Below are 144,179 nucleotides of genomic sequence, written 5' to 3' on the forward strand. Positions count from 1 at the left end.
GGCCCTGGAACATCCAGTAACCAGCCGAGCAGCCATATTCTGCACTAATTGAAGTTTCCGGGTTTGGTACAAGGGTTGCCCCATGTAAAGCGCATTACAGAAATCTAATCGAGAGGTTACCAGAGCATGTATAACGGTTTCAAGGTCCTCCCAGCCAAGGAAGGGTCGCAGTTGGCATATCAGCCGAAGCTGATAACAGGTGCTCCTGACCGCTGCATCCACCTGAGCAGTAAGGTGAAGCGATGAGTCCAGAAGCACCCCCAAACTGCGAACAGAGTCCTTCACAGGAAGCGTGACCCCATTTAGGACAGGTGGAAAAATTTCCTTACCCAGACCAGGAGAGCCAATCACCAGTACTTCCGTTTTCTCTGGATTCAGGCTGAGTGATTTGATGAGAGTGCTTCAATTGTGTATTCTTGCAAGGCAGCGGGTTAGACCGGATGGCCCTCCTGGTCTCTTCCAATTCTGTGATTCTAGGAAATGTGCACAAGTAAATTTACAGCGCTATATAAATAAAGGTTAATAATAATAGTAAACACAGATAAAGAGGGTATGACATTGCCATTAAAGTTTGGGCTGGATATTGATGAGGTTGGGATTTGGAAAGAGAACTGTCTTCATCTGAGGAACAGAAGCCATTTGATAGTAAAGTGTGGCTGTATTCAGCCATCGAGGGCCTCCAGGATTTTGAAATCCCTGTAGAGGTGCAAGGGAATTTTCACCACATTTTCTGTGTTCCAGGGCCCTTTTAAGCCCAGGAGAAGCCTTTTTAAAAATTGCAGCTTCCCACTTGCTTCATTTCCTCTTTACAAAAAAGAAAGGCCTCTCCTGGGCATAAAATGTCCAGGGAGTTCCTAAGGACGTTTGTGAGGACAAAAAAATAAAATTAGATGTTTGAGGTGGCAAGTGGTCCAAACTCTGCTGAAGGGGCAATGAGGCCTTCTGTCATCCATCTCATAGTTGCACATCCCAGATTTACAGGCCTATTTTTCAGGTGGTTAACTTTCCAAGTTTAAAACAGAGCAGAAAGAAGAGATATACGTTTAATAGGGGGGCACCAGACTTATTTATCTGTATCTGCTGGGATAGTAAAGGAATTGGCAGAGCCCCAAGAGTCGTAGTGCTGGAGCAGAATGAACAATTCAGTGGTGAGTCCTGCTATAGACAAGAGAAGAATGTTGTTCCCGCTCATAAACTAGAGAAATTAAAAGTGCTTCCTTATTTACATGCTGTTGCAAGTCCTATTGGGTCTAGAGTTTGTTGTGTATAGGAAGATGGAAAGGACAAAGCACCTTAGTAACTGCACAAGCAGACATATCCATGCACACACACCCTTCCTTAGTAATTCTCAGGATTGCTCAGAAGAAAAGGAAGATCAGAACCTTTTTCATTCTACCTGGTTTTGTAATAATTGTTTCCAGATGGTGTAGTGACTTGACTGCTGGATTAGGACACTGGGAGATGGATTTAAGTCCCTGTTCAATCACGAAACCCTAGGTGACAGTGAAAGCCACTGTTGGCCTTAGAGGAAGGCACCAGCAAACCTCTGAATAAATCTTACTAAGGAAACACTATGATAGGATCACTGTAAGTCCAAGTTGTCTTGAAAGCATTTAACAACAGCCAACTTTTAATGGACAAAATACTCTATAACATTCATCTTAAGGTAAGTTCACCTAAGTTGTTCCCATTTTGCAGAGATGGAAACTCGAGACTGCACAAGTGAATTGCCAAGGGCAATTCTTCAGTCAATTCACATTTGAATAAAGGTCCAACGTGAGCGTGCTTATCCATGTGGTTATGTTTGGTGCATCAGGATGGAGAAGCGCAAGTGGCTTGGGGGAAACAGACTTTCTTGGCTTCACAATACAGTACTCGCTCTGAACCTTAAAAATGCAATCGCATTAAATTTTAAATTAAATAAAAATCAATTTTAAATTTGCTTTTTTTTACTGTATTCATTTAAACTGAGCCGCTTTGAATTCCAGCTTGGGGCGGGGGGGGGGGGGAAGCAGGATATAAATAAATATAACAACACCCAGAGAAGCTGAGGAAATGTGCTCAAAGGGTGAGCAATGTGCAGGGCAATGAGGGATGCCTAGAAATCAGGCAGACACATCTTTAGTTTTTTGTAAGTTTTTCGGGCTATGCGGCCATGTTCTAGAAGAGTTTCTTCTTGACGTTTTGCCAGCATCTGTGGCTGGCATCTTCAGAGAATGCTTGCCTGGAAAGGAGTTGGGTATATATATACTGTGTGACCTGGGAAAGCAGGAGTGATTTGCATGTGTATTGTTCTGTTGCTAATGGCAGGCCTCAGGGTGGGAGGGTATGCAAAACAGGATTAGTATCTGCTTGATCCCATCTTTATTGGAGTCCTCCTGTCCACAGAAGACAGAGCTTAGATCCAGCACAGAGAAGCATATAAAAGAACAGGAGAGGTAGTGCAGAAGGCACTGAAGCCTACTCCGGCTGGTCTATCCTATCCACACAAGAATTATCTGCAACTATCCTGTAAAGAAGGAGCAGTGCAACTGCCTGTGGAGTTTTTTTCCAACTGTGCTGACTCTTATTTGAGAGGTCCTAAGGATGCTTACCAGTGGGGCATGTTGCCCTTCCACTGTTTTTGGACTGCAACTCCCAGCAGCCCTAGCTTGGGAAGATGCTGTTAGTCTCAGCTTCAAGGAGAATGGAAAGCAGGGCCAGGGAAGGATGACATGTCCATCATCCTCCTGCCAGCAAGGTGTAGTGCAAAGAGACATTGCAAGAGGACACCATGGGGACCCTGCTTCTGTCGTTTGCCTTGGGAGAGGAATGGATGTGTCACCAGTACCTCACTGCCACAGAGCTCCTTCAGTCAGTATGGGTGCCTGGCTTTTAAGGTAAGCTTTTGGGCATTAGATTGGGAGTGTAGCTACGACATTATAACTACATATCCCGTGCAGGATCTCAGACTCCTTTTCCCTTCTGTTCCCATATATGAATTAGAAAGGCAAAGGAAGTCTGGCTACAAACTCTGCAGGCAGGTCTTGTATCTAGACATGAGACTGATCATATCTTAACAGTCTCCACGAAGCACTTTTAAGTATGCCAGGTGTTCAGGGCTGTACAAAGAAAGCATTGTGGTGGAAGATTAATTTTAGTTTTCTTCGACACTTTCTTCCTGCATGTGTTTTCAATTAGCCTGCTCAAGTGGTTTTCAGAGATTTTTCAAAGGTCTGTTAATTGCTGTATTGCTAATGCTGGTATTTCAGGCCATTCTATAAAACACATATCTCTGTTTACATACTTTGTAATAGATCTCCCCCCCCCCCCAAAAAAAAAAAAAAAACCCTAGTGTGAAAAATAATTACCACTTTGCATTATGTTGCTTTTCTCACAGGTCTGGCAGGGAACAAGAAGGTTCTTGCAGGCTTTCATAATAAAACTGCAAACTGGAAGAACGTGTCTTAACTTTTTAAAGGTTTTTAACAGGTTGGATTTTTTTTTTACTGGGTTGCGTAACTGATCCTTGATTCAATCTCTTTCTCCAAAGAGTGGCTAATTTTGCACGTTGTTTTTGAAACACTGCACAAGCTTTTTCTTTTGGACGGTTCCAAATTTCAATACGGATTGTCCAAATTTAGCAACCATTTGTTGCTTGTCTGAGCCTTCAGTTTGGCACCAATTGACAGTGACATTATCATATGGCTTCCTTGGCAAGATTTAGTCAGACGTTTACTATTGCCTTCCTCTGAGGCTGAGAGTGTGTAACTTGCCCAAATTCAGCCAGTCAGTGTCCATGATGAGCGGGGATTTGAACCCTGGTCCCCAGTAGTCCTTGTAGTCACGCTTTTAATGCCCCACATTGGTTCATATTTTTAATTTTTTATACTACATCTCTGTGGGATGGAAGTGGACATCATGTGGCCCTTCAGCTATTGGTTGGCACCATCCAATATTCCTCACCATTGATTGGCACAGGAGCTGGGATTTGCAGTCCAACAATATCTGAAAGGCCACATTATTCCCACCCCTGCTGGTAGGGAAAAGCTATGAACTGTAGCCTGGGATTGCAATTCGCAGCTGCCCTTGCCAGCATAGTCAGTGGTAAGGGATGCTGGGTATTGGAGCCCATCATGTGGAGCTTCATATGATGAGCAGCTTCAAGGCTCCAGCTCCTTTCCCTACTTGTGACTTTGTGTCCTTAAACCAGATTTGTACCTACTGCTAAGGCATGAACCCTTCAAACAAAAGAAACAGAAGGGTGTCCTCTGTAGCGTAGAAAATAGGGCCATCCTAATCGCCAAAAAACAACTGTTGTGAATTCTGGCCGCTCTATCCAAGGTCACAAAATCCACATAGGCCTAGATGGGCCTCTATGAAAATGGATATTTCAGAGACCCATGTCAAGATTGACGGGATCCCATAAAGGGCTTTTAAACCCATGTCCTCCAAGCATGTGTGGTTTATAGAGTTGGAGCATGTCCAAAGGAGGATGTCTAAAATGTTCAAGGGTCTGGAAACCATGCCCTATGAGGAGAGACTTAGGGAGCTGGGTATGTTTAGCCTGGAGAAGAGATGGTTAAGAGGTAGTACGATAGCCTTGTTTAAGTATTTCCAGTGAACAATGGATGCAAGCATCAGGAAAAGAGATACCACCTCAAAATTAGGAAGAGCTTCCTGATGGCAAGAGCTGTTTGATAGTAAAACATGCTCCCTTGGAGGGTGGTGGAGACTCCTCTTTGGAGGTTTCTTAAAAAAAGCTGGATGGCCATCTGTTGGAACTACTTTGGCCCGGTACAGACTGCTGGTTTGTGGCAGCCTGGGGCCAAAATTAGGGCTTGGGAGTGTGGAGTATCCGCATACTCCTGAGCCCTAGCGCACAGCGCCAGCAGCATATCAGCCTCCCATCCACACGGGGCCTGCCATGATGATGCAAGCACAGTGCAGCATCCGCATATTTTGGTGCTGTGCTTGTGTCATCGACCAATAGCACACTGATGGCGTCCGCCATGGCGTCCCTCAGCAGCAAAAACGGGCACCTCCAGCCTGCCCTTCAGGGCATTCTCTTGAGCCCCACTGATTGTGTATTCCTGCATGGCAGCATGCTGTTGGAATGAATGGCCCTTTGGGGTCTCTGCCAACTCCATGATTCTAATCCTGAGGCAAAAATGGCACTACTACAGGCTGTTGTCCTGATCCTTCTCCCCACCCCAATGTAGTGGTTTGTGTGTTGGATTGACCTCAGAGATCAAGACTTGAATCCCTGCTCAGCCATGGAAATCTACTAGGTGACCTTGAACAAATCACATTCTCTCAGCTTCAGAGGAAGGCAAAGGCAAAGCCCTCTCTCAACCAATCTTATCAAGAAAACCTTGTGATAGTTTTGCCTTAGGGTATTTTGGAAACAACTTGAGGACACACAATAACAACCAGGAGTAAGTTTACATTGCCTGCCTAGAAAAAACCATGTTGCCCCATACATGTGGTCACATGAATTGCTACAGACGCTGTCATCACAAAATGCCTAGTAGTTCAGGTAGCAAAACACATGGCAGTCCAACGTCTTTGAAGGAAGGGAGCAGGAAGCCAAAGAAATGGTTTAAAGAGGCAACGGTGGGGAAAGAAAGAGGGGACAACTTGGGAAGTTGGTCAAGAGTCAAAGTGACTAATGGAAACTGAAGAATATTCCCCTAAATAAGAACTCTGTTCCCTCCAATAAAATTTTCCTTCAGTCCCTAAATTTCTAGCATTGCAGACATGAGACGTGGGAAATCGTTCACACAAGCAACACTTAGAATCATAGAATGATAGAGTTAGAAGGGACCGCAAGGGCCAGCCAGTCCAACCCCCTGCCATGCAGGAGATCTCAATCAAAGCATCCCCAACAGACATCCATCTAGCCTCTGTTTAAAGACCTCTAAGGAAGGAGACGCCAAACACTCCAAGGGACACACTCCAGTTTCTCCACATCCTTTTTAAATTGTGGTGCCCAGAACTGGACACAATATTCAAGGTGGATCCTGACCATAGCAGAATAGAGTGGCACTATTGCTTCCCTTGATCTAGATGCTATACTTTTATTGATGCAGCCTAAAATCGCATTGGCCTTTTTAGCTGCCACATCACACTGTTGACTCATGTTCAACTTGTGGTCTACTTGGACTCCTAGATCTCTTTCACACGTTGTTTCATTCATCCAGGTGTCCCCCATACTATATCTATGCATTTCATTTTTCCGCCCTAAGTGCAGTACCTTACATTTCTCCGTGTTGAATTTCATTTTGTTAGCTTTGGCCCAGATTTCTAGTCTATTCAAGTCGTTTTGAATTTTGATCCTGTCCTCTGGAGTATTAGCTATTCCTCCTAATTTGGTGTCATCTGCAAATTTGATAAGTATGCCCCCAATTCTGTCCTCCAAGTCATTGATAAAGATGTTGAATAGAACTGGGCCCAGGACAGAGCCCTGTGGGACCCCACTGGTCACTTCCCTCCAGGATGAAAAGGAACCATTGTTGAGCACCCTTTGGCTTCGGCCGGTCAACCAATTACTAATCCATGTAACAGTTACCTTTTCTAGCCCACATTTCACTCGCTTGTTTACAAGAATGTCATGGGGAACTTCTATTTGCAGTTTTCACATTCCCTGAGGTATGGTGCCTACCCCATTGTTTGGGATGCTTAAACTGTATTTCTAAATGCTTGACTGAAGGGCTTGCAATGCTAGAAATTTGAGGATTGAATGAAAATTTCATTGGGAGAGGAAGAATTCTTATTTGGGGGATATGCCAAATCTCTTACCTACATCTCTTGGTCAAAATAGTGGGATGACAAGTGAGGACTGAGACAGCAATGGACGGTGGGGACCTGGGCCAAGATCCTAGATCGTTTCAGAGTTGCGTAAATATGCACCAGTGGAGTTACACTACACAACACTATACTTAATACTCACATGGTGCAATGTATGTGCCTCAATTGTCAATGCACATGGCTGGCACCTGCAACACACAATAGCAATGAATAGAGGCAATGCACAGTCTGTTTTTTGTACTTTAATGTGTCACTGCATACACAACAGTCCTACATACACACCTCTGCTTACTTTGCTGTCAACTGGATATGATGGCTGCACATCATCCCGAAACAATCACGTCACAATAAAAAATAATAACATGATTTATGGCTGCATATGTCACTGACATTATATATAGGGACGAGGGGAGGGAGAAGTCAAGAAAAGTTAAAGGCAGGTAAGGAAGGCTGGATGCTTGGCAGGTCTGCATCTCTCAAGATCACACACACAAAAATGCCAAAAAACAAACTTTGATTTTCCCATTTATATAAGGGACACCATTTTACTGTGCCATTGTATATAATAATGAGGCCTGAGCATCTACGGATGTTGGCATTCATGGGTTGTCCCAGAACCATACCCCAGAAGATACCAAGGGCCCACCGTCCTAGTTGTGGCTTTACTTTTAATGCAGCCTTGTCACGTGGTAGGAAATACAGTTAAAAAAAACTAGTGTGAGGGAGCCAAACAACAATGGATGCAAGCTGCAGGAAAAGAGATTCCACCTCAACATTAGGAAGAACTTCCTGACAGTAAGGGCTGTTTGACATTGGAACAAATACCCTCGGAGTGTGGTGGAGTCTCCTTCTTTGGAGGTCTTTAAGCAGAGGCTGGATGGCCATCTGTCAGGGATGCTTTGACTGAGATTTTCTGCATGGCAGAATGGGATTGGACTGGATGGCCCTTGTGGTCTCTTCCAACACTATGATTCTATGATCTCCCAGACTTTCTACTAAGAAAGCATTCATATGTCACTGAGGCCTGTCACCAACAACTTCAAATGATACATTTCCAAAGGGATGGTTTAGTATTTTGTTTCGCAGAATGCAGAGCTCAGGTTTGCAAAGACCCCATACTTTGGCTTGGCTGCCATCAAGTAAGAAGAGTCAGAGGTGTAAAAATCTCAGTGAAAGGAAATGAAACTAAATTTGCTGTTTTGAGTCCAAGCAGATTAGTTTAACATTTGCAGCTCCACCCGCTAGAGTCTTAGTTGTCCTCCATTGTGTATCACCTCACTTGTTTCAACTCTGTTCTGTTTGCCCGACTGAAGCAGCAGGCCTGTTAGCCTGCAAATGCAGAAGCGACTGAGGTAATGAGGTGGATGGGAAAATGGAAAATGCCCTCCATGCTCACAATACATTAAGGTTTTGTCTGTGGGGTCAAGCAGGACTATTGCCGAATAAAGGCTTCTTTCTTCATTAGCAAAGGATGGCCCAGCATACATCCAGGGAGATATTTCTGCTCACAGATGGAGTTGCGAGGACACCTAGTGGCTCCTAGCATGGCATCACAGCTATTGCAGATGGGAAATTACCATAAAGGTTTAAAACTTTTGATGCGTCTGAGTCATTTTTTGGTTACAATATAAAGAATACCTGATTTTGTTGGCTATATTTCAGAGGAAGGAACTGGCAAAAGCACCTCTGAGTATTTCTTGACTAAGAAAATGCTATGAAATTCATGGGGTCACCGTCAGTCAACAGGCGACTTGAAGGCGCACACACACACACAACAGTGATGGAAATTGTATGGGTGGGTTGCATCTCCCAACATCCCTCACCATTAGCTATGCTGGCTATGGCTGCTGGGAGCTGCACTTCAACAACATCTGGAAACCAAACAGTTAATCAATTTTTAATTGGTATCCTGCCTTTCTGCCAACAAGGGATCCAAGGCAGTGTATTCCCCCATACTATATCTGTGCATTTGGTTTTTGTGACCTAAATGTACAAGTTTGCATTTGTCTTGGTTGAATTTCATTTTAATTTCAGCCCAGTTTTCTAATTTATTAAGGGCCTTTTGAATTCTGTTCCTATCTTCCAATGTGTTTGCTCCCAGTTTGGTATCATCTGCAAATATGATAAGGATTCCCTGCATCCCGTCATCTAAATCACAGATGAAAATACTGAAGTGTTGTCCCCAGGACAAAACCCAGTGGCTCTCCACTTGAGACCTCCTTCCAGTTTGAAGCAGTCACTGATGACAACTCTTTCCAACCATCTGATGGTGTTTCCATCTATTCCATATTTCATCAGTAATACTCCATAATTCATCAAAAATCCTGGAGGACCCTATAAAATGCTTTGCTGAAATCCAGTTAAATTACATCCACAGCATTCCTGCCATCTATTAAACTAGTGATTCAATAAAAAAAATAACTGTAAGGTTAGTTTGGCAGGATTTGTTCTTGACAAACCCATCCTTGCTCCTAATAAATACTGCATTGCCATTAAGATACTTGCAGACAGATTCCTGTATAATCCATGACCAACTCCTCTCTATTGGTTAGGATGAAGTCCAGGATTGCTGATCTGTATTCCTTCCTCCACCTTTTGGAAGAGGAAATTATCTGCAAGACACACCAGGAATTTGTTGGGGAGTTTATGCATAGCAGAGATAGTTTCCTGGCAGATATCAGGATAATGGAAGTCCCCCATAACTACCAGCTCTTGCTTCTTGGAGATATATATATATATATATATTTAGAAAAGCATCATCCACCATCTCATCTTGGTGGCCTGCAGTAAACTCCTAGCACAATGTTCTTTTTAAATTCCTTGTTTGATCACTCACATAGATTTCTACAGAAGTGAATTCGTCTTTGACATATAATGCTACTCCCCCATCTATTCTTTTTGAATAGATTGTATCCTTCTATTGTTATATCCCATCAATGGGAGTCATCCCACCAAGTCTCTGTTACACCTATAAAGTCATATTCACTTTCCTCCACTTGCTTTTCAAATTCTGTGCATTTGTGTATAGGCATTTACTACGGTGCTGTTCGTATCTTTTATTCTGTTGTAAGTTTTACTGTGACTTCTATTCTCTCTCACAGCTTCCCTAGTAAAATTCACATCTTTGCTTTGAGACAGATCTTTAAACTTATTATCTCCGACCCTCCAAGGGTGTAGTTTATAGCCCTCTTGATCAGATTCTCCAAAGACATTCATCCCAGTCTCCATGAGGTGTAGCCCTTCTGTAGCATGCAATCATTCCTATAGCAAGTGAAAATGATAGTCCCACAAGCTAAATGTCTCTCACTGATACCATCTGTATAGTCAGTCATTCACCAGCAATATCTTCCTGTCCCTGTGTAGTCCTCGTATCTTTCACTAGTAGAATTGGAAAGAATACCTCCTATACCTCTAAAGTCTTCACCTTGCTGCCCAGTGTTTTGTAGTCCAAGGAGATCTGCTCTAGGAAGTTCTTTGCAGTGTCACTGGTACCACCCAAATCAGAAGGGATGCTGCTTTGTGTTCTTGACTTTCCACGACTTGTCGTACGCACATCAGGAAGACAGACACTTCATGATTCATCTCATCTAACGTAAATAGTTCCCTCTATATGCCTGAGCAAGGAATCCCCTACCAGAATCTTTCTTTCCTTCTTAATGGAGCTAGTAGTTAGGTTGGTTCCTTCCCTGGCATGGTGTCTCTTGCTGATGGTCTCCTGTTTGCACTTCTTCACCACCATTATCCTCAAGATGTATGAAATAATTGCTTAGTTGGAGCAATTCCAAATCTCTTGCATATGGTCTGCTCATGTCAGTGACTGTGCTTCCTCAGTAATTTAAAGCCTTCATTTTCACTGGCAGTTTCTTCTTTGGTTCATGGAGGATCAACTCCCCTTCTGTTCTATCCAGGTAGCCCTTGTGTTCTCTGATGTGTTGAAGAGCAGCTGCAGTGTGTTCCCTTCCAAGAGATCCACCATTGCATTTGCTGCAAGTGTAGTCAGTGAGATTTTTCTGACAAGAAGGCAAACATCATTGTCATGCTTTGTTCCTATAAATCGGGTCCAGACTCTGACACAGTGAAGCAGAAGGACTGGGGGATGTGTCTGGTTCAGAATGTGATACAGACAGGGAAACAGAAGAACAGGGATATGTGCCAGTGCTAGAGACAGATAGTGGCACTCCCCAGCAGCCACAACACAGACATGGGACTCAATAATATCTACAGTAATGGAACACAGACAAGACAGAGAAGGTTTAAGACATTGGGAACATTTATATAGGTGATGCTCATTGATCAGGCAACAGCGACTCTTTTGGGAGATTGTGGCTAACAACTGACCATTCAGGAGGAAGCAACACTTTCGGCTCTTGATTCCTGGCTCATGTTTCCCAAGAACTTTGGCTAGTGTATCATAAACTGACCACACTACTGGACACTCTCTTGGTTTTCTTGCTGTACCCTACTGACTTGGACTGCCTGACCTCCGACAGGTAAGCCTCCATAAACAACTAGGTCTGCTACTGTCTTGTCTCTATTTTACCTAGTACTTTGTCCCTGGAGGACCTTCAAAACTGGATAATCGCACTGACATTGCAGCAGATGAGAGTCCTTCCTCCATTCCTAGTTATTCTCCCCCCCGCCCACCTGCCTTTTCAAACTGAAGTAATTCTTACTGATATGACTGTGCCTGCCACAAGGCACACTGTTGGCCCTTAGAGAGATTTACTAGCTGGAATAGTGTTAATGACTTATGCAGGGATAAGATGCACTATGTATGTAGAGAAGGTTTTGTGGACAATTTGCAATGGCTGTACCAGATGACAGCAGCACAGGCCAATTTGCACATGTGGGACCATTTTCAATGCAGTGGCACAGCACATTTGAGTAGCACATTTTCTCTATGTATAGCCTTTATGCGTTGCAACTGCACTGTCATTTGTCTGACACAGAGATTGATAATTTTATCTATATACGTAGTGTTACGTAATTAGTATAGAGCTTCCATAACAAAACTCACTGGTAAATATTTATGTACACTGAATTGATGTAGGATTTCTGCCATTATGTGGCAGAAGCTTTCATTCTTATGTGGCACAATAAATGCATTAAGTCTTTTATGCTTTAGTTCTATGCCAACTGGCCCTCTGAAATTAAAAATATTTACTTCTAACAGCATATGAGATAATGCTGTAAAGATGTGACATGCAGATGAGTTACCTCTTTAGAATTTAGAATTTGCACATTCATGAAAATCTTCAGCTATCCTTTCCTCTACTAAGTGAAGCTTAAAAAAATTGTAAACATTAGTACAAATGTCTGGGAATCTGAAAATCGGGGGCCCACACAGCCTGGATGAACACACAACTCCTAGAACTTCCTGGATTTCATCCCACTGAAAAAATCTTGCCAAAAGATTTGGCTAGCTCCCTCTCCATAGAAATTTTGCAAAACCAGAGTTCAAGTGAATTCCATCTTGGATGCATTAGTCTGGGGTACAGCAAGTCCTGCTGGTGAAAAACTGGCCCTTGAACATGATTTCATTCATCATTGCTGTAAATAAAAACACAGAATCAAAGTTGGAAGAGACCCCAAGGGCCACCCAGTCTGACCCCATTCTGCCATGCAGGAACCCCCAATCAAAGCATCCTTGACAGATGGCCATCCAGCCTCTGTTTAAAAACCTCCAAAGGAGGAGACTCCACCAAACTCTGAGGCAGTGTGTTCTATTATCAAACAGCCCTTACTGTCAGGAAGTGCTTCCTAATGTTTCGGTGGGATCTCTTTTCCTGTAGCTTGTATCCATTGTCCCGGGTCCTATTCTCTGGAGCAGCAGAAAACAAGCTTGCTCCATCCTCAATATGACAACCCTTCAAATGTCACCTCTTAAACATCTCTTCTTCAGGCTAAACATACCCAGCCCCCTAAGTCTCTCCCTATGATTCTGTAATTAATAGGGCATGGTTTCCAGACCCTTCACCATTTTAGTCATCCTCCTTTGGTCACTCTCCAACTTGTCAACATCCTTTTGGAATTGTGATGCCCAGAACTAGACACAGTATTCCAGGTGAGGCCTGACCAAAGCAGTATTACTTCCCTTGATCTACTAGGCACTATACTTCTACTGATGTAACCTAGAACTACACTGGCCTTTTTAGCTGCCACATCACACTGTTAATTCATGTTCAACATGTGGTGCATTAGGACTCCTAGATCCCTTTCACACATAGTCTCATCAAGCTATGTGTCCCCTATCCTTTATCTATGCATTTCATTTTTCTGGCCTAAGTGCAGTTTTTCTGTGTTGAAATTCATTTTGTTACCTAAAAGCTTTCTATTTATTGTCCAAATAGTTCTTAAACATACCAGGCTTACCTTGTACGAAAAGCATGTTATCAAAATCTATAGCAGGTGTTTCTTTTAATTACCAAACAGATAGGTTTAAGAACATTCCCCCACCTCCCCGCAATGTATCTTTCTTACCTATTTATCTTCATCTCAGTGCATCATTTTATTTTGAAGATAGGGCAATTCTGCTTAATAAAGGTTAGACCACCTGTTCTTTTATTCTACTTTGAAATAACACCACCACCTCTGGAGAAAAAATAAAAACCAAAACTGAAAGGCGGTTCACCCATACATACACACGTTACACACACACACACACACACACACGTTAGAACAAGAGCAAAAGACCTATTTCTAAACATTTCAGAGCTTGGAAGGTCCATGGCTCTGAGTGCATCACAAATCTGTACTTACAAGTATACTGACAGTCCTGTGAGCCAGATTAAACTTGATAATTCCAGCATTTGATTTTTAAAAGACTTTTATTGTCCAAAAGGTAGAACAAAGAGCAGACAGCAAAGCAAGGGGGAAAAAGAGGTATCCTAAGCAGGATTTTTAGCATGCCCAGACTAACAGCTACATAAATTATGCAAAACAGGCAAGTATGCAGATTTGCTTCATTCCTATAACTTGTACAGCGGTGAGGCATTCAACCTTTCTGGACACAATGCTGCATTTTTAATGATGGTATTCATGCAGTTCCCAAGGAGTAGGGAAACACTTGCTTGAGGCATCCTTCTCCAATCTCACACCTTCCAGATTTGCTAGACTGCATCTGCCATCATTTTCATTGCCACTGGCTCAGGGTGAAGAGAGATGGTAGTCCAATAGAGAAAGAGGGTGGTACACTGGAGAAGTTTGGTTTAAGAGAAAAAGAATCTGGGACTACTTGGATATATCCTTGGATCACTGAACAGTCATGGAGTGCAAGGCCACAGCAGTAGAGAACACAAACTGGTAAGGAAACAAAAAGCAGCACATATACTCCACAAAGACCTCTCATGGCTTATTGAAAGAAAGCTAGTGACTGGCATGTTGCACCCCTGAGGTTAGTCTAACCTAGGAAATCTTGATGCAAAAACATGGAGACTTCTTGAAGAATCCATTGTTCTCTACAAAGAGGCCTGCAACCTCACTGGAATGGAGGCATATTGGATTGCAAAAGAGGGGTCCCTGTTGCAATGCAAATGGACCTTAAATTTCCTGGACTTTGAAAATCTCCTTATTGCCACATGGCCAGGAGGACAAGGAGCCTGCTTGCACAAGATATCCTCCCCATCATAACAGCTTTACTAAGGACTGAAACAATATGCAGGCATCTGACTAACATCTCCAAGTGTTGGCCTCCTGTTTGGTTTGTAACATCTTGCCTGATGAAGAAGCCCATGGAGCTTTGAAAGCTTGCAACAGGTATATTGTGCATTTTGGTTGGCCTATAAAGGGATCGCTGATGGATTTTTGTTTGCATTTGTTAAATGGCCAACACAGCTGCCCCTGAATGTCTTCTAGGAAAACCTGTTCAACTGCTTTAACATTCAATGAGTCTTTTACTATTATCAGTGTTCTGAAAACACTCCAGAGCAACTTGGGATCCTATAGCATTCCCTTCTTGCACCGGAGCATGGTCATCAGGACTACAATGAAATCATAAATCTGCATTTGTCCAGCACCACCACTTCAGTACAAAACTGCAATAAGGGCAAAGAATCTCTCCTGGAGACATACATTGCCATACTTTGTGCTAAAAATGACCAGAGGCGGGAAGGATCTGCATTAAGGAAAAGGAATGCCAGGTACATGAAATTCCATTAGGGCTATAACCTAATTAAACAAACCTTTCATCAATTACCTAGATTGGTTTTTAACTATGGCCTGTTACAGACAGCCAAAATAAAGCTGCTTCGAGTCACAGTGGAGGTATGGTGTTTCAATGATGCATGCGTCCTAAGAGTCCAGAAGTCGCACCAAAGCCACGCTCCAGCCCTAAGGCCCTAAGGACTGGAGCGTGGCTTTAGTGTGGCATCTGGACTCATAGGACGCATGCATCATTGAAAAACCATACCTCCACTGTGACTCAAAGCAGCTTTATTTTGGCTGTCTGTAACAGGCCTAAGTGTTCTATTTAATGCATGTATTTGCACAGGAAAAGGTGAAGATCTGAAGAGACTTGGTCACAGCAGAGACCTTCTTGAAAAGGAATTCCTTCCTGTGTAAAAAGTGAGGAATGCCTTTACTAATGGAAATGGAAGCCACCACTTACAATTTAAGTAATGTAGGTGGTGGCTTCCATTTACACTTACAAAAACAAAAACAAAAATGATATTTAAAAAATATGTTGTCTGCTTAATCAGGCACTTGTTTAGTTGGTAAAAAGCTTTTGAATAATTTGAGTTCCCCAAGTCAACTGGATAAGGAAAAAAAGAAGACGTAAATACAGGCAGAAGGCTAGGGTACCAGGTGCTGTGTGAAGCTTATTGTCCAGCCTCCCTGTCCTGTACACATATAGGTTGCAGGCATTGACTTTAGCTGCCATGTTTATATTTTGGCACCACAAAAAATAAAGACTGAGAACATCACTAATACACAGAATCTATGAGAAAAACCCCTTGTTTACTGCACTGTTTTCAGGAGCAAAGTGAAGCTTGAAAACTGATTTTACTACAGCTCCCAGAACCCACCAGCCAATAGTCACTGGGTGATTATGGGATTTATAGCCCTCAAAAGTAGCTTTTCCAAGCCCTGAAGGTAACTTGACTGACAAGACTAGATAGATTCAAAGTGTAGAAAAATACTCAATAAAACAAGCATTTAAGTATCTCACAGTTTTGAGAATTTTTCCAATATTTTATTAACTAGAGAAAGCATAATATTGCATCTGTCATACAGCCAATACATTTCCAACTTCTACTTGAAATTCTCTATACAAAGTCAATGCAAATAGATAAGATTGTTGATGGGATAAAGAGCTTAAAATAACCAAGAGGTATAAAAACAAGTTTGCCATCTTGCCCTGAGTAGAAATTTCAAACGATAAAAAACTGGGTTCTCAGTGATGCAACCATAAACATGATTATGAAGTTTGAAGATGGCACTCCAAGTTCAATAAAACACACATTCATGCTCTCTCAACTGCACACATTTTAACAGGCTCTTTACTGTAGTTAAAAATCAGATGGGAATAGTGATGAAAATATGTTCCTCTCATTAGACACTGGTTATATAATTTGGCTGGCAATTCTTCTTGTTGAATATTTAATGTTCCACTTGAATTTAGTACCAGCTTTGAAGCCCATCCACTTTTAGTGTATTTTAAAAGAACATGTGTACATAAATATTTTACATACAAGAGTCTCCCTATGAGAGATGCTCCAGTGCCATAGTAAAGCAAAGCATTAAAATCCTCCCTTTAGAATAATCAACATGATTTTGCTCATTTGGGGTGGATTCAAGGACAGCCTGAAGAACTGCATAAGTAGAGCCCCATTTCTAGGCTCCCTGAAATGCATAGGATTATTTAAGGTGGCAGTAATCATGCCACAGTGAGAATTTGGAGGGGGCTCCATTGAGCCAAGTGAAATTCCCAAAGAACAGGTAGGCCTAGCAGCAATCACACCAAGACCACATTAAAAAGCTGGCTGGTTGATGCCAGCCTCCCACAACCTCAAAAGCAAAGTCTGAAGGTGGGAGGTCTTTGTTCAAACTTACTATAAGTTCAGATTCTTTCTGCTGAGAGCAAGGTGGCAAAGACATTTTCTCTTTAAAACCTGGTTAAGAGATTAAGCAGAATGGAAGTAAAATATATCTTCCAGTAATAAACAAAATGGTATTTTACAATCCACCATCCTCACTCTAGAAGAGCTAAGAGCAGCAAGGGGTCTCAGTCTAGCGGCTGGGGGTCTGCAATAGGCATGGTATGGAGTACTTCATCTAGGAGCTGGAGAGCACGATGCAGGTGAATCTCAATCCAACATGGTGTCTCTTTAATGCTCTGCCTTGGGTAATCAGGTCCCCAGCCTTTGACAAAACTCATCCTCAGGATGCACAAGCGGCGAAGGTCATCTACACCAATTCCAGCAGCTGCTGACAAGCCTAAAAACAAGAGAGAACAGCATTATGTACTGTTTTTAGCTGTACATTTCAGAAACTCATTTCCTGGCATCAAACCAGCATTGAACAGCTTGTGTGGTCTACCTTCAGTGCTTGCCATTAACACTTCTAGATTACTGCAAATATTTTTAAATGTCTTTGCCAAATCAGCCGTGTGCATCCTTATCATTCCCTGTTTTCCTGGCTGTGGGAGAGCTGTGTAACAAATGTGTAATGGTACCTACTGTCTCGTGGTAAGCCTTGAGGTCAGGGCATTGTGCTCCAGATGTTCTTGGGACAGCAACTAGCCCTACCTAGTACAGCCAACAACACAGGATGCTGAGAGCTGTAGTTAGCAACATTTGGAGGCCTGTACAAGTCCTCTTCCAGCTATAATTTGCATAGCCTGATGTATACACAAGTCTCACATTCAGGGAATATTTCAACAAAAATTCCTAGCGCACCATTCTTCAGATCTCTCCTCAGAGTTTGACAAGAGGTCCTAATGATGCTTACTAACCCCTGCTTCTGCCCCGTAGAGCTATTTTAAAGCTGATTTTTTTTTTGGTCAGAAAATTTAATTCACATAAACACAGCAGGAAGTAACAGCTGCTTCAGTGGAATTGCAACGTCTGATTTCCTGCTTAGTAGTATTCAAAGAATTTCTGAAGTATTGCTGCACCCTCTCAATTCCAATGGGGAAAGAATTTTGTAAATGCTTTCACACCCAGAACTCCTGCCAATTTTACAAGAGCCTGTCATATTGAAAGGGGGCAAAACAAACTCCCATAAAAATGAGATGTAATGTCTTAGTCCAAATAGCACAAAAAATCATGGCCGACTAGGACTCAGCTTGGTCCTTGAATTCACAAATTAGGCAAGAAATAGATGGTCAAAACAAGATGGTTTCCAGTCAGCTTTCAGGCAGGGTATTTAGACAACACATGCCTTGAAAATGGCTGGAAAGTACACCCAAGCCGCACTACAGGGAGAAAAGCCAGACTAAAAAAGAGCTTGATTTTTCCACTTCTTCCCAGAAAGTGTACACCTTCACAAGTACATATAAATGAACCAATGCTGGGGCTGCTCTAAAGGGTCACTCTTTCCAAACCCTAACACTAATTTAAATGAAAGCGCATTTAAAAGGAACAGAGCTGCCATAACCAAGTGGTGAGGGTGGCCATGCTCATAAGTGTAACTGTGTTACCTCTCATGGAGATGAGCACAACATACACAAAACAGATAGCCACAAAGGGGGCATGAGGTGAAAGGGGGTGTGTGAAAGAGGGCACGATTGTACCTTGTCAGCATCTACATGGGCACACCTCTGCTCCGATGCTCGTCTCAGTGAAGCGCTGCACACGCGAATGTGTGCAGATTCACAGGGACAGCCATCCAATGATATCATAGAATCATAGAGTTGGAAGAGACCACAAGGGCCATCCAGTCCAACCCCCTGCCATGCAAGAAATCTCAATCAAAGCATCCCCGACAGATGGCCATCCAGCCTGTTTAAAGACCTCTAAGGAAAGAGACTCCACCACACTCCAAGGGAGTGTGTTCCACTGTCGAACAGCCCTTACTGTCAGGAAGTTCCTCCTAATGTTGAGGTGGAATCTCTTTTCCTGGAACTTGCATCCATTGTTCCAGGTCCTGTTCTCTGGAGCAGCAGAAAACAAGCTTGCTCCCTCCTCAATATGACATTCCTTCAAATGTTTAAACAGGGCTATCCTATCACCTCTTAAGCTTCTCTTCGCCAGGCTAAACATCCCCACTTCCCTAAGTTGTTCCTCATAGGACATGGTTTCCAGGCCCTTCACCATTTGGACATGCTCATTTCTCAACATCCTTTTTGAATTGTGGTGCCCAGAATGGGACACAGTATTCCAGGTGGGGCCTGACCAAAGCAGAATAGAGTGGCACTATTACTTCCCTTGACCTAGACACTATACTTTTATTGATGCAATCCAAAATTGCATTGGCCTTTTTAGCTGCCGCATCGCACTGTTGACTCATATTGAACTTGTGGTCTACTCAGACTCCTAGATCCCTGGCAGTCATTGGCAGTTCACTCCTGAAAAGGTGTGCAGGGATAGTGAGGGGAACAGTTTAAAAAAGGTACCCAGCACCACAGCCTGAAACCGCACTGTGTGGTCAAGACATGTGCATTCTAGTCGTGTTGGGAGTAGGCGGTGCGGTTAGTGGGTTTTCATGCGGCTTTGGAAAAGGCAGCTTCAAGCCACTTTTTCTGCCCATCTGTTTCACCCCTTGTTTAGTCATCATCTGACAACTGGGTTTGTACACCATGGTTTCTGCAGTATCTGAAGAGACAACAGTTGTGAACTCTTGCTTTGATTCCAACATTACACCCAGAGATAATAATGCTGAGCAAAAAACAACAGCAGATAAGCAACTATTAAATCATGGTGTGCTTAGAGATGTAAGATTTCTAGAAATTCTGAAACTAAGGGGAAAATATCTCCTCCTTTGTCCCACCAAAAAGCAGGAGAGGGAGTATGTAATATCTGCAGGTTTCTTGGCACCCTTTACAATTCTAAAATTAGTTATTTTAGCAACATAAATATAATATGTACAACTTATATAACTTGATGTGCTCATTACATTACTGTGTCTGCTAAATATAAATGAAAAGTATATGGTAGGTTATACAGACAATGGGTACAAATTTATTAACGGAATGATTTTTTTAATTCATTCATTCACTGAAGAGATTTATATACTGCTCAACTGGCAGTTGACAAATCATCTTGGAGTGGCTTCTAGGTCTCTTTCATCAACAAAATCAGATTTTTACAAACAAATCAACTGACATTTTATCATAATGTTAACTAATGTTATTTATGGAGCTACAAGGGGCAGAACCCCAAAGAAACTATCTCTTTATGCATTTTATGAGATTCTAGCAAAAAAGTTAAAATGTTGAGAACAGAAGATACACTCCACACTGTAACACCAAGGAAGTCACTATGCATTGAACTAGCTGACATGCCTTATTCCTGCTGGCTTGAGCTGGTAGAGACAACAGGATAAATTTGCTTCTTCTTCTTTTAATTTGCAAGCAAGAGAGGGAAATTATTTATACTAGCTCTGTAGCTGATATAAAATTCCCCATGAGCACACCCCATTGATTTGGTATGCTGTGTGAAATGAGCCCTGCATCTTCTCTCGTTTTCATCATTGTGTTTGTTTTGCCCCTTTTCAACATGGCATGTTTTTATAAAGTTGATTTCGTGTCAAGGTCCTTTTCTCCACAGGCACTTGAAATGGGGAGTCTAAAGTTGGGTCTCTTTCCCAAGGTCAGAGATCCAAAGTCTTTGTCCCCTTCCCAGAGGGGGAGATCTAACCTACTCTACTATTGCCCCTGGAATATTCTCACAGGGATCACAAGTTCTTTCACTGGTCTTCTCTGAATGACTTACTTCTACAAAACAGCTACAGAAAAGAAAAGATCAAGTTTCGGTTAACAGTTATTCTGCTACATCCATTTATTTTCTGACCTACCACAAAAAGTGCTTTTGCTACTTTTGATTTTTATTTTTTATCATTTGCATTGATTCCTAGAAAATGAAGATTTGTCTGATTATCCTCTCTATGGATATCATGTTCTTTATCATGCTGAAGGAGAACATTCTATAACCTTTTTATTTGCATAAAATTTCATTTTATTTTCAGTCTTATTTTGTAAGGTAGGAAAATTCTTGGGGGCAGGGATGAAAGAAACCTCACACTGTCTTGGCCTTTCATGTCTCTCAGTATCTAAGTTCAAATCAGCTCTTAAGTTAGCACAAGTCTTGGTTTGGCATGTTGTTTGAGCTGAGCAGACATGGCACACTGCATTGTTTATTATCATGTCACTGCCAAAAGGGAATTTATTTTTTAAAAAGGAGTTGGAACCAGGCAGTACACAGGTGCTCTGTGCCACTTACTGATAGCTGGCGCAATTCCCCCTACAGATCCAGGCCCGGGGATGTTTCCTGCAACTGCAGCAGCCTGAGCAGCAGCTGCAGCCTGTGCTGTGGCAGCCTGCTGTTGCATCTGACGGTGACACTGACGCAAATCAAACACCTTAAAACAAAACAATAATTATTGTAGATTTTAATATGCAAATCAAAATCCATTAAGATTAGAACAAATGAAACCATATCTGTATGATGTAAGATGTTGTTGACTGTACAAACCATAAAATATAAGAAGGCCGAGCATATTCTGAGTGAGAACTCAATCAAGCAGTGCCCATTTAAAAGCCATACAGTGATTGTAAGTGCAATGAGCAGGAAATGTTTGCTGTCTCTACTCTATATGAAGCCAAGAAATACTATTTGTTTACCTATACTTGTGAGCAGCTGTGAAGGTGTGTGTAATGCAAGTGGTTGTCCTACTTATATTTTTATTGAGTGAGTGAGTGAATTTATACCCTGCCTTCTCCTGGAATAGGATCTTCTATGCAAACTAGGCTAGGGGTAACTAAATTAACAGGACTTTATTCTGAGTAAACATGCATATGATTATATAGGACATGTGTGTATATGCAAATAAAATATACTGTCACTATAATGTCTCATTTAAACAATTACTGTATTTTCTGGCATATAAGACTACTTTTTAACCCAGGAAAATGTTCTCAAAAGTCAGGGGTCGTCTTATACGCCGGGTGTTGTCTTATAGGGCGGGTGCTGAAACCTCTGAGCTGAACTTGAGAATCTGCGGTCACCGCATATGGTGGGGGGGGGGGCCCTCAAAAACGGCCACGGCCACATCCCCGCCATATGTGGCGACTGTATGAAAGCAGCAAGGATGGGGCTGTACAAGTACGTAGAAGAAAATCCACTCATCAGGATTTGTGGAAAGAAGTGACTTAACGCGATCCTGATGACGAGGTGAGGGGGTGCCTTACCGGGAAGATGTGAATGAAGGGCGGAGCAAGTTGCAGGTGTCCGAGACACCTGGGGTATGGAAAAAAGAGCTATGTTTGTGCTACCGCTCTGATAGTCTTGGAGACAGGGAGGGCTGGGCAGGTAGGGAGAACTGACCAATCCAAGCAGGCTTTGTATACAACAAGTTTTCCTGCTAAGTACCTGCATGTCATAAGCATTTGAATTAAAATTACCATATTGAAATCAAATCTGATGTTTTTTAAATTTTTATTTGGTGCACGTCGGAATAGGAGTAGTCTTATACGGCAAGTATATCCCAAACTCTGTATTTTAACTGGAAAAGTTGGGGGTCGTCTTATACGCCCAGTCGTCTTATACGCTAGAAAATACGGTACCATGTGTTTTCATACCATTCACTGTATGTACCTGCTGCTGTAGTACCGCCATACTGAAAATTCCAATTCTGCATTTGAACAAGTTCTAATACTAAGGAGGTTATCATACTGCACTCTTAAAATGTTGCTAATTCACTTTAACTGCTCTGGCTGCCTCCTGTTGCATTCTGGGAGTTGTAGTTTAGGAAGGGGCATTTAGAATTCTCAGCCAGAGAGCTCTTAGGCTTCACTGAACTACAAACCCCAAATGCAATAGTCAGTCAGAGTAGTTAAAGTGGATTAGCAATGTTTTAAGAGTATAGTGCGATAATCTAATATATTGTATAAGGCAGGGAAGAGTATGACATGCACTTTGTTGTATCTCTTCCGTCATCTTTAAGAAAGCGTTGTTGCTGTTGTTGTGTGCCTTCAAGTTGTTTCCAACTTATGGTGACCCTAAAACAAACCTGTCATGGGGTTTTCTTGGCAAGATTTGTTCAGAAGAAGTTTGCCATTGCCTTCCCCTGAGGCTGAAAGTGTATGACTTGGCCAAGTTCACCCAATAGGTTTCATGGCTGAGCAGGGAATAAAACCTGGTCTCCAGTTGAAGTCCAACACTTAAAGCACTACACTATGCAAGGATTACAAATACTTTATAAATGGGGAGTGTCATCCTATTAGGCAGTTATGACACAGTAAGCTAGATGTATGACCTTGTAACTGTTTCATATTCGTGATCGTGACACCATTACAACTGTAAATGTTTCTAAAATCTACCCTTGTTAGATGAAGTCACACTCCCCCTGAAAACTCAATTCAACCGTGCTGGTTTTGACCTATAAAGCCCTATTCAGCTTGGGTCCAGGTTATCTGAAGGACCATATCTCCCTGTACGAGCCCCCCAGAATATTGAGATGATTGGGAGACACCCTTCTCTCTGTCCCATCACTCTCTCACACATGTTTGGTGGGAACAAGGAGGGCCTTCTCAATGGCTGCTCCCAAGCTTTGGAACTCCCTCCCTAGTGAGGCCAGGATGGCTCCATCCCTGCTATCCTTCCAGCAGCAAAAAAAGACATTCTTCTGCCAGTAGGCCTTTGCAAACTGATAAGGGCTAGGTTTTTAAATGTTGTACAATATAAATTTTAATGTTTTCCTCCTTGAGTTCCTAAGTTGGGAGAAAGGTGGGATATAAGATGATGATGATGATGATGATGATGATGATGATGATGATGATGATGATGATACAAGCCTGGCAGCTGTACCAAGTGAAGGAGTTCTGCAGCACTGGTAACCAGGGTGCTGATGTGTCCAGCCCCCTTCCATCAGTGAACCACGATGGAATGAGTTGTAACAGGACACAAGAGTTCCTCCTTCTGCTTGCTGCACTGCTGCTCACTCGTAGGAGGGTGCTAGACATGTCATCCTTCAGCACCCTGCTCACCAGCACCAGAGAACTCCTTCATTCAGGAGATCTGGCTAGCTTTTAAAGTGGCTTTTAGGAGATCAAAGAGCCAGCATGGTGTAGCAGTTTACATGTTGGACCATGACTCTGAAGACCTGTATTCAAATCTCCAGTCAGCCATGGAAACCCACTGAGTGACTCTAAGCAAATCATATTCTCTCAGAGAGGGGCAATGGCAAAAAACCCTCTAAACCAATCTTCCCAAGAAAACCCTATGATAGACTTGCCTTAAGGTTGCCGTAAATCAGAAATGATGTGAAAGTACACAACAACAAGAATTAGGTGGTCAGATTGGGAGATGGAGTGTAGCTATAACATCATAGCTATGTGGCCCATACACACAGACATTGGCCCTGAATTTATATGCCAAGCTATTTACAGCATTGAGAAAAGGAGAGATATGGCGATTTATTTTCCATTATTCACTCTGACCAAAAAAAGTCTAATGTTTTTAGCCAAGAAGTATATACAACTTTGCCCCAAGTAACAGAAGGGCATGGCTAAAGTAATAACAGTGGCTTCTGTGAAAAGACTTACAGCTTGTTCAGTGCCCAAATAAAACTATGTGTATGGGAGATTCTGACAAATGGCTTTAAACCAATATAAACAGGATGTGGGTGCTACTCCCAATACACAGGACCACATCATCCAATCCTGTTGGGGAAACATGATGAACCTCACTATTATCTACAAGATTTTTTTTTAAAAAAATTCATTTACAATGCAGTTTTACACATTCACAATAATAAGATTCACATGCTTCATGGGACTGAAATGAATCTATCTTCAACTACAACCTTAAAGTAGGTTATGTACAAATAGGCACTTGAAAATGCTTTTGGAAACTTTTACTAACATAGTGTTATACTAGCAACATTTAGTACAATCTCCAAAAAGGGGGCCATATTTAATTCAGCAAGTCTTATTTGTTATAGGTCTATATATAAAAGGAAAGGGTCAAGTCTGTCAAACTATAACCTATGATCCCACTGATATTGCTGAATTGGAAGAATTGAGCCAAATGTCCCTCAGCCACGATGCATCATGTAATCTCAACTGGAGAAGAGACATGGATTAAACACAGAAGACACAGAAAACTAGCAGCAAGTGCTTGGAGAACACAGTAACAGAACCAGGAGAATGAAGGAAAATTGCTAAAGGGGATCCAAGTGTCTTTGCCAGTGGATGGACAGTCCGAGAGTAAATTTAGGGTGTATGACGGCAATAATCCTGATAAAGAATGCAATTTCTTTGGGAGGAACTTGTAAAAAATTTTCACTCCAATGAATGCCTAACAAATTGTAAAAAGTATTCAGTTTGAACTTTCAGGTTAAGACTAGTTAAGATTTTTCAAGTGGCAAAGAATGCTTCGTTTTGCAAAGAGCAAATATTCCAATATGATATCTTCCATCTACCTACGCTAGTAAATGCTCCAATTCTTTATGTAAATCTGTGCTAGAAAAAGAAAAACTCTTTCCACTACTAGTTACTACACTGAAGATAATCTAATTTTTTCAACTAATGTATAAAGATACCAGGAAAAACTTCTAGAATGAAAGCAGATAGACTCACGTACATATTTTTGGTAAACATTCATTTAATACTTTGCCTAAGCTTATAAAATTGCTACAATTACTATACATATGGGAGGGGGTTACATGCATGCATAGCTAGTTTATTAATAGTTCACACAAACCTTTATGTATGCACTTGGATAAATTTTGTGAACTGCATCGCCTGGTGCACGTCCTGCCTCTCGATCTAAGTAGTAACTCTGAACAAAGACTGCATGATCGCTGAGGCACCGAACCCATACGTCACCTTCCCCTTTACATTCTAGCTGAACACCTTTACCTATATGCAACCTAGGGGAAAGAAAGACAAGAGTACTACAATGGACTCAACAAAATGGGGGGAACCAAGTGATAGGTGAATTAGGTAATTAAATGCTCTTAGAAACACAGTTCTTAGGGGAAAACAGGATTTTTATTTTTATGGTACTTCCAAGCTGCACTTCATTAGTTTCAGCTGCAACTCAAAATGCAAATCTTTCTTTTTCCTAGATCTGGTCATAAAACTGTATTCAGACAGAGCTGTGCAAAAAGCTACAGTGAAGGGTTTTTAAGGCAAACCCAGGGCAGCTTCAGATCCTCAGGAACTGTGTAGGCCCATCACTTACCTGTTCCAATACAGAGAAACCCTCCATTCTATCCCGCAAGATACAGCAGGGGGATTATATAATATCTGTAAAGCCTTTTACAACAGTATAAAACATCAAATTTGAATTTAACTCAACAGGAAAACAAATCAACAGTTTCACTTAGAGGAGTGTGTTTCATGTCAGCTTCCTTGTCTACATCACTGATAATGCTCTGAAGTGATATGATCAACATCTGCAAGTTGTGATACCTATTTAGATGTTTAAAAGTCAACAAATTTTTTTACAAATTCTTTAGGATATTTCTAATAAGGTTGGATGTCTGCAGATCTATCCAAAGACAATAAAAACTGGTGTCAACAACACACAAAATGATCTGCCTCTGAACTGTTTTGACATAAAAACATAGAAGCCAACAAAAAGATGATGTACTGCTGCATAGAATCATAGAATCGTAAAGTTGGAGACACCAAAAGAGCCATCCAGTCCAACCCCTGCCATGCAGGAAATCACAATCAAAGCATCCCCGACAGATGGCCATTCAGACTCTGTTTAAAGACCTCCAAGGAAGGAGACTCCACTACACTCCGAGGGAGTGTGTTCCACTGTCGAACAGCCCTTACTGTCAGGAAGTTCCTCCTAATGTTGAGCTGGAATCTCTTTTCCTGTAGCTTGCATCCATTGTTCTGGGTCCTGTTCTCTGGAGCAGCAGAAAACAAGCTTGTTCCCTCCTCAATATGACATCCCTTCAAATATTTAAACAGGGCTATCCTATCACTTCTTAAACTTCTCTTCTCTAGGCTAAACATCCCCAGCTCCGTAGGTTATTCCTCTTAGGGCATGGTTTCCCAGACCTTCACCATTTTAGTCATCCTTCTTTGGACACACTCCACTTTCTCAACATCCTTTCTGAATTCTGGTGCCCAGAACTGGATACAGTATTCCAGGTGGGGCTTGACCAAAGCAGAATACAGTGGCACTATTACTTTCCTTGATCTAGACACTATACTTTTATTGATGCAACCTATAATGCATTGGACTTTTTAGCTGCCGCATCGCACTGCTGACTCACGTTCAACCTATGGTCTACTTGGACTCCCAGATCCCTTTCACATGTAGTCTCATTCAGCCAGGTGTCCCCTATCCTATATCTGTGCATTTGATTTTTCCGCCCTAAGTACAGTACCTTACACTTCTCTGTGATGTATTTCATTTTGTTAGATTTGGCCCAGCTTTCTAGTCTATTCAGGCCATTTTGAATTTTGTTCCTGTCCTTTGCGGTATTTGCTACTCCTCCAAATTTGGTGTCATCTGCAAATTTGATAAGTATGCCCCCAATTCTGTCATCTAAGTCACTGATAAAGATGTTGAATAGCACTGGGCCCAGGACAGAACCCTGTGGGACCCCACTGGTCACTTCTCTCCAGGATGAAAAGGAGCCATTGCTGAGCAGCCTTTGGGTTTGGCCGGTCAACCAATTACCAAATTCATGTAACAGTTAACTTGTGTAGCCCGCATTTTACAAGCTTGTTTGCAAGAACGTCATGGGGATCCTTGTCAAAGGCCTTACTGAAATCAAGATATATTATATCCACAGCATTCCCTTCATCTACCAAGCTGGTAATTTTATCAAAAAAAGAGATTAGATAAAATTGTGCAGGGTGGAACAGCACCCATGCAGACCGAAACAGTGCCCATGGGGAGCCGTCCAGCTATCACCCAGTGTGTTCCACACACACCTATGATGTTCATACTTTGGGTAAGGAAAAGCTTTAACAGGGAAACTGAGAAAAATATTTATTTTCCCCCCTGAGTAGGCAAAATGTACACAAACGTTATACCGAGTGTTCCCCTTGTCAAGCTATGATGTCATGTTAAAGAAGATGAAAACTGCAAAAAAATGTTTTTTTTAAAAAATGGTGAGGGAATGGAAAACCAACGATCAGTATGCCATTTAACCATGAAGTCAGAAGAGAGGCAAGCAGCAGCTCTCATCACTTATGAAATTGTCCATGTCACCATAGTGTACCCACTAGAAAAATGAGGGAGTAACACTTCAGCTGCCTGTCTGCAGTTTCAAACAAGTGTACATACGAGCCCTGTCAACAGACAGTTTATATGAATTCCACCAAGCATGTACTAATTTCTAGTGAGAGACTGACCATATCCTCTGGCAATGTTAACAGCTTGACTCTGCAAAGTCCTTTCCTGGCAGGGAACAACAGGTGCAAGTAACAGGATGAAGACAGGGGAAGTGGGAAAGGTAAAAAAGACCACCTGCCCTCTCGATCCCTGTCCATTGTGGCTGGCCATCCAGGGAGGTGAGGCAACTTTGAAGTTACTACAATCCATAATAAATGCCTCCCTCGGGGAAGGTTGTTTTCCATCGAGTCTGAAATTAGCAGTGGAGAAACCCATTCTAAAGAAACCTTCCCTTGATCCCCTGGACAAAAACAATTACCAGCCAGTATCTCTTCTTCCCTTTTTGGGTAAGGTGATTGAGAGGGTGGTTGCAAACCAGCTCCAAGCAGTCTTGGATGGCACCGATTATCTCGATCCATTTAAAACTGGCTTCAGGTCAGGATACGGAGTGGAGACTGCCCTGGTCGCCTTGGTCGATGATCTCCGTCTGTGCATTGACAGGGGAAATGTGGTCCTGTTGGTGCTCTTGGACATCTCAGCAGCCTTTGATACCATAGACCATGGTATCCTTCTGGAACGCCTGAGAGAGTTGGGAATCGCTGGCTCTGCTTTGAAGTGGCTACGTTCCTACCTCTCGGGCAGATGCCAGATGGTGATGCTGGGGGACAGCTGCTCCTCTATGAGAGAGCTGACATCTGGTGTCCCTCAGGGCGCCATTCTGTCCCCCATGCTGTTTAACATTTACATGAAGCCGCTGGGTGAGATCATCCAGAGAAATGGGGCGGGGTGTTATCAGTACGCTGATGACACCCAAATTTATTTCTCTATGTCTCGGACTGTTTCTGTGACCAAGGAGGGCATCTTCCCCTTGAATGACTGCCTGAAGTCGGTAATGGATTGGATGAGGGAAAATAGACTTAAGCTGAATCCAAATAAAACGGAGGTACTCGCTATAGGTAACCCCAATCCGGGTATGGAGATAAGTTTGCCAGTTCTAGATGGGGTCACACTCCCCCTGAAAGACCGTGTCCGCAGCTTGGGTGTGCTCCTGGATTTGTCACTTCAGCTGTTTTCTCAGATTGATGCGACAGCCAGGAGTGCCTGTTATCACCTTCGGCTGATACGCCATTTGCGCCACTACCTGGAGCAGCAGGACCTAGAAACGGTCATACATGCTCTAGTAATCTCTCATCTTGACTTCTGCAATACGCTCTACATGGGGCAACCTTTATGCCACGTCCGGAAGCTTCAATTGATACAAAACATGGCAGCCAGACTGGTCGCCGGAAAATCCAAGTTTGACCATATTACACCTATTTTACAAACCTTTTAAAATCTAGAAAAACCAGACTGACAGTGACCTCCCGGAGGTCCTTCTCTGTCACCCCTCCAAAAACCTGGAATGACTTGCCGGAAGAGATTCGCCAATTATCCTCACTCGAGGCTTTTAAAAAGGCGACAAAAACCTTTCTCTTTCGGCAGGCCTTCCCCGAGTGATAATGTCCTGAGCCTCCTTTTATTATTTTTCTTATTTGCGGTTTGTTTTTGTTTTTAATTTTTGATGTATTGTTATGTGCTTTTTAACCATGTTTTACTGTTTAATTTTATAGTTGGGAGGGAGGGTTGGGCCGGGGTCTTGTGGGGCTTGTTGTTTTTATTATTGTGTATTGTATGAACTTTGTTGTTACCCGCCTTGATCCTCAAAGCAGAAGAGGCGGGATATAAATAAATATTTATTATTATTATTATTATTATTATTCTCCAGTAACAACAGAAAACTTCACAGATGCTCTGGAAGTGCTTCTATTCTACTTGCACAATGAGGTGCATTTCATTTATTCACAGATGCCAGGTACGCCCTGAATTTAAAAGTTTTATTTCTAAACATAACATTTTGAAATGAATGTGTTTCCACTATTTCTGACCTTTAGGAAAAATTTTGAAAACTCAGCTGGGTGTGACAACAAATAGCCTCATCACTAAAATAAGCAGTCCTGGATACAACAAATTCCAGCAATAAAACAGAATTTCAGCTAAACTGGGAAGAGTTACTTGGAATTATTTTAATCCTAATTTGTGTTTTTTCCCCTCGGAATATATCAGCCTTGTATTCTGGAGAGGCAACCCTCCTTGAAAGACCACACTGGGCTCATGATCTCATAGCCTTTCCAGAAAAAGGAGTGCCCTGCTGAATGAAAAGTGGCCAGCTTGCAAGATTCCTCACTCAGTGTTTCCTAATAAACATGAAGAGGGTCAGTACTGCACTTCACCATGTATGTTTACTAAGGCCCCATACAGACAGGCCAAAATAAAGCTGCTTTGGGTCACTTTGGAGGTATGCTGTTTAAATGACGCATGCGTCCTAAGAGTCTGGAAGCCACTCCAAATGGAGTGTGGCTTTGGCGTGGCTTCCAGACTCTTAGGATGCATGCATCATTTAAAACCTCCAAAGTGACCCAAAGCAGCTCTATTTTGGCCTGTCTGTATGGGGTCTAAGATTAGCAGCTCACAGCCCTAAGTGCTATCTGAATGGAAAGTTTTTCTGTCTCCCTCACTTCTTCCGAGAGACCTCTAACTCACACTCATCTTCCACCAAATTAAAAAAAATGGTGCATTTTGAGTTTTCATGTTTTTCAAATCAATTCACTAATGTACTGATGACAAGAAACACCACACACATCTCACAAATAATACATTAGCAATGATCATCATGAACATACATTAAAGTAAAAATAATGTAAATAGTAACATTAACTTTTCAAATAGCATGTCCAAACAATATCTATGTCACAATGTAGAGACCCTGCAATTCTTCCTCTGCTTTCACTCCAAAACCTCAAATACACTCAGATAATTATAAAAACAGGTTAGGTTTATTCAATGATACTCCTGTTGGAAGTGAAAGAACACAGAACCATGTTTGCACACATACCTACAGGGGCCATGGAGGTAGAAATATATAGTTTGGCTGCCTGGTGTTTTCTCTTTATATTTTCCGCTCATGCTTCACCTACAGACTGGCACTCTCAAGTCTTGACTTCACTTCTTTCCAGGTACCTTTCTTTCTCTCAATTCTGTCACCAGGCTGCAGATCCCATCTTTCCTCTCTTAACATACGTACTTCTCTAATAAAGCCTTTTCTTTACTTCACACAGTCTTCTAGTGATTGACTCCAAACATCAGTTTCCATAAAGTTTAATAGATGAGACACTTCTGCATTCATACAGCCCTTTCATAAAGAGCATTATTTCACAGGGCAACCTACCCAGCTTTACACAACTCATCTGGGCCCACTGCACTTTACAATCATTCGTTCATTCATTCATTTGGAGAACTAGTGGGTAATGGCTGGTTCCAACTGCATTTACTCACCAATTAAGATCTACAATTGCTTAAGAAATGGACTTTATAATGCTGGACCAAATGTTTGGCACATTCTCCCAGAAGGAAAAAAAAAACCTTAGGAGGCAAGAGTATCACTAAAGTTTGGATGTAAGTAATGACATTTCTGTCCACTAAAACGGAAGAAGGTACAGTAAAAAGCAACCAAGTCAACATCCCCAAACCAGGAGAAAAACATACCAGGGCCCAAAACATACCTTGCTCTTTCAATGGCTTCTGTTCTATGAACATTGGACAGCTGACCAAGGCAAAAGCGGTCCCCTCCTGAAGGATCTACATATCCATCCACAGTAACAATTGGACAGCTTGAAGGGACTTTGAATGTTTCACCAACTTGAACATCCATCTCAAAATAGGCAATTGAGCACCAATACTCTGGGGCTAAAAATTAAGATGGGGGGTGGTGGAGAACAACAAGGTAGAGCACAGAACAAGCAGCAGAGAAAGAATGTAAGGAATTACTTTCGACACCATTTCCCTGTCCACAAATATCTCTCATCCTCTTTATTTCACTAGGGAAATACATTGAAAGCTTCTACAAGTTAACTGCTCTGCAATTTGGATAGGGGAGGATTACCCATCATACTAAGCTACACACCATCATTTCTCCAGATGATTATAATTAGATTTTTCAGACCCAAGACAAATTTCCAACTTCCTGAGAGAAATCAGGCTTTATAAAAATCTACCCCGGCACCAGTTAAGTACTTTTAAAAAGTCTGCTGCTGTACACATGTTTGTACAGGCAGGATGGAGAGGTCCCAATTATTTTATCTCATCAGCAGCCTGGAGTTTCTGTAACACCACTTAAACATTTTTTTCAAGTTCTTTGAAAAACACACCATTGAGTTGTTAAGAGATGGCCCACATATCAAATAAGTGATGTAAGAATTTTTAAAAGGGGGCATAAATAGTGCACAAGTTGAAACAATTACCATATATAAAAACAAGAGCCATTTACCTAAAACAGTACTTACCAGGATGATTTGATATAGGCGGCTGGAATGCAAGCTCATTATGAACTGGCCCTTTAAAAAAAATTAAAAGTCATGTTATTTATCCACTGTCCTCACAACTTCTTACATTCTGTTAAAAAAAAACAATCTGATTTGAATTATTACTATATGTAAATTGTTACTGTACCTAAGCAACACAGCAAAAATTAATACTTTGCATATGTGTGTCATCTACAACAGACAAAATCAGACTCAGTATAAAGACTGCCCAAATACTTAAGGCACTGCCTATTTGTCAAAAAGCTGTTTTTATGCAGGACCCACAACTTTCTTACCAGAAAAAAAAATGGCATCCCTACCTCACCTCAAACAAACATGAAGTATTCTTCTTTTGTAAAAAATACATTTATACCCTATATTTTCTCTAGAGTTTGGAGTGTCCCACATGGAGCTATACCATTTCCTGCCACAGAATAAGTTACAGTGAGATAAAGAGCAAGCAACTGACCTACAACTAACAATCATCCTCTTCCTACACAAAGCATGTATCAATGGGGTAGTATATGAGTGCTTACAGTAATGTCCAGGATGGGGCATAGGTGGATGATGCTGAAGATGTCCATTCTGATGGTGAGGGATGGTAGGTGTATAAGCTGCTGTTCGACTACCAGTCCAAGTTGTTGTACTATCTTTAAAAAAGAAAGAAAGAAAATCTGATCAGCTCAATTTTTTAGGATATTCCTCATCTGCTTAAAACAGGAAAAAAAACCCTAAATACAAACAACACCATTTACTTACTGTAGCGAGGATAAAGCACCAAAAGTATCTTGCAGGTCAGGTCAGCAGGTATACATTTTTTAACCACTTTGGTTAACACTGCTACTTTTTCTGCTGTGAGGAGAACACTGACCTTGGCAGCAGGAGTGCGAGCCTCCCTCAGGCTGATAACTCAAGCCAGCTGTGTTCTCATCTAAAAGGAAGGCCTTCATTTGACTATTCATACCCTTCAGATAACAAGCAAAGCAACTGGAACATTTTGCAGAGCCGGTGAGTGTTCCCCCCCCCTTCTTCCCATCAACTTGGCCTCTGTACTGTATTGCTGCTTCCTCACTTCCACTGTTGTCATTTGGAAGCAGGCATTGTTGGTGGGAGACTTCCCTGGATTGAATAGTAACTCAAGACATGTGTACTCTATCTCCAAGGAAGGCCTTCATCTGCTGGGCCAACACAAAAGGAAGCCTGGGTATTCTACAAATAGAAGCGCTGTGCCTCTTAGCTTGTGGTATTCCATACAGTTTTACTCAACAAACCACAGGACAGGCTTTATTGTGCCTTCCTGGTGGAGGACATTTCCCAGAGGACACATCCTGAGAGAGAATGTGGAGCTGCTGAGACCACTATAGTTGTTTTCGTCACTTTGGGTAACATATCTAATTAAAAAGATTGTATGTACAACGCTGTGTAAATCTACAGTGCTATATAAATAAAGCTTAATAATAATAATAATAATAATAATAATAATAATAATAATATCTAGTGATCCATACAGGGTGCATATGAAACAGCAAATTATTCTATCTATAATATTAATGCCTTGCATCTGCCAACTTCACTACCACTGACCAGGTTGAAAGGCTTTTACACTGTAGAGCTACTTTGCTCCCTTAAGAGCAGTGGGAGTTGTTTTTAACAATATTGTTACTGTATTTAGCAATCACATTTATATATTGATATTTATAGGGTTGCCAGTGTCAAAACTACTGGTTGTGTGGAGAAGATAATTTTTGCACCTGTAATTTGTTGCCTAGTTGCATGATAAGCAACACCTGCTGAAATCTTCTCCTCTACACAACCATTAAAGATACAGGAGCCCCCCTCCTTCTAGATGTTATGAGGATTTTTAATGCTGATTTTCTACAATTATCATTTGGCAAGACAGCAATATAAAAAATTACAGCAAAGAAAATAAATGAATGTGTTCTTCTTGCCAGCCAACTGATGTGTGTTGGAGTAGAATGTGGTATGGGGTAGGAGTGGGTGTTCTGAGTAGCCCAGCAACAACAACTTCCCTCTCTCCTTCCATTTGCAGAATAAACAAACAAAACTAGAGCAGTGAAACTGCCTTGCCACCATTTGCCCACCAGACATTCAAAAAGGGCAGAAGTAGTGGGCAATGGTTCAAGTGAGCCAGCTTGGCTGATTTGACTAGCATGAACAAGAAGATGTCTCAAGGAAAGGGGAGGTGGACAAAGGGCAGGTTTATCTGCTCTGGGTTTTTTCTTTTGGGGGAGGGAGATTGCAGAGAAGAGCTGACATTGCAGAAACCTTGCTCTTCGAACTAGAAAGCGCAAACTGAGAAGGAAGAAGAAGGGAAATTCTCATTCATGACAGTGAAATCAGCCAAGCTCATTCACCCAAGCCCCTTCTCCTGCCCTCTTTTTCACCATGTTTACTCCTTCCTCTGCAAAACAAAACACCCAAAGAGAAAATGGTGCGTTACAGACCGCCGAAAAGCAGCGGCCTGTACCCGCCCCTTTCCCCGGGGTATCAGGGGCTCAGTGGCCAGAATGGCAGCCGCTGAGGCCCCGACCCACCGCTTTCCAGGCTGCGGGGAAGCTGCAAAAGGCCGCTTCCCTGCAGCCTGGAAAGAGGTGTCCTTGGGGCTTCAAGCCCCAAGGACACCCTGCGGCGGCGGGGAGGAGTTGGCCCCTTTCTCCCTTGCGTCACTGGGTGCAGCCGTGTGAAGGCTGCGCCCAGCAGCACAAACCAGGAAGGAGCTCCGAAACGGAGCTCCTTCTTGCTCTGCGCAAAGGGCGCACTAAGCGCCCTGGCGCGGAGCGATGTCACATCCGAGCCGCCCCATATAGAGGCGGCACGGTCGTGACGTCGTCATGGCGGCCCCCATGTAGATGGGGCGCCGCCATTTTGTACGGACTCAGTCCGTACTAGGGTTAGGGGGGTGCAGAAGCACCGCACCTTCCTAACCCTAGTACGGGACTGACTCCGTACTAAAAGGCCCGTTTGTAACGGGCCAATGGCACCAAAGAGCCACTCCCACAATGGGGATAGTGGAGAGAGTCAGGGTTTTTTAAGGTTCTCCTGGGGCAAACTATGGTGAGATCTTAATCTTAAATTTAGGGAGAGCCTAAAAGAAATGTCAACCCCCTCTTCCTCTTCCCACTGTGGCAGAGAAGCGCTAATGAACCATTACCACCACCATTTTTTCAAGCAGGCACTATAAAAAGTCAGAAGTAGTGCCACAGCAGACAGAGATACCACATTGACCTGTGGTAGGTCAACCCAGGTTTTTTGGGTCAATTTTTTGCCAAAAAAAATTCAACCTATACACAAGTATATATGGTATATATACATAGCCTCCTCCCTATATCATTTAAAATTGAACATATCTGGTTTTTAAAAACAGAACTGGACTTCTAGCTACTTTCAGTTATGCGTTTATTTCTTATTGACATTTGTGCCTTTTGTGTAGTCCCTGGTGACAGAATCCACCTCAGTTCTCCACTCCTTCCCTCTGGACTCCTTTGCACCCATTACACCTACTGAACTGAAAACGTTACTACTGTATACACCAAAGTGAGAATCACGTTGCTCTACAGCAGGGGTAGGCAACCTGCGGCCTCTGGAGGGCTATGAGTCCCACCACCAGCGCAGACTATATTCTTGGTTCAATTATGGCAGGTAAAGGCAGGCCCCACCCTTTGATGTCTCGCTCTCCAACAAATCTCTTTTTTGACACTTTCCAATTAAGGACAAGTTCCATTAATTCAATGAGAGGTCCCCTGTTTTGTGAGCTCTTGCTGCCTATTGAAAGAGCACGCTCCTTGTGTATCCCTCTTCTGAGGCACAAGAACAGTCTCATGATATATAAAAAGGCCTGGTGAGCATAGTAGCCAAAAAGGGGCATTGTGTGTATGCATGTATGTGAGTTTACTAGCAGCAGAGAGTGTGAGAGAGGCATCACTGGTCCCATTCTGGCTGGCATCAGTCCCAACCTTGCCCAGCCATTCTGTCTCCCATTGCCTCCCACTGGGCCAGGACCTCTTCCACAGTGTGGCCAGGGCTGCTGCATGGCACCTCTGAGCTTTGGGCCACTGTTTCTTAGCAGCTTCCCCCAAGTGAAACACCCATGCCCCTTCTGGGTTGGGGCCTCACGAAGTAGCCCCAAACTAGACTTCCCCCACCTTTTACACTTCTAGCATACAGAAGATTAGGAATGGGAAGGACAGTGATGAAAGAACTAGACAAGATCCTAAACAGTAAAGATATACGACTGAAGTTAAAAACATCCACATGTATGGATGTGACTACTGGACAGTGAAAAAAGCAGATAAAAAGAAAATCAACTCATTTGAGATACGGTCCTGGAGGAGAGTGCTGAGAATACTGTGGACAGTCAAAAAGGCAAACAAATAGGTCCTTGAACAGATCAAGCTTGAATTCTCCCTGCAAGCCAAGATGATCAAATGGAGGCTGTCAAACTTTCATCACATCATGAGAAGGCATGAATAACTGGAAAAAACAATAATGCTAGAAAAGGTAGAAGGCAGCAGAAAGAGAGAAAGACCACAAGCCTGATGAATAGACTCAATCGGGGAGGTCATGGGCCTGAATATATTAGACCAAAGCAAAGAAGTGTAGGATTTGGAGGGAGGGGCGCTTGGAGATTCTTATACAGAGGGTTGCCATGAGTCAAAGTTGACTTGAGAGCAGCTAACAACAAGAAGCATACAGTAATTTGAAAGGCATGAGAAGGAAAGATGTGTAGCAGGAGGAAGGCCTGTCGGACAGATTGAAGGCATGAAAAAGGACAGGAGGGAGCCACAGGCTCCTTTTGCATTTTGTGATTTTAGAAGTTTTTAATCCTTAGCATTAATCACTGTAAATTTGTTGTATGCATAGTCTGCTACAGTTTCAAAATGGTTCAAAAAATTATTTTACTTTAACTTTCTGTGGTTTATTTTTGTTATACTGTCTACAAAATTAAAACCATGGAATTGTAGAGCTGGAAGGATTCCCAAGGGTCTTGAGTATAATCCCTGGCACAGCATTCGTCCACTGTTAAAGGTCCACTACTGAATTGATCTTACCACCTGGAATCTCTTCATCATTTTACGTCATTGCCTTTCTTGAAATCAGAATCCTTTACTTTGAGTCTTACCCCCCAGAACAGTAGAAAACAAGCTCATTATTTTGTCTACATTTGCCCTTCACATCACAAATTATGATGACATTTAACTAAATGCCTGAGGACTGGGACCTTCAACCAGGGTAAAGCTATTTTTTTTTTCTTCTAATTTGGACTCAATTGCAACGTTTTACCTCTACACCTACCAAAATGTTCCTGATGCAAAAATATGGAGACTTCTGGAGGAATCCACTGCCTACAAAGAGGCCTCTGGCCTCACAGAAATGGAGACAAAAAATGAGTCCTTGTTGATATGGACTTTTAATTTCCTGGATTTTGCCCATCTGACACATGACCAGAGGAGGAGGGGCCAGCCTGCTATAGATACTGTCCCCATACCATCTTAACTAAGGACAGAAACAACAAAATGCAGGCATCTTACTAATATTTTTCTCCTGTTTGGTATATAACATCTTGCCTGGTGAAGAAGCCAATGGAGCTTCAACAGCTTGCAACAAGTATATTGTGCATTTTGGTTTGCCAATAAAGGTATCACTGTTTGGTGGAATTTTGTTTGAATTTACTAAATGGCCCACACAGCTACCCCTGCATAATAAATGCTGTACAGTTTATGTTTTTCTTTTTAATGGTCATGCTTTTAAGGGCTTTGGATTCCATTGTTAGATTAATTATATTTTTTAACTTGTATGATGTGATTTTTTTTAGCTGTATCTTTTTAAAGCTTTGTATGCTGCTTTAAGTCCCAGACTAGAAAAGGCAGGAGGGTGATGACAATTATGATGATAATAATGCACTGAAGACTGAAATTAATATGCACTTACTGTGGTGGTAAGTAGCTGGCTGAGCTGTAAAGCCATTCTGCTGCGTTCCTGGCTGAGGTCCTGAAGCAATCTGTAAGAGTCCATCAGTGTGGCTACCTGGCAACATACTGGTGGGTTGACCTGGCAGAAAGCAAAACATTTAATCTCTGCCTTTAAAAATAAATGACCACTTTGTTAGAAAAATAAAACATCACTACTCTTCTGCTTGTGAGAGGGAGTTTTCAAAAGCTATTGCTATGATTTGGTACAGAACAGTCATGTTGGTGTATTCCTTCAAGTCGTTTCCAACTTGTGACAATACTAAGGTGACACTATCACAGGGTTTTCTTGACAATAGACCTTCAAAGGGGGTTTGCCTTTGCCCTCCTCTGTGATATGCCAAGGACGCCCAATAGGTTTTCCAAGATGAGTGGGAATCAAACCATGGTTTCTAGTATCATAGTCCAACTCTCAAACCGCTACACCACACTGTCAGTCATAAGACCTATAAAACAAAACATCTGTAGTCAGAAATTTCCTTACTAATAGACCTCCTTAATGCAAAAATAACTAAGCAATGAAACTGCACTGTATAGCCACAAACTGTTATGTGGGAAACACAAATCATGCAGGAAGTTCTTCACTACTCCACACAACCCTGTACTATCTATTTTTGCCATTGCCTATCTGCTTTTACATTTCTAAATTTAGATGTCTTTCACAATCACATCACTTGCACAACTCCAGGAATAAAATGCCAGCAACATTAATCAGCTACCTACTACTAATTTTAAGGATGCATGCATCTTTAAGGATGCTGAGAAGGGAAGTTTCCATAACTTCTGGCCAGTTTCCTCACTGATCACTGGCCCTAAACGGGCTGGGCAGAGGTGATATGGAAAAATAGAGACATGAATGGGATACCCCTCACCATCTGTTCCCACGGCTCCCATGTGCTGTAAAGCTGTTTGCAGAAATCTCATGTGCTCCCAACATGAAAGGGGAGCAGCTTTGGAGGAGAGGAAGGGTCATCGGTAAAGCCAAGACCTTTCTCCAATCCTGGGAGCCCTTGCCATATTAAGTCTTTCTTCATGCTTCCAAGACAGCAAGAGAAACAAAGACAAGGAAAAGGAATGGAGTGGCTGTAGTGAAGAAGTTGCAGAGCAACAGCAAACACATCCTACTGGAGTGATAGGCAGGACAAGACTGGCCTTCTAGGGTTAGCTCCATCCACGTGGGGTCACCAGAAGGTCTCTCTTTTTTTACTTCCTGCCTATTGGAGTGAGTGGGAGGAGCATAACCCAAACTAAAGGCTGTGGGGGTCTTATCTACTGAGAAACTTGAATAATATTAATGGAATCCACCTGAATATCAATCTAATGGCTGAGCTGACCAAAACTGTGTACTGCCCCACCTCACTGCCATTACGTTTTGGCTCCAGCTCCACAGTACTTTACATATTTACTAACTACAACCACTGTCAAAGAGCCAAGGGCCACTGGGAGTGTGTCTGCAACCCCTGCTTTCCAGGAAGAATGTCATGGCAGAGACCAAACTGATTCCATACATTAGCCAGAAAGGAGTTTGCTTTAGCCTGCCCAGAAAGACCACTTGTAAAATCAATAATGGCTAAGCTTCTGTCCCCCTCCAACACAACTCATCTTCTTTTCTGATGTATCTTTTAGACTACAACCCTAAAAACAGGCTCAAACTTATCATTAATCTTTATAAATCCCTTTGAAAGTCTTATTCAGCTGAACATTAATAGTTACAATGTGTCATTTAGAGTAACTATGGCAGGATACAGACCGCCCAAAAAGGGCGGTTTCCTGCCACCCTGGTTTGCTCTGAGAGGGAGCCGCAGTGGACAAACCGCATGGTTCCATCGTGGAACAAAAAGAACCTGCAAAAAGAGGGTTCTTCTTGTGGCACCAATGGCACACTTGCGGCGTCACAAAGGTGCCGGGACGTTCGGCTATGCGTCCGTCGCGTCAAAATGGCGGCTACGTCCTCGGCCAACCCCTAGCACGTGACAGGGGTGGCGCAAAGGCCCATTTAAATCGGGCCTTTGATGCGGTACATACCGCCATAAAGCAGCGTACCAGCACCGATTCTAGGCTTAGGGACCGCACGGCCACCACACGGTCCCTAACCCTAGAATGTACAGGCGGCATAACAATGGTGGCACCCTGTGTACACAGGCACTGCCATTGTGACGTAAGCGCCGCATGGCATCCGCACTCGTTACACAGCCCCTGCGGCTTAAAAAGCAGGCCCATAGCTAGCGTGGGGCACGCGGGGCATTGCCTTGGGGCCTCCAGCCAAAGGGGGCCCCGCACCACCCGCCCTCGCAAATGCATCTCAGTCTTCTTGGCCGGGAAGCTCACTTGTCTTCTTCTTCTTCTTCTTGTTCCCCCCTTTTCTCCTCTTGTGCTCCTTCTCATCCACTGGTGTCTCCTGTTTCTCCTGCCACCCTTCCTCAGGTTTTCTTGGTGGTGTGGTTCATGTTGTTGTGGGTTGGGAACAATGTGTGCTTGCCTCTCTGCCTTCCAGACGAAGGAGGAAGTCAGATCACACACACACACACACACACACACACACACACACACCCCTACACACGCAAACACACACCAACAATCTCCTCCCCCCTCTTCCTGTTGGGCTGTTGTTGTTTTAAATGCTCCGATCCTCCCTTCCCTCCATCTCTCCCCTCCTTCCCTCCATTTCCCCACTTTTTCTTTCCTTCTTGACTCCCGGAAAGCAGCGCCCCACACAGCAAGGGCTGCTGCTCACTTCAAACCTGGGGAAATAACCCAGTTATTGGCCCCGCTTTAACTCTTTTTCTGGCTCAAGGTTATGGAATTCTGGGAGTTGGAGTTTCCTGTACTCAAACTCTCATACTCCAACTCCCAGAATTCCATAGCCGTGAGCTATAAAAAGAGTTAAAGCAGGGCCAAGCCGGGTTATTTCTCCAGTGTGGATGCATCCAAAGGTGATCAAAAGGATGCCTCTCCTGATCCTTTCCCCCACCTCTCTCCAATTATTATCTATCTATCTATCTATCTATCTATCTATCTATCTATCTATCTATCTGTTTTAGAGCCTTGTGTGTGTGTGTGTGTATAATACACACACACTCATCCCTCCATATTTGCGGCTTTGATATTTGTGGATTTGATTATTCACGGATTTGTTGAATGTGTTCTACTCATTTATTTATTTTAAAAAAACATGTCTGAAGAGGATCAATAGATAAAGTGTTCTCTCTAGGAATCTCTAAGTCTTCCAGTGCAACTCTATGGTGAATTTTAACTAAAAGTTGCACTGAAAGACCTAGAGATTCCTAGAGAGGACACTCCTCTAGGCAATTGTAGCTCCTCCAGTGCAATTCTATGGTCAGTGTCTGTCGGACATTGACCACAGAATTGCATTGGAGGACCTAGAGATTCCTAGAGAGGTGTCCTCTCAGGTCAAAACATGGTGGTGTTATTTGTGGTTTTTCCACATTCACCGGGGTCTTATGCCCCTAACCCTAGCGAATATGGAGGGGCAAGTGTATACTCTTTTTAACGCACTGTTGGGGTGGATCTCCACATTCAGGTTGATTTCGGAGAGTTTCCTGTGTGGTAACTTTTAAAAGGCCTCGGTATCTCTCACAACATTGGGCAAAGTTCTTGAAAAGTGGACCAGGCTAAACATCCCAAGCTCCCTAAGTCGTTCCTCATAGGGCATGGTTTCCAGACCCTTCACCATTTTAGTCACCCTCCTTTGGACACGCTCCAGTTTCTCAATGTCCTTTTTAAATTGTGGTGCCCAGAACTGGACACAATATTCCAGGTGGGGCCTGACCAGAGCAGAATAGAGTGGCACTATTACTTCCCTTGATCTAGACACTATACTTTTATTGATGCAGCCTAAAATTGCATTGGCCTTTTTAGCTGCCGCATCGCACTGTTCACTCATGTTCAACTTATGGTCTACTTGGACTCCCAGATCCCTTTCACATGTAGTCTTGTTAAGCCAGGTGTCGCCCATCTTATATCTGTGCATTTGATTTTTCCGCCCTAAGTGCAGTACCTTACATTTCTCCATGCTGAAATTCATTTTGTTAGCTTTGGCCCAGCTTTCTAGTCTATTCAGGTAATTTTGAATTTTGGTCCTGTCCTCTGGGGTATTAGCTATCCCTCTAATTTGGTGTCATCTGCAAATTTGATAAGTATGCTCCCAATTCTTTCATCCAAGTCATTGATAAAGATGTTGAATAATACTGGCCCCAGGACAGAGCCCTGTGGGACCCCACTGGTCACTTCTCTCCAGGATGAAAAGGAGCCATTGCTGAGCACCCTTTGGGTTCGGACGGGCAACCAATTACAAATACATGTAACAGTTACATTGTCTAGCCCACATTTTACAAGCTTGTTTGCAAGAACGTGATGGGAAATTTTGTCAAAGGCCTTACTGAAATCAAGATATACTATATCCACAGCATTCCCTTCATCTACCAAGCTGGCAGTTTTATCAAGAAAAGAGATCAGGTTTGTCTGGCATGACTTGTTTCATCACTAACTGCCAATGTATAGTAAAACACACACATGACCATACAGTATGTTCGAACATGAAAAAATATAGGGGCCCCGAATGTACTTTCTGCCCCAGGGCCCCTAAAGGCCTAGCTACGGGCCTGTTAAATAGAACCCACTTTTCTTGGGTTCTTTTTCCTTCGCAGGGAAGCTGTGCGGTTTGGCAGCTGCTGCTTCCCTCCAGAGGAAAAAAGGCAGCAGGCAGGCCGCCCTTTTTGGGCAGTCTGTCCCAGGCCTCAGTAACAACTGTTCATTTTGTTAAGTTTTTAAAGAACCTGAAATGACTACTGAAATATTTCAAAGACTCAGTGCTATCTTACTTGTGGAAGCAACAGGAATGTTGGGAAAGTTGGTAGTGCTGGTAGTACTAGACTCAGAAGGAGCCAGCATGGCTGGGGTGTTATAAGTTTCAGTAGATGCCCTGTTACTTGGTGGATGCTGGATAGTCTGAACTGAATGACCTTCAGCAGTTGAGAGTGATGGCTGTCCCTCAAATTCGTGAACATATTCATCCTTCACCAGCATGCTTGAGGGTGCTATAAGAAAATAAAAGATCTAAATTAGAAAGATTATTATTAATTGATGAAATACATTAATACAGTAACTGTTCTATTCAGGGCCCTATAAAAAAGCAGGAACAATAATTGTTTGCTTGTTCCACATAGCCAAAAAGAGAACCATTTTACCGCATACACCCGTCTATAAGTCTAATAATTTATGCCCAAAAATTGACTTCAAAATCCCAGGTTGACCTATGTACATGTCACTGTGTAAATGTGATAGCAGCTCTTTCAGATTTCCCCATGCCATGCAGAGAGGAGTTTAGCAAGAAAGAGCCAAGCAGAAAGAGTCCTGGGTGACTGATTGATATTGCTGTTTGTTTAAGAGTCCCCCTTCCACCCAGGCAGAAAGGATGAAGAAAAGGCTCAGTGCCAGTCTCTCTTGCCATACACACACTGAAGGAGCGTCCAAGTTTTACCCTTGATCTGACTAACATCGCCAATTGTTTTTCCCTCTCTTGTTTGGTTTGTAACATCTTGCCTGATGAAGAAGCCCATGGCGCTTCGAAAGCTTGCAACAAGTATATTGTGCATTTCGGCTGGCCAATATCACTGGTGGATTTTTGTTTGCATTTGTTAAATGGCCAACACAGCTACCCCTGAATGTTTTCTCTTTGCTAAAAGCTGAAAAAGACTTTCCTAGCAATGTTTTCTAGGTGATTTAAATTAGAGGCACCCTCCTTAGGGGAAACTATTTTTTCGAAGAAAAAATATTTCATAGAGCTTCATGCATAGCTTACCAGAACTTTGCAGTGTCAATCCTGAAAGATCTTTAAAGAGAAAGAACACAAATAATTAGACTAGTTTAAAAACCAGTAATAATAGATTTGGTATTTCTAACTGTGTGGTGTTTTTTTCCCCCTTTGGTTTTTCTATTAATAGCTGTCTGTGAACTCACACATTTGAGTCTTGTGCCTGCATAGAGGAACATTTTAGCCATCAGGCTAAGAGTTTTGGGGGTAACATCACCCTCACCTGCAGTGTGTATGCTCAGTAGTGTGCCTCACCACATGCTTCTCAGTTCTGTATCTGTCATGCAAGAAACACAGGTCAGGGAACAAAACGCCTCTGAAACTGTTTCCTTCAAGGAACAGAATGGTACTTATATTGTTTAAAACCCTGGACAAAGAGTGGCCTCCCAAGGACTGTGTTTGTGGCCTCCCCAGGGGTTAAAATTTTCTTCAAAATTACCTCTAGGGATGTGAAAGGCATTTCCGCCGCTTTTGGAGGCTCCCCCCAGGCTGCCGAGGAGTCAAAACAATTTTTTTGCAAATTCTTTCAAAAACATTTTTAGAGGGGCCTCAGAATGCCCTCTAAGGGTCCAGAAAAGCCCCAAAACATGGTGAGACTGTACTCATGTGTCCTAAAGGCTTTTGGAAAAGACTCTGAAAGAAAATGAATTGTTTTTGTTTGTTTGTTTTGTTTTTTGGGAGTAGGTATTGTGGGAAGTGCAGCCGCCTAACTTTTCACAGTTGCCCACTTCTGGTTTAAAGGAACATTGCAACTGTGCTAAACACAATGAAGACTTTTTTTAAAAAAAAAGACTACATTGGACCCTGATGTTCAATTGGTCAAAAATCATCACCACCAAGATTGCTGTTGAAGACAAAATGGGTGGATTTGAGCAGCACTATCTATCTTGCATGCTATGGCCCACACTTCTGTAAATAATCCACTACGTCATCAGATTTGATAATGAAAAGACCTCCTCCACTGAAAGAAGTTCCTCTTTTCTTAATCAAATGTTTGGATGGTAAAACAAAACCGCTGCCATATGCAGACACGGTGACATACAACCAATTTATGCATTAGCCACAAATGTGAAAAGGTTATCAGGCATATGTCTAGAGATGTTAATTTACTGACATGCTAAGAAAAGGGCCTCAGTTTTTACAAAATTCATCTTCTGAAATATGATTTACCCTTCCCAAACATTATTTTAAAGCTGCCATGCTGTTCTTTGTATCTCCATCCATTAAACAGAACCTATGCCCCATTTCATCTTGTCTTCTGCCTTTTGATCAACTGGAACAGAATGAAACTTTTGCCTGTCCTGGACTGAAACACTAACAGTCCATAGACTGTTGTCAGTCTACAAACCAATGGCTCTCAGTCCATAGGAAGTTCTACAAAATTCTACAAACATGATAACAATATAGAATTAATAAGCTTTGAGTCCCTAGCACAATGGAAAAAAAATCTCCTTTGTACACGAGATAGCTTAAGAACCACTAATTTAGAGGTGTACTCTGTGACAGTCTTGATGACAGAACTATCACCAGGACTGCTTTTAAGCAGGTGTCTGCTGCAAGTGGATGGGATCTTCAGAAGAAATGAAGTGGGATGACTAATCCCTTCATCTTCTGTAGGAATGACATTGAAACAGTAAAGATAATGAGAAAGTGGAGGGGTTAGTGAGTAATCCTCTCAGATTTTTTCTTCTTTTTTTAAAATTTGGAATCCTCTTCTTACTTTCTGGGAAAAAGAAAAAAATTTCAAATGCATTTTGGATTAGTTATTATTTAGTATAATCTATGTTTATTAATCCCTTTGTTTTTCTATTCTATAATAGAAGGAGTTACCACTCAAGCAAGAGAATGAAAAGATATGAAAATCTTCAAATCAAAACACTTTCTTAGTCATATATCTGGTTCTGATATTCTCTGTTGGTATAGGAAGACCCTAATAACTATTTTAGGAAGTAAATATTTAATACAAAAGTAGTAAGTTAGTTTCTTTGATGAGCTTATGAAAATGAATCAAATTACCAAATTTTCTTTATAAAGATAGGAAGATAGCAGTAGACTCCAGGAAGTCATTATTTGTGTTGGTGATAGACATGTCTTAATTGATGTTTGTTTGTCACTTGTATGTGTCTAATGTCAATTGTCCTGCAGGGGGAGGGACCTAGGGGGGTATGGTAATGTCATTTATGTATGTTAAGATTGTGTGGGATAATTGTATATTGTGTATTCTCAGATTTTTTTCTTCTGAGAAGGATGCTACATACAAAGATTGCACATCATCAGAGCAATGATGCAGATATGTTTGATTCAGAGTAAGAATTCAAGCCTGGAATACTGGAAGAGTAGGTGAAAGTAAAAGATAATAGTACTTATCATGACATTACCCACAGGGTTCTCCTAAACTGGGTCACATTCAACAGGTTCATTTATCATCCCTCCCCCCCCTCCTCTTTTAACGTGGCTCCTGACTGCAGGCATCAACAGGGGGCATTTTTCCTTAGGCTTTTTTCTTGACTTTCTCCAATGCCCTCTAGGGCCCCAGGAAGGTTCAAAAACATGAAGAATACTCCCCTTCTTCTCTAGAGGGCATTTGAGGGCAATGGGGGGGGGGTGAGACCTTTCAGGAAGAAGGGAAACTAATGTTGTGTGTGTGTTCCAACCTTGCTCCTGCCATCCAAAACATTCTTTTTGTTTCCTTCCTGCACAAGGAACAGAAAAAAGCGAAGAGCAGCTGCTGAACAAGCCACTCCCTTGCATGCTCAACTGGCAGACTCTACAACCTAAGACAGCTCTGAAAGGATGCTTCCTTGCCCAATCCTATGCCACAAATATGAAAGACCTCCCATGTCAATGAATGGAGAATCTGTGTTATTAAACGTAACTTCCTGCCCCGTCTTTGGCCTAAATCCAGCTGCTAGTTCTAAATAAAGCAAACCCACTAAATCAACCAGCAAATGGTAAGTCAACACTTACATAAAATTCCATCCATTGAATGGAGCTATTCTAGTTGGGACAAGCAATTGGCCACAAATTCTGTAATCTCTACCAGGTGTTGTTGTTTCTCTCCAGGTGTTGTTGGACCATAATTCTCAGCAGCCTCAACTAGAACAGCCAAAGGTTAGGGATGCTGGCAGTTCAACATCTGGAGGGGCACACAACTACCACCCCAATCTATACAGTATCAGAAACATACTTACCAATACCAGGTGATACAACACGCTCATAATGATATGGGTTTACGCACACACTGTCACATTTCAAGTCAAAAGCATACTGGCAGTATTTGACATGTTTGAGTTCGTTTTTGTGAAGATCAGGCCACCTCCATAGCCGTGCATAAATTACATGAGGAAAACCCTTACGACCAGCCACCTAAAAGATTGAAAATCATGAAAAATTCAAATGAAATTGGGGATGGGAGGAAGGAATGGGGAGCACAGGAGAAAGAGATCACATCCTAAAAATAATTAAAGACAATTACTAGGATGTGAACAAATATTACATTTTATATCCTATGAGATGGCAGGAACCCAACCCCATCCACAAGTTCTACGTTCATCTCCACTGACTGCCTCACTGTTGAATTATATAAACAAAAATCTATCAGTGATACCTTTAATGGCCAACCAAAATGCACAATATACTTGTTGCAAGCTTTGAAAGTACAACAAATATATTGTGCACTTCAGTTGGCCAATAAAGGTATCACTGATGGATTTTTGCTTGTATTTGTTAAATGGCCAACACAGCTACGCCTGCATGTTTTCTGATCAATTATATGTGACACTATTCTCTCACCTTCTGTATGGACCTATCCTTTCTGCTGATGAAGAATATCAAGATATCAGATGTGCTTTTACTAACCTGAAGCCTTCCATCCAATGTTCTCTGAATTGTAACGCATTTGCTAGGATGAGCCCCATTTGTAGTTATAGCTGTAATCAAAGAATCCAATTCATCTTTTTTCTCCTTTAGTTTTTTTACCAAGCTTTCAATGGCTCGCTTTGCAAATGTTTCACTCTCCCCTCCTTGTCGATGACACATCAAACTGTGAACAATGCTCAAACAAGCATCATTACTTGTTGGTGTGTTCGTAATAGACATACTGTCCATTTGGTAGAGTTTGTCCTTCCAGACTAAGTATGTCTACCAGCCAATGGGCTAGAGACTGTGTCCGAGGCACACCTAGAAGAAAGCAAAAGAGCAAAGCTGTTAGAGGATTGACCATAAAAAGTATGGAAACATCCATGTATTCTCCTTTAGCTATGTATGAATCTTCCCATAAGCGTTATTTGTCAGATGTGTTTCACTTTCCTCTCTTGGAGTATTTTAAAAAAATAGTTGTATTCTATCGTTTTATCCTAGAAACCTGGTGCATTCTATAGCTTAACAACAATATGAAAGCAGATCCCTTACTTTACTCTCTGGACTTGACTCACTTAGAAAATCACAGTAATTTTAATAGGTCAGATTTCAAGCGGAGATAGCTACATGTTTTCCACGTCCTGCACATGTTCTCTCACAGCTGGGTCTGCAGACCCTGAGTCCTGTCCAGAATGCCTTTGAATGGTCCTGCTGAAAAAGCAAATATCTAAAAAGGAGAACTGACCCTTCTGGAAACTTCTAAAAGCTGTGATTCTCCATTAAAACAAGTGGCGCAATCTCTCTCTCTCTCTCTCTCTCTCTCTCTCTCTCTCACACACACACACACACACACACACACACACACATTTTAATCCTCCCCTAGGTTTACAAAGGCAGAGGTCATATTTCTGTGCTTTTTTTTATTTTGGGGTGCTGGTGAAGCCCAAGTAGGTCCCAGGGGAAAGCTGACCCCTGAAGCTTAGCCACCCCTGATTTAAAGAGACAAATCACACAGGTGAATTAATCTCTGAAGTCTAACTAGCATCTCTGCTAACTGTCCAACAAAGTTTGCATTAAATACAAAATTTTATTAAAAGAATAGCTGAACACGGTTTTAATGCAAACTTGGCAAAAGCGATCATAAAAATGACACAGTTTTATGCAACTGACACCAACATTCAAAATATAGTTATCTTTACCACAGCAACAAAGGGTCCTCAAAATCCACAACCACTGTATGATAGCATGACTGTTTGTTGTAAAAGTTTTCCTTTCCGATTATGGTTCCTGGAAGGCTAGAAAGCCCACTCAATAAACAGATCAACAGGATGACCCATGCACCCAGAAACAATCTCCTACAGGAGAAACTCCAAACAGGTAACAAGACACTCCTTGGCTGGCATCCTGTTGGTTAGTCTCCCAACTAAAGGAGGCCCATTCAGTCAACTGTCAAATGGTAAGTCAACACATAGAAACATCTAATGTAGTCAATGTGTCTATTCTAGTCAGGGCTAAAAATAAATTTAGGCATTTGCCATCACCTGAGGTTCCCAGCTCCAACTACTTATCAGTGATCTGAGGTCATTTTGGGCAATTCCACTTCTCTCAGGCTCTGGATGGTATGTTCATACCTGCAAACAGGTAGGCATTCGAGTTAAAAAAATTACTGACCCGCAATATGCCTTATAACAGCAATACAGATACAGGAATCAGACGCTGTGGGAGACGCTGATGTGAACGCTTTCAACCTGTCTACTCTGGAAACACTCCTGTTCTTGTATCATCTCCACCTTTTGGCAACCCTAAGGCAAACCTCTCACAGTGTCTTGTCAGGATTTAGTCAAAGAGGATTTGCCTTTGCCTTCCTCTGAGAGTGTATGACTTACTCAAAGTCATCCAGTGGGTTTCCATAGCTGAGTTGGGATTCAAGCCCTGGTCTCCAGAGTCACAGTCCAGTCCAGCACTTAAACCACCATACTACACTAATAACAATGCTATCTCCTATGTAAACTAAGGAACAAAGGCTTTTTATCTCTCAACTCTGTGTTAAATCAGCTCATCTATGTGGATTTACTTATCATCATCTTTTGCTGGTTTTAAAGTAATTGTTCCAGCAATTTTTGTACTTCCATCCCCTCTGGTCCTCTATATCTTTCCCCTGTTGACCACTTTAAAGAGATCACTTTAAAGGTTAACTCTACTTGGATAAAGGTATTTTATCACATCACAGGTGTTAATCTATTCATGCACAGTGACTGTCATTATCTCCTCTCAATATCAGTTAAAATGGTACCATTAAGATCATCATTTATTGCTACTTTCTGGATTTCCCCTCACATCCCACCTTCCAACACCAGCTGTTGTGCATCTGCCAACTCTACTTAAATTATGTAACTAATGAAGTAGACAGGAGTTCAGGAAAGTTTATTCCAAATAAAAATATTTATTTTAAACTGGGCACCCAAAGACCACTCAGCCAGTGCACACTTCTCCTTGCTTTAAGAAAAAGTAAACTTTCAATTTTTAATTTAAGACACCTACAAATAGATCTCAAGCGTACAGAAAATCAAATTTTCCATATGCATGCTATCATTTTTATTCACAGACAAAACAGAAATAACCAGGAAAGATTCTTGAGCAGATCATTAAACAGAGAGTGTGTGAACATCTGGAAGGCAATTCCATAATCACAAAGAGTCAACTGGGTTTCAGAGAAACAAGTCATGCCAGACAAATCTAATCCCTTTTTTTATATATATAAAATTACCAGCTTGGTAGATGAAGGGAATGCTGTGGATATAGTATATCTAGATTTCAGTAAGGCCTCTGACAAGGTTCCCCATGACATTCTTGTGAACATGCTTGTAAAATGTGGGCTAGACAAGGTAACTGTTACATGATCGAACCCAAAGGGTGCTTAACAATGCTTCTTTTTTATCCTGTAGAGAAGTAACCAGTGGGCTTGTTTTAATAATAATAATAATAATAATAATAATAATAATAATAATAATATGTTTTATTTTTATACCGCTTTTCCGAGGTGATCAAAGCGGTTCACAGAACCATTTAAAAACTTACACATCATAAAAACAACCTCACAAAACCAATAAAAACCGAACAACATGCAATAAAGACAAGCAAGATGGTGGTCAGGAGGAGGGCTTGTCTTCTTTGCAGGCAGAGGCCTGCTGTTGCTGGCCTGCTTCTCTCCCCCTCAAGATGGTGGTCGGGAGGAGGGCTTTTCTGGAGTTTTCTGCTGCTCCAGAGACTAGGACCTGGAGCAATGGATGCAAGCTCCAGGATAAGAGATTCCACCTCAACATTAGGAGGAACTATCTGACAGTAACGGCTGTTCGACACTGGATCACTCTTCCTCAGACTGTAGTGGCATCTCCTTCCTTAGAGGTCTTTAAACAGAGGCTGGATGGACATCTGTTGGGGATGCTTTAATTGAGATTTCCTGCATGGCAGAATGGGGTTGGACTGGATGGCCCTTGTGGTCTCTTCCAACTCTATGGTTCTATGATTCTATAAGAATTTTCATGCTCTATCATTTTTATGGGACTGTAAAAGTAGGTTAGGTTTTGTGATAAGATTTAGCTTTTAAATTAATCATGCACGTTTTTTAAATCTACCTCAAAAGAAATCTGATTTAAATTTTAAAAATGTGATTGGGGAAAATCACTGTATCAACCTTAATTTAGGCAGCAGGAAGAAACTGTAAACCCAGAGTTAGCTTTTAAAAAGACAGCATGTATCCCACATAATCAAGAGATGTCAACCCTGAAATGTTATTAATTTTAGCCCAAATATAGTTATGAAACTATATAATGTCATCAGTAGACTAATATCAGCGGAAATCCATTATACAGTGGATCCTTGGTATCTACTGGAGTTTGCTTCCAGGATGCCCATGGGTAACAAAATCTGTGGATGCTCAAGTCCCATTGAATACAATGGCAGAGTAAATTGGTGTCCCTTATATAAATGGAAAAATAAAGGTTTGCTTTTTGGAATTTTTACATTTTAAACATCTTTTCAAAATATGCATGCTTAAATCCATGGATAAAAAAATCTGTGGATACAAAGAGCTGGCTATAACTCACCAGTTGTAATATTAACACTAACGGGCATTTCAGACATGGTATTTTAAAAATCAAAGTTTTAAAATGTTACTTGTTTGTGTGAAACAGAAAACTCTTTTCTTTAAATGTCTTCCCTCTATTCAATACCAGCTATTCTAGAATCCTGATAAATAAACTGATTTAGTCAATCACAGGATAATTTACTGCTTTGTGCATCTCTGCAATTATGGGCAAATATCCCACTGGCATTAACATTCAGAATAGTTGGGAAGTTATGAAATCCGTTCCATGAAACATTAGCACCACACAAGTATCTTTGCTGAATCACAATGCCATCATCCACACGCCATTCTGCATGTGTAGTTTAGGTCTGTCCCCACAAAATGCCAATTTAAACTGATCAACAGGATTACAAGCAACAAACCCAAAGCAGATGGTTGCTCTTCCAATTAATAGCACTATGCTGCCTTTTTCCATTACCCAGGATATTTCTGTCCCAACGGGGTATTTGAACAATGAAGAGACAACATTTGAGAGCACACTTTGCAAACATGATGATAGCCATGCTTCAAATTTCATCACCATCTCTCTTGTGACATACAGTCTTATCTAATATATTTATTCCCGTATATTTAAACCTACGCACATATAAATGTGAAAATTCACAATTAATTATTAGTGTTTCAGTTAGAAGATGGAAATGCCCTCCTTCCTTTCAATCTTCAATTCCATCCATTTCTCCCTTCTTTGTAATCCTTTTGGTGTGACAAATTAGTCCTAGTTTACTGTCAAAAGGTGACTGCTGGGTTGTGGGGATGACAAGTTTAGAGGATGAACATTGTAAACGCAGGTGTGTATGAAAGCCATGCAAGCCACCTTGGTGTTCTGGAAGAAGCAAGAGAGAGCAACATTTAAATTATAGCTTACTTCTCTGTTGCATAACACCTTTTTAGCAGGGATACTGTGTGATTTAAGTGTAAAATTCATACACAATCAGCATTCATAACAGTGATAGAATCATAGAATCATAGAGTTGGAAGAGACCGCAAGGGCCATCCAGTCCAACCCCCTACCATGCAGGAAATCCAAATCAAAGCATCCCCGACAGAAGGCCATTCAGACTCTGCTTAGTACCTTACATTACTCCATGTTGAATTTCATTTTGTTAGCTTTGGCCCAGCTTTCTAGTCTAGTCAGATCATTTTGAATGTTGATCCTGTCCGCTGGAGTTATTAGCTATTCCTCCTAATTTGGTGTCATCTGCAAATTTGATAAGTATGCTCCCAATTCTTTCATCCAGGTCATTGATAAAGATGTTGAATAACACTGGGCCCAGGACAGAGCCCTGTGGGACCCCACTGGTCACTTCTCTCCAGGATGAAAAAGAGCCATTGTTGAGCACCCTTTGGGTTCGGCCGGTCAACCAATTACAGATCCATTTAACAGTTACTTTGTCTAGCCCACATTTTACAAGCTTGTTTGCAAGAATGTCATGGGAAACCTTGTCAAAGGCCTTACTGAAATCAAGATACACTATATCCACAGCATTCCCTTCATCTACCAAGCTGGTTAATTTTATCAAAGAAAGAGATCAGATTTGTCTGGCATGACTTGTTTCTCTGAAACCCTTGTTGACTTTTTGTGATTATGGCATTGCCTTCTAGATGTTCACAGACTCTCTATTTAATAATCTGCTCCAGAATCTTTCCTGGTATTGATGTCAGACTAACTGGACGATAATTGTTGGGATCCTCTTTATTCCCCTTTTTGAAGATGGGGACAACGTTTGCCCTCCTCCAGTCTGCTGGGATGTCTCCTGTTTTCCAAGAGTTTTCAAATATGATTGCCAATGGCTCCGATATTACTTTTGCCAGTTCTTTTAGTACCCTTGGACGTACTTCATCTGGTCCTAGAGATTTAAATTCATTTAGATTAACAAGGTATTATATTCCTCTACTATCTCTTTACTTATTCTGTGCTGAAATTCCCCTATTTTGTCCTCTGCTCCATTATCCTCAGGTTGAGCATCCTTTGCCTTTTCTGAGAAGACCGAGGCAAAGAAGGTGTTGAGTAATTCTGCCTTTTCTCTGTCCCCTGTTAACATTTTGCCATCTTCTCCACTCAGTGGCCCTACCATTTCCTTCTTCTTCCTTTTGCTGCGGACATATCCAAAAAAGCCCTTTTTGTTGTTCTTAACCTCTCTAGCAAGCCTGAGTTCATTCTGTGCTTTAGCTTTTCTGACTTTACCCCTACACATGCCTGCTATTTCTTTGAATTCCTTTTTTGTGATTTCCCCTTTTTCCATTTCTTATACATGTTCCATTTCAAACTTAGCTCGGTTGAAAGTTCCTTAGTCATCCATCCTGGTTTCTTGAGACACCTCCCATTTTTCTTTCTCACTGGAACTGTTTGAAATTGTGCCTTCAGTATCTCTTTTGAGAAACTCCCATCCGTCCTGAACTCTCTTCCCTTTTAGTATTTCTAACCACAGGATCACCCTCAATACTAAAACAGTTTACTGAAATCCGCTCTCCTAAAGTCTAGAATGCGTGTTTGACTATGCCTGGCTTCTCCTTTCCATTGTATAGCAAACTCCAGGAGAACATGGTCACTTCCACCTAAGGATCCCACCACTTGCACCCTATTAACCAAGTCATCCTTGTTGGTTAGGATCAGATTCAAAATAGCTGACCCCCTTGTTGCCTCTTCCACCTTTTGGACCATGAAATTGTCTTCCAGGTAAGTGAGGAATTTGCTAGACCTTGAGGATTTTGCTGTTTGACTTCCAGCAAATACCAGGGTAGTTGAAATCGCCCATCACTACTACATCTCTCTTTTCTGACAGTGTGGTCATCTGTTCTAGAAAGATATCATCCAATTCCTCAGTCTGACTTGGGGGTCTGTAGTAGACTCCCACCATAACATCCTTGTTGTTTCCCTCCCCTTTAATTTTTATCCAGATGCTCTCCACCTGGCTTCCAGGATTGATGTCCTGGGTCTCTTCACTGGTGTAAATATCTCTGACATATAGTGCCATTCCTCCTCCTTTCCTGTTTGGCCTATTTCTCTTAAAAAGGTTATACCCCTCTATTTCCACATTCCAATCATGAGACTTATCCCACCAGGTTTCAGTAAGGCCTATTATATCATATTTGCTTTGTTGTACTAGGAGTTCGAGTTCATCTTGCTTATTTCCCATGCTCTGTGCATTAGTGTAGAGACATCGCAGACCATGGGTCCCCTTTACTTGCTGCTTGTGCAAGTTATTATTATTATTTTTTGCCTCCCACTGTTGGGTCCTTGCACTTTTTTTCTTGTTTCCTCTATGTCAGTTTGACTATTTTCTCCAGCCCTTTCGCCTTCCTTAATATTGTCTCCCTTCCTCACGGAACTCAGTTTAAAGCCCTCCTGATCAAATTCTTGAGACTGTTGGCAAAAAAATTTCTTCCAACTGGCATGAGATGCAACCCATCCGTTGCAAGAAGTCCCTCCTCATGGAACCCCAGCCCATGATCGAAGAATCCAAATCGTTCTCGGCGGCACCATCTGCGAAGCCAGTTGTTCACATCCGCTATTTTCCTCTCCCTTCCTGGACCGTGCCCTTCAACTGGCAGAAGAGACGAGATGACAACATGTACATCCATTCCTTTCAACTTCCTACCAAAAGCCTCGTAATTAATCCCTTTTGATGTTCTGCAGGCTGCGTCTTGCAGTATCATTGGTTGCCACGTGGACCAAAAGGAAGGGGTATTGGTCAGTAGGCTTGACCAGTCTTGTCAGCCTCTCTGTCACATCACGGATCTTTGCCCCTGGAAGATCTCTTCAGGGAGAGAATTATGATCTCTTCAGGGAGAGAATTCCACAGATAGAGCCCCAACAGAGAAGGGGCTATTGTGTAACCTAACTTACATTATAGGTGGACCCTGAGAAGATCCTCTGAAATAGGTTCAATAGGTCTGGGTGGAAACTGTTTCTCCAGGTGCACTAATTCCATCTGTGTAGGGTTTTTTTTAAATACTTTATTTTCATAAAAAGAAATCACATTTTACAGTATTTGCATTTAAGCTTATAATGCAATCAATTAATTTAAATAAGGATTTAAAACCTAATTTAAAACCTGTTGTAAACATCTCTTTTAACTTCTCTGTATAATATACCTTAAATATTTATGCTAATGAACTCACAGAGGTTATCCCTCCCTCTTATCATGGGATCTGTGTAGGGTTTTCAAAGCAAGTAAAAGCACTTTGAATTGTGCTTACAAGCATACCAGGTGTTAGTAAAAATCTTTAAGTAACATTTTAATCAAATGGGTACAAGAACAAATTGGATCTGGTCTTTCCCTAGAAGCCAAAAGGTACTGTACAGCGCGCCCGTGTCACACGCGGGTGCGCCTTACGCGGCTTGAGCATACGCGCACAAGCCGCAGGGCGCACGCGGGGCGGCGCGTCCCATTCAATTGAATGGGCGTGTGCGCCCGTTGTGCCCCGCCGCGCCCGAGCCCCATTGTTTATAATGGGGCTTGAGCATAGGTGGAATTCGCCTTACACGGCGGGATCCAGAACGGATCCCTGCATAAGGCGAGGGCCCACTGTACTATGTTAAATCAATGCTGCTGTACTTTGGCCATATCATGAGGAAACATGACTCACTAGAAAAGAAGATAATTCTTGGAAAGGCAGCAGAAAGAGGGAAAAGCCACACACCAGATAGATTGATTCAATCAGAGGACATGGCCCTTAAATTTGCAAGAATTGAGAAGGTCTGTTGAGGACAGGGGGTTTTGGAGATGCCTCATTTTGCTAGTGATGCTAAAAGAAGCCTCATTCAGTGCCTTTTCTGCTCTAAAGTTCGGGGTGGGAGGGTTCCAAAAAGACTACACCTAGTCTATTAATTCCCCACTCTCCTGCCATTCACTTTCTGTATCTCCAAACAGTACTTCTGCTCAGGGGGGGGGGGGGGGGGAAGTGTGCAAGAAAAGGATTACCTGAGACACGTGAACGTGCATAATGAATGCTTTAAACATAAGTGTTTAAATGCAATAAACAGTTCTAACAAAATGGAAGGTCTCTTTATGAAGAATAGTTAAATAAAATGTTTCCCCATCCTCCACAGTCACCCTGTGGGAAAGACTCCAAGAAAGAAAGGCAGGCAAAAACCACTTAAAACGCTGGTCAACCTGGACTGTTGTCTCCTCACACAACAACCTAATCGCCAATTGACTTTTGGAAAAGGCTCCACAGTCACACTTTAGCTCAGGGGTTCCCAACCTGTGCTCCTACAGGTGTTTTAGACTTCAGGTCCCAGAAGCTCCAGCCAGCTTGGCCAACAGTCAAGAACTCTGGATGGTGAGGTCCAAAACATCTGCAGGAGCACAGATTGGAACCACCGCTGAATTCTCTCCCGCTACCTCCACAGGTTCTAATACCATCAACTGTCTTGTAGGAAGGATTCTTATGAATTTTCATAAGAAAATTTTATGGGTTTTAATATGGGTTTTGATTTTTTCCTAATATATCTTTCTGTTAATTTTAAGCTGCTTGGGAAGAACTGCATCCAAAAAGATGCTATAAATAACTGCAATAATAAGCAAACAACTTTCTCACGCAAACAGATGACATTAAACACAAAATGTTCAACATTGTAACAAAGGTATTAAGAGAATATGCTATTAGAATATTAGATAGAACTCTAAATATCCAACGAGAAAAGAGTATTAAATTATCTAATTGATTTAAGCTCTAACCTCAACTCATTTCCTTGCCAATAATCTAATACCAAGCTAGGTATTTAGCTGCTGAAAATATGGCACATAAATTCAGTAACCATCATTACTGAGACCATTTATAATCAATTTTAGGGCTAAAGTGAATCATTCAGGATATGTGTATGGTGATAATGTATTTAAGAAAAAGTCATATTACTGAACTAAGGTAAGCCATTTCAAGAGTTCAATCAACTAAAGGCTGCCGAAGTAATCATCTAGATTTTTTTTTAAAAAAGAAAGAACATTAATTAATTCATTCAAAAGTGGGGGGCAAACAAGAGTTGAACACGCAAAAAAACCTGTCTTTACCATTGTAAAAAATAATGTAAATCATGGAACGAAATTTGGTTTTAAATTAATTATTCATAACCACCCCTAAATATTTTCCATGTTGATCTGGCAAAAATATATTAATTATGGGTGTTAAAAATATGAAATTTATTTTAACGATAAAACTTCAAGAATTCCAAGTATTTAAGCTTGCATACTTTTATAGCTACCAACCTTTATCTGTGCATGTGCATGGCACACTCATATGGTTAGCTCTGATACTATCCAAACAGTTTGGCACATGAAGTGACTTGTTCCAAAAGATTTCTATAACTAATCATGTCTATGTTTTTCACTGTTACTATAACTTATGGTAAATAACAAGCAAATCTACTTTTTGGACTTATGAACTGCTTTTTACAAATGTCTCAAACAAAATGATAGAAAAATGAAATAATAGCATAACAAAAACACCACAATATGAAATGCAATAAATGCCATACAAATTATGCAACACAGACAAAAGGGTGAACAAAAATAAATAACAAGAAAACAGATAGACACAGCCAGATAAATAATCATTTCACAGGATGCTTGTGGTATTTGTTGCCCTGAGGTTTCCAAAACAGGGATTACTTTGTCAGTTAGAAACACTGGTCCTTCACTTTCAGACACATCCATATTAACATGCAAACTAAAGCCTACTTACCCCAAAAGTAAGTTCAAAGGAGCTTTGAATGGGAATGACAAGGGTGTCTGATACGGGAACCTGGGGATGGGAGGAGCAGTGCTCAAGGGGCTGGCCTGGGGGTGTCACCCGCTTGTTCTCTTTCCTGCATTACTGGCGCCATTTCCCCCCGTTCGCACAGCCTTTCCTTCGGTGGAGTGGGAAGCAGGGTAAGGCAATCACATGTGTAGACAAATTGATTTTTTTTTAAATTAAGCTTTTGATCGCCTAGGCGCTCTTGTCGGGTGTCCAAACACAGCAAATTGCTACACTGACCTCCAAACGCAGTAATACATTACGCCCCCCTGCAACCTCCCTCCTGCTCACATGCATAGATCGACGTGTGAGCAGAGCCATTGAACACCATTTTTAACTATTATTTTTTCTTTTTTTTTCCTTTTTTTACATTCCTGTTCGCTCGCCTCCCAAACAGCCCAGGGAGGAATGGGGGAGGCAAAGGGACTTGGGGGGATAGAGGCTCCTTCTCCCTTTCCCAGAGGGGCTCTGGGAAGACACAGGAGAGCTTGGGAGGCAAAGGGACTTGGGGGGATGGAGGCTCCTTCTCCCTTTCCCAGAGGGGAAAAGCGCCTAAGCAATTGATTGGCTGTGACGTCAAGCACCTAGGCACTTGATTGACAGCTGCGTTAAAAAAAGAGGTTCCAGAAGGGCAATGGGAATGGGGAGCAAAAAAAGTCTGCTTCAAATTACAACCAAGAAAATTTCAATAGGAACAAGAACATGGGCCAAAAAACCCCAGAGTCCGTTTGCACCCTTTCGTAATGGGAACGAGGGAACAGATTCGAATACGACTCGGAAAAAAGATCCGAGTCAGAATAGCAGTGAAATAAGTCACTTTTTATGCCCAGTGGGAATGGGGCCTATGACTGCTCCCCCAGCTGCAATTAGATCTAAAAATCCCCCATTAATATACACACAAGTTACAATAAATACTGTTGGGCAGGAAGGAAGGCCCACAGCTTTCCAGTTCCCAAACCAGATGATCTAAATTTATAGCTACTAGCCTGAAAACATGAAAATATCAAACACAAGTGCTTAAGGAATATAGGACTTGTTTTAAGATACTAAAACCTTTATTACTTCTGCTGTAAACAATATCTTAATGATATCCATGAGTGAGAATTTACTTGCAGATGTGTAAAAGGATTTAAATCCAGAGGATTTTAAATCCATTAAATCCAGAGGATTTTACGCAAAGATGTGAACTGTAAGTAAGATTGATTTAAATCTGCTTCAATTAATTCATTCAACAAGCAGCAAATTCAAGTGTCTCTCTCAGTGTCCATTTTCCATTTTCCCATCTTTGCATTTAAATTTTCTTTCTTGTAAGAGTAGGGATTTTTTTTAAAAAAAGTTTAAAGTAGTAGTAAAAGGGGAATTGTTAAAGTGTCATGAAACAATACACCCATCAACTCAGTTTTTCAGTCCATCTCCTCCTTATATGCACTCATGTGCTACTTTCCCCTGGGAACCATATTTGCTCATTTCCTTCATTAAAAACCGGGGTCTGTCAATTAAAACATTTTAAGTTGTATTCTAATTTACAGCCTCTGAAATCTCCCAAAACAGCCTCCACAAAGTCATTGCAGTAAGAACTACACCACAATTACCTTAAACAGTCAATATATTAATCAAGAAAAAACATTTAACAATCCATAACCATTTAACAAAGTAAGATGGTAACCTCCGTAAAGAAGAGATCTGGAGAGCATGTTCCAGAGAAATACAGAAACCCCTTGTATCCCATTCTTCAAAGAGCTTTCTTGGAACCTATGATTCTTGAGATTTTTTATTTATTTATTTACTTATACCCCGCTCTTCAGCCAAGGATATCAGAGCGGCTTACAAATTGTTAATTAGACATTTCCTGCCCTTAGGCTTACAATCTAAAGAGACAAGACACAAAAGGAGAAGGGAATGGCAGTGGGGAAGGGGAAAAGTCCAGCTGATCTGCTCTCCCTCTGATGCCTGGACCATGGCAGATGGACTGGAGGGAGGGCCCTTCTTCTTACTCTGATTAGGACCGATTAGGGAAGGCATTGGCCTACCTTCTCTTCCCTTCAGAGGCCAGGATGGAGTCACATGCCTTCTGGGAAGGGCTCAGTTTCTTTAGGGGAGGCCTGTTGGCATTGGCCTACCGCCTCTTCCCCTCAGAGGCCAGGATGGAGTCAGATGCCTTGTGGGCAGGCTCAGTTCCTTTAGGGAGACCTGTTAATAAGTTATAATTCCCTTCACACCCGGCCACCGGCCATGATGCCTGAGACTGATGAGAGTCCAATTATATCTGGAGGACAACAGAATTTTTACACCTGCCTTTCAAACTTCACGGAGATAAAAAATAATGGGTGATACTGAAGTAATTTCAGAATACAAAACATGTTAGCCTCTAATCATTGTTCATGGTTGTTAACTGCCTTCAACTTGACTTTGACCCATGGTGACCCTATGAATGAGAGACCTCCAAGTCATCCTATCCTCAGCCACTCCGCTCAGCTCTTGCAGATTCATGGCCATGGCTTCTCTAATTGAATCTGTCCATCTGATCTGTGGCTTTCCTCTTTTCCTATTACCCTCAACTTTTTGTTGTCGCTGCTATGTGCCTTCAAATCATTTCAAATTTATGGCACCCCTAAGGCAAACCTATCACAGGATTTTCTGTGGCTGAGAGTGTGTGACTTGCCCACGGCCACCCAGTGGGTTTCCCCTATCACAAAGGTCATAGTCCGACGCTCAAACTGCTACCTAGCCCTCAGCTTTACCAAGCATTATTGTCTTTTCTAGCGAGTCCTTTCTTCTCAAGATATGGCCCAAATATGAGAACTTCAGCTTAGTCATCTTGGCTTCTAGGCACAGGTAAGGCTTGATTTGCTCTAGGATCCACTTACTGGCTTTTTTTAGCAGTCCGCAGTATTCACAGAACTCTTCTCCAGCAACACATCTCAAATGAGTTTGCATTCTTCCTAGCTACTTTTTTCACTGCCCAGCATTTACAACCACACACAGAAATGGGGAATACTATGGTGTGGATATATGACATATATTTTATGCTTCAAGATCTTGTCTAGTCCCTTTAAAGCTGCCCTTCCAAATCTTCTGATTTCTTGACTGCAGTCAAGATTGATCATTGAGCCCAAGGACAGAATTTTTTTTAACTATTTCAGTGTCTTCATTGTCTACTTTAAAATTATGTAGAGCTTCTGTGGTCATTACTTTTGTATTTTCATGTTCAGCTGTCTATGCTTTCTGCTTCGAGTTTCTTCAATAATTCCAAATCTTCGATATTTTCTATTAGCAGTGTGGCATGACCAACATATCTTAAATTGTTGATGCTCCTTCCTCCAATTTTCATGCTTTCCCCAAGTCTAACCCTGCTTTGCATATGATGTTTTCAGCATATAAATTACAGATAGGGCCAAAACATATATGTTAAATGTCTGATAGCACAACAGTCACAGAATTGATGGATCAAATTTTGTACAGAATATAAAACTAAACTGACATTAAAATGGTAACCAGGAACAATATGCCTGCTCTCTTTGCCATGACGTATACACATTTGGATTTCTCAGTGGAGTAATTAACTGTGAAGGTGCAACCCAGCCAAGAACCAGAGAGAAAGGGATAAAATAAAATGGCAGTTTATTTTGAACTTTGCACCAAAGTATTCTTTAGACAAACCTCTTAAAAACTAACCTCAGATTATTTTGTACTGAGAACAAACATGGTTGCACACAAAACAAAAGGGTAATGAAAAGGCTAAAGATAAGAGCATAAATAGTGCGAGATATGAAAATGCAGTCTAAATGAAAGCAGACACTTCTATCAGAAGCACAAAAAAACCCTCACTAAGAATAACTGTAAAAGAAACACCTCTAACTTAAACTAGCAATGGGGCACTCTTGGGTGTGCATGTGTGCGTGGGTTTTCTGAGAGTGGGAGAATTCCATGTAAGGACAGAAGTGGGACAGTTAAGCTACCAAATGGTAGGAGAGGAGTGTTTATAGCATACTGCTGTTTACAAAAGGAGAAATAACAGAGTTTCCAAGAAATTTAGATGGTAATCACAGATCTGTCCCTAAAACTGAACACAAATGACATCAAATGAATTATAACAAAACATCAAAGTGTTTTATGAAGCAGAATGGTAACATTTCCACTAACAGAATATGTGGGATGAACGAAAGCCATCAATGACTGCAAGACCAGGGGTGGGGATTATCAGAATGGGCAGAATGTTATTGCAGTTATTATGAGCACTGTATTTTGGGGGATGTCAATAAAAAGAAAGAGAACTTTCTATAGCTGTAACAGACAGTCATCTAACTTCCCAGAAAAAAAACAACAGTAAAGTTGTCAGGTAGTTTTTAAAAAATGTACAGGATTAACTTTTCAAAGTGTACATAGTTGTACCAGCAGAATGTAATCCACAGCTGAAAAGTAATGGAAAACTCTGTAAGGTTCATACAAACCCTGACATTTAGGACATGGAGACCTTGCATTTAAAAAAGAATTCAGCAACTATAAATAATAATAATAATAATAATAATAATAATAATAACTCTTTATTTATATGCCACTTTTCCTCGAGATCAAAGCGGTTCACATCAGGTAAAACTATGACAAACGTCATAATACAGTATAAAAACAGTTAAAACATTCAATTACAATCATAAATATTCAATAAAATTATCTAAAATAAGAAATTAAATGGTCAAAACTATAGGCTATCAAGTATCTTAATCTAATTGGGAAATATTCCTCTAAAAAGAGTCAGGAGGGTATGCTTGCTGGAAGAGATAGGTTTTTAAAGCCTTTTTAAAGGCTTCCAATGTACCACTAGAACGGATCTCTTCCGGGAGAGCGTTCCAAAGAGTAGGCACTGTCGCTGTGTAAGCTCTTTGGTGGGTTGTTGCCAGTCTCATCTTAGGATGTTCAAGTAGGAGTTCCCCCGTTGTTCTAAGGGTGCGGGGAGGATTATATAGGGGGAGGCGTTCCCTCAGGTAACTCGGGCCCAAGCCACGTAGGGCTTTAAAGGTAATAACCAACACTTCGTATTGGGACCGGAAGCGAATTGGCAGCCAGTGAAGAGATTTTAACACGGGTGTTATGTGATTCGACCTAGATATACCCGTGACCAATCTGGCTGCAGCATTTTGAACCAACTGAAGCTTCCGAACCTGGTACAAAGGTAGCCCCATGTAGAGCGCATTACAGAAATACAAGCGAGAGGTTACCAGTGCGTATACTACAGTTTCTAGGTCCTTTCGATCCAGACAGGGACGCAGTTGGCGTATCAGCCGAAGCTGGTACCAAGCACTCTTGGCCATCGCATCTACTTGAGATGATAACTGTAGAGATGGATCCAGGAGTATTCCCAAACTGCAAACTTTGTCCTTTAGGGGAAGTGTAACCCTGTCCAGGACAGGATGGCAAATTTCCCTATCTGGATTCGGAGGACCTATCACAAGTACCTCCGTTTTCTCTAGATTCAGCTTGAGTTTGTTTTTCCTCATCCAGCCCATTACTGACCCCAGGCAGGCATCCAGAGGAGAGGTGCCAACCTTAGTCACTGTATCAGTCAGAGGCATGCAGAGATAGATCTGGGTGTCATCAGCGTACTGATAACACCGAGCTCCATGGTTCCCGATGATCTCTCCCAGCGGCTTCATGTAAATGTTAAATAGCATGGGGGACAGAATGGCGCCCTGAGGGATGCCCGATCTAAGCTCTCTTTTACGAGAGCAACTGTCCCCCAGCCTCACCATCTGGAATCTCCCCGAGAGATAGGACTGGAACCACTGGAGTGCAGTGCCCCCGATACCCAAATCTCTTAGGGTCAGATAAGTTTAAAAGCACAGTGCTAATATGATTGTTACTGTGTGCCTTCAAGTAATCTCCAATTTATAGTGACCTCATAGGGTTTTCATAGTAAGATTTCTTTAGAGGGTGTTTGTTTGCCTTTGCCTTCCTCTGAGGCTGAGAGAATGTGATTTGTCCAAAGCCACCCAGTGGGGTTCCGTGGCCAAGTGGGGATTTGAACCCTGGTCTCTAGTTGTAGTCCAAAGCTCAAACTATCACACCACACTGGCTATCTTACACTCCTAATATGGTGGCATCATTATATACTCCCAGTCTACAACCCTTCAACACTTCCACAATCAGAATTTTTTTTTTTTATTCTACTAGTTGTTGGGGGGGGGGGAAGCTTACCGACAATAAACATTAAAGAAGGCTTGCAGAAATTATCCAACCAACTCCATCTTCCACTCAAATGACTAGAAACAAAGTTAGCTAGTCACTTTCTACAGAAGTCATGTACTCTAATCTCCTTCAACAACAGAATGCCTGAAGTTGACCCTCACTTAAATTAAAATCTGGCAGAGTTAGACAGCTCTGTTCATCATAAGTAAAATGTTCATAATATGTATGACCTACTTCTATATAACCTATTTTGTGATTTCATCTTTATGCTACATTGTAGCATATATAGCTATTGGTGAATTACATTTATAAGAGAGCACTTTAATCTGCAGAGTGCTAGGACTCCTTTATGTAGATTTCAACAAGCAAGTGATGTAGGTTATTAGTCAGCAAGCACTGAGGAGTTGCTTTTTTTGGTGAACAATCTGAGCTTTCAGGACTCTTGAATACAACGTAAGTATTGCTGTCTCTTCCATGAACCTAGACTAAAAGGCAATAGCAAACAATACATCTCAAGGCTAAATCTGGATTTGGAATACAAATTCAAGAATGACATTCACTTCTATAATAGTTTTTCAGCACATAACAGCTTCAGGCTTTGTGCTTCAGTAAGAATGTAAAGAGCTGTAAGGAGCCATTAGGACAGAGGCTAACAGCTTCTAAAATCATTTGCCATTCTTAAGATGCCAAAGAAATTGTTTTCCACTTACTACCTTAACTTCAGACAGTAGCATTCATTTCTAGTCTTTTCCCTCCTGCACATATAAAACACTTTGTCAAGCTTCTGGCCTATAGCCTCTCCCTCCCCTCCCCACCTCTCCCTTCTGTAGATGCTTAAGCCTCTCCTATATTTTAACTCTCAATAAGAAATTTGTATCTGAATTCTGTATAAATTCAGGAGGAGCTTTTCAAACCTAAGGCTGCACCAGCGCTGCAGAAATCATCCAGTTTGACGGCACTTTAACTGCCACAGCTCAATACTATGAAATTCTGGGAATTGAAGTTCTGTGAGATATTTAGCCTTCTGTGTCAGAGTGCTCTGGAGCCCCAACAAGCTACAAATCCCACAATTCCACAGCACTGAACCATTGCAGTTAAAGAGGTGTCAAAAACTGGGTGATTTCTGCAATGTGGATGCAGCCTCAGTTTTAATATAGTACAAATTTCTATACAGGCAACTCCTTTAAGTATTTTCATTTGTAGTTGTGCTACAAACATTTGTGCTGTGTTTTAAACAGCCATTAGCTGTGCAATCAATTATGTGCATTATCATAGAATCACAGAGTTGGAAGAGACCGCATGGGCCATCCAGTCCAGCCCCCTGCCATGCAGGAAATCCAAATCAAAGCATCCCCAGCAGATGGCCATATAGCCTCTGCTTAAAGACCTCCGAGGAAGGAGACTCCACTACACTCCGAGGGAGTTTGTTCCACTGTCGAACAGCCCTTACTGTCAGGAAGTTCCTCCTAATGTTGAGGTGGAATCTCTTTTCCTGTAGCTTGCATCCATTGTTCCGGGTCCTGTTCTCTGTAGCAGCAGAAAAAAAGCTTGCTCCCTCTTCAATATGACATCCTTTCAAATATTTAAACAGGGCTATCATATCACCTCTTAACCTTCTCTTCTCCAGGCTAAACATCCCCAGCTCCCTGAGTCGTTCCTCATAGGGCAAGGTTTCCAGACCTTTCACCATTTTAGTCACCCTCCTTTGGACACGCTCCAGTTTCTCAATGTCCTTTTTGAATTGTGGTGCCCAGAACTGGACACAATATTCCAGGTGGGGCCTGACCAGAGCAGAATACAGTGGCACTATTACTTCTCTTGATCTAGACACTATACTTTTATTGATGCAGCCTAGAATTGCATTGGCCTTTTTAGCTGCCGCATCACACTGTTGACTCATGTTCAACTTATGGTCTACTTGGACTCCTAGATCTCTTTCACATGTACTTTCATTCAGCAATGTGTCTCCCATCCTATATCTGTGCATTTCATTTTTCTGCCCTAAGTACAGTACCTTACATTTCTCCATGTTGAATTTCATTTTGTTAGCTTTGGCCCAGCTTTCTAGTCTAGTCAGATCATTTTGAATGTTGATCCTGTCCGCTGGAGTATTAGCTATTCCTCCTAATTTGGTGTCATCTGCAAATTTGATAAGTATTCCCCCAATTTTTTCCTCCAAGTCATTGATAAAGATGTTGAATAACACTGGGCCCAATACAGAGCCCTGTGGGACCCCACTGGTCACTTCTCTCCAGGATGAAAAAGAACCATTGTTGAGCACCCTTTGGGTTCGGCCGGTCAACCAATTACAGATCCATTTAACAGTTATTTTGTCTAGCCCACATTTTACAAGCTTGTTTGCAAGAATGTCATGGGAAACCTTGTCAAAGGCCTTACTGAAATCAAGATATACTATATCCACAGCATTCCCTTCATCTACCAAGCTGGTAATTTTATCAAAGAAAGAGATCAGATTTGTCTGGCATGACTTGTTTCTCTGAAACCCGTGTTGACTTTTTGTGATTATGGCATTGCCTTCTAGATGTTCACAGACTCTCTATTTAATAATCTGCTCCAGAATCTTTCCTGGTATTGATGTCAGACTAACTGGACGATAATTGTTGGGATCCTCTTTATTCCCCTTTTTGAAGATGGGGACAACGTTTGCCCTCCTCCAGTCTGCTGGGATGTCTCCTGTTTTCCAGGAGTTTTCAAATATGATTGCCAATGGCTCCGATATTACATTTGCCAGTTCTTTTAGTACCCTTGGATGTACTTCATCTGGTCCTAGAGACTTAAATTCATTTAGATTAACAAGGTATTCCTCTACTATCTCTTTACTTATTCTGTGCTGAAATTCCCCTATTTTGTCCTCTGCTCCATTATCCTCAGGTTGAGCATCCTTTTCCTTTTCTGAGAAGACTGAGGCAAAGAAGGTGTTGAGTAATTCTGCCTTTTCTCTGTCTTCTTTTACCATTTTGTCATCTTCTCCACTCAGTGGCCCTACCATTTCCTTCTTCTTCCTTTTGCTGCGGACATATTCAAAAAAGCCCTTTTTATTGTTCTTAACCTCTCTAGCAAGCCTGAGTTCATTCTGCGCTTTAGCTTTTCTGACTTTACCCCTACACATGCCTGCTATTTCTTTGAATTCCTTTTTTGTGATTTCCCCTTTTTCCATTTCTTATACATGTTCCATTTCAAACTTAGCTCGGTTGAAAGTTCCTTAGTCATCCATCCTGGTTTCTTGAGACACCTCCCATTTTTCTTTCTCACTGGAACTGTTTGAAATTGTGCCTTCAGTATCTCTTTTGAGAAACTCCCATCCGTCCTGAACTCCCTTCCCTTTTAGTATTTCTGACCACTGGATCACCCTCAATACTTCTCTAAGTTTACTGAAATCCACTCTCCTAAAGTCTAGAATGCGTGTTTGACTATGCCTGGCTTCTCCTTTCCACTGTATGACAAACTCCAGGAGAACATTCATGCCTTAAATACCATTACTTAAGTTCAATGCACCTAACTAGGCTTATTATAATAATACCTCCAAACAGAGTCCTTTCATGTAACTTGAAGAGCTTAATTATCATCATTATTTACTAACACACACTTCTGCAGGCTAACAGGTCTCCCCCCCCCCCCCAAATGAGCTTTCATGGTCTAGATCTCACTTCATCGGGTGGTCAGAACCCAAATGTCAGTTTTCAAGGTATCATAAAGTTGGCAGCAAAAGCAAAGACAATCCAGAGTGTTAAGTCCACTGAAAGAAAATTAACAAAGAGTCATATGGATCCTAAGGTTTTGCACACCTACTCCATGAACACTCGTGCTACAAGAGATACAGGATGCGTGTGCGTACACACACCCCAATATGTATGCACCCTTAACAGCATCTTCTTGTGGGGGGTATCTTAAAAACAGGTCATGCTCCAAAATCAGATTCACTTCAATTAAGCATTGCAATCATAGAGAAGTGTCATGATATTACAAAAGAAACTTTAAGTGAGGGTTTGGACCTGTGCTTTCACCATGCTTGCTATGCATTGCTTTATACCTTACATAAAATTGTAATTGAAGATCAAACTTGACACTGATTAAATCATTATCACAACATTCATTCTTTAATATAAATGTCTTTACTTAGCCTTCAGATATTCACATAGCTACTACATACTACATCCCTTATCCAAAATGCTTGGGACCAGAGATGCTTTGGATTTTTATAATTATTTTTAGATTTCAGAATTCCTGTATTTGCATATATGAACATCATAAGATATGCAAATACAGATATTCCAAAATCATATACACACACACACACACACACAGAGGGGGGAGGGGGGTACATAAGATGAGATCCTGTGTGTTACAGTGGTTTGAGTATTGGGCTATGACTCTGGAGATCAGAGTTCGATTCTTCACTTGAACATAACAATCCACTGGATGACCTTGGGCAAGTCGCACTCTCTCAGCCTCAGAGTTTGCAGTGTCAAACCTCTTCTGAAGAAATTTTAAAAGAAAGCCTTATGGTTTGCCATATGTCAAAAACAGCTTGGAAGCAAAAACAATAACCATAATGAGTATCTTTGAGATAAGAGTCTCAACACAAAATTTGTTTATGTCAGCTATACACAGTCATCCCTCCATATTTGCGGCTTTGATATTTGCGGCTTTGATTATTCACAGATTTCATTAATATGTTCTCTCTAGTAATCTCTAGGTCCTCCAGTGCAACTCTGTGGTCAACTTTAACTAAAAGTTGCACTGAAAGACCATTTGTAGCTACTCCAGTGCCATTCTATGGTCAGTGTATGTTGGACATTGACCACAGAGTTGCGCTGGAGGACCCAGAGATTCCTAGAGAGGTGTCCTCTCAGGTAAAAACAGTGTTTTTGTTATTTGCGGTTTTTCCATATTCACGGGGGTCTTGTTCCCCTAACCCTAGCGAATATGGAGGGACAACTGTACCTTATAGACATAGCCTGAAACTAATTTTACACACAGACTGTATGTTTTTAATAATATATGTGTACACTGAACCCTCAGAAAGCCAACAGTGTCCCTGTCTCAGCCACCCTTGAAAAAAGTTCTGGGTTTTGGAGGATCTGGGGAATTCTGGATAAGGAAGACTCAAAATGAAGTGTTAAAGGTATGTATATTTTGGGGAGGAGACATGAAAGACATAGCTGGGTCAGTCTGGAAAATCAGTATGCAAAGGGATCTTGTAGCCCCATTGCGACTAACTCAAAGAAAGAAGCTAGTAGCTGAGCTTTCGTAGACTTCAACCTACTTTTCAGATGCAAGGTAAGCTCAGTTTTATAAAAGCTCATGCTATCAGCTTCTTTCTTCCAGTTAGTCACAATGGGGCTGCAAGATTCGTTTGCATACATTCTTTAGGGACTTCCTATAGAAAACCCTCTGATAGGGTTGCCCTCCATCAGAAACAGCCTGAAGACACACAACAAGAACAACAACAACACTGTATAAAAAGAGAGCATATGTTACCTGCTACAGGTTTCCAAACTTTGATCCTCCAGGTGTTTTAGACTTCAACTGCCAGAAACCCCAGCCAATGTGGCCAAAAACCTCGTAGGAACCAAAGTTTGGGAACCACTATGCTAAATCTTTCAAAGGATAGCCAGGGAAAACACTCTTCTGAAGAAATCTGCCAAGAAACCCCCATGATAGGTTCTCCTTAAGGTTGCCATAAGTCACAAGTTATTTGGAGGCACTCAGCAATGGCAACATCGCCCTTTATGAGCACACTCTAGCTGTAAGGTCATTCAGAGACCCACCACCTTCTCAGGCTCCTTTGGGAGGAACAAGGGAGAGGGCTTACCAGCATCAACATCTGCAGTCTGTCTTGGACCTTTAACTGCCTCGGCTCAAGGCTATTCAATTCTGGGACCTGTCGTTTTCTGAAACATTCAGCCCTTCTCTGACAGAGAGTGCTCTGGTGCCACAACAAACTGCAAATCCCAGGATTCCCAGCACTGAGCCAGGGGCAGCTAAAGCGGTGTGTTTCGGACTATTTTTGCACTGTCTGCTTAGAGAAGGCTGTCCACCAAAATTCAGTGATCAGTTACTGGCATCAGTCAGAGAGGTCCAAAGCACACTGTGGAAATACACTTGCCCCTTGAGATTGGCAAGGGTCAGGGGCACAAGACCCCCGTGAAAATGGAGAAGCTGCAAATGACAAAAACACCACGTTTTTGCCTGAGAGAAGGACACCTCTCTAGGAATCTCTAGGTCCTCCAGCGCAACTCTCTGTGGCCAACGTCCGACAGACACTGGGCATAAGACTGCGCTGGAGGGGCTACAAAGGCCTAGTATTCTCTCTAGGAACCTCTAGGCCCTTCAGTGCAACCTTTGGTTAAAGTTGACCATAGAGTTGCACTGGAGGAGGACCTAGATATTCCTAGAGAGAACATATTCATCAAATCCGTGAATAAGCAAATCCAGAAACATCAAAACTGCAAATAGGGAGGGATGAATGTGGTCCATCTTGAGAGCGCTTTAACTGCCCTGGCTCAATGCTGGGGAATCCTGGGAAGTGTAGTGTTTGTGAGACCTTGAGCCTGGGGCCACAACAGACGACGATTCCCAGGGCTCCATGGCACTGAGCCAAGGCAGTGGAAGTGCTCTCAAACGGGGTTATTGCTGCCTATGGCTGCCTTCCTAAAGCAAAGCAAAGGTTTCTGAGGTTAAAAAGAAGGAAGGAAGGAAGGGAGGAAGACCCAGAAGGAAGCACTGCGAAAGCCCCTGCCCGGCTGACTGAAGGGGGCGGCAGCAGCGGCACAAAGGCCTCTGTCGGCTGCAGTACGTTACTAGTAGTTAATTCCTAACTACTAGTTAATTTGTAACTAGTAAATTAATTATAATTAATAATAATTTGTTTTATTTATATACCGCTATTCCAAAGATCATAGCGGTGAACAGCAAGTAAGCTAATTAGCAAGTAAGCTAATTTGCCCCCAACAGTCTGGGTACTCCTTTTAGCTCCCTCCTCGGAAGGATGCAAGCCTGAGTCGAGCTTGGGCCCTTTGCTGGTCTTGAACTCGCAACCTTGTGGTTTTGAGTGAATGGCTGCAGTACAGGCATTTAACCACTGCGCCACCAGGGCTCCTTATTGCTAGTAGTCAATTAGTTACTAGTTGTTAATTTGTAACTAGTACTTAATTCATTGCTAGTAATTGATTCATTGTTAGAGGAGTTAATTCGGTACTAGTAGTTAATTCATTACTAGGAGTCAATTCGTTACTAGTAGTTACTTCGTTACTAGTAGTTAATCGCTACCAAAAGTTAAGTTGCTCCTAGTAGTTACCTTTGTTATTGGTCAATCCGTTACTCGTAGTTAATTCGTTACTAGTAGTTAACTACTTGCAGCTAGCTCCACGCGGCGGGGAGGAGAACCGGAGAAGGTCCGGGACGGGGCGGAAGGAAGGAAGGAAGAAGCGGAGGGAGCGGGATCGGTTACCTGGTCTTCAGCCGGGGCCCCAAAGGGAAGCGGGAGGCCTGCGAGGAGGGGCCCCGGAGGCCCCCGGACCCGCCTCGGCCGGCGCTTCTCCCGCTTCCCTCGGCGAGGAGAGAGAGGGAAACCAGGGCGCCTCACTGCGCCTGCGCACGAATCTATTGTGTTTAAACAGAACGGAGGCTGAGGGGCGGCTGGTGGCGCGAGGAAGGCTCCAAGCGACGGTGGCCGCGGCCGTCCCCTGCGTCGTGTTGTTATTGCTGCTGCTGCCGCAGAAGCGTCCACCGCGCATGCGCCACATCCGGGCTACTCTCACCCTCTCTTTCTTCTTCTTTTTCCTCCTCCTCCTCCACTAAAGACCCAGCCCACCTGCCCTCGAGTAGCGCGGAACTGCGCATGCGCACGCCGCCGTGGTGCTTTCCTCCCCTCCTCCTCCTCCTCCTCCTCTTGGATAGGGTTCCCCTTTAACAAAACAAGGCGGGAGGGCGCAGCATTGGATTTTTTAAAAAAAATATTTCAGGTTGCCGTCTCCTTCCCTTTTTCCCCAGGTGATATGGGAAGGGTGGGTTTTTTGAGGTTTCCATAGAAACGCTTCCTTTACCTCAGGAAAGACGTTCAAACACCAATTGATACTTTGGAAAAAAACCTTTGATGCTTTTAATGTGGTTTTCTACCATTTTAAGCAAAATTTAAATAAATAAATAAATAAATAAATAATCAAATTGTCTATTTTTATTGTGATTATTATTATTTCAAATTATTGTACTTTTTATTTTTATTTATTTATTGTGATTATTATTGTTATTTTTTCAAACTATTGTACTTTTTATTTTGTTTTAAATTATTTATCAAACTCTATTTTTTAATTTATTGCGATTATTATTGTTATTTTTTTCAAATTATTGTACCTTTTAAATATATATATATATATATATATAGTATTTTATACAATGTGAGCTGCCTTGGGTCCCTTTCTGAAAGAAAGGTGGCCTATATAAATTGATAGAGTAATTAATTAAATATTTAAATTTATACATTTTTAAAGGCAGGCGTATACATTAATTTAATCATGTAAATATTAAAGGAATGAATAATTTCTGTGATTCTATGGTTCTCTTCAGGCTCCTGTTTTTTTATTTTACACACAATATTCTTTATTTCCTATTTCAATATATAAAATTATATATACACAGGATCCTGCCCATGAAAGCCTTTGACTTCACAGCGTGTCACACTCTTTTAGCCTCTGTTGTTAATAGTTTTACACTGTGGGCAAAATCTGCAGAAATCACACTTGAGGACCTAGAAATCCCTACAGAGAACGCTTCAATAGGAAGGCATTTGTAGCTCCTCCAGAGCAATTCTATGGTCAGCTTCTGACAATGTTGATCATAATGTTGACTTGAGGACCTAGAGAAGTGTTCTCTCAGGTTAAATAATAGTGGGTTTTTATTATTATTATTATTATTATTATTTGCAGTTTTTCCACTTTCACAGGGGTCTTGTGCCCAATGGTGAAGGGTCTGGAAACCATGCCCTATGAGGAACGACTTAGGGAGCTGGGTATGTATAGCCTGGAGAAGAGAAGGTAAAAAGGTGATATGATAGCCCTGTTTAAATATTTGAAGGGATGTCACATTGAGGAGGGAGCAAGCTTGTTTTCTGCTGCTCCAGAGACTAGGACCCGGAGCAATGGATGCAAGCTCCAGGAAAAGAGATTCCACCTCAACATTAGGAGGAACTTCCTGACAGTGGAACAAACTCCCTTGGAGTGTAGTGGAGTCTCTTTCCTTAGAGGTCTTTAAACAGAGGCTGGATGGCCATCTGTCGGGGATGCTTTGATTGAGATTTCCTGCATGGCAGAATGGGGTTGGACTGGATGGCCCTTGCAGTCTCTTCCAACTCTAGGATTCTATTCTATAACCCCAGCAAATGTGGAGGGCCCACGGTACATTTGTCTATACGCAAAATCTAGTCCAGCATTGTAGACCCACCAAAACTGTACAAGCAACAGCATACAAATGGACCAGGAGCCAGCCTGAAGAGAGAAGGTGTTGAACTACTCACAAGTGATTAACTACAGGAAATTGTCCTTGGCTTGGCGCATTGAGCAGGAGGAAGCTGAGCGAGCTGAGTCAGTTTGTGCTATTTAAAAGGCAGAAAGTGTATGCAACTGGAATCCTCCGTCTAAACCACACCCTGTTTATTTGGACATGGGAAGGATTCAGCCTTCATACCTACTGGGCTGGCGAGTTTAAATTTAGATCAAGGATATCTGAGCTAAAAAGGGATCCGGGAGGGAGGCAGGAGTAAATTGTAAACTCTAGATGCACTTGGATTCAGCAGCAAGAGGGGAAGTGAGAGGTCTCCCATTTCATGACATCTTATGCGGAGAGAAAAGGCCACATTTCGCAAGTCTTTGCGCCTCATCAGTTCCGCAAAGCTGTTTTCGCTGGTTGTAGCACATGGACTGCATCACTGCCACAAGCGTGAAATGCCTCCAACTTGGCTTCAAGGGAGCGCCATCTGGCCCAGTTCTTGCCACACAAACACCAACACTACTAAGCAAACTTCAAAGCCATTCTGTCCCATTATTCATTTGCTTGGCCCTTGGACTATATTCTTGATCTTCAGAACTGATTTATCCCCAAACACGGTGCAGTAAATGAAATTGGATCATCCAGTTTTTTGGGGAGAGGGATACTTGGTCCAGCTTTCTGAAAACAATCTCGTCTTGTCTTAGAGAGGGGGATTGTTTGGCCCACAAGGAGTCTCAATTCAAGACCCTGCACTCCTCCAAATATTTTAGGACTGCACCTCCCAGCAGTTCTAGTCATCATAGCTATTGGTGAGGAATGCTGGAAACTGTCGTCCAACAACATCTGGAGATTGCATGACTTACAGAAGGATATCATAATGTGATATTATAATGAAGTAAATATCAGAGCAAGAATGGGAAGAGCCAATCTTCAGCAAGCTATGGAGGGAAAGGATAAAAACCAGAAGTTTGTCTGCAAAGAGTTTGATAGGATTGTTAAAAAAGCGAGACAGCCAGGTGGGAATTGAAATAGGAATAGACCCAGTTAGGAAGTGGGGAATGGAAGAGCTCTGAGTAGGGTTTTTGGAAGATAAAAGTGTGGAAAGAATTCAGGGAGAAGTGTCACTTTGAAACTGAGATGTAACAGTGTGCTCTCCGCAAAGGAATCTTGTAGCACCTTTGAGACCGACAGAGAAAGAAATTATGTTTAAAAAGTATAGATCCATAAATCTGGCCACCAAATTGAAAGCATAAGAAAAACGAAGCTGGTGAAAGAAGAAAATATTCTTGAATGCATTTTGGAATAAGCTTTCAAGTGGTCTCTGGAAGGTTCAAAGTTTTGTTGTTTTCCTTATGCAAGACTTACCTGACCTAGTTCACAAGTACATATTGTTAGCTTTGCATGAAAGGTTTGCTGGAACATGTTAAGCTCTTTTTTGTGTGTGGTGGTGGTGGTCTAGGAATCTATCCTTATTCTTTCCATGTTATTTCTGCCACCAGCACCAATTTTTTGTGTTACAAAAATAAGGACCAGCTACGCATCTACTTTGTTAACTGAGGTATACTTATACTTGGTATTTTTCTCCCACTGGACATAAACAGTCTTATTTCAGTATTTTAGTTTTTTGAGGGAAAGGAGTTGATTCTCTTGATGCCAGTCCAATCAATATTCAATATGCAAAGGGATCAGATAGCACCTTTGAGTTGGTAGCATAAACTTTCATTGACTTAAGTCTACTGCATCAGATGCATGGAATGAAGTTATAACCATGATTTAGTTGTTTAGATGTGTGAATAGCAATAGAAATGCAAAGCTTGTGGACATGGTGCTGAGGTGACAAGTTCAGTTTTAACAATGATCCTTAGGGGATAAAAGCAGGAGGAAAGGTGTTACCTAAAGCCAAGGTGAATAGATAGCCATATGAATAGTGGAGGGAGCTATGGGTATGTAGTGTGATGCTGTCAGGGAAACAGAAAGTAGATGTGATAAACTGGGCAACAGAGCCCTCATGAGGCTAGGATGCTAACTAGTGTTATAATATGAGTAGAATCATAGAGTTGGAAGAGACTACTGTTCAGCCCACTGTTGAAGGACTGGAGTTTGTAGTTACAGTATATTCCAATTTTGCTGTTTCTCTTTCTAGTCGTCGTTTGTAGTTTGTTGTAGTTGTTCTTCAGGAACAACTGTCCTAAGATCAGAGATAGAATGCCCCAGGAGAATGAAGTGTTCTGCAAATGTTTTTTGTCTGTTCCCATTCCTAATGTCTGGTTTATGTCCATTTATCTTCTGGAACAAAGACTGACCTGTTTGCCCAATGCAGAGTGCCGAAGGGCATTGTTGACAGGGGGTGGCACATATCACATTAGAGGATGAGCAAGTGAAAGTACCTCTAATATTGTGCATAATGTGATTAGATCCCATGATGACATTTTCCAAGTAGATATGTGGGCAGAGTTGGCATCTGGGTTACCCAGATGCCAACTCTGCCCACACATCTACTTGGGAAATGTCACCACAGAACCGAATCGTGTCACCCACAAAATTAGAAGTACTTTCACTTGTTCATCCTCTAACGCAGTGGTTCTTAACTTGTGGTCTGTGGACCTGAAGGAGAGGCATGACATCTTTAGAGGATCCACAAAGGTTTCAACGCTGTTCAGCCTACCTCCTTCCTGCAGCAGAACGACCACCGTGACAGGAGCCTAAACATAAACATTCTCTCCTCTCCCCAAAACTGTTTGATGTGTATTTTAAATCATTTAAATTATTTTAATATGACGGTTTTTGACTTCTGTACTACATATTGTTTTAGTCATATGTTGTTTTGACTTTTTCTGCAAGCTGTCTTGAGTCCGTTATGGGAGAAAGGCAAAATATAATGTGGAAAGCCATGGAGCTGGTAGTCTGCCAGAACCAAGCATGGGTTGTAAGTATACACCTACCGGCTGAGTCTTTCAGTTCATTCTCCCCAGCCAGGGAAATCTGATATGCAATGATCCATAGATGGTTGGGGGGAGATTATGTCTGGGGTATGGCCACTCCTCAGGGTGACCAGAGGTCATCCTTTTCTGAGACATGTCCTATATTTCAGCCTTATAACTAGGGGTCCAGGCAGAATTGCAAAATGTCCTTTATTTTTAGCCATACAACCTGTCTTTGTGTCACCTGGTGCCTCTAGCTCAACAAATTTAATGCAGTGGATCCTTGTTATACGCTGGGGTTTGGTTCCAAGAACCCCTGTGTATAACAAAATCCGTGTATGCTCAAGTCCCATTGAATATAATGACATAGCAAAATGGTGTCCCTTATAAAAATGGGAAATCAAGGTAAATTTATACTGTTTTGGAACATTTTCAAACCGTGTATGCTTGAATCCGTGTATAAAAAATCTGTGTATAAGAAGGGCCGACTGTACTGTCCTGGCCACTGCAAGAGTCTGTGGAGAAGATTGTGGCTGACCATGTGGTGGTTTTGTTTATTGTTTCTGATAGAGATGTGGAAAGGAAAGGAGGATCTGCATTGTTGAAGCAGATCAGTGGCATCAAGGGGAAGTGGGGGCGAAGGTTTGAGATTTAGGTTGAGGAAGAAGCAGAAAGGATGAGAGCAAATGGAAAACTACAAATGAAAATAATAATTTAAATGTAGATTCAGGGGCAGGGGGTTGGACTGGGTGACTCTTGTGGTCTCTTCCAATTCTGATTCTATAAGTCATTTTAATGAGGGTACGCTCACCAGAAAAATATTGCATATATAATAAAATACAGTATTTGTAATGTAGCTATAAACAAACCACGAAATAAATTTAATTTATATTAGTTTTTTAGCTTTTATTTGGTAATGTTCTAAGGTTTTTTTAATGTGCTACACTTTGCAGTGACTTATCCTCCTTCGCAGTTATGACATCTGGTCACCCTGCCACTCCTCCCAACATAAGTCAACCCCTTGGAGGGCTAGTCATAAATCATCCAGCCTCTTCCCCCAATTTATGTCCTCCCCACCCTCGCATATCAAGACCAGATTCTCATTGCTAAGCAGTTATCTATTTTCTCCAAGAGTAGACATCATACAATCTAAGTGGTGCATCTCAGGGTGCTTCATAATGTAGGATTCATCCTACTCCCAGTAGTCTTTGTGACACAGCAAAAGATCCTGGGTCTTCACTGTGACATTAAAACTATGACCAGTGAGAAGCTATTGCTTGGACTGCTGGTACAATGGAGCCCACCTGGTTGCCAATTGAAAAAATAAGGCAATCACAACAAATATTTTATTTGTATTTCTTCTGTGGTTTCTTAACAATGCAGAAGCAGAATATTAATCAGTTGAAAAGAGCTTCATGAAAAAGAACATGCAGACATTAGTAACAATAATTCACCTTCAAACTGCTTGGCATAAACATGAACCCTTTATTTGTTCTCATTTTTTATCATAAAGATATTGCTGTCCCACATGGAATTAGAAAATGTTTCTTCTTCAAATTTATGATAAGGCTGATTTTTTTAAAATGCAGGCAATACATTCTCAATATTAAGAAGCCAAAAACTACAGCTAAATATATATAACCAAATCCTATGTATGGTTACTCAAAGGTACAACTTGCCGTTTCCAGTGGGGCTTGCTCCCATGTAATTTGTTAAAGGAGCTCAAGCTTTATTCAATAATTTTTCAGTTCCAAGTTGAGGAATTAAAATACACTGAAATAAGATTTGGAGTTAAACATTATGCTGGACATATCTGTTCTTCTAAAGCCCACGGAAGCATTACTGAGGAATCCAGAGATGTGATGTATAGTGCAGAAATGCATAGTAAGGAGAGAGATCCTTTTGGTTTTTCCTACCATCTGTATGCTGATGACACCCAGCTGTATCTTTCTGCCCTGACCTTTCTTCAAGGCTTGAATAGCAAGTTTCGTCTTGCCTTACAGCTGTCTCGCAGTGGATGCGCCATCGGCGTTTGAAGCTCAACATGTCCAAGACGGAGCTTCTTGTCTTTCCTCCTAAGCCCACCCTTCAACACTCCTTTTCTGTCTCTGTGGACAACATTTCTATTCAACCAGTCCAGCAAGCCCACAGTCTTGGTTTTATCTTTGACTCTTCTCTGTCTTGTATCCCTCAGATCCAGACCACAGCCAAGGCTTGTAGATTCTTTTTATACAATATTGCCAAAATACGACCATCTCTCTGCCTCTACTGCCAAGATCCTGGTCCATGCCCTAGTGATCTCACGACTTGATTACTGTAACGTCCTCCTGGCTGGGCTTCCTCTTTCTCACCTCCGTCCTTTAATCTCTGTCCAGCATTCAGCTGCACGCATTATCACTTCCACCCACCGCTCTGACCACATCTCTCCTGTGTTGGCATCCCTTCACTGGCTCCCTCTCCCTTTCCGTATTCAGTATAAGCTCCTGCTGTCGACATTCAAAGCCCTCCATGGACTGGCCCCTCCTTACTTATCAGACCTTCTTTCTCCTCACCTTCCCACTCGGGCCCTCCGTTCTGGTAGTCAAGGGTTCCTGTCTCAGCCCAGGATTTCCTCTGCCCCATCCCGGATTCGCCCCTTTTCACTTGCTGCCCCTCACTCCTGGAACCTTCTTCCCCCGCGAGCAAGAGCCATCACTTCTTTAACCAGCTTCAAAACAGAGTTGAAGACCATCCTGTTCAGAGAAGTGTTCCAAGGCATTGCATAATTGTCGTTTGCTATTAGATGTTCTTTTGTTGCCTGTTTATCGAACCATTTCCTGTATTGCTATGTACTGTATATGTATTATCCTACTTGAGAGTATGTATTTTCCCTGGATGAAGATTAACCTTCCATTTTGAAGCCAAGCCCTCCCTCCAGCCCATCTGCCTTGGTCCAGGCCTCGGAGGTAGAGAGGAACTGCTGGACCTCTTACCCTTTCCCGCCACCACTCCCTTCTCCTTCTGTGTCATGTCTTTTTAGATTGTAAGCCTGTGGGCAGGGAACCGTCTAACTAAAAAGATTGCATGTACAGCGCTGTGTAAATTTACAGCGTTTCATAAATAAAGGTTAATAATAATAATAATAAGATCCATAACTCAGTTCTTTGGGTCCTCAACCAAAGCCTTTCAACTGAGCCTTTAAAATGTTACCTTTAGAATCTTCTTGGTTATTTACACTAGTGTAAACAGTAACATCCAAAATCCACTAAACAGTGATACCTTTATTGGACCAACCAAAATGCATAATATACATATTGCAAGTTTTCAAAGCTCCACTGGCATCTTCATTGGCAAAAGCAGGGGTAGGCAACCTTTTTGAGCTGGGGGCGGGGTTGCTGTCCCTCAGACAACTGGGGGGCCGAAGCCGGGGGGTGGAGCTTCCACCCTCCAGGGGCGGAGCCGCACATGAGGGATGGAGCTTCCTCCCTCTGGGGCGGAGCCGCATGCCAGGGCGGAGCTTCCACTATCCGGGGGCGAAGCCACATGTCAGGGGTGGAGTTTCCACCCTCCGGGGGCGGAGCTGCATAATAATAACAATATTTGCAAGAAGCTACTAGGCAATGCCATAACACAGGAAAAATGCATGCACACTGTCTCAACCCAGAAAAGAGCAAGCAAGTCCATGTGGGGGGATTTTGCAAAGAGAATACCAAAGGATAACAACAACAATAATAGCAATATTTGCAAGAATGGAAGCGACTAGGCAAGGCCACAAAACAGCAAAAAATGCATGTCACTGTCTCAAACCACTTTCTTTCTCTCCCTTCCTCCCTCCCTCTCACTCCCACCCTCTCTCTCTCGCTCGCTTCTCCCCTCCCTCCCTGTCTCTCCTCTCCCTCCCAACCTTTCTCTCTCTCTCTCTCCTCCCCTCCCTCCCTCTCTTTCCTCTCCCTCCCACCCTTTTTCTCTCTCTCTCCTCCCCTCCCTCCCTCTCTCCTCTCCCTCCCACCCTCCCTCCCTCTCTCCTTCCCTCCCTCCCTCCCTCTCTCTCTCTCTGCCTCCTCCTCCTTCCCCCCCGCCCCTCCATTTATAGGAGGGAGGGCAGAGCCAGGAGGGAGGTGGGTGGCGCCCATTTGAAGGCCTGCTGCGGCTGCCGGAGCCCCATTTCAGGGCTCCGGAGGCCGCAGCGGGCCTCCTAATGGGCGCCGCCATTTTGCCCTTCAAAATGGCGGCGAAGTCTCGCCGCCATTTTGAAGGACAAATGGCAGCTGGAGCGGCTGAAATCGGCGGCGATTTCGGCAGGAGGAGGGACTGGGGGCTGGCGGAAAGGTGCCCGCGGGCTGCATCCAGTCCGCGGGCCAAAGGTTGCCGACCCCTGGGCAAAAGTGTTAAAAAAATCATACAGGAGAGAGAGAGGAAAATGATGTTAGTCATAGGCATGGATTTGGTCAAGATGTTGCGGTTGTTGTCCTCAGTTCAGATGGTATGGAAGAGTAATCATGCATGCAGGCCACTCCTCCTAGTGGCCATGTGGGTCCTGGGAAATTCATAAGTCCAGGAAATAAAATTTAAATTCCAATAAGGGTATCACTGTTTTGTGGATGTTGGATCTTATTTTACTTTGCTGTATGGCCAACACATTACCCTTGGTTATGTTTTCTGGGGTAAATAGTGTTATATGCACCAGTTGCATTTTTAAGCAGTTGTACTAGAGTAGTATACTAATGTTGCACTGAGTAACAACTGCACAACATGCAAGCACAAGGCACTATTGCTCAGTGTATGACTGACCGCAATAGGGTGCAACCCACTACAACTCTGCTGTAAATGTACACACTATATACCTGCTAAAAAGGATCTTGGCATATGAGTGTAGGTTCAGTCAGATGGTAGGTTCAGCAAATTTCTCCTATTTTGTAGTCCAGTTGTGCTATCTTGCTTTTTTCACTGGGATATCTATGGTCATAAAATCCTCTGCCAGCACTACCTCTTGTCCGTCCAACACCAACTCAGCTTGCCTCTTCAGTTCTGAGACATCCATATCTCCTTCACCAATCTGACTGGTCGGCTTATACCTCTGGCTAAAATGAGACAGAACCAGACTTTTTACTTTACATAGCTTTGCAAACTCTGCCGCCATTTTCGGAGTGCTGTGGCCATGTTCCTTGGCCTTGTCCACTTGGGTATCATCCAGTGTGGCTTCATGAACCAAGATATCAGCTTCATAACAAAGAGACACAGCTCCTTCTCCAACCATGCCACAACAGTCTCCTAAAATGCAAACTTTTCTTCCAGGGAGAGGTTCTGCTACGACATCTGAAGGAGAAACGATGGCCCCATTTTCTAGGACAACTGTGACACCTTCTTTCAGTTTACCATATATAGGACCTGGACGAACTCCTACAAATTAAAGCACAGGAATAATAATAAATAATATAAATAAATAAATAAATAAATAAATAGTTCATTTATTAACCGCTTTTCCAACGATCAAAGCGGTGTACAGAAATTATTAAAAACAGACAATAAAAACAGTAGAAACCACATCTTAAAAGTACATAATTAAAATAGATTAAATGCGACCAAAATTTAAAAACATCCAATGACATTATTAAAATCAAGAATCATAGATACTATACATCGATAGGGGAATATATTCTTAAACGGAATTAGGAGGGAAGGCTTGAAGGAAGAGATGGGTTTTGAAAGCCTTCTTAAAGGCTTCCACTGATCCACTAAGACGGATCCCTTCAGGTAAGGCATTCCATAGAGAGGGCGCCACGGCCGAAAAGGCCCTTTGTTGAGTGGACGCCAATCTCACCTTAGGTTGGTTAAGAGACAGTTTTCCAGAAATTCTGAGTGTGCGGGAAGTATTATGCAGGGAGAGGCGTTCCCTCAAGTAACCCGGGCCCAAGCCATTTAGAGCTTTAAAGGTAATAACCAACACTTTGTACTGGGACCAGAAACGAATTGGCAGCCAGTGTAGAGATTTTAAAATAGGTGTTATATGATCAAATCTCACTGTACCCGTAATTAGCCTGGCTGCTGCATTTTGGATCAGTTGAAGTTTCAGAACCTGATACAAAGGTAGCCCCATGTAGAGCGCATTGCAGAAATCCAAACGAGAGGTTACCAGTGCATGTACTACTTTTTCTAGGTCCCCTCGGTGCAGACAGGGACGCAGCTGGCGTATCAGCCAAAGCTGATACCAGGCACTCCTGGCCATTGCATCTATTTGAGATGATAAACATAGGGATGGATCCAGGAGTACTCCCAAACTACGTACTTTGTCCTTCAGGGGAAGTTTAATCCCATCAAGGACAGGATGACAAATTTCCCTGTCTGGGCCAGGCAAACCCATCATGAGTACCTCTGTTTTCTCTGGATTCAATCTGAGTTTGTTTTTCCTCATCCAACCCATTACTGACCCCAGGCAGGCGTCCAGAGGAGAGATGCCATCCTTAGACACTGTATCAGTCGGAGACATGGAGAGATAGATCTGGGTGTCATCAGCGTACTGATAACACCGAGCTCCATGGCTCCGGATGATCTCTCCCAGCGGCTTCATATAAATATTAAATAGCATGGGGGACAGAATGGCGCCTTGAGGGACGCCCGATGTAAGCTCTCTTTTCCGAGAGCAGCTGTCCCCCAGCCTCACCATCTGGAACCTTCCCGAGAGATAGGACCGGAACCACTGGAGCACAGTGCCCCCGATACCTAATTCTCCCAGGCGTTCCAGAAGGATACCATGGTCGATGGTATCGAAGGCCGCTGAAATGTCCAAGAGCACCAACAGAGTTATATCTCCTCTGTCGGTGGCCAGACGGAGGTCATCGACTAAGGCGATCATGGCAGTCTCAACTCCATAGCCCGCCCTGAAACCAGTTTGAAATGGGTCAAGATAATCGGTTTCATCCAAGACCACCTGGAGCTGAAAAGCGACTGCCCTCTCAATCACCTTGCCCAAAAATGGTAACAAGGAGACAGGTCTATAATTGCGCATGGATAGGGGGTCAAGGGAAGATTTCTTCAGCAAAGGCCTTACAATTGCCTGTTTCAAAGATAATAATAATAATAATAATAAGTTTTATTTATATACCGCCCAATCACTGGGAATCTGAGCGGTTTACAACAGAGGGGATAACAGACGGTTCCCTGCCCTCAGGCTTACAATCTAAAAGACACGACACAATAGGAGAAGGGAATGGTGAGGGGAGGGAGGGAATCAGGTCCAGTATTCTTCTCTCCCTCTGAGGCCTGGACCAAAGCAGATGGACCGGAGGGAGGGCTCTTCTTCTTCAGGCTAGCCCTGATGGAGCTGGGCCAGCCTATTCTCTCCCTCACAGGCTGAAGGATGACAATTATGGAGAGAGGGGCCTCTTTCTTTAGGCTAGCCCCTGATGATGCTGGGCCAGCCTACTCTCTCCCTCAGAGGCCAAAAGATGACAGTTATGGAGGGAGGGGCCTCTATCTTCAGGCTAGCCCAGATGGAACTGGGCCAGCCTATTTTCTCCCTTACAGGCCGAAAGATGACAGTTAAGGAGGGAGGAGCCTCTATCTTCAGGCTACCCCCATTGGAACTGGGCCAGCCTACTCTCTCCATTACAGGCTGAAAGATGACAGTTAGGGAGGGAGGAGCCTCTTTCTTCAGGCTAGCCCCTGATGGAACTGGGCCAGCCTACTCTCTCCCTCAGAGGCCGAAAGATGACAGTTAGGGAGGGAGGAGCCTCTTTCTTCAGGCCAGCCCCTGATGGAACTGGGCCAGCCTTCTCTCTCCCTCAGAGGCCGAAAGATGACAGGGAGGGAGGGAGGAGCCTCTTTCTTCAGGCCAGCCCCTGATGGAACTGGGCCAGCCTACTCTCTCCCTCAGAGGCCGAAAGATGACAGTTAGGGAGGGAGGAGCCTCTTTCTTCAGGTTAGCCCCGGATGGTACTGGGCCAGCCTTCTCTCTCCCTCAGAGGCCGAAAGATGACAGTTAGGGAGGGAGGAGCCTCCTTCTTCAGGCTAGCCCCTGATGGAACTGGGCCAGCCTTCTCTCTCTCCCTCAGAGGCCGAAAGATGACAATTAGGGAGGGAGGAGCCTCTTTCTTCAGGCCAGCCCCTGATGGTACTGGGCCAGCCTACTCTCTCCCTCAGAGGCCGAAAGATGACAGTTAGGGAGGGAGGAGCCTCTTTCTTCAGGCCAGCCCCTGATGGAACTGGGCCAGCCTTCTCTCTCCCTCAGAGGCCGAAAGATGACAATTAGGGAGGGAGGAGCCTCTTTCTTCAGGCCAGCCCCTGATGGAACTGGGCCAGCCTACTCTCTCCCTCAGAGGCCGAAAGATGACAGTTAGGGAGGGAGGAGCCTCTTTCTTCAGGCTAGCCCCGGATGGTACTGGGCCAGCCTTCTCTCTCCCTCAGAGGCCGAAAGATGACAGTTAGGGAGGGAGGAGCCTCCTTCTTCAGGCTAGCCCCTGATGGAACTGGGCCAGCCTTCTCTCTCTCCCTCAGAGGCCGAAAGATGACAATTAGGGAGGGAGGAGCCTCTTTCTTCAGGCCAGCCCCTGATGGTACTGGGCCAGCCTTCTCTCTCCCTCAGAGGCCGAAAGATGACAGTTAGGGAGGGAGGAGCCTCTTTCTTCAGGCCATCCCCTGATGGAACTGGGCCAGCCTTCTCTCTCCCTCAGAGGCCGAAAGATGACAGTTAGGGAGGGAGGAGCCTCTTTCTTCAGGCCAGCCCCGATGGTACTGGGCCAGCCTTCTCTCTCCCTCAGAGGCCGAAAGATGACAGTTAGGGAGGGAGGAGCCTCTTTCTTCAGGCCAGCCCCTGATGGAACTGGGCCAGCCTACTCTCTCCCTCAGAGGCCGAAAGATGTTGGTACAGTACCTTCCCGAAGAGATGTGTTTATTATTTGGTGAAGGGCAGATGTTATAACATCTCCTCCCTGTACGGTCAACCAAGAAGGGCAAGGGTCAAGGGGGCAAGTCGTCTTTTTCATGCATCCAAGGAGCTTGTCTACGTAAAGGTTCTGCTCGAAAATTGGCGTCAAGATCAGCCCTTATCTGAGAGACTTTATCAGCAAAGAAGTTGTTAAAAGCATCACAGCAGGCAATAGTTGGTTCAAGCAAAGGGTTCTGGGTGGCCGGAGTTTGAGTTAGTTCCCTGACCACCCTGAACAGCTCTGCCGGACGAGACTCTGTTGACGCAATCCATGCAGCACAGTACACATCCCTGGCTGCACTGACTGCCACTCCGTAGGAACGTAACAAGTTCTCATGGAGTGTTCTGTCAGATAATTTCTGATGTTTCCGCCAATAGCGCTCTAGCCGTTGTGCAGCCCGCTTCATCTGGTGAAGATCTTCTGTATACCAGAGTCTTTTCTTTGCAGCAGACCGGCAAGGACGCTCGGGAGCGATACTGTCTATAGCCCTGGATAAATTACTATCCCAGTTGTCAACCAGGGTTTCGACAGTATCACCATCATTCCCAAACACAATACCCTCTAAGGCGTCTTGGAACCTTTTGGGTTCCATCAGCCTTCGAGGGCGGACCATTATAATAGGTCCACCACCCGGGGGGGTTTTGGATAGTGGCATCCAGTCCTATCTTGACCAGGAAATGGTCCGTCCATGACAGGGGGGAGATGGCATTAATTCCCACCCACGGACGTTCTCGGACCATACCGAAGACAACATCGAGTGTGTTACCAGCACAGTGTGTTGGCCCTGAAACAAATTGGGACAGGCCCATGGCTGTCATGGATTCCATGTTACCTTTTAAAAGGCTCTTCCTTCCACATAGTTTTAAACACACATTTGTGTTTCCATGGAACCAAGAAACAGGGGCCTGGTCATATCGTAGCATAGTGGAGCAAATTTACTTCCATTACCTAAATACACCAGATCTGATCTGATTTTGGAAGCTAAGCAGGGTCAGCCCTAGTTAGTACTTGGATAAGAGACCGCCAACAAATACCAGATGCTGTAGGGGCTATATTTCAGAAGTAGGAGCTGGCACAACCACCTTCTTTGCCTGTGAAATCCATGGCTTGCCATAGGTTGACAGGCGATTTGAAAGCACATACAGACCATTACAAGAGTGAAAACTAGTATACAATAATGGTTTCAGTATTAGGCTAGAACTCCAGAAGTGTGTGTGTTGTGAGCCTTCAAGTCTTTTCTGACCTATGGTGATGCTAAGGGTTTTTTGTTTTTTTGTTTTTTGCAAGATGTCTTCCGAGGTAGTTTGCCATTGCCTTCCCCTGAGGCTGAGAGGGTGTTACTTGCCCAAAGTCACCCAATGGGTTTCATGGCTGAACAGAAAACTGAACCTTGGTTTAGGGTTCAAATCCTTGTTTAGACATGGAAATCCTTGGTTAACCTTGACCAAGTCACACTCTCTCACAGCTTTAGAAGAAGGCAATGGCAAAACACCTTTGAATAAATCTTGCCAAGAAAACCCCATGATAGGTTTGCCATAATTCAGAGTTGACTTGCGGACACATAACAACCATTACAAGAGAAATTGTACACAACTCATGTTTCTTCCTGCACTGCTCATTGCTCTTTTTTAAAAAAAAAACCTTACAGTTGGTAAGAGATTGGATTTGTTGCTTTTAAAGAGCTCATTGCTCTCTCTTTAAAAAAAGCAAACCCTTAGGATTGATCAAATCTTGGGAAAATCTGCTTCATTGCATCTAAAATGCCTTGAGCAGTTCTATTAAGTTGTAAAGGAGCTTGTTGCAATCCCTTCAAGTACCATCTTTCACACTCACTCAGTAATTCTTGAACCCTTACACTCTTACTATCAACTCACTTTGTTACTTTTAATATACTGGTCCCAGAGTCTAGATCTTATAAATGTACAGTAGTTATTTGAAAATATGCATACAGTATCTGCACTATACATCTTTCTCTCATGGCTCTCAGTCTTGATTCATTACCACTACATTCAATCATACTTCCTAATATGTGGGTGTTGTGTGCTTTCAAGTCATTTAGGATTTATGGTGAACCTAAGGTGAGCTTATCATAGGGTTTTCTTGGCAAGTTTCATAAGAGACTTGCCATCCTCTGAGACTGAGAGAGTGTGACTTGCCCAAGGTCATCCAGTGGGTTTTCATGGCCGAGCAGGATTTGAACCCTGGTCTCCAGAGTCATAGTCCAATGCTCCAACTACTACACCCCACTGGGTCTTCATCAACTAACCATTCCTTAAAAACTTGAAATTCTGTGGAGGAGGAGTGAAAACACAAGATATTGTTAATACTGGAAAATGTTCATCCAAAAAGACTTAATTTTTAAGAATAAAATATTCTTCCTAACAAACTATCCACACCAAATCACAGGATCTGTGCAGTCCAACCCTCTGTCATGAAACAATGCAGTTGGCTCTCCATATCCACTGATTTTTTATCCACAGATTCAACCATCCACAGCTTGAAAATATTCCAAAAAGATATACATTCTAAAAATAAACTTTGATTTTACCATTTTATAGAAGGGACATGGTTTTATCATGCCATTGTATTTAATGGGACTTGAGCATCCAAAGATTTTGGTATCCACGGAGCCTCATGGAACCTAACTCCAATGGATACCAAGGGCCCACTGTACACACCTAAACCGCTCCTGAGATTTGCCCATCCATCTTAAAGACCTCCATTGAAGGCAGTCTATTCCACTGGCAAACAATTATTAAAGAAGTTCTTCCTAATGTTCAGATGAAATGTCATTTTCTTACAACTTTTGAATCCATTGGTTTATGTCCTAGTCTCTGGAGCAGCAGAAAACAAGCTTGTTCCATCTTCTATGACATTACTTCAGATATTTAAAGATGGCTATCATGTCTCCTCTCAATCTACTCTTCTCCAAGGCTGCTGCCACACTACAGAATTAATGCATTTTTGACACAGCTTGAAATTGCCACGGCTCCATCCTATGGAATCTGGATTTGTAGTTTGCTGTGGCACCAGCAAGCTACTGCCAAATATCTCACGAAACTACAAATCTCAAAATTCCATAGCATTGTGCCATGGAGTTAAAATGGTGTCAAACTGCATTAATTCTGCAGTGTAGATGCAGCTTCGGTTAAATATACCCTAAAACATTCCTCGTAGGACTTGGTTTCCAGATCTGTTACCACTGTGATCACCCATAAATTGTTAATATTCCTCTTGAATTGTGGTGCCCCGAGCAAAACAGAATTGGTCTATAGTTTGAGTCTCCTTTATCCTAATTGTTTGGGGCTAGAAGTATTTTGAACATCAGGGTTTTTCAGATTTTGGAATATTTGCATACACATAACGAAATATCTTAGAGATGGGACGCACGTCTAAACATGAAATTCATTTGTTTCATATATACCTTATAGGCATAGCCTGAAAATAATTTTATACACAATGTTTTTTATACTTGTATGCACGAAACAAAGTTTGTGTACACTGAACCATCAGAAAGCTAAAGTGTCACTATCTCAGCCATCCATGTGGGTGATTTTGCAATATTTTGGATTTCAGAATTCTGAATAAGGGAGGTTCGACCTGTATTATTGCTCTCAATCCTGCCACTATACTGGTTTGTTGATGCAGGTTAGAACTGCACAGGAAAAAACTTAATCCAGTTCCAGATCCTCTTCATCCTTTCTTTGATGCATTCATGGCCACAAAGATTTTGTACCCAAAAGGGCACGAAAAATCATAAATTATATACTGGTCTATGTACACCATAATGTTTTCATCATGTATTCTCTCTTTAACCCAAATGTGTGCAAGCACACTTTCTACAGGTAGCTCTTTAATGGCCTTAATTAAGTAACACCTTAGGGTAGAACTATAATCTTATTTAAGATTATATATAGCAAGTCATTATAAAAACAATCTAGCAGTTTGTGTTTTGTTGCTTCAGAGGTCAGAACCTGAACCAACCAGTTTAAATTACAAGATTTCAACTATGCCTTAGAATGAACTTCCAGAGATGTTCCACAGTGGAAACTGGTCGTCATGGAAGGTGGGACAGAAGTTTTAAATTTGGAAACAGCCAGCCAATTGTCAAGGTTATGTAGCTAAAGTTGTTGTTGTTGTTGTGTACCTTCAAGTCTTTTCCAGCTTATGGACACCCTAAAGTGAATCTATCATGAGGTTTTCTTGGCAATTTGTTCAGAAGAGGTTTGTCATTGCCTTCTGTTCTATTTTCCATGGGAAACATGGCAAAAATGAGAGACTGTGAGTTGCCCAAGATCACCAAGTGGGTTTCATGGCCATGCAGGGAATCAAACCCTGGTCTTCAGAGTTGTAGTCCAATGCTCAAACCACTATGCCATGCTGGCTCTCATGGACGTTAGATTCTAGGTTTCTAAAAATGTTGAAGCTGTGGAGGAAAAACAAAACACATTCTCCTCTCAATTTTTCCCCTTTACATATTTGAAATCTTGCTCACCCTCTAACCTTATACCCTGTACAAGCACTGGACCATAAACCCATCATCTCCACTAGTCAATACATTTGGAGAGTACCAGCCTGGGCAAAACGGATGTAGCAACTAATTTCCAGCAATCACAAGAGACTGAACTAAATGAACTTTGAGGTCTATAAGTTTATATTTCTACAGCACCAATACATTTTGTTTTTTGGGTTTTTTTGCTCTCCAAAGAAAATGGTCACCTTTGAAATGGTTTCACAAAAGCATCTATGCATAAACATCATACGCATATGTAATATGCATATAGACTAATACACTCTTCCTCCCTTCTAAAACACGGTATTGTTTATTGGCTCAAATCTGAAAACATCAGTGCAGGACTTTATGGGAGTGACTGATATATCATTTCTGCATGAACATAATGTGTGCATATTGCATGTATATATATGTGTGTGTGCGTGTGTGCGCATTATGTTTATGCAGATATATATCTACCATAAAGTTCTGCACTGATGTTTTCTGACTTGAGCCAATAAACAATATTACCAGTGTGTTTTAGAGGGGAGGAAGAGTGCATTCGTCTGTAACAGTAAAGGACAGGAAGCACAAAGTCATCTTAAAAGACTCATTGGTTTAATGTGACATGCCCTTCCACAGCTCATCATCTATTTCACTGCACGAAACATAAGATTTCAAGAATACACACCAGAGTAAGTCAATTAATCCCTATAGTGCCACAACATGCTCTCTTTTTGTTTTCTGCTCAGAAAACTATTAGTCATATTAGCCACTCCACAGCTGAGGAATGGCATCACTGCTCATGAGCTCAGCATGATCCCTGTGGGAATTTCACTTCATGTAGTGGCTAAGAGTCTGAGCTGTGAAGCAGGAATTCCACTGTCCAGATCGCAACATAATATTGACCTGCCATGCAGGTTCTTTGTAAAGCAGAAGCGGGAATCACGTGTCTAATTTTGGATTTAAGAATGGAGGCACAGTGAACTGAAGGTAGCAATTTATGTGACACATTGCCAGTCCAGATGTTAGCATCACACCTGTGTAATCAGGCACTGAAACAAAGATATATCTTAACACTTATAGCAGTTTGGGAAAATCTACGTAACATTCACAGGGGACTGGTCTAGATTAATTTTGAAAGTGTCGATTCTACATTTCATAGCACCAATCTCTGAATGACAGAGATGCAGCTGTAAAATGTTTTGAACAATCTATGGTGTGCTACAATACATACTCATGTATAAGTCTAGAAATTTTAGTCCAAAAATTGACCCCCAAAAATTGAGTCAACTTATCCACAGGTCAATGTAAGTACTTTACGTTAAATCTTTTAAAGGAACCATCCTCTAGAGCAGGGGTTCCTAAAAGGAACCATCCTTTAGAGCAGGGGTCCCCAATCTGTGGGTCGTGACCCCTTCAGGGGTCGGTCAACCCTTTCTCGGGGGTCTCCAGGTTGGGACTCGCCCCTCCTCTTCCACGTGGCCAGGCCTGCTCTGGCCTGCCGCCGCTGCCTCCTCCTCCTCGCGACAACCATCGCCATCACACAAGGTTGCTGATGCTAATCCATTAGTTATATCAAAATCCATAAATTTGACCTCAAAACCTGCCCCCAACTTATAAATAAAGTTGACTATATGTGGCAACACCTTATAGTTGGCTATATGTGGCAACACCTTTTAGCCTTTAAAGTTAAAGTGGTTCCTCTGATTCCATAAATTCTACATATTCAATGTAAAGGATATCTATGATAAAAACAGGAATCAGCATGGCATAGTGTTTTGGGTGATGGATTGGGAATGTGGAAATCCAGGTTCAAGTCATCACTGACTCTTGAATTTTTTTCTGGATGCTCTTGGGCTAGTCATTCACTTTCTCAGCCTGACCCATCTCACAGGGTTGTTGTGAGAATGAAGTTGGGAGAAGAGCCATATAGTGTATTTTGTCTTCAGTTCACTGGAAGAAAAGCAGAATATATCTAAGAAATAAAAATAAGCATCCTACATACTGTTAGTAAATTCCTTCTCCATGTGCTGATCCTATCAGCAGCATAGTTGCACACTTTTGTAGGAAGTCTCATTTTGCCTTCAACAAACTTCCAATCCAAAGCCAAAGAACATGTTTTATGAGTCAAACATGCTGGGTTGTTCTTCCTGGTGGTGCAGTGGTTAAATGCCTGTACTGCAGTCACTCACTCACAAACCATAAGGTTGTGAGTTCAGTTCCAGCCAGGGTCTCAGGGTCGACTCAGCCTGGTATCCTTCCAAGGTTGCTAAAATGAGTACCCAGCTTGTTGGGGGCAAGTAGTTTACACATTGTAAACCACTTAGGGAGTGCTTAATTGCACTGATAAGAGGTATAGAAATGTACTTGCTATTGCTTGCTATTCTTACCTAGTTCCTTCAGCTTCTGCACGTTGAGTCTTCCAGCCCGTGGCTTCTCTTCCACCAGAAACCCAAAGGAAGGTATGCGATGAAATAACCTGAATGCCTTCATCACAAACTGTTCATTGTCCACCAAGGGGTACGAGTCTTCAGAAGGATCTAGATAAATAGTTCTCCCTTGAATCTCTTTAGACAAGGCCTCATCTCTATCCACAAAAGACAGCTCCTTCCGTTCTTCTACAGGGCATTGATCTTGTGTGGGCACCAGTTCATGTACAGCATAAGGGATGGCAAGTTGTAAGTGAGACAGCTCCATCGTTCTCCAGAGGAAGCTCCTCAGACCAAGTGGCCCATAAATATCTACTGGAAGCTTGTTTGTGGCAGGACCACTCTGGAGGCTGATAGTACATAGAAGTCCAGGAAGACCAAAGAAATGGTCTCCATGAAGATGAGTTATAAAGATTTTAGTAATTCTTCCTATGAATGTAAAAAACAGTGAGTCAAGTGAGGCCAAACTGAGAGACTTCAAACACATAATAGAGAGAGTACATGAGGAAAATGTATGCTTGCATCAGAGAAAAGATTATACTGACCAAGAAATAATACAGATTGAACCTCTCTTATATGAAATGCTTGGGACCAGAAGTGTTTGGGATTTTAGAATATCTGTGTTTGCATATATGTACATAATAAGATATCTTGGAGATGGGACCGGAATCTAAATACAAAACTCATTTATGTTTCATATACACTTGATGTTTCATACACACTTTAACCACATAGTCTGAAGGTAATTTTACACACAGTATTTAAAACAATTTTGTGCATGAAGCAAAGTTTGTATACAATGAACCATCGGAAAGCGAAGGTGTCACTATCTCAACTATTCATGAAAAAAGTTTTGTTTTTTGGAATATTTCAGATTTTGGAATAGATTTTGGATAAAGGAGATATAACCTGTATAGGTTTACATCATTTTAGGCTTGTTTTTAGGCTTATTTTTAGGCCTCGGTAATTCTTCCTTGGGCTTCAGTAACAGTGGTAAAAATTTAGTCACGTATAAAACTTCCTGCCATAGAAGCTAAATTGGTTTCTCAGATAACAGGCAAAAACATTTTTATTCAGACAGATCTATGATTTCTGTGGACATCTGTGCTAGATTTCTGTGGAAGACCTTAAAGCAGAGTGGACAAAGTGTTTGTGGGGTCATGGGGGGCATATTTGTCATGTTTCCCATGGAAAATATAACAGAAAAATGTGAATATCCAGAACTGACCTGCTTTCAGATTACTTTTCATGAACTGGGTCTGGGTCCCCTCGCCACAATCAAACAGCCAGCATTCTCCTTCAAAACGAACTACCGTAGCTGAGGCACCTCTGGTTGGAGATGGATATGCGGCACCCGTCCCCAAGAAAGTTACATCCATTGACATTTTACTCAGAGGCAGTGTAGCACCTAAAGGAACATGTGCAAATTTGATTTATTTTTGCTTTGCTTGCCACACTGTCAACTTGTTTCAAAAAAAAAAAAAAAAAAAAAAAAAGCTACCAGACCTCAAAAGGTACTGAGAATGCTACAATCCTCCATGCACTTACTAGAAAGTAAGACCCATTGAACTCAATGGGATTTATTCCCAACTAACTATGCAAATTATTTCCCTGGATATTAGTTACTGGTTAACTTCTCAGCCGCCAGCTTGGGTCCTGTCTTGGAAGAAAGGCAGGATTTAAATTAGATAAATCAATATTGTATTACATGAGGGCTCCTTCACACAACACAGATACATTGCCAAATGTATCTCCTATGAAATCCTGGGATTTGTAGTTTGGTGCACTAGAGGTCTCCAGCAGTGAATTCTAAATCCCTCACTAAACAATCCCATGATTCCATAGGACAGAACCATGGCAGTACAAGTCATATTAAAGTGCTTTAACTCTGGTTGTCAATAACACTGGAAAGCCAGAAGTCTGAGTTGCATTTTAACAATCCCAAACTACAGGTTGAGACTCTCTGATCTGGAATTCCAAAATCCAAAATATTCCAAAAACCAAACCTTTTTTCATGGATGGCTGAGACATTTGAGTTTATCACATGAAGGAGATTGGGAGTTTATCTCATGAATATCCTGGAAAAATCATGTAATTACATAAAACGATTTCACACAACGTCACACAAAACCTACCATTAAAGTGGTCACATAGGCCCGTTACAGAAGGGCCTTAAAGTGCGCGCTCCGTGCATGCTAGGGTTAGAAAGGGGCGTCCTTTCCAGACGCCCCCAACCCTAGCACGCGTGGAGCGCGCACAAAATGGCGGCGGCCGTTCCACACGGCCGCCACCATTACGACGTCACGACTGCACCGCCTCTATATGGGGCGCATAGTGCGCTCTTTCCCCAGCCGCAAAAGGAGCTCCGAAACGGAGCTCCTTTTGCCGTTTGCACCGCTGGGTGCAGCCTTTAGATGGCTGCACCCAGCGACGCAAGGGAGAAAGGGGCCAAGCCTCCCCTTGAAGCCCCAAGGACACCCCTTTCCAGGCCTCGGGGAAGGGGCCTTTTGCCGCTTCCCCACGGCCTGAAAAGTGGCAGATTGGGGCCTCAGCAGCTGCCGCTCTGGCCGCTGAGGCCCCGATCCGGTGGGGAAAGGGGCGGGTGCAGGCCGCCACTTTTCGGCGGTCTGTAACGCGCCAAAGAAACATTAACGTGCATCTTTTTACTTTCAGGAATGCAGCAACAATGCATTTCCAATATTATTTTATTTGCGTAACTGTCTGTGATAATAATTCATGCAATTACTCGCCATTTTTGCTTTATTTGCGGGATGCTTTAAATGTGCTTTAATCTCTCTTTAATGCTGAAATTAGCTCCAGTGTGATAAACTCCATAGACACCTTTGCTTTCTGATGGGTCAGTGAACACAAACTTTCTTTCATGTTCAAAATTATTAAAAATAGTCTTTAAAATTACTTCCAGGCTATATTTAGAAAGTGTGTATGAAACATAAATGAGTTTTGTGTTTAGACTTGGGTCCGATCTTCAAGATATTTCATTCATCTATGCAAATATAAGTATTCCAAAATCCAAAAAATAAATTCCAAAATCCAAAACACCTCTGGTGCCAAGCATTTCAAATAAGGGAGAGTCAACTTTTGTAACTTGTTCTAGACTCCCATAAATATGCTCGGTTTTAGATGTATACGTAGTTTTCACATTCTTGGGCCTTTATTGGAAATGGACATACACTTTGCTCTTTGTCAGTATAAAAAATGTGTGTATAATGTACTTGTTTTGTGTAAAGCACTATGGTGCTACATAGATAAATAATGGCAGTAAAGTGCTTTCCAACACAGCTTGACAGCACAATAGGCATAGGATTTCTTTTCTGAAAACAAACAAAAGAGAGGACCAGGGAGGTCAAAGCACAATGGCTTAAAAATCCCCTTTATGAAGATTTTCTATTAAATTTCATATCTAGTGAATACATGGAGTAAACTCGCTCGCCCATCAGACATTGTACCACTTGAAATGGGACATGAGGGTACCACACTGAGCTGGACCCAGATGAGCCATTGAAATCAATTGGCCAGCCATAATATTTTCACAAATGAAATGGAATAGAAAATCCAACAAATACTTTTTCTCCTCCGCACCAGTAACTGTGCAATAATAATGAAATCGTAGGGGGCAGTGTGGTGTAGTGGTTTGAGCGTTGGATTAGGACTCTGGAAACCAGGGTTCAAATCTCCGCTCAGTCAGGGAAAACCACTGGAAGATCCTGGGCAAGTTGCATGCTCTCAGCCTCAGAGGATGGCAATGGCAAGCCCCCTGTGAGGAAACTAGTCAAGAAAAATCCATGATAGGGTTGCAATAAATCCGAAGTGCAGCACTGATCCTCCTTCTGTATGGGCAAGTCACACACTCTCAGCCTCACAAAACCCCATGACAGATTCACCTTAGGGTCCCCATAAGCAAAAAATCTAGTTGAAGGCACAACAAGATAAATCATGCAATAATAAATAAGAAGTTGATCTCCTTTTGGAACACCTGAGATTAACCCTCTGAAGCAGATTGCTACCTCACCCTCCTAATGGTAGGGCTGGCTAGGTAGATATATCCATTCATGACAAGGGCTGCATTCATACTGCAAAAATAATCCAGTTTGGCACCGCTGTCATGGCTCAATGCTATGGAATTCTGGGAACTGTCATTTTGTGAGACCTTTAGCCTTCTCTGTCAGAGAGCTCTGGTGCCACAACAAACTACAGTTCCTGGAATTCCATAGCATTGAGCCATGGCTGTTAAAATGGTGTCAAAGTGGATTATTTCTGCAGTGCAGATGGTTAGCCTAAAACCTAAATCCTCTAGGGAATTTCTGAGCAGTCTCACCATTTGTAAACTTTACCTTTTGGGGACTGTAAGAAACAGAATGTCCTTCAGCATAGCAGGTGGGGGATTCTGGGAACTGAAGTCCAAGAATGATTGAGCCAGGACCCTCCAGATGTATGGGACTGTAAATATAATAATATAATAATCAAATACAGGGCAATGTATATTCTAAACAAGAAGCACAAAAGACTAACAAGGAAAGTCCGATATCTTATTAATGGGCATGTCACACTCTCTCAGCTTCAGAGGAAGGCAATGACAAACCTCCTCTGAACAAACCTGGCCAAGAAAACCCATAAGATAGGGTCACCATCAGTTGAAAACAATGTGAAGGCACATGAAACAACAACTCCATTGCAAAATGCAATTGCAAACGGTAACAAAATGTCCTTTGCAAACATTTAAAGATGATTTTTGTGAATCAGAAAAATCACTGCATGAATGTACCTGTAGTCTAAAAAATTCATTAACTGAAACAGAGAATGGATGATTACCAGTGATAAAATACTGGAAGAAGAATCGGCAAGCCCTGATAATACAGTGTTTTGCAATACGAACATTATTTTATTCTCTTTTTTCCCCTTTCCTTTATTACAGCTTTTTCCCTCGAAATTTTGTGGTTTTCAATAGGCAGATCCACTGAGGACAGTTTAATGATTTAAAGAACAGTGGTGATAGCATGACTTAGAAGCAACAATGGAAGGCAGAAAGCATCGTAAGTTAAGAGTCAGTATCAGGATTTTTTTTATCAAGAGTGAAGACTATTGTTATTTTGCCAGGTTACAACCATGTACTAGAAAACAATTAATATGTACAGGGTAGAGTCGATTATTGTTAGTTGATTATATGTTATTACGCCTTGTACTGTATTTTGTATTATTTATATATTTTTTCTTTTCTTTTTTTTTTTTTACCTTGGTACTATGTTATGTTTGTAATTTGAATTTATTTAATATTGCTTTTTTGGAGTTGCGTTGGGGGCTGGGGAAGGGATTAATTATGAGTTTTATTTGAATTGTAGTGTATTTTTTTCTTTTGATTTTTGTTGATCTGTATTGAATTATATTGTACTTTTTATTGCTGCAACCCACCCGGATTCTACGTGATTGGGCGAGATATAAATAAATCAGTATTATTATTATTATTATATTTGTTTTATATGTTATAAATAAAATATTTTAAAAAGAAGAAAAGAAAAATCACTGAATACAAATACTGATGGCTCTTACAAATTGTACAGGCTCATCACTGACTCCTACCATCCAAAGCTAGTCCCAGCGCTCTTGTCAAACATGGGTGGGGATGATGGGACTTGCAGTCCAATTTATTTCAAGGTCGCTGGAGCTTCAGATTTAGGCATAGACCCATTGCACCTTCACTTGGGAATCCCATTTGATTATGCACCTGATTCTCCCTTGCTGCCAGCCTTCCTTCTAGTTTCACATCTGGGTTTCCAAAATAACCACATACATACACACACACACATATATCATCAAGACCCTTAAACCCTCTTGGAAGGTTTAGGATGCATTAGCCACAGAAAACCCTCTGCTTTTAAAGTACATACATACATATATGTAGAATATATTCTTTAAAAGCAGTGTGTGTGTATGTATTCCTTAAAAGTAGTTCTTTAAAAACACCTGAAAGCCTCTGCTTTTAGAATATTTAAATTTATTTAAATATTTAATTTAAAGAAATAGTTAATTTAAAGAAATTAAAGAATATAATATATATATATATATATATATGCATACAGACTGTAAAAGCAGAGGGGTTTCTGGGGCTGACGCATCCTGGCTTCCAAGAGGATTTAGGGGTCTTGATGATCTATATTTTTCCTCCCCCAATTAATCTGAAAGTAATGCTCCAAGGAGGGCCAGGAGGACACTGGGCTCCCTGCTCCTTGCAAGATCAGAAGTACCTTTGCTTTGCAAAATCCTGTTTCTTTTCTGGCATGGGCCAGAAGAGGACCTTTCAGGAAAAGGCAAGCGCAGGACTAGAGAGACCTCCTGGTTCCTGGGCTGGACTTTGCAGAGGAGGAAGAGGAGGAGCAGCAGCAGCTCAAAACAAGGCATTTCCCCCCCTTTTAAAGCGAGAGGCAGGAAATCAAAAGTTGCAGCTGTGCCTAAGAAGACTAGAAGTCTTCTTCTGTATCCAGCAATAGATACAGTTGCAAATCCACACTGCAGAAATAATCCAGTTTGACACCGCTTTAACTGTCAGGGTGCTATCCTGTGCAATCCTGGGATCTGTATTTCGTTGGAGGCCTCCCCAAAAAAACTCTCTAACAGAGAAGGCTAAATAGCTCACAAAGCCCCACATGCCATAGCACTGAGCCCTGACTTTTAAGCGGTTTCAAACTGCATTAATCCTGCAGTGTGGATGCAGCTGCAACAGGATTGCTTTGAGTGAGAGTTCCTGCGTGGCAGGGGTTTAGACTGGATGGCCCTTGTGGTCTCTTCCAACTCTATGATTCGATGACTTAAAAACACTGCAGACATAATCCAGTTTTAGCTGCCCTGGCTCAGTGCTGGGGAATCCTGGGATTTGTAGTTTGTTGCAGCACCAGAGCTCTCTCTAATTAGCCTTCTATGTCTCACAAACACTACAAGTCCCAGAATTCCCCAGCAGTGAGCCAGGGCAGTTAAAGCAGTCTTAAACTGGATTATTTCTGCAGTGTGTTTGTGACCTGAGAGTATCATAGATTAACATGTGGAGGGAAAGCATGCTTTATATACTTTACCTGATGAATTTGTGCCTGTGCAACAGTGAAAACAAAGGGAGCACCTCTTCTCCCCCTGGTTGTAGCATGTCAAGAGAAAGAAGGGTAGGATCGTGGGGTCACCATGCCCAGTGTTTTTGTTTCCTTGCAAGGTTTTTAATAGCTCCACGACAGGCAGAACATCAACTGGTGCAGCATTTTTCACACGATGTCGTGCAAAACCCGCCATTCAAGTGGCCACAAAGAAGCATTAACACGCATCTTTTTTGTGATGTCCTGCCAGGACTGATTGAATTTCCCCCTGCATTTTCTCTCACATTGGTTCAAGCCATAGTATGTTTAGTGTAGAAAAGTTCTTTATATTAGTTGTGGGAGGAGCTGTAGGATCCCCTGCATTATTTCCAGGTTTGGTTTGCCCTTTCCCAGCATGCTCTGTTGTAGCTGGAAGCGTTTAGTTTGGAGCAGTCTTTGCTGTGAGCAGGCAGAGAGCTGTCTTTTTGGTGGCAAACAGGCCCAGACAGCCGGAAAGGGCATTTCTTACACCTTAGCCATTTTAGTTACCAATTTAGCCGAATTAGTTACCATCAGCAAGAAAATAGAGGAATTCAGGAGCTGAAAGACCCTGCACCAGCTCCATTGAGTGAGGAGAACAAACCAACATCAGACCCAGAAAGATGACATCCAGAAGATTGCTAAAGCTGTAAAGTATCTTTTGTTTAGAGCTGGGGAGGAGAAAACTCTTTATTTTTGTCCTTTAAATTAAATTTCCCCCCTTTTGAACTTTACATTCAGCTTCAGAGCCTTTTTTGGGGTAGACGAGTTTGATCTCACCAGGGTACTGGCGTTGCACACCCAAACCTGCCACCACCTTTAGTTGGGTGTGTCTTCATATTTTTACTTTTGGGATGTCAGCAACAATGCATTTTCAATATCACATTATTTGCACAATTGCGTTTTATAATCATTTGCGCAATTACTCGCCATTTCCGCTTTATTTGCAGGATGCTTTAAATGCACTTTAATCTCTCTTCAATGCCAAAAGTAGCTCCAGTGTGATAAATTCCTATTAGACTAAAGTGCGTTACAGACTGCCTGAAAGCAGCGGTCTGCCGGCGCCACTGGTTGCTGCGTCCAGGAACCACAGCGGCCAAACCGCGCAGTTCCTGGACACAGCAAAAAAGCTCAAAAATGGCGCTTCTTTTTGCGCCCCAGAAGTGGCGCCGCGAGGTGCTAGTTGAGCACTCGCGTCACTTCCGCTGTGCGACGTCCGGATGCTACGCGTCTGCAACGTCAAGATGGCAGCGCCTGTGTGGAACAGGCGCCGCCATTTTGTACATACCCAGTACGTACTAGGGTTAGGGGCATGCTTTGTGCACGCTCTTTCCTAACCCTAGTACGTACTGGGTAAGTACTTTACGCCCGTTTATAACGGGCCTAAGTCTACATCCTCAGATGCAAAAAGAGGGACTTTGGGCCTATATAGACAGGCCAAAATAAATCTGCTTTGGGTCCCTTTGGAGGTATGCTGTTTAAATGACTCATGCGTCATAAGAGGCCAGAAGCTGTGCTCCAGTCCTTAGAACTGGAGCATGCCGTTGGCCCAGCTTTCGGCCTCTTAGGACACATGCATCAGTTAAACAGCATACCTCCAAAGGGACCCGAAGCAGCTTCATTTTGGCCTGTCTGTTCGGGGCCTTTGTTTACTTATTCCTTTCTGCCCCCTCTGAAGAAATCTTTACAAGAAAACCCTTGGTTCACCTGAGAGCTGCCATATCTCAGAAACGACTTGATGGCACACAAAAACAAACAGGATTGGTAGAATGAGGTCTCTCCTTCATGGGGCTGCTGTAAGTCCAAGTCAAAAGCAGTTAACAACAAATGTACCACCAGGAGCTCAATCTGGCAGACATGATCTTGTTCCCCGTTTTTGCTTCTCTCAACAATCCTGTGAAATAGGTGAGACTAAGAACAGCCAGGGTGGCATAGTGGTTTGCGCATGATTCCCAGCTTGGCAATGAAAACCCACTGGGTGTCTTTGGACATGTCACATACTCTCAGTCCGAGGGGAAGGCAATGGCAAACCTCCTCTGAACAAATCTTGCCAAGAAAAGCCCATGATTCACCTTAGGGTCATCGTAAATCAGAAATGACTGAAGTAGAAAATGCAAGCGGGTTTTTTGTGGGGTTGTTGGGCTATGTGGCCACATTCTAGAAGAGTTTATGTTTCACCAGCATCTGTGGCTGGCATCTTCAGAGAATGCTGGTATGGAAGAGAGGAGTATATATATACTGTGTGACTCTGTGTAGGGAGGAGTGATTTCCATGTGAATCTGTGTATTGTTCTGTTGTTAAATGGCAAGGGTCACACAGTATGTATATGTATATATGTGTGTGTGTATATGTATGTGTGTACACACACACACACAGACACACCTCTCTCTCTTCCATGCCAGCATTCTCTGAAGATGCCAGCCACAGATGCTGGTGAAATGTCAAGAATAAACTCTTCTAGAACACGGCCACACAGCCTGAAAAAAACACAAAAAACTATGGATGCTGGCCATGAAAGCCTTTGATTTCACAAAATGCAAGTGGGCCAAGGTTTCATGGTTTAGTTAAACCTTTGCAGTACTAGTTTAATACCTTAACCACTAGGCCAGGTGGCTTCTCTTAACTGGTTCCAAAAGAAAATAAAGAGTGAAAAGGAAGCAAATCAATGAATGAATTGGGGTGGGTGTGTGTTTGGAAGGTTTTTCCAACTGGGCAAAATAATAAAATTAAACACACAACACAAGCAAAAGGAAAGTCTTTTTACTATGAAAATAGAAGACCGTAACACATCTCTCAATATAGTTACAGTATTACCAAAGGAGAAACCCAAATATTTTAAAACACGGGTTTTTTAAGTTTTGCAATAAACCATATTCTGAAGGGTAGAAAATAACTTACATCAGAGTCTGTATTTTGTTTGTTGCCTCCTTGCTTTTGCATTCCCCTGGCCTACCAGAAATAGCTGGATTTTTTCATTGCCCATCAAGAACCAGTAGCAGGAAAAGAGAACAGATGCTTCTTCCATTTTATTCTCCTGCACTTATTGTAAGTAAAGCATCCCCCATCAAACCCCAGAATTGAGGAAATCATTTTTAACTACATCTCCCAGAATCATCTGAGCTGGGAAATTCTTAGAGTTGTATTCCAAAAAAATAATTTTACCAAGCCATGCTTTTCTCTGCACACAATCCCATTTTCATGGAACATGGCAGCCACAGAAAAATGGCCATTTAGATTTCCCAACAGCATCAGTTGAGTGAACAGTTCCTTGTTTGACAATGGATATGCAAGGAAGACTGGCCATGAAAAGTAAGGATTTCATATTCCCGATACACACATACACACCTTCTTTTGTAATGTGATATACAAATTCAATTCCCAACCTGGCTTTAAAAGTGCCCAGTATGTCTGTCACATCAAACCAGGATGCTCAAAGCGGTATCTCCATGGGCTAAGCCTCAAAATGATCATTAAATATAGTTGTTAAAAACTACTTTACATAATAAGTTAATGTTATTAACAAGAAAACAAATGCAAGATGAGGAGTGGAAGAATAGGAAAGTGCAACAAATGAACACATGTTGTAAGGCAAAAAAGAGGGAAAATCCCATTATAAAATGGATGGAACACTGGATGACAAATTTTGTCCCTTAGAGAAAAACACACTGAAAGAGACATATTATACACCGAATTTCTTTTAACAAAACAAAACGTAATTTTTAACACCCAACTATTTGCTAAGAGTATGGCAGAGGAACATACATATACACAGTTCTTTATTCAACAAGTATATTTTCTGTCACAGTATAATCCCTTAATTTTACTAAAATTATATTTTTGGTATTTGCTTGTCAAATATCGTGTTATGATTCATGTGAATGGAAAGTAGCCCTGGTCCATGTTTCTGTATCAAGAAGACTCTAATACACCCTTCCCCAATCTTGTCATCCAGATGCCCTGGACTACCACATCCATCATCCCCAGCCAGCATAATAGGTGGGTGCCAGGTTGGTAATGGCCAATTGAAAGCATCTAATTCTAAACACTTTCTTCCCTAGCCACTTCTCAGATGTTTACAATCAGATTCTGAAAATGTTCAAATTAAATCTGTTTAAAATGTATCCTTGTATATTTATATAGTTTAACTGCTTACTGGCACAAATACATTTTTACCTCTTTTGGCAAGCAGGCCAGCACCAAATGCAACGAATCTGAAGTGCCAAATATAGACCTTGCTATCTTATTGTCACTTCAACACAAACTGCAAAGGGAAGAACCAAGAAAAATCTGTCCACAGTGCATGTCAGTATCTAAAATTTTGCTTTAACCACAAGTCTTCAGTACCCAACTGTTATGTGAAGACTTCCTCAGTCAAACAGGGAACAACCCTCACTTCCCTTTCTGCCCATATTCTCTCATACTTAACTTTTTGCAACTAACTGGACACCAATTAATGCTCTGCACAAAATGTTTCTGTGCAGCTATGTAAACTATTAGACATATGGGTACAGGTCAAAATTTTTCAAAGCAGCTGTACGCATAACTGACCTATGAAATGTATTCTATTTGAGTTATAGGGGTGCATTGCTTGACCCAACGCATGCCAAATATCATCTGTACTATTGCATGGCATCAAGGTTGTTATTACCACTGGAAAAGCCCACACCATGTCATCTTGTATTTTATGGGGCATCATGCACCTGGCAATACTTGCTATTAAACAAGAAACTGCTTTCTTTCAAGGGACTTGTTGAAACTCTTTTGTCCAAAGAGACATTTGTTGGAGGTAGCAAATGGATTTAATTGTGTAATAAGGTGCTCTCAATTTTGGAATATCTTACCCAGAGTCTGGGAGGAAATTCTTTTTAGTCGACAACTTCCAGGATCCCTCATGCTGGCTGTGAGATTCTTAGAAATGTGGTTCAAAAAAAGGAACTTCCCAGTGTCTGATCTTATTTCACATTATTTTCATGTAATTTTGTGATAGTTTTCTATTTGGTATTTGCTGAAGATTTTAGGGCTAAGATAACACATTCTGTTATCCCCAATTTCAAGTTGCACTGTGCTTCTGAAATATCAAACTAGTGGCTATACAGAATTTCTTTCAGCCAATATTATATTCACACTTTTAGATGGGAATGGACACAACAAATTGTCTTGAGAGGGTTTTTTTGTGATGCACATTTAAGATTTACTATTCCAAAAAGATCAACTGATGTATCTGTGTCTTCCAAAAGACCCAGTTGAAACTATTTTAACTGAGGAATTTGTAGCATGAAGAACTGAAAACTAATTTTTGAAGGCATGTACCAAACCAAAGCTTTGACATTTTGATAGAAAGTGTTTCTGGTGAGCTGCAATGAACTGCTCACATCAAAGACACAGAAGTGAGTATGTGGGAAGACATCCCCCAATATTGATGTAGAGAGATAAGGGGATTTACTGGAGGCTGTGGATTGGAAATTAAGGAGTGCAAGTCATGGAGAGCAAAAATTACTCGAAAAGTGAAGGGTAAAAAACATACTGCATAGGTATGTTAGTGGCAGTGGACAGATTAGAGATTAGTAAAGGACCACTGGAAAACCAACACCACACATGACTTTGTAAAATTATCAACACACTTAAGTCACATAAATTCTGGATATTTAAAACATGCTTTCCAGCAATCTTAGGGTTTTTCCCCCTACAGAAGAAGCACACTTTGTAGAACTCACAAGGAGAAAGTTGCATGGACAACTCAGCATGTTGCCTGGCTTAGAAAGCAGAAAGCCCCTATGCAGAGTAAATCTGGCATTGCCTGATCAATGCCACACAATTCAACACATTTGAGAGCTGCGAACACCCTCAAGGCCACAAAAGGGAAACCATAGTATATAAAGGGACAGAGAAATAGGGCGATTATGCATTCAGCAAAATTAAAGAATTTTCCCCAGGACTTTAAAAGTTACTGCTTATGAAAAATAAATCTCCCCAAGTAGAAAAGAACAGCAAGCCCAAAGCCGACTACAAAGTCAGCAACATTGCACTGTGTAGTCCCTCTATGGGTACTGGGGTTATGTTCTTGGTATTTTATTTTTAAAAGATGATAGGTGGAAGTAGGTGTGGTCCTCCAAGGCCTAGTGGAAGGCACAATGTGCAGCCCCCAGACCTGGAGCAGTTGTTCTCCAGTCTATAATAACAGGATGTCAAGGAAAAAATTTTTCTTCTGTGTGGCTCTGCTACCTTTGCCATACAGGTTGTAAAGGGAAATTTAACTCATTGTGGAAGATTTTCTATTATTTCTGGATAATCATTTCTTTTACAAGAGTACAGGCCATCAGTGGAAAATTTCACACCTTGAAGCGATGGTTATAGGGACAGGTTAAAAAATGTTTTTTTGGGGGAAGGAGTAGGTTAAAAAGGTAATGTTGCAAGAAGTCTGAACACAATCTTGATTTGGATTGTTTTCACAATGGCTCTGGAAAAGGGTTCCCTGCAGAATTTCAGGTGCCACCTGAGAAGTGTGCCATTTGGGCAAGTCAGCTTCTTTTTGGTGAGTAGGATGTAGATGCTGGCCAGTCATACAAGTCTGGTAGAAAGGAGTCATACTCATAACTCCAGACCCTTGATCTTATATACTGGTTCTTGTCTGCAGGCTCAGGATAATGAAAAGCCATGTGGTTGGCATATAAAAATTCCATAACCTGGAGAGGAAAAAAAACCCAATTATTACCTCTATACCAGCTTCCCCCAGATGTGTTGGATTACAACTCCCATCACCCTCAGCTAACATCCCACATCTGAATGTTGCTCTAACATGATCTCTGGATCCATCCAGTCCAACACTGGGTTTCCTGGAGTGGCCAACCAAATGGCTCTGAAAATTAACAAGAAGATTTTGTCCCTGGCATCTGGTATGCAGACATTGTACTATCTTTGTATGTGGACACTTCCATATAAAGATCACTGCCACTTTAAAATCCTTGTCCAAACAACTCAAGAGGACTGTTCTTACTGCATGTAATTATTTCCATTTAATGCAGTACTGGGATGCTCTACCTTGCCTCAAGCTCCTGAGAAGTATTAGGACAAACTCAATGGTCTTTCAGGACATAATCTTTCCAATGTTTCTGCCACCCACTCAAATGTACACTTACTTTAACAGCAATGTTAATGGAAACTTCTCTGATGTTAGACAGTGCAGGATAAAGCAGTCCCTCAGCAAGTTCTTCCTCACTCAGCTGTTCTGTCAAAGCCTTTCAATACAAGATAGGGAGAGGAAATGTTACCCAAGAGAAAAATTTAAACTGGTCAACTGTTGCAGGACCTGACTCTAGCTTCAAATGATCCAAGACTGCATTTTTAATAAAATTAAAAATACAAAATTAACTGCATCTATGTAAAACAGATTAAAAGTTAGCTAAGGTTAGCCCAAATTAATTTTTCACTAACTAGTATTAATTTCATTGAAACTGTCCTATACTCTTAGGTCCAGAACACACTGCAGAAATAATCCAGTATGAGATCGCTTCAAATGCCCTGGCTCAGTGCTAGGGAATTCTGGACACTGTAGTTTTGTGAGACATTTAGCTTTCTCTGTCAGAGAGCTTTGGTGCCACAATAAACTACAGTTCCCAGGATTCCCTAGTTAAAGCAATGTCAAACTGGACTATTTCTGCAGTGTGTTTTGGGCCATACATATTATTAAAAATTCCCTTACTCATTTATGTTAATACATTTATGTTAATGTATAAATGAACCTTCAATGCATTCAAATTGACTTTCACTAATGTAATTAATTATTGTATTTGCTAATAGTACTGAACAACTAAATTTACTGTGTTAATGAGTGCAGTCTATTTAATTTCCCCATGCTCCTGAGAAGCAAAACAGCAAATAAAATTAGAAGCAGTTATAACAAATAAAAAGTCAACATAGGTTTACCAGAGTCTAAAAATATCAGCAACCCAGAAGATTGAATGCCTGGTGGAATAAAAAGTGCTCAAGAGGAACTGAAAAAAAATCACAGAGGGGACCTGGTGCATTTCCTTAACCAAGGAATGGGACCATCTGGGTGTGACCACTGAGAAGGCTCTTTCTTGCCCGCCTTTTAGCCAAACACACCTCTGCTGCTAGGATGTACAACAAAGCTTCCCTGAAAATCTTAATGCAGAGGCAGGGAGAGGCAAGAAGCATGGTTAAGTAAGCCAGGGACAGATACCTTATGGCATACTAGATGTAGAATGGACAACTTTGCAGTCCTTTAGATGTTATTGGATTGTGGATTCAATTGGCCCTAGGCAACACAACCAATGGTTGTCCCCATTGTACACAATGGGGGTTGCAGTCCATCATCATCATCATCATCATCATCATCTATTTATTTATAGCCCACCCAATCACAAGGAATCTGGGCAGGTTACAGCAATAAAAATACAGAGAATACAATAAAATATGATTAAAGAGAGTGACGTAAGTCACAGAATTCACAGCTAGACCTGATGGAACTGGGCCTGTCTTTTTCACTCCCTCCCAGGTCTGATTACGACAGCTGGTACGGAGGGAGGGTTCTTCTTCTTGAGGCAAGAATTTTATTTAATTTTAATTTAATTCTTCTCATTAAATTTAAGAGAAGAATTGGTGGACAGAGCGACGTAAGTCACAGTGAAACAGGAGGGGAACTAGGAAGGGAAGGCCTGCCAGAAGAGATCTGTCTTAAGAGCCTTCTTAAAGGCTGTAAGAGTAGAAATGTCGCGGATCTCCTTCGGCAGGTCATTCCATAGCTTCGGAGCAGCGGTGGAGAAGGCCCTCTGGGTAAATGAGGTTAGTTTAGATTTTTTTGGCTGAAGTAGATTCTTCCCCGAGGACCTTAAGAGTGCGGGATGGACAGTATGAAAGAAGGTGTTCCCTTAAGTATTCCGGACCCAAGCCATGTAGGGCTTTAACCGGAAACTAAATGGCAGCCAGTGAAGGGATTTCAAAACTGGTGTTATGCGATCATTATGAGAAGTATCTGTAATTAACCTGGCTGCTATATTTTGTACAAGTTGAAGTTTCTGAACTTGGCACGAGGGTAGTCCCATGTAGAGTCCATTACAGAAGTCCAATCGAGAGGCGACCAGCACATGTACTGCTGTTTCAGGTCTCCCAGTTCCAGGAAGGGGCGCAGCTGGCGTATCAGCCAAAGCTGATAACAAGTGTTCCTGACTGTCGCATCCACCTGATCTGTCAGGTAAAGAGATGAGTGGTCCCCAAACTGTGCTCTTTAAGGGATTTTGGACTTCAGCTCCCAGAATCCCAGAGCATTGGCCAACATAGCTGAGGCTTCTGGGAGCTGAGGTCCAAAATCTCTTAAAGGGCACAGTTTGGGGACCACTGATCTAGAGGGCCAGAACTTGCCTGTCCGTGTCTGAAGCTGTTTAAAGAACCCTTCAGAAGTTTTTGGACAACAGTTTCCACAAGTCTCAGCAAGCATGGTCAGAGAATATTTTCAAAATATTTGGAGGGCACTAGGTTGCCAAGCCCCAATCCTAATCCTAGCTGAGCTCATGACCAAGCACCTCTGTTTTTTATTTCTTTCATCTAGTTCAAGCACATCTGCAGATGTCCACTCATCCTCTTAAGCAAAATAAAAATGCAGGCACATTGGGAACCCACACTTAGTATTTCCACACTCAGTCTTTCCACTTTGGGGAATGGTGAAATAGCAAACACATGTTGTATTTCACCCACCAGACATCTCACTCAGCCCATTAAGATCACTCACCTTTGCAGCCTCCAAGAAGACTTTATCACTAATGTGTCGAACACCACTGAGAATAACAGCAAGGGCAACACCTAAAATACAGTTTGTAAATTACTTGGCAGAATCATTTTGAGTTACTGCTGTGTATGACTGCTATGTAAGAAATTGGGAAAATACACTGGTGTTGCTGTACTTTTGCTCTGTTGTCCTTACTCATAATCTAAGGTAAATGTTCATCCCTACATCCTGCAGGGCTACAGAAACATAAGAGTCCTTTTCATGTGCACCTCTATCAGTTTAGTTTTTTTAAAAAAAGCTAGAAATTCAGAAAGCATGCTTTATTTTGAAACCTGTGCTCATTTATTTATATTAAAGATCAGCAACTGCAGCAAGTCCAGGGGCCAATATCCTCACCTCCAGAACTCTCCAGGAGCCACATGGACTGCCAAAAATGCCCCTGTCCAAAAAAGCATAATAAATTGTTATTTTTTTAAAAAAATGGAAGGTGGCTGTGATCTATTTAAAATATTAATTGCTGCTCCTATAGGATTCAATCAGAGGTAATTCCTGGCCAAAAAAGAGACAACCTGAAAATCTTGAGGAGTTGAGGGCGACAAGAACAGCTTTGGGGTTCTGCCCATTCTTGAATTATAACTTCATATTGGAGAAGAGTATTACAAACGTTTCTCATCTCATCCACCTCCACAAATCACCTGCTCAGCAGTTTATAAGCAAGCTCAATTTTACAGACCTGGCACTGAGTCAGGAAAACTAAAGTTTTCTCACCTCTGTGTGCAACAACAATTTGTACATATTATGTATGCATAAATATTCATTGTTTTTCAGAAGCTACATTCTCACTATTTTCTAATGTAAAGGAGGCCACACTCCTCAGAGAGAGGCCTAATGTTTCCATTTCTCTATGGCAAAAATGGCAGACAAGCAGGCAGCACAAAAGTACTCCTGGAATCCTGGAACAGAAAATCATGTGTCTCATAACATACATTCTACTGCCTGTATTCACATTCCAGTGAGCAGCATTCTTGGTTCCAGCTGGCACAACTTACAAATGATCAAGCATTGTGTGTGCATGTACTGTGCCATTTATTAATATGACAAGGAGGCAGGTTTACTGGGATACTGATGGGCCTAGATAAATAGACAAATAAATGTCTGTCTGTCTGTCTATTTAAAAATATTCCTATCATGCCCTATATCTCACAATCTCAGGGTGAACAGATGAATGGATAGATAGAAGGAAGGAAGGACAAGGTAAAGGAATACACAATTAGGTATGCTGAGAGAGTCAGAAAACAAAATAAAATGAAGTATTCCTTCACACAATGTTCAGTTAAACTATGGACCTCATTTTTATAAGCTGTAGTGGCAGCTACCAACCCAGATACCTTTACAAGGGGATAGGAAACAATCATGCTGGATAAGGCTACTGATAACTACTAGCCATGATGTAGTGACCTCTGGTCTCAGTGACAGTATAGCTCTAATTCAAAGTTGCTACATATCTGTTTAGATTTTTAGGATGTCTTTAAACCTAAATTTAAATCTAGCTTCTCCATCTTAAAGCAATGCTTTGGTACAGGGAGCAAGATTCCCATGTTTTACCTGGAAAGATGTAGGCATTGTTTCCCTGTCCTGGTCTGAAGGATCGCCCATCGCTCAGCTTCACTGGCTCAAATGGACTGCCACTTGCAAACAGGCAACGCCCCTGTCAAGTAGAAAAAGAGGAAAAGACACTTTTGGAAGCCAGTTCTGCACATATATACACTATTTATGGTACTGCATAAACAGCTGAAGACTCTTCTGTTTCAATATTGTTCAGGTGGGATGAGACTTTTATAATGTGCTGGACTGTGTTGTAGTTTTTTTTTAATGGTCCACCTTTTTAACTAGTTTTTGAAAAAAAATAATTCAATCACTTTTAAACTCATGTCTTCTGTGAATTTTAAAATTTGTTTTCTAAATTTGTTGTAAGCTGACTTGAGTCCCAAATTGGAGAAAGGGTGGAGCAGAATAATAATGGCAGCCTGCATGGAGGAATTACATACCAGTGTTCTGCTGCAAGCTTGTATATATGATTATTTGCACAATGGACATCTGACACTCCTTTTTCTACACCAAGAGGGTGGGCTGTCTGTCTCTCTATTTAATGTATATGCCACCTTTCTCCCAGAGTGGGACCCAAGATGGCTCACAGAAGAAAATCACTTAACACCTAACCATTTGAAAAAACAATTAAAATCATCATGATTAAAAATGGGATTAATTTATTTAGGAAGCATATGATTTAAAAAAAAATAAAGGAAGCACACACTCCAATATGAAGTTTCCCTAGGAGTGATTAAATATTAAAAGCCTGCTTTTCAAAAAGGTCTTTGCTTGCTAGAGAAAGGAAATTAGGTAGGGGTCCAGCCTAGCTTCCCATGGAAAGCCATTCCAGAGGGTGGGAGCAGCCACTGAGAAGGCTCTCTCTCATGTTCTCACCAAGCAAGCCTCTGATGGTGGTGAGACTGAGAGACAGCCTTCCCAGTAGATAAGGATAGGTTTACAAAATGCGTAAGAGAAGACACTTCCTACTAGGCATATCTACTGAATATCCCCCATGGCAGAGATGGGAAATCTTTGGCAATGGAGCCAAATCTAGCCTTTTGGGTTTCCTGAGAACGCCGTGAGCCTTTTTCATGACATCATCTCTTGATGGTCTCCCTACTTCTCTATGAGATATTTCCCATCCTAAAAAATTGAATGGTTTCTTCTCATGCTTAGTACTGGCTAAAACACATTGGTACTTTGGGGTGGATGAGATCCTGTTCCATCATCCCCTCCACACCTGGTTAAAGCTGAAACAGAACCACCCCAAATGTTATCACTGTACAGCAACAAATCCTCTTTGATCTTGGAAGCTGAACAAGATCACACCTGGTCAGTAACTGGATAGGGGAACTCAAAGAAATACCAGGTGCTGTAGTAAGGAAGGCTATGGCAAAGCACCTCAAAGTATTTCTTGCCTAAGAAAACCTTATGAAATTCATGAGATCACCATAAGCTGATAGGCAACTTGAAGGCAGACACACACACGTTGGTTGACATATTTAACATGCAATAGGTTTTGTATGTTGTGGGTGCATTACAAAAAAAGCATTGCAAAAAAAGCAATCTCTTGATCTGCAAAGTGAGAAGGTACAGCCTGAGGATGATTCATGCAGTCTAATCAAACTTGATCTAATCATTAAGTTCAGCTCTAAACTGCCCAACAGAAAAAGAACCATAATGTTGTATAATATCTTAAAAAGAAATCCAAAAGAATCAGTAGATCTTGGTAAAAGGGGAAAAAAGCCATTGTTTGTTGCTTGTCTTATCTTAGAGTGCTTCCTTGTTTTATTACTCTTATTAGAATGTACTCATCCAAATTGATCCTACCCTGGCTAATGCATTGCCCGGCATTATCAAATGAGCAACAATGAAAGAGTTCCATCATTCAGGTAATCTTATAGATAAAAGAACATCATGTATAGTGGTTCAAGTAAGCAAACCAAGCTGTACATCCCAAAGGAGAGAACATTACAGTGTTTTAGATTTTATCACCTGTTGTTTTAATGGATAGAATTGTTTAATCCTTTTTTAAGGGGTGTGTGTGTATATATTGTATTTTTTGAAGGTTGTACACCGCTTTGATTGTGGTAACAAAAAGTGGGATATAAATTAAAGTTTTATTTATTATTTATTTATAAAAATCTGTACTTGCCTCAGTTAATGTATATGCCTCCTCAGCAGTACACTCTGCTTTTGCTGTAGGATTGCTCAGTGCAAATATGATTGGTCTCTGATTGATAGAGCCCATTGCTTTGATCACATCAGGAGAAAAGAGGCGCCCGGCACCTGCAACCCCTGGAATTGAATAATATAAAGAAAACAACAGCTTAAATTTTTTTAAAGAGTCATACACATCCAATAGAACCATTCAGCACACAACAAATATCTTTATGCTCACACTGGCATCTAGCCTGGACACAGAACAGCCCCTGTGAAAACATGCAGGCATGTGTCAGCCTTTCCTCTAACCAAAGTTATTTGCCAAGTTCCTACTTGTCTCACTGCTAACAGAATGCAGAAGCACCAAACACATTGCATCAGAGTGCAAATTTGTATGCAAGAAGCTCATGTCTCAGTAGATTCACTGATGCACCTGCTAAAACAGTTGTCTTCATATGATGGTTGGGGGCTTTCCCTAAGTATGTATAGTCTACTGTTGCAAGCAAGGTGCTTGAGCTGATAAACCCATAAACTAACCCAGAAGAACACTGTTTATGGCTGACACATACAATTCTTCCCTTTGTTTTATAAAAAGCCATCTCTGATCAAAACACTGTGAGAAGACCTTATATACCACCTCAAACAGGTTGACAGTAGTTAATGCATTGAGTTCTGGGTCATGAAAGCCTGGTTCACACATTCATACATCTCTTTTTCCAAATCTAACGGCTCAAAGTGCATGAACTGTCTTTATGAGAACATATCCTTTTTCTGGAACCAGGAGACCTGGAAACTGTAGTACATGCGCTTGTAACCTCACAACTCGATTTTTGTAATGCGCTCTACATGGGGCTACCCTTGTGCCTAGTCTGGAAACTTCCAACTGGTACAGAACATGGCAGCCAGATTGGTTTCTGGAACACCTAGGAGTGACCACATAACACTTATATTAAAATCACTCCACTGGCTGCCTACTGGTTTCCGGGCACGGTACAAGGTGTTGGTTATCACTTTTAAAGCCCTACATGGCTTGGGTCCAACTTATTTAAGGAATCACCTACTTCCATATAATCTGCCCCTGTACACTCAGATCCTCTGGGAGGAACATATTGCAACCCAGATCCTCTGGGAGGAACATATAGCAACTAGTCTGGTCTTTAAAGGTTCCTCCCAGTGGACTTTCTCTGCAACTGTTCCCAGTCATCTGTCGGACGAGATCCATCAAATTAGCAACCTAGACGCCTTTTAAAAAGCTGTCAAGACAGATCTCTTCCAGCAGGCCTTTCCAAAATAAGTCCTCGACCACATAATGATCACTCCTCACACCATGGATATTTGTGCTATATTACTACTCTGCCCATGATCATTCTATTTTTATTTGATTTTAAAGTGAATTCTGTAATTTTAATCTTAATTGTTTAATTTTTTTGAGGGGTGGATTGTATAATTTTTTGAATGATTTCATATGTTGTTTGCCACTTTGTTTTTCCAAAAAGTGGGATATAAATAAAAGTTTTATTATTTTATTATTATTATATCAATCCACATTCACGCAATATAAAAAAGTTTACTTGCAGTTTTCAGTTTGTGCTGTGGTCCACTTGCACATGTAAGTCACCACCTAATTCATGCATATGTGAAATAGTTCCAAGTGGTGTTAAATACACTTAGTGTTGTACATGCATATGTAGATCTATGTTTTGTTACAGAGGGAAGAATGTTAACAATAGTTTTGCTTTAATGGGACTGGTGTGGTACAGGATGGTCCATGTGGCGACAAACTCAACTCCTGAAAGATTTCCACAATGGCTGTCCTGTTGACACTGCAGGTATACATAAGCAAGTTGTAACTCCCAAAGAGCTAATGATAAGTCACTGTGTGGCTGGTGACAAGAATCTACCACATGCATTTGAAATTAAAAGCACGATCTAATCCTGCATCATTTGCATCAGATTAACAACCTGGTGTATGAAGAGCCCTAAAGACTCACCAACAATGGCAGTTGGTTGAAGTACATTCACTGCCTCCAAGAAGCTCTTTGGCACCTGGTCTGGGGCTGGGTGGGTATAGGGCTCTTGATTGGCATCTACAGTTTGTTCTCGACCCTAGAAATATTAAAATAAAATATAAAATCTTGACAGAAACAAAACGGTGGTGTGGAGCGGATGAGACTGCGATCTTCCAAACCATAGCTGAATCTCACCTGAACCAATAAGCCGAATTTGTCAAACATCCATATTTTCTTATAAGCTTCTTCTTTTGAAAGGCCACTTTCCACCATTGTCATGACTATGAGATTGGCAATTCCAAGGGCAGCCTGGCAGACCAAGGAAACATGGAAAACATGTCATTTTGCAAAGCTGTTAAGCAATCACTGTTTAATCAACTGGTCAAATGGCTTTCAAAACTGAAATCCAAGTACGTAAATAGTGGTGGATAAATTTTCTGAAAGATGCAATTACCTCCCGCAAAAGAGGAGTCTGGGTTACACTCTGTAACTCTTTGTGAACTCAGAGAAGACTGGTCAGCACCTCTGACAAATCCAACATGCATATTACAATACCTCTTAGAATCCCCTACAGCATACACAGGTTTGGGATAATTTATGATGAAGATAAGTACATGGAAACCACCAGATTAACCAAAATAAATTAAAGGAATCTGCACACTCCTAAAGTTTACAATGTGTAAGATAGCTGCCCCCCAAAAGCTGGATACACATTTTAGTAACCTCTGTAAGGATGCAAAGCTGAGTGGATCCTGCAGCCCTGCCAGGAATCAAACTCAAAACCTTGTGGCTTTGAATGGCTGCAGTACTGGCATTTAACCACTGCACCACTAGGGCTCCTTGTTGCACTAGCAGAAACCTCTAGGAAGATTTCAGCTGGAGTATGACTACAACTCACAATGCAATCCTATGCATATTTTCTTAAAAGTAAACTTTCCATATTCAGTGGAACTTAGCTCCTGGCAAGTATGTACAGAACTGGTGCTTCCCACCTTCCTCCTTTGAAAACTATAACATGAGCTAGCTGCCAAAATTCAAAGGACTGTGGCAACTCTAAAGCAAAATGTGGTGCAACAGCTGGGTGAACACACGGTGGGCTGGAACAAGTTGGAGGTGGTATTTTGCAGACAACTGAACACCTTATTCCTTATTGCAGTTCCTGCACTTCTTCATATTTATTTATTTGTGGCATTTGTTTATCACCTCACTAGGGCCCTTCAAGATGGCGTAAAACAAGCAAAAATATTAAAAACACTAAGTACATAAATAAGAACATTTTGTAAACAGACTTAAAATCTCTCTTTTAAAAATAGCTTTCAAACCACAGTCAATTTAAAAGAAAAAAAGACAAAGCATCCATTCCAAATTTTAAGAACTGAACACTATGTAAAACAGCAGTTTTAGATGCCCATGGTAAACACAGAAGGCACTGAGCCAGAATGACCTCCTTTGGGAGGAAGTTGGTCAGTGGGAATACTACCACAGACAAAAAGCTGTCATATGTACCCACTAGTCTAACCTCGCAGGGTGGCGGAGCATGCAGCTGAACTTCTGCTGAAGGTCTTAGATTTTAGGCAGGCTCATATAGATAGTCTTGCATATATCCTGGCCCCACAAATGATTCCCATAGTATACTGGGAGATCCAGAAAAAATAGGGAACTGAACTCCTGTCTTGAATGCATAACTCACCTCTCCTGCACCAAGGAACAAGATCTGCTGCTCTGCAATGGGTTTGCCAGTAACTTTTTGCGCTGCCAACAATCCAGCTAAGACCACTGCTGCTGTTCCTGGGAGGAGAAGCAAATCTCTCTGAGAACAGCCAGAAAGGCAGACACAGAAATATCCAGCCAGCCAAAGAGAATCAAAAAGGGTTTATTGGGTATGTGCAAGGTGACTAAAGGGAGCCGTTTACCCTGGATATCATCGTTGAAAGTGCAATATTTTTCTCTGTATTTCCTTAAGAAGCGGAAGGCGTTATGGTTGCCAAAGTCTTCAAACTGAATGAGGGTGTTTTGACCATACCTAGAAATGTGGCAAAATAATAATTTTTTTTAAATCTGTTTAACCAGAACAAAGGACCTATTTTTTCCTTTTTTTAATTTTAATGTTTATTGATTAAAAAGACATACAGCATAAAACATGCAACATAAAAAAATACATACAAACCCATTCAAACCCAAATCTATAAACTTTGTATGTACATTCACATTATGTAAAAAAAAAGAAAGTCAAATTCAATAACAAAAGCAATTAAAAAACACAACCAAATATCTAAAACATCTTACATTAATACGTACCATTCCTTCCTCCAACCTTTCACCTTCTCCAATATCAAACCATTACCTTCCCTTACCAACTTTTAACATATACTCTCCTCTTGAACCTTTTTATCGTTAAACTTTATCTTCTTTACTCTTTCTTTCTATTTTCTACCTCCCATACCACCATCCTTCCTTCATATCAACAACCTTACTCTCCCTCATACCTTCTTTGCACATCTTCATACCCTCAATCATTTAGTTTTACTTCCTTCACTAATCCTACACCTTCTATTTTCTCTTCACTACCATTTCAGTCTTATATTCTGTATTTAAATCTTCAGTTCTTTCAATTCTCCTCATTCTTACCATTCATACAGACTTCCTACCCATCAATATTTGTCCTCTATAATGTGATTTTGTATGCTTTCCTGTTTCATAGTAAACATTCTTTTTTACTGGTTTAGATGTTAATTGTTGAAAAATCTCCCCATTCCCCCCCCCCCAAGAACTCTATTATTTCCCCCCACTCCTTACAGAATTGCTCTTTTGATTTATCTCTTAATAATTGCATTAATTTGTCCATCTCCAATATATCATAAAATTTATGAAGCCACTTTTCTTTAGTTGGAACCTCCTTATTCTTCCACTTCTGAGCAAACAATATCCTTGCTATTGAAATCAAATGAAATAAATTTTTCATCCATTATTCCCAACAAGTAAAATTCTGGTTTTGGAATAGCTTCAATTCTAATATTTCATTTAACGTGTTATTAATCATATCCCAATATTTTCTTGCCTGTTTACACCCCCACCAACAATGGGGAAAGTTCTTATTTCTTTTTTGCATTTCCAACACTTATTGTTTTTCAATTTATAAATTTTTGCACTCTTTTCCAGCAATAACTACCATTGGAAAAATATCTTATATAAATTTTCCCATAGGCACTGAGAGACTGTATATTTAATTCCATTTACCCCTATTCTTCCCCATTGCTCCATTTGTATTGAATGGCCTATATTTTTGGCTCCGTAACTTTTTCTTTTTTCATCTTGTATTTTAATAATGTTCCATATAACTTCCCAATTATTTTCTCTTTCTTATCAATTAATTTTTTTTCAATTCTGTTCTTTCTCCTTTTTTATTGAAACCATATAATTTTTGTCCATTATAAATCTTTCATACAATTGTCTATGAACAAACCAATTTATGGAGTATCCTTCTTCCTGTAATTCCTCTTTAGATTTCACAATTAATTTGGGTCCTTGTTTTTAGGATGTTTTTATATTTAATCCAACTTTCTTCTCTGTTCATTTCCTTTCTGTAAAAAAATTTGTAGGGGGAGATCCAGGTAGGCATTTTTGGTGTGATTCTCCTTTTATATTTGTTCCAAATTTTAATTAGGACTTTTCTAATACAACGATTTGAGAATTTTTCATTTTGTCTATCTTTAGCATATGCCAAATATGCATGCCACCCATATCTCACTCCACATCCTTCCATTTCTAATAACCTGTTATCTTTCAGTATTATCCATTCCTGTATCCTAAAAAAGCAACATGCTTCAAAATATAGTCCCCCCTCCAAAATGAATTTAGCTATATCTCTCTGCCAATCTTTAAAGATATTCTCTGATGTTATAGGCAACATATGAAATAGGAAAAGAATTTTGGGTAAAATGAACATTTTTATTGTTGATATTTTTCCTATGAGAGACAAATTTAACCTATTCCAATTTATCAAATCTTTTAAAATCTTATTCCATAATTTTGTATAATTGTTTTGAAATAGTTCACTTGTCTTCCTGATAATTTGGATCCCTACGTTTTAACTTTCTCCCCTATTTCCATACCTCCAAATTGTTCTATCAATTCTTATTCTTCTTTTGGCACATTTTTAGTTAAAATAATTGATTTGTTCTTATTAATTTTGCAACCTGTAGCCGATTCAGATCTCTCTAATGCCCTTATTAATATTTCTGTTTTCCAATGGATCTTCTGTCATTACTACTACAAAATAATAATTGGGAGGGAAAAAAACTTTCACTGCAACAAAGGACCTATTTTCAATATATACTAATACTCTGCATAGGCAGCAGCAGAATGTGGGGCAGGGGATTGATCTCTCTCTAAAACTAGGCTGCCTTCCTGAAATCACCTGGTAAAATTATTCCAAGACTCCTGTGCAGTTGTGCTTCCCCAGGAATTATTCTCCAAGATAATTCCCTGGGAATTATCAATTAGAAACTATTAAATGATCAAACCATAAGAAATAGAAGGACAGTGATTGTTATTTAGTATAACAAAGGTTGCCTGCAATCTATTCTATACACATGTACTTTGGAGTAAGGTACACTGAAAACATGGAGGGTACTTTGAATTACACATGGTGCTTCAACAAGTCTTTTTGTTCAAGGACATTTCCACGATGTGTGGGTATGTGCCTTCAAGTTAACTGTTGACTTATGGCAACCCCATAAATTTCATAGGATTTTCTCAGGCAAAGGATGGCCTTAGTATGACCAGGAGCAGCCTTTCATTCTCTCAAGACACTTTCTCCAACATTTTCCTTCTAAAACAAGGGTGGACAAGCTCCAGAGGTCCAAGATCAACAATAAGACCCCATGTTGGATTAAGAATACTGGGTTCAAAATCTTTTTTCCCTATCTCTGTAGAGGACCAATGGAATCAACATTTTATTAAGTAAGACCATTGATTTATCTATGACACAGCCCCCCTGCTCTTTAATACAAGAGACTGCCACACTAGCCTTCCTTGCAAGGTTCTCAAAGAAATTGTGTAAGAAGCAGCATTACCATGTGGAATTTATGTAAACTCCCCTTTTTTAGTATTATTATGATTGCCCAAGTATTTGATCCATTAAAACTTTCCAGTCATAGAATTATAAAGTTGGAAGTGACCACAAGGGTCATCCACGCCAACCCCCCGCCATCCAGGAATGCGTAAAGAATCATTTATTGACTGGTACAGCTGCACATTTGGGAGGGGTACAACTGAACTAGTTCAGGGTTTATACCTGCCTATGATGGCTTCCATGAACTCATCAATTAGGTCATCATAAAGCTGTGAGCGGTCTCGTTTCTGGTACAGTCCCATGTAAAATGGGTCTTGCAGAAGTGTCTAGAAGTAAAAGGATGAAAGGAAGCTGTTAGATCAAGCCATAAACAACCAACTTATTTTGTTCTATTTGCTGGAAAAGTGGACTGCTGAAAAAGACATGAGTCATGCTACCTGGATTTAAACCACTTATTGATCTGTTTGAAAATAACCAAAGATGACTTCTGGGGAATTGTTGGAAAGAATTTGCATTGAAAGGAGAACATTTTCAGTTGTAACACCTACTTGGTGATATGTCCTCCCCAAGGTCATTTTTAAAAAGCTGTTCTATAACTGTACTTTTATCCTGCTGTAGGTTTTAATTTGGTTTTACATCCTGAAATGTTTTTACCCAGGTTCCAGATTTATCTTGATTTCACATTCTGTTTTTATTATCATTGTGATACAGTGTTGCCTTATTGTTGTATTCTGTAATTTTTAACAGACTGTACACATCTTGAGAACTCTGGTTAGTGGGTGGCTTAAAAGTTTACTCAATCAGTCCATCAGAGAAAATATTAACAACCAGATTCTATTCTGTTAGTATAAATACATAAGTTGAAAAGGGGTCAAAAGTCAATCTTAGTAGTTAAAGCAGGTTTGCTTGGCTGAAGTGCTATAGGTACCACAGCCAAAGAGAGCACAAGAAAGGCCTTCCCTGGCCATTTTTGACACTGGCTACACAATACCAAGTCAAACTTGGTGGTTTCCCATCCCTGCAGGTTTGCCTGGCTGGGACACTACGGGTACCATAGCCAAGCAGAGCACAAGAAATTTATTCCCTGTCCATTTTTGGCACCGAACCACTGCTAAGCAAGAATAAATAGAATTTGATGATTACAATGATGTTAGTTTCTATCCCACCTATTTCCCTAGCTCTGGGACAATTAGAACAGATACAGGCAAATTTGGTTAGGTTATCTCTCATGGAAGTGGTGGGTGCTATGTGACCAATACATTACAGGTAGCACTTTGTAGGGACAGGGGGACTTGGCAACATACCTGATTGTCAGTGCCAACATCAATGCACACTGGCAGGCACTTATCGGGGTGTATTCCTGCACATGCAGTATACAAACAGAGTTTACCAACAGAAATTCCCATTCCATAAACACCCAGATCTCCAAGACCCAAGATCCGTTCTCCATCTGTGACAACGACAGCCTTGAAGGAACAAGTGAAAATGTAACTGCATTAGAAACACACACAAAAAGTTAAAGCAATCATGTTATAAACTTTTACAAGATCTTTTTCTTCAAATAAGAAGTAATGTATCTGTGGTATTTAGGACAAAGCAATTATTTTCTTAATTAAACTTAGGCTTGGCTTCCTATGCTGCTTGGTGGTGGGATCATTACCCCAAAACATTTCCATGTGTAGTAACAACAAGCCTTGCTTCAGGCAGTACCTCCCTAACTACAATGGCTTCAGCACGGAGAGCTGTTTGCACAACGGGGACAAATTCAGGCACTAAATTCCTAATGTCACTGAGGTCACATACAGTTGTTTTTGAAAATGAATGTCCAACACACTGCAACCTCAACATATGAAAAAAGCATAAGCAGAGGTCAGTGGAATAAGCCCATATCTTTCATGGAGAAGGTTTATGGTTCAATCCTTGTCAACTCCAATTAATGGACTCCAAGGTGAAAGGGTTACAAAAGATCTCTGCTTGAGGTCCTAAAGACCTGCTGCTGTCAAAAACAATCCCTAATATTGGACAAGACAGCTTGCGAACACGGAAATTTTTTTTAGACTACAACCCCCTGGATCTTCAAGTTGCTAGAGGATTCTGGGAGCTGTAGTCCAAAATTCAACTCTTCCAACCTATAGATAGACCCAGTTATCAGCTTTTGTTCCCAGTCCCTATATATCCTGTAGATGTGACAACTAAATAACTTTATTCCTCTTTCCTTGAGAATACTGGGATCTGCAATTCAAAATTTAGGTACCTGATGGATAAATTCTGGAGAACTTGAAAGTCACTGCCCTTCTGTGGCACTTTAAGCTGGTTGTTAAAAATTTTCTGTGCATATGCACACAAATGCATACAGGCACACCTCTTTGCATTTACCTGCTCTCCTATGCATGTCCACATCCCTGATGGACAGGTTAAAAAATGGTTGTTCTGTGGCTGGAAATAATTCATGGAAGGTTGCTATTTTACACTGATACCTCTTCTGCATTGGGGGGGGGGGGGGGGATGTGTTGCAGTTTAATCCGAATTTGCTATGAATAGCCTTCCTATCACTTTTTACAGTACAGACAAGCCTCAGTGTCACTGCAAATCTGGAAAAGCCAGGGCAGATCAAATTTTACTGTATATGTAGACAAGCCCTAGGTCACCAAAAAGCCTTCAAGCAGTGTGATTGATCTCTCTGCCCAATTTCAGGAGGAGCTTATCTGCTTTAGGCTGGGAAAGGGGTCTTTTCTCCAAAATGGGAAGCTGCCAGCAATTGCTATGAAGGGAACAGGTTGCAAAGCTACCACCAAGTATTTGTCTATTATCTCCCATCTGAAAATATTAAGCTGGCATTAGGGAAAAAACAGAAGAGATATCAAAGCAGTACCTTCACGTTATTTTCTGGCCAGTTGTCCACAACAGATCTAATATGGCCCCTATCTGTTATGGCTATGAACAATCCTCTGTAAGGAAATAAAAATGGAAAAACTCTCACCAGCCATACATGTAAAACGTAGCTTTTCTTTGCAGAAAACGGTTTGCTAAAACGCATCTTCTCTTTTAATAAACCACATGAAGTACAGTTCTTTTTAAAAGACAAAATTAACCTTATGATTTATAAAATACTGCATTATTACAAGCTTATAGAGTCAGGAAAATGAAAAATTAATCCAATGCCTCTTTCATCTGAAATAAAGGTAGAAATAATTCTACACATCAGCAATCAATCCTGGCAAGTATACTTAAGGTCTACATCCAAGGTGCAGCTCAGTTATGAGGAGAAAATGAGCGAAAAAATGGTTGTCCTAACATATTTTTTCTTAGTGAACATGAATGCAAAATGATGCATCATTTTTAAAGAAGAGGCTATTTAGTTATTGCATCATCAACAACAACAACAAACAATTTTTAACCTATAGTGAACAATGCAGAGGTCTAGAAACATAATACTTTACAGGCTCATAATTAATTAAATCTATGGGAAGGAAAAGTTGTTAGTTTGGATGGGTTGAAAACCTCATGCTTGGGCCCATAAACATAGGCATAGCTTCATATAAAAAGCAAAGGAATAGGAATTGATTTCATTTGATGGGAAAGCTCCAAATGGTAGCAGCTGAAGAAAGGGTACAAAGAACTTTATTTAAAATACTTCAATCTCAGTTTAGCAACTCCAAAGGTGGCACAGAGCATGCAATGGAGTGCAAAACAGAAACTGAAGGAGGGTAGATGAAGAAGAAAGTTTAAGGTGTAGAGTACAGTGGAGAGGTTTAGAGAAGACCAGAGGCAAGAAACTGGCAGTGAAAGCCACATTTCAGATGTGAATTTGGACAAAAATAGCCAATTCTTTGGTGGCAAACTTTTGGTTTTTATACATACTACCATCTCTTTCCACAGTGGTTTATCAAGTTATTAAAAAAAGGTAACAAGAAGAAAGAAAAAGATAATTGATTTTCACTTTTAAGGGTGAGGCAACTGTCATTCTAATAAGCTCCAAAGAGAATCATTCAAATAATAATAATAATAATAATAATAATAATAATAATATAAAGCTGTCCTTACTTTGGCCTCCTAAATATATGGCCATACTGGGAACATGCTAGGCCCACCGTTGGGGTATAAACAATCGGCATTAACTGTTCAATATCATCTTGCAATACCCTGTAGAATAACTTCTCATTTCTTTCCTGCATTCCCATGACATAGATGTATCTGTAAATGAAGCAGTGTGGAAAAGATTACATTTCTGGATACACCCTGGCACCAAGAAAATGATATGAAAGTGGAAACAAAATAATGAAAAATGCCTCCTATCTTCCATTTTGGTTGATCATTCTCTTGTGCTGTTGGTATCTTCTCTGGATCAAATAACAGGTTACACTCGACTCAGTACTTAGGCTCCAACATTGCAATTTTCTAATGAAAAGCAGCCTCAGAGGTTGTAATATTCAGAAATGACAGCCAGAAGCTGGTAGATGTAGGTAGCAGGAAGGAGTAGAAAGAGAAAGGAAAGTGGTATGCCACTCTCTTCCACTCATTTTTGGCTCAAAATATAGATACACAAGCCCCTCAAGCTGCTTTACTGATATAGGCACACATGAGGAAAAAAATAAGAACACTGTATGCAGGTATGTGCCTTCAAGTAACCTGTTAACTTATGGGTGACCTGTGGATTTTCTTAGGCCAGGAATACTCAAAGGTTTTTTAGCATTCTCTCAGTTATACACACACACCAGTTTTTTAAAAGTTTCTTTCTTGCTGGGTAGATTTTGACCAGGAAAATTACCGAATAGGAAAAAAGATAAAACAGTTTCTTTCTCCTACTTTTCACCACCACCCAAATTTCTCCATTGGCCCTTACAACTTTTGAGGACTCTTTCAAAAGCTGATAATGTTAGAAGGGGAAACACTACATGTGTGGAATACTGTATATGGTTTTGTTCTCTGTATTTGGCCTTTAGTTAAAGCACCTCAACTGATTTGTGAGAGCACAAGAAAAGCTAAGGTTTTGTTTTGTTCCTGTGCTCCTTCTGGCTATCTCCATCCTATTTGCTAGGTTGAAATCTGGAGAAGAGATGGAAAGGGATTTTTTTATTTAAAGCCTTCTACAGGTTGTAAGTCAGATATGGGAATCGTGTGTTCTAGGAATCACATGCATCCTCCTAAAGGGTGCTTTTATACAGCTCCAAATATCCTGTGGAGCCTGTCTCCAAATCCCTTCTCCCCTGCTCCACCCCACAAAAAACTAAAATGGTCATTTCTGCTTCTGAAAGCTTCCAGAGTGAGACTCATTTAAAGTAAGGCATAAAGCCATTCTCCTTGTCCATATTGTTTTGCCCTTCAGAACTGGGCTTCTCATCATTTCTGGCATAGTCTATGGTAAAGGCCTCCAGATCACTTTCCAGCTTCAATCGATCTTGGATGAAATGGATTTTCTAGACCCATTTCAAACCGGCTTCTGGGCGGGCTATGGAGTTGAGACTGCCATGGTCGCCTTAGTCGATGATCTCCGTCTGGGCATGGACAGGGGAAGCATGTCCCTGTTAGTGCTTTTGGATATCTCAGCGGCTTTCGATACCATTGACCATGGTATCCTTCTGGAACGCCTGAGGGAGTTGGGTATCGGGGGCACTGCGCTCCAGTGGTTCCGCTCCTACCTCTCGGGTAGATTCCAGACGGTGCAGCTGGGGGACGTCTGCTCCGATAAGAGGGAACTGACATCTGGTGTCCCTCAAGGAGCCATTCTGTCTCCCATGCTATTTAACATTTACATGAAACCGTTGGGAGAGATCATCCAGAGATACGGGGCGCGGTGTTATCAGTACGCTGATGACACCCAAATTTGTTTCTCTGTGTCTCTGACTGATGTAGTGACTAGGGATGGCGTCTCTCCTCTAAATGCCTGCTTCGAGTCGGTAATGGGCTGGATGAGGGAAAACAAACTCAGTTTGAATCCAGAAAAAACGGAAGTACTGGGGATAGATTCCCCGGGTCCGGGCGGTGAGATTTGCCATCCTGTCCTGAACGGGGTCACGCTCCCCTTGAAGGACTCGGTTCGCAGCTTGGGAGTGCTCCTGGACTCGTCACTCCAGCTAACAGGTGGATGCGACGGTCAGGAGCGCTTGTTATCAGCTTCGGCTGATACGCCAGCTGCGCCCCTACCTGGACCGGAGGGACCTTGAAACTGTAGTACATGCTCTGGTAACCTCTCGATTGGATTTCTGCAACGTGCTCTACATGGGGCAACCCTTGTACCAAACCCGGAAACTACAGTTAGTGCAAAATATGGCAGCGAGACTGGTTGCTGGGTGTTCCAGGTCAGATCATATAACACCAATCCTGAAAGATCTTCATTGGCTGCCTATGCGCTTCCGGGCTCAATACAAGGTGTTGGTTATGACCTATAAAGCCCTAAATGGCTTGGGCCCAGGGTACTTGGAGGACCGCCTCTCCCCATATAATCCGCCCCGCTCACTCAGGTCAGCAGGGAAGAATCTGCTAGAGGTCCCAACTGCACATTATGCAAGGCCCTCGCAACGGGCCTTTTCCATCTCGGCCCCAAGATTATGGAATAATCTTCCAGATGAGCTCCGCTCCACCACATCTTTAGATACTTTTAAGAAGAACCTTAAGACCTTCTTCTTTTCTCAAGCCTTCCCCCCATGAGATGTTACTTCATGTTTCACCCCCTCGGTTTGACGATCTTGTGATGTTTATGGATTTCCCCACTCAGCTGAACCTGTTGCTTTTATTGTTATTGTGACTGTTTTTAGATACTGTTTTAATTGTTTTTATCTTGATTTTTTTTACTTAAACTTGTACGCCGCTTTGATCAAAAAATGGAAAAGCGGGATATAAATAAACTGTTTATTATTATTATTATTACTAAACTCAAATGCAGTTCTTGCCATTTACACAAGAACTGTTAGAAGTGGCTAATTCCAGTCCAGATTAAAAGGTGTTCTTAGAACATCTTTGTATCAAGACACAATTATCTTCATGTCAGTGTGCATCCTTTGGTCTACTCAGAGGCACAGCTTGATATACTATATATTGGCATCCAGATTTCTCACTGTTTTGCTTTTTCATGTACCTGACGTTTCATGCCCAGGGGGTAGTCGGCAGTTGTGGTTTCTCTGCAAAAACATTTTCTCCTTCCTTAAATATCCAACTGAATAAGCTGCATTTGTTAACAAATCACAACAAATGGTTTGTCAAGCTATTATTATTGATTTCGGTTATGGAGCAAAGCCTTTTAAGACAGAATGTGCATTCCAGTTGATACAAGTTTTGCATTCTGCACAGCAGCAAACAAATTGGAGATGTTTTAAAATTTTGCACTGAACTATTCGTTATGAGACAAGCGTAGTGTGGTCATTTAAAAAAACAGTGTTGTATCAGGCTGTACAATTCTTCTTAGGTGGGAAGAAACAAATATGATTCTATATAGTCAAAGTATGTATGGTGATATGGTTCTTGATAATTGTTATTCTCTTATGCAGAGAATTTGCTTCACGTACAGGTTATCTATATATATATAGAGAGAGACAAAGTGGGCCCTCCACATTCACTGGGGTTAAGTTATGCAAGACCCCCATGAAAGTGGGAAAACTGCAAATAAAAAGAAACATTTTTTTAACTTGAAAGAACATTTATCTAGGAATCTCTAGGCCCTCTAGCGCAATTCCATGGTTAACAACTGCTAGAAGCTGACCACAGAATTGTGATGCAGTACCTACTAATGCCTAGAGAAGTGTTCTCTCTAGGAATCTCTAGGTCCTCCAGTGCAACATCTCACAAAAGTTGACCACAGAGTTGTGCTGGAGGACCTAGAGATTCCTAGAGAGAACATATTGATCAAAACCGCAAATAATCAGATCCGCAAAAGTCAAAGCCACAAATGTGGAGGGCTGACTGTATATCTGTTATCTAGATACAGAGTATTTATTAATATTCAAGACAGTAATTATCCTAATATTTGAGGAAAAAAAGGATCAAGTGACAATGAGTTACAGACAGGCCAAACAGAAAATTTGAGCAAGGTATACTTAGGAGATGCTTCAAGGGCACCCACATTTTGCCACACATACATTCACCATTGCGGAGCATTCTCTTACTAAGATCAGTTTCAAAATATGCTGGCCAGGGATTCTGGCAGGTGGTAGCCATACTCCAAAAAATACATTTATCATATTCTGGTGAAATAAATTGACTGTTCCTACATAAAATTAATTGCAAACTGACATTCCCCCCAGCCCCAGTAGATTTAGGACCTTCTGTGTTGATCTTGTGAAAACCCCAACATTTGCTCAAATCACAAATAGAATAGTATTTTATCCAAATCTCAAGAATGAACTTTAAAAATAAAATAAATGGTGTGCATGTCATCCAATGCACTCTTACTTTTCCAAAGGGTCTGTCATTTTTGCCACATTGTTATGGAAACGTAAGGCTTGGATGTCTTGCGTCTCTATTTTTGGAGGTAGAAGTCCTTGGAGTCCAAGTATTTGTCGTTCTTTTAATGAAAAAGCCATGCCCTAGAGACAAGAAAGGAAGACCAAAGACTATATGTTAAACCATGGAGTGTTAGTACTGAGTTTCAGGAAAGCAATGGGTACAAGTGGGGACCCCACCTCCTCATCTCTGAAGATGTTAATTTTACTTGATTTGTGACCTGGGTACAATATATACCACTTCCCAACATGTTCTGGGAATTGCAGTTTCAAAAATGTTGCCAAGGTTATTACTCTTTCTTCCTGCTTCTTTCACTGTTTGTTAGCTCAGATCAGCAGCCAAACAGGTAGCAATGCCAAAAAGGAATAGAAGAATCAAAAAATTTGCAGGGATTAGCAACAGCAAACACCACTGGATCACTATCCTCAGCAAGTGCACCAATGATACACACACACACACACACCAATACCTGCAATGTATTGGTGAATTTTTGCAATGAATTGGTGAATAAAGTGATTTTTTTTTGTCGTTCGGCTAACCAAATGTACTCTTCATATTTTAAAGAGAAATGGCTTTGTCAAAAATCACAATGGCTACAGAAATGGGATGGACAGATTCTGGAATGAATGTATATGAAACACAGAATGGAAAAAGGTAGCTTGTTTGGACTACAACTCCAAGAATCCTTCCCAGACAGCACCATTCAGTGGCCACATTAGTTGGGGGATTCCAGAAACTGTACTCCTACAACCTCATTTTCTCAAGCTCTAACTGAAAACTTAGGTAGTGTTTGCCATTCACTGTTTTCATAATTGTTGTGTGCGTTTAAGTCGTTTCAGACTTATGGTGATCCTAAGGCAACCCTATCATGGGTTACCTTGGTGAGTTTCTTCAGAGGGGGTTTGCCACTGCCATCCTCTGAACCTGAGAGTGTGTGAGTCGCCCAAGGTCAGCCAGTAGGTTTCCATGGCTGAACTGGGCTTTGAACCCTGGTCTCCAGAGTCCCAGTCCAACCCTCAGACCACTACTCCACACCATAATTACCTGGAAAATAAATTACAAATATTTATTCTGCTGCATTGTTAGTTGGGATGGGAAATAACAATTATATTTATTAATTGATTATGAATATTTTTAATTAACAAAGCAAATAAATACTGCAATCCTAGAAGAACACAACAACTGTTCTGTAAGTAAGTAAGTAAGTAAGTAAGTAAGTAAAAGTTTATTTATATACCGCCTTTATAAGACCAAGGCGGTTTCCAACATACATACAACAATACAGCAATATAAAAACATCAAAACATAGCATTAAAAACCTTTTACAATAAAACAATAAGCACCACAATTCGTGCCAGCTTGACATGCTGACGAAGGGGGCGAGGAGAGAATACTTTAGGGGTCAGGGAGTCAGGGGTAAGCTTGCTCGAACAAGAATGTTTTTGGTTCTGCTGAATCAGACCAAAGGTTTAGCCTGTCTAGTAATCTGTTCATCACTGTGGCCAAACAGATGTATATGGAATCTCACAAGCAGTACACAAAGACAACTGCACCCTCCAAGCCCCCCTCATAAGTCTTTTTGAATGTAAATGTTCTAAGGAAAATGAAAACATGACCCTGTTCTATTTATCAACCATCAACTAATTAATCCAGCCAACCATGCCCAATGCTTCTCATAAAAGCTTGGCTGTTTTTTTTTTTGTTTTTTTTTTAAAATAAGATTGGATCTCAGTGAGCCAAACATCTTTTTAATACCCTTCATTTCCTGAGCTGCAATCTGCTATGAAGGAGGGGGTCCATCACACAGAACAAAGCTTTAGCTTTTGTGAACCATTCTGTGCTTCTAAAAGAAAGGGGATCTATGCCACTAATCTCAAACCTTATCTGCAATGCTTTCTTTAGAGTCAAAGATGTTCTGAGGGCTCCTCTTCTTTGAAGGCATAACTCCCAAGATGGACACTTTAGGACTTAGCAGGATGTCTAGCTTTAAAATGTGATAAACATGTGAATATTAGTATTGAAAAGGCTACACATTTGCAAAGAGACACTGTTGGCTTTTATATCACCTTTCTTGCCACAGTCTCATATCAATCAAGCTGCTCTGCCACATCTATCTGACCGGACTTTCACTTAGCATTCTTAATCCTCTTACCATTCAGTTTCAATAAAACAAATGCCAAGTTGAACAATAAACCCAGCAGTGACCTCGGTGCCAGTGTCTTATCATTCCTTATTGTTCCAGTCAGCAGAATCTTCTGGGGTGGGGAGAAATCAGTCTGTCAAAGTTCTATCTGGAGGTGGAAAAGATTCCACCTCACCATTAAGAGGAACTTCCTCACAGTAAGGGCTGTTCGACAGTGGAACACACTTCCTCAGAGGATGGTGGAGTCTCCCTCCTTGAAAGTTTTTAAACAGAGGCTGGATGGCCATCTGTCGGGTATGCTTTGATTGAGAGTTCCTGCATGACAGGGGGTTGGACTGGATGGCCCGAGTCTACGATTCTATAATTCTATCTTGCTCTACCCTCCACAGGGTATAAATTCTCTGTTCAGATACTAGTTTTACTGGAAATTTGGAGAGAGGACAGTAGATCACATGACTTTTCCAAAAACAAATAGAACTGGAAAACGTTCAGGAAAGTTGTAAATGACTGAAATAATTTTATCTGATTTGGCACTTTTGGGTATATGATTTTTTTTAAATTCAGTGTTACAGTCACATTTTATATGGGAATTATTTTTATTGGAATATTTGTAATAATGTGAAGAGAGTAGCATATACATCCCTTATGTTTTTTTTAAAAAAATGACTGTACCTGAGAGACCACTAATTTTTTGGGAGATGTACCTTAACCTTAGCAATAGTAAGTACGTTTCTATACCGCTTATCAGTGCACTTAAGCACTCCCTAAGCGATTTACAAAGTGTAAGATAATTGCCCCCAACAATCTGGGTACTCATTTTAGCGACCTCAGAAGGATGCAAGCCTGAGTCGAGCTTGAGCTCTTTTGCTGGTATTGAACTCACAACCTTATGGTTTGTGAGTGAGTGGCTGCAGTACAGGCATTTAACCAATGCGCCACCAAGGCTCTTAAACCTTCAGCTCAACTCCCTCCCTCCCTCATACAAAAGCTCATACAAAAATAAAAACTTGTTAGTCTTAAAGGTGCTGCCACAGTTCTTTTTTCCCTTCTCTTTATGCTGCAAGAGACTAACACAGCTACCTCTCTGTAAACATAACTCTGGCAGTTTTCTTGGAAACAAGACCTGTAACGGGCATCTGTGTCCAAAAGCCAGGCTCTCCCATTATCTCATTCTTGTCACAGTCTATCCATTACCTTTACCTATCCTAGGCGCAAATTGCAGTTGACTACAAATTAGACAACAGACCAAAACTATGTGGCAATGTTATTGGGGAAAGTGGGAAGTCTCTTTTAAGAGTTAATACTTCATTCATTCTTCCTGTTGCAAGAAATTTATGTACTCTGAAGTTTCTCCAAGGCTTCAGTTGTAACTGGCAGCTTTTCATTCCTTTGCTATTCATTCCCTTTCTCTGTGGTTTCTTCTTTCTCAGCCAACTGCCTCAGATGCATTCTTCCCATTTTTGTCTGGATTCCCCTGTTCCCCAACTTTCTTGTGCCCTGGGAACCTTCTCTCAGTCCTCAGCCTGCTAAAATGGAAGGTTTTATCCCAAGCAAACTGACAGCAATCCTTCAAGGAAGCTGGATTTTAAACCACTATGTTACCTGTTTAACTAAATCTTCCATGGAACCACAACAGCTCAAGCAACCAGTGGCTTCACCAACACAAGTAAAATATACTAACCACTATTATACTCACTATTAAGGTGGTATAGTATACCACCCAAGAGCCAATGGGGTGTAGTGGTTTATGTGTTGCAATATGACTCTGGAGACCAAGGTTTGAATCCCAGCTTGGCCATGAAAACTGGGACACCTCAGGGAAATCACACTGTCTCAGCCTCAGAGGAAGGCAATGGCAAACTCCCTCTAAAGAAACTTGCCAAGAAAACCCTGTGAAAGGGTTGCCATAAGTTGGAAATGACTTGAAGGCACGCAACAAGAACAACAATATACTACCCATAATTATACTCACTATTAAGGGAATGGGATTTGTTCCATTTCTCCAAGTTCCCACATTTTCAGTAAGGCTAATAAACGTATCCAAAGTTAACTGAGACGCGTTACAGACCGCCTGAAAGCGGCGGTCTGCCGCCGCCGCCATTAGCAGCACCGAGGAGCCCCAGCGGCCAAACCACGAGGCTCCCCGGCGCCGCAAAAAAGAAGCGCCAAAATGGCGCTTCTTGTTGTGGCATGCTAATGATGCCGCAAGGCGCCAATGGCGCACTTGTGGCGTCATTAATGCTGTGCGATGTGCGGATGCTAAGCATCCGCTGTGTCAAGATGGCGGCGCCCGTGTAGAACGGGCGCCACCATTTTGTACGTCCCCAGGATGTACTAGGGTTAGGGGCGTGCAGAATGGGCCTGAGATCCCTCTGGCTTTGCTCTCCTTTCTCACTTGACCTTTTCTGGCATTCATTAAAAAAAACCTTCTGTGGAGGTTTCAGGCTGCATTAAGGTTCATAACACTGTTACGAATTCAAAATTTGGCATGCTATAAGTCTGTGCAACTAACCTTATTTGTTCTGGGATTCAGCAACAAGACCTTGCCTTTTTCTTTTGTGTGCACACTACGGCATGCCAAGATGCACGGTGCAGCAGCTATTTTTAACCGGGAGAACATTTTGTGTAGTTGCCTAGAAAGAGAAAAGGAAAAGATTTTATTACATACTATTCAAAGGACAATCTTGTTTCATGTTGGCAACATAATGGGATCCAATTATATTCATACTGACCTGCAAGGTTTTATAATACCGGCTAAATAATAATAATAATAATAATAATAATAATAATAATAATGTTTATTTATATACCGCTTTTCCAAATTAGATCAAAGCGGTGTACAACAGGAAGTACAATACAAAGTCAAAATAAAACATAACAGGCCTCTCTCCCCCTCAAGATGGTGGTCGGAAGGAGGGCTTTTTCTTCTTTCAGGCAGGCAGTTAGAGCTAGCCTGCCTCTCTCCCCCCAAGATGGTGGCTGAAGTTATAATAATAATCCACAGCCTTAAAAGCACACCTATACCTACAAAATTCCTCAGAGGAATATAAATGACCCAACAGAAGACGAAAGAGTTGGCATTAGTGCTGTTCTTTACACTGAATGGTGATCTGGTTGAATATATGGGATCTCTGATATTTAATTAGCTCATAAAACTTCACAGTAACTGATGGAAAGAAAGCTAACAGGTACAAAAGACACAACAGGATTCCACAAATGTCATCACTGGATCAGTAGTGAAGACCACAGATTTCATTCTAGCATTTGTTTTGATTTTCCTTAATAGAATACTGACACCATCTGAGTGAAGTAATGCATGCTTTCCTCACAATGGTGCCAGACTGCCTCAGGACCAGCACTATGGGTTCAACGAACAACATATGGATTACCCCAAAGGTTTACCCAGCCCACAGCTTAGAAATGTGTGTTGTTGTTGTTGTTGTTGTTGTTGTTGTGTGGTGGGAGTTGCACTAAAACTCTCAGATCCTCCAGCCAGTAAGGCCACCTATTAGCAAAGCTCCCCAGCAAAACCTTGCTCTCCCCCACATGATGCGCTGGTGATAGAACAGCAGCCCAGCATAACAAAGGAATAGTACTAACAGGGTGTTATTTCCTTGCAAATAACCCACTATTAGGAACCAGCATGGTGTAGTGGTTTGAGTGTTAGACTATGACTCTAGAGACCAGGGTTCAAATACCAGCTCAGCTATGGAAACCCACTGGGTGCCCTTGGGCATGTCATACTCTCTCAGCATCAGAAGATGGCAAAAGCAAACCCCTTTTGAAGAAACCTACCAAGAAAGCTCCATGACAGGTTCGCTTTAAAGTTGTCACAAGTCAGAAACAACTTGCAGGCACACAACCACAACAACAATCTTGCTGCCAGAACATCCACTTTATCACAATGGTTAAGCATAATGAAGCAAAAAGAAACTTGATGAAATAATCACATGTTCTCCAGTGTTTAGCCCCTGCTCCCATTCCCTTTATGTTAGACTACTCATCTCTTTAATACAAGACCTGTATAATCTCTCCTCTATAAAGCAACATATACAGAGATTGCTGCTGTACATGTAGAAAAACGTGTTTTATATGGAGCGAGAGACCCATACTTAAATTATAAAGAGTGTGATTTATTTTAAAAAATAGGTGTATATCAAATAATCATAGAATTGTAATCTTGGAAGCAACTCCAAGAGTCATCAAGACCAACCTCCTTCCAAGTTCACAAAATCCACAGCTAAAGTATCCCCAATATTTATTTATTTTATTTATAGTATTTATACCCCGCTCTTCAGCCAAAAGGCTATCAGAGTGGCTTACATTGTTTTAAGTTAGACATTTCCCTGCCCTCATGTGAGGGCTCAAAAGCTGCAAAAACAACGAGGAGGGAGGGGATATGTGATACCACAATCACATTTTGCCCACCTCTGTATTACATATCCAGGCTAGTCAAATGGTATCTCAGGATGATAATCTCACCATCCTGCCAATGCAATTTTAACTCGCCTTCAGTGACAGCAATTAGCATTATCTCATAGTACATTACAGGGTTCCAGGAAAAACCCAGAAGAGAAATGCACATATATGCAAGCCAAAATAATGTAAACCTGAACTAAGGAAAGCAGCTGGTGTTAAGTCAGCTTTTGAATAGTTCAATATTCTACATCTCAAGTTACTAATTAACTCTATGAACAATCAATGTTCTAGATGTGGTATTATGTTAATAATGAACTTACAAGATGGAACATATCATATCCTAGCCCATGTTACGTAAGGTAAAGGCACTGCCATGTATTATATATTGTGTATTTATTAGATCAGTTGCCAGTGATTTAAAGATCTCTCAAGCTACTTTGGAATGTTTTGACAAGAATGTGGGAATCCACTCTGGCTGGCGTTTTGTTTTTTTGTTTCTTAATTTTTAGTCCTTGTTGTGTTCAGCTCACTTGGCTGCCCACATGAATATCATCATTATGCTTTCTCAATAACAAATTTGACTTGCACTTGCAAACGTCTGCCCTGCAATCAGTTTTAAATCAAACCAAAAAACAGAAAATAGTTTTAGTCTCAATCACTAGTTCAGAGTGGCTTGCCGCCAAGTTTATTCATTCACTGCTTGGCAACACAAGCAACGGAAACTGTGTTGGTATTAGAAACACAAGTGGCTTTGCGTAGGGAGATTCTGGGGAAAACAAGGTGGCAGTAGACAAAATCTAGCAAGCCTGCTAAAATTAATTAGTCCAGAGGGGAAATTAACAAGCAATAAACAGTACAGGACTGATAGCCAAAAATGGTATTAAATCCGTTTTATAAAAGAGATGCCATCTGTAGATAAACAACAGAACACATTCTAGGTTTAATTTTTTTTAATGATTTATTGCCAGATGAAGGGGTTGTTATTTTTATTCAGTTTTCACAGGGCAGTCCATCACTATCTTAAAAGTTATACTGAAAGCCTTCAATAAACGATTGATCAACATGCGACAATTCAGATCCTCTGAGGCTGCATCCACACAACAGAAATAATCCAGTTAGACACTGTTTTAACTGCCAGGGTTTCAATGCTATGGGATCCTGGGAATTATAGTTTTGTGAGACATTCAGCCTTTTCTGTTGGAGAGCTCTGGTCCCACAACAAACTACAGTTCCCAGAATCTTGTAGCACTGAGCCTTAGCATTTAAAATGGGGTCAAATGGCATTATTTCTGGAGTGTGTATACAGCCTGAAGGATGATTTCCCAGATACAGGATGCAAATCTGTTTCACAGAGAGTCCACAGCTGCTTTGGAATAAGATTGGGAAAAGGGAACATTTCCCCACCAGCTAGGGAACCTTTCCTTAACTTCATACCCTCCAGTATTATTCCCATCATCACCAGTCAGAGTCAGAGGAAAGCTTAGTACAAATAATGCTGATCCTTAGCTTCCAAACTGATAGCAATTAACATATTCCACTTTGCATTACTGCTGAGACGCTGACATCAATTAGAGAAGATTAAACATCTTTACAGATATTTAGCCACACTATAAACCCAACAGAAAGTATTCCTCCCAACAAATTAATTTACCTGCCCCCAGCTAACGAACTACTTGTGGAATAGGATTGCCCTTCTATCCTGTGTGTGATCCTATACAAATCTAATCAGAAGCCTCATTCACTGCAACATTCCGCAACATTCCCCTGGACCCAAATGCACCCAACGCCGTTTGCCAGTGCTGGGGAGGGGAGGCATGGAAAAACCTGCTCAACCCAGTGTATTTGACATCCAGTCCTTAACCATGTATTTTTTAAAGAGCTGCAATGATCTGGATTTTCAGTAGTGTGAGTACACTACTGAATCGATCCGGATTATGCTGCATTGTTCCTGGAAATAGAGGTGCCTCCACTTTAAATTGATATGATGGCAAATGTGAATGGCAAGAGGGTTAAAATGGCATGGAGAGATTCAGGAATGGAAAATGTAGTGGGAACATCAATCCTAGTATTGCATCACCATGGAAATCTGGATCTCCACAGGACAAAAAAATAAGTGTGAATGTCCCCTATATGTACATCACTTGAAATTCAAGTACTGTATTTTCTCTCACAAAACTGCTATTTCATTCATGTACCAATATGTGCAGATTTAATCAACTGATTATCAATGAAAAACAAGCACGATTGACTGAGCAGGATTTCTTAATTGAGCAATTACACTAGTAGTAATTGTTGCAGGGATTGGAAAGCACATAAAACAGGGCTTCATCATAGCATCAAGCATGTGGGGTAAATTCTTTAATACCAGCTATGAGGTTTTAGGTGCTACGGTCCAAAAAGGATGCTTTCCTAAGCTCTACTTTTAGGAAACTGTTCCGGGCAAGAGGTGAAACAAGGATAAAATGTATGGGTTGCTTTTAAGTGAGCAAAAGACCTTTGGACAGTTGGAGGAAGGTGTGGGGTGGACCAGAAGGACTGGAGGTCATGGGCAAAGATCAATAAGGAAGGTATGAGGGCAGAAAGATGGGGAAAAGATTAGATGATCTAACAGAAAGCAGAGAGACTGTGAGACTGTGTTGGACCTAGAAGCAGTTTATCTACTTGTTCAAAAAGCCAGCAACAATTGCTTATGGATCAGTTCAGATGATATCTCTGGACATGTCCAATTCATGGTGCAAAGGAGAATAAAGATACCCTTGTCATTGACCTCCACTGGCCATGTGGAGATGTCATCAGGGTCTATCAGAGCAGGTGTTCATTCAACCACCTCAGCCTGCCCCCAAGAGAGTGTAAAAATGCAGGCTGCAATGTGGATCTATATCAGTGAAGGTCTTTTGTAAGGTCAGCAAGTCTTAAGTGCCTGTCCAAAATGAGCCATCCCACCACAGTGTACAGTTAAAAAGAGAATAAAAAACTGCTGTTGTTGTTACTGTGTGCCTTCAAGTTGTTTCCAACCCTAAGACAAACCTATCATGGGGTCTTCAGAGGCTGAGAGTGTGTGGTTTGCCCAGGGTCACCATGGTTTCCATGACCAAGCAGGGGTTTCCCTCTAGGGTTTCCATATCACCTTTCCACCATCACAGGCTTTCGTGTTCCCTCTGAGTTTAGCAGCAATCCTCACAATAGCTTGGGAACTGGGGGCTTTCCCAAGCAGGGATTCAAACCCTGGTTTCCACTGTCATAGTCCGATACTCAAACCATTACACCATGCTGCCTCCCAGAGGACTATATTGCTGTTGGGAAAATTCCCTCTTCCCAAGCTATTGTGAAGATTTCTGCTAAGCTCAGAGGCAAGAAGAAACTTGTGATGGTGGGGAGATATCCTCGGTCCTTAGAGTTCAAAAAGTCCTGAATGTGACTCTGTAAGCCCTACTCAACTATAAGGTGGGGCCTGTTGTTGTTGTTGTTGCTGTTGTGTACCCTCAAGTTGTTTCCAACTTATAGCACCCTTAAGGCAAACCTATCATGGGGTTTTCTTGGCAGAATTTGTTTGCCATTGCCATCTTCTGAGGCTGAAAGAGTGTGACCTGCTCGAGATCATCCAATGGGTTTCCAGGGTCAAGCAGGGATTTGAACCCTGATCTCCCAGAGTCAGAGTCCAATGCTCAAACCACCACACCATGCTGGTTCTACATGCATAAAATTTAACCCACATGGGCCTCACTCAAGCATGCATTCCCGGGAAAGCATGCATTTAAGTCAACATATGCTGGATCTCGGAAATGCAGACTGGCTTCAAAATGTCATTTCCAAGTATATGTGCAGGACTCCATACACTGGGGGCAGAGAGAACTGGTATGAATTCACCCTACCCCACATGATGGGTCAGAGCAACCTAAATATAGTGCCCAAACTGGCCCTACGTTCTGACTCTGGAAATAACCAGTTTTTGTACTATTCTCTCCAGCCAGCAAGGCTGTAGGATACTGGGAATAACAGTCCAAAAGAGTAAGTTTCTCAAGCTCTGGAGACTGTTGAGAGCTAATTCTATTGCTTCCCCTCTGTGCTTTTGTTACAATAAAGGACTGTCATTTATAAGCCACCTTGAACCTTAGGAATTGGTTAGGAGATAAGAAAAACAAATACTGATGTGTGAAATGGCTCTGACATATCACTTGTATGTATGAGTGTATGTGTGAGCCTTCAAGTCACCTGTTGACTTAAGCTGACCTCATGAATATCATAGGGTTTTCTTAGGCAAGGAATATGCTTTTGCTACTTCCTTCCTCTGAAGTAGAGCCTATAGCATCTGGTATTCATTGCTAGTCTCCCATCCAAGTACTAATCAGGATTGAGCCTGCTTAGCTTCCAGGATCAGGCAGGATTTGGTGCCTTTACGGTATTTAGGCAGGAACAGGGTGACCAGATATCATAATCGCAAAGGAAGACAAGGCACCACAAATTGTGGGACATTCAAGAAAAACCTAGGGCATGACCAAAGAAAAGCTAAAAACACTCATATAAATATAAATTTATGCTTCTTAGCCATGCTCAAAATGGAGGACATTTTGAAATTCCTCCTGGATATAATGTGGACATGTAGAACATGTCCTGGAAAAGGAGGATGCCTGGTCACCCTGGGCAGGAACAACTCTTGAATAATCATTTCTTTGGCCATCTAAGTAGCTTCCTTTCCACTAGGCCATAGGTTTAAAAGTGGTATTATGCAGGAATAAGCAAACAATATTGACCTCATCCCACCAACAATATCCAACATTGAGAGGTTTGTCTCTCTCTGAACCCTGCAATACGGATGATTGTTGGTTTCTGTGAGAAAACCTCTTATCAGGAGGCAGCTGGCCAGGTCAAACTCATCATTAGCACTAGATAAATGTACTTATCTAGAAGCAAATGTTTCCCATGAGCAAGACCCTGTGCATATGTTCCACTGTAGCAGCATTTAAATTTTATGCAAACAAAACTGTATCTATACCACATTGCTGGTAACCATGAAATGAAGCCAGGCTGGAATTTTATGATGGTGGAGGGAGTGCCCTTGTTCTTAGGGACCCCTTAGTCAATATATTTTTAACATACAAAAGATTTTGTAGATAAAATGAGATTATCTACATCAAATGCAAAGTCTAAACCAATGAAGGCCCATTGACGCAGGGCTTGGGAAGCTCTTTACTGTTGAAGGTTACACTTTCTCAGGAGTAATGAACATAAGGAAAATAAAAATAATTACCATAGAGGACCTACATAAATTCAACCTAGACAATAAGGAAACTGAAATAGTTAAAGATTTCTTGCACCTTGGATCAAACCTTGATCAGAGCGGAGACTGCAATCAAGAGATAAGAAGAAGACTAGGAATGGGAATGGCAACAATAAAAAGAACTAGAGAAGATCATAAACACCAATGATATACAATTGAGCACTAAAGTTAGAATCATCCAAGCCATGGTATTTCCCATGACTACCTATGGACATAAACATTGGAGATAAAAAGAAAATCAATTCATTTGAGATGTGGTGCTGGAGAAGAGTCCTGAGGATACCGTGGACAGCCAAAAAGACAAACAAATGGATTCTTGAACAGATCAAGCCTGAAATCTCCCTGAAAGCCAAGATGATCAAACTGAGGTTGTCGTACTTTGGTCATATCATGAGAAGGTGCAACTCATTGGAAAAGACAATAATGCTGGGAAAGGTAGAGGTAGAAGAAAGAGAGGAAGGCCACATGCCAGATGGTCAGACTCATTTAGGGATACTCTACAAGATCTAAGAGCAATGGAGGATAGGGGGTCTTGGAGATGTCCTATTCACAGGTCACCATAAATGAAGGTTGACTCAAAGGCAGCTAGTAACAACAATCTATTGGGGCTCATATGGCAATGGTCGCATACCAGTAGAGGGTGTTGGAGGTGTCTTCAGCGGCCATGGCCACCCTTTTTCTCTCCCCACTTTGTTTACACTATGGTCTACTAGGTCAATGACTCATTTCTTTTATCATATGTCTTAAGAAATTACAGCTTGGGGGATGTAGAAATGAGGTCCAAGGACATTATGGCTACAGGTGGCCATACCCTGGATCAGTTCAGGGCTACTATGCTCTTCATATATTTTTGAGACTGCAACATCCACCATTCCTTTCCTTAGCTATATTGGCAAGAACCAGTGTAATGTAGGGGTTTGAACACTGGACTATGATTCTGGAGGCTAGAGTTCAAATCCCCACTCAGTCACAGAAACCTACTGAGTATCCTTGAGCAAGTTACTCTCTGTCATTCTCAGAGGAAGGCAAATGTAAATCCCCACTGAACCAATTTTGCCAAGAAAACCCCATAAGTTTGCCTAAAGATCACCAAAAGTGGGAAACAACATGAAGGCAAGCAACAGTGGAAGCTGCCCACCCAAACCACCTGGGCAAAAGCCACCCAATCCTGGTGTGGATAATCATATGGAAGTCTTTTGCAATGCAAAGCAGCCCCAGAGAACAGTGGAAAATTGTTAAGACCCTGAGGAAAGAGTTTATGTTATTCTGTGATACAGTGATTCTGCCACATGGCAGGAAGCCCCATCCATCACCCCATCATTGGTTGACTTGACTACTCAAAAGTACCTGATGCAGAATCCACAGATAAATGTTGTAGAGACAATGCAGAGCTGCAGATGTGAACTGGAACAAAGCACAACAATGATCACTCAACAATTTATACAGCATGCCTTCCTCTGCTCCAACAAGCCCACATGACTCACAAATTACCAGTTTCTTAAAAAAAAAAAAAAATGCTGAGTAGGATCCCAAATAAGGGAATGCCTTGAACTTAGAAACTGTGACTGCAGAAAACTTCCACATTGAGCCAAATGCAATAAACAGGTCATTTTTTTTGTCATACAAAGCACTTGTGCAGGACAAGACCCATAAACCATGTCTTTTGTGCCAGCTGCCTTAGCTCTGGTTCTCAGAGGTAGACATGTTGTGCCAGGAAGCTGCACTGCATCCCTCTGTAGATGAAGGAAAGATAGTAAACAGGGCTACAGTCAGTCCTCCGTATCCATGGTTTCTTTATCCAGATTCAAGAATCCACGGCTCAGAAATATTCAAAAAATATATAAATTCCAAAAAGCAAAGCTTAATTTTGCCATTTTATGTATGGGCCACCATTTGACCATCCATTATATTTAATGGGACTTGAACATCCAACCTCAACGGAAACTAAGGACCCACTGGACTTTTTGAGAATACAAGCCCCCAACCACCATGGCCAATAATATTCTCTCTCTCTCTCAAACACACATACACAGTATACAGACCAGCTCTATTTGGTTCTTTCTCTCCTTCAGCTTATCAACTAGAATCACCCTTTCCAACATGGAGACATGAGACATTACAGGGCCACTCTATCACTTCTGCTTAGAGACCTGGGCTGTATTTACATGCCGCATAACTACCACAGCTATATGGAATTCTGGGATTTGTAGTTTGCTGAAAGACTTGAGGATTCTCTGCCAGACAACTCTAGTGCTGTATAGTTCAGGGGAGAATACTAGAGCGAGCCATTGTGCTGTAGTGGTTTATGCATTGGACTATGACTTGGAGACCAGGGTTCAAAACTCCACTTGGCCATGGGAACCCACTGGGTGACCTTGGGGAAGTCACACTCTCTCAGCCCAACACCCTCTAAACAAATCTCACCCATAAAACTCCCATGATAGATTTGCTTTGGGATCTCCATATGTTGGAATCAAAGCACACAACAACAACATACGAATGAATTCCAACTTCTTTACCAAACTACAAATTCTGGGATTCTGTAGAAGGAAGCCATGACAG

The 144,179-nt window shown here is 41.5% G+C and overlaps 3 protein-coding genes across 9 annotated transcripts in view; all 3 read right to left on the reverse strand.

The window, feature by feature from the left end:
- Positions 1–15,957: 15,957 nt before the first annotated feature.
- On the reverse strand, positions 15,958–73,145 carry SMAD4 (SMAD family member 4). 4 transcript variants are annotated; one of them, XM_089497397.1, is made up of 13 exons: positions 72,871–73,145; positions 49,870–49,959; positions 48,329–48,649; positions 47,662–47,836; positions 44,459–44,488; positions 43,479–43,694; positions 38,600–38,719; positions 33,187–33,300; positions 32,633–32,683; positions 31,853–32,036; positions 25,650–25,818; positions 21,168–21,306; positions 15,958–17,223 (listed from the first exon to the last, which is right to left on the reverse strand). In XM_089497397.1, the coding sequence occupies exons 3-13, from the start codon at positions 48,575–48,577 to the stop codon at positions 17,012–17,014; spliced, it is 1,659 nt and encodes a 552-aa protein (XP_089353523.1). In that variant the 5' UTR covers positions 48,578–48,649; positions 49,870–49,959; positions 72,871–73,145; the 3' UTR covers positions 15,958–17,011. The 4 variants fall into 4 exon arrangements, with proteins under 4 accessions (XP_089353523.1, XP_089353524.1, XP_089353525.1 ...); XM_089497398.1 differs by lacking the exon at positions 72,871–73,145 and adding an exon at positions 72,718–72,848; XM_089497399.1 differs by lacking the exon at positions 49,870–49,959.
- An 8,991-nt stretch (positions 73,146–82,136) lies between these two features.
- Positions 82,137–99,973, reverse strand: ELAC1 (elaC ribonuclease Z 1). The gene is made up of 4 exons (XM_089513455.1): positions 99,912–99,973; positions 94,880–95,059; positions 93,613–94,080; positions 82,137–83,203 (listed from the first exon to the last, which is right to left on the reverse strand). The coding sequence occupies exons 2-4, from the start codon at positions 95,034–95,036 to the stop codon at positions 82,734–82,736; spliced, it is 1,095 nt and encodes a 364-aa protein (XP_089369581.1). The 5' UTR covers positions 95,037–95,059; positions 99,912–99,973; the 3' UTR covers positions 82,137–82,733.
- Positions 99,974–103,507: 3,534 nt separating this feature from the next.
- ME2 (malic enzyme 2) overlaps positions 103,508–144,179 on the reverse strand; it is a 50,325-nt gene continuing 9,653 nt past the window's right edge. Inside the window, exons 1-16 of one of the 4 annotated variants that reach the window (XM_089497402.1) lie at positions 142,965–142,982; positions 134,433–134,553; positions 129,727–129,860; positions 125,386–125,535; positions 124,214–124,289; positions 122,646–122,807; positions 121,564–121,667; positions 118,181–118,290; positions 117,958–118,055; positions 116,463–116,576; positions 116,250–116,364; positions 114,251–114,393; positions 112,111–112,213; positions 110,509–110,579; positions 107,900–107,998; positions 103,508–107,446 (exon numbers count right to left, since the gene is read on the reverse strand). In XM_089497402.1, the coding sequence (XP_089353528.1) occupies positions 107,282–107,446; positions 107,900–107,998; positions 110,509–110,579; positions 112,111–112,213; positions 114,251–114,393; positions 116,250–116,364; positions 116,463–116,576; positions 117,958–118,055; positions 118,181–118,290; positions 121,564–121,667; positions 122,646–122,807; positions 124,214–124,289; positions 125,386–125,535; positions 129,727–129,860; positions 134,433–134,540 (1,752 nt within the window). In that variant the 5' untranslated portion in view covers positions 134,541–134,553; positions 142,965–142,982 and the 3' untranslated portion in view covers positions 103,508–107,281. Of the gene's footprint in view, positions 107,447–107,899; positions 107,999–110,508; positions 110,580–110,901; positions 110,945–112,110; positions 112,214–114,250; positions 114,394–116,249; positions 116,365–116,462; positions 116,577–117,957; positions 118,056–118,180; positions 118,291–121,563; positions 121,668–122,645; positions 122,808–124,213; positions 124,290–125,385; positions 125,536–129,726; positions 129,861–130,654; positions 130,822–134,432; positions 134,554–142,964; positions 142,983–144,179 lie in introns of those variants that run through there. The other 3 variants (XM_089497403.1, XM_089497401.1, XM_089497404.1) reach the window with 3 other exon arrangements.

Source organism: Sceloporus occidentalis, unplaced genomic scaffold (genome assembly GCF_023333645.1).
Source record: "Sceloporus occidentalis isolate IW3139 unplaced genomic scaffold, rSceOcc1.0.p SCAF_1, whole genome shotgun sequence".
Lineage (NCBI taxonomy): Eukaryota > Metazoa > Chordata > Lepidosauria > Squamata > Phrynosomatidae > Sceloporus > Sceloporus occidentalis.

Bases quoted from the DNA above. Each gene is read 5' to 3' on its own strand.
- SMAD4 (XM_089497399.1), bottom strand. From the start codon at position 48,577: ATGGACAGTATGTCTATTACGAACACACCAACAAGTAATGATGCTTGT. The intron at 32,684-33,186 runs GTAAGCACTCAT...TTTTTTTTAAAG, and splicing joins GCCCCATCCTGGACATTACT to GGCCAGTTCATAATGAGCTT. The intron at 21,307-25,649 runs GTTTGTGTGAAC...TTTTGTTTTAAG, and splicing joins ATCCAAGTGCATACATAAAG to GTGTTTGATTTGCGTCAGTG.
- ELAC1 (XM_089513455.1), bottom strand. From the start codon at position 95,036: ATGTCAATGGATGTAACTTTCTTGGGGACGGGTGCCGCATATCCATCT. The intron at 94,081-94,879 runs GTCAGTTCTGGA...TTACATTCATAG, and splicing joins GAAAAGTAATCTGAAAGCAG to GAAGAATTACTAAAATCTTT. The intron at 83,204-93,612 runs GTAAGAATAGCA...TTTAATTTGTAG, and splicing joins GCAGAAGCTGAAGGAACTAG to GAGTTCGTCCAGGTCCTATA.